General features: G+C 38.6%; 1 protein-coding gene across 1 annotated transcript; it reads left to right on the top strand.

Annotated features, from left to right (window-relative positions):
- The first annotated feature begins 43,294 nt into the window (after positions 1-43,294).
- On the top strand, positions 43,295-112,554 carry LOC131682469 (transcription factor SOX-3). Its single transcript, XM_058963948.1, has 3 exons — positions 43,295-43,700; positions 56,224-56,556; positions 110,251-112,554. Exons 1-3 carry the CDS (start codon positions 43,531-43,533, stop codon positions 111,668-111,670), a joined length of 1,923 nt encoding a protein of 640 aa, XP_058819931.1. The 5' UTR covers positions 43,295-43,530; the 3' UTR covers positions 111,671-112,554.
- Positions 112,555-144,179: the final 31,625 nt, after the last annotated feature.

Here is a 144,179-nt window from a genome sequence, read left to right as displayed (position 1 = left end):
CTATTCAGCGCGCTGAGTCTTTTTCATGTGATCTTTGTGAATCCGACTACGGAACTTCATATCATCTGATATGCAACTGCCCAGCGCTAGCGCAATTGCGATTACGAGTCTTCAGCCGTCCTTATATAGACGAAACCATGTTTGGTCGACTGAAACTCAGAGACATACTAAAGTTTCTTATCCAATGTGGTAAAGAGCTTTAGGCTTATTCGCAGGCAAGTTGAACTACTTGTGAGTTTAATTTACCTGTTGTTTATTTTTTGTTTTGTGCTGTTTTTCCCACCCTTCCAAGTCTACTTCCCCACACCTCCTTGTCCTTTCCTTCCGCTCAGGAAATGATGAAAACACACGGCAAGGCACAAATCCCCGACTATGTACGGGGAACGTGCCATTTGAGCCAATATATTCTGATTCCTGATTCCTGAACCGACCACTCCCAAACTTTGCACAGGCATTTGGGACCATAAAAGGAACTCAAAAAGCGCTGTGCTGAAAATGTCATTTTCGAGCCACTCTAATGAACAACGAGCTATACGGATTATACACGCATGCTTATGTCGAAAGTTTTATTTTTTTCCTACAGAAAAACGATTTTATATTTTCTAATTGATTTTCGGATTTGTTCAGAAGTTTTTCAGAAGGTTTTTGTTTGTCTTCATTTTTCTTATAAATCCATTAGAGATTCTGTATTTGTACAATGTCTTTCGCATAGATTCTCGAGCAAACATTTTGAAAATGTTAATTAATTGTTACACGATGAAAAAAGAGAGACATAATTCTGCACAAAAGAAATGAAAACCCGAGAATGATGGTCACAATGGCCAAACCTCTATATATGCAGTAGAAACAGATTTCAAGTAATGTGTCGTCGAAGTAGTTCCGGAAACTGCGTCAGGACTTCATGAAGTCTTTCAAAGCTAATCTAGGACTTTCGGGCATGGGATCTTTTATTCAAGTATAGGGCTATCAAGCAATCAAACTGAACTGTAAAGCAAAACATTACAGCCACAGTCGCAGGTCTGAAAGATGTATGATCTGAATCTGAAAAATTCAATAAATGCATCTAAAAGGATGATTAAACGTGTGTCAAATTTGACTTTAAAAAGATTCCGAGGCAGAAGCTTTATGTTACCAAAGATCACAGAGATGTTCCTAAGAAGTATAGAATTATTGTTGCAGACAAGTTTGCCGGAAAAAATGTATGATCTGGCAGTAAATTTGCAGTTGTGGCCGTAAGACTCCGAATTTCATCACAACCAACAATATGAACCGAGTCATTCATCAACAATTACCTGAAAAGCGTCCATTGGTTAATTAAGTTCTACCGGGATTCTCTCAAGTTTTTGCCAGATTTGGCAAATCCCCACTATAGTAAGAATGCGACGGGAGGATGATAAAATCGGGTACAAAAAGTTAATAAAATTGGGGGTGCATAACATCGGGAGTTTATAAAAAATGAGTCGAAACTGAATTCTTAAAAAATACAAGTTTACGTGTTAGGAATTAAAAAATGATCAATTTTTTAAACTTCAAAAAACATATTGCAAAAACGTGAGGATTATTTTGTAGCTAAAACCACGAGAACTTTTTTCGAGGATGTTGAAAATGTTTAATGTTGATTTCAATGCCTTATTAAAATGGGATGATAATAAAGTCACAGAAATACTTTGGTTGCCTTTATTTGAAAACCAGTTTCTAGATTTACGAAAAAAATTAAGCAACGTAAATTCAATAACAAAAGAAAATAACTGTTTTACAATCGAACCTCTACCAGAGATTAAACTGATAATGAAGGCTTAACATAATTGAAGCGACAAATAGAACACCATGGCCAACAAATCTGGTCAATTTCATCACATAAACGCGCGTCAACGGATCAAATCAAATCTACAAAAGTAAACCTCTCTAAATTCGGCTCTTCCAGTATACTTGGGCCATCTTAAACTGGTGCGGAACTATTTGTTGTTTTTTACCATCCAGAACTTCGCCTTATCGTATTTGAAAGGTGTGATCCTTTTCTTTTTATCACCAATAATTTTAAACCAATTTTTTTCTTGATTATAGAGAAACCCTGATCCTGAAATAAAATGATTTAATTTCTACAATGTTGTTTATATGTTAAATTCAAAACCTCAGTTTATGGTCAAACGATAAACGCAAAGTCAAAATATGAGCCACTTCTATTACGAACGATGGCTTGAATTTTTTATCATAACAAATGGCAGTGACTGAAACACGTTGGGGTAGACAGCACTCAGGCTTATTAGTTAACCACTGGCGCTGTCTATAAAATGTGAGTAGATTGTTATTATTTAAAACGTATCATTATAGTAATTTTCTTTTTCTTTCCAGGTCGGTCATAATAGACGAGTATACAAACCGCCGTGAATTATTTAACAAAAAAAACCTACCTCAACCAAAAAATCGTGCAAAAGGAAAAATATTACAAAGAACCGTTATTTTTATTCCTACAGCGAGCATGGGACATGAATGAACCTTAAGGCGATATGTGCGCTTAAAATCAACAATACATCGATTGATTTCAAACGTGGCAAGATTCGGTGAAGTGGAATGTTGATTGGAAGAGAATATGTGCCTTTCTGCAAAGTCGGGTGTTGACTCTGACCAGTTTCATCACATCAGAAATGTTATACTGCTCACAATCAAGAAATTCTGAACAAATCCAAACGAGAAAATGTTACTGCGTACTATTTTAAAACCCTTAGTTTAAAAACTAGTTAACTTTGACATTGAAATTTATTGTTTGCCTTTTTGGACTCACGTCCATAACGCGATCAACATGGCTCTCATATGCTGATCAGAAGAACTTGAAACGTTAAAACCTAACTTATCATGCACGGTCAAATGGTATACTTGCGTGCGTACTACTACTTGGCTAATGCGTTTCAACTTCAGTTAGCTCAGCTCGAATCAAAACACATCATTTTTAAAAGATTGGACATTCGTTAGCTTTAGATCTATGAGAAGAGAACTCTGAGGAAAATAACAACAATATCAACGAACAACGGTCAAAATCAACAAAAATACTTTTTTCTATATTTTGTCAGAATTCTGAGAATTAGAATGTACTTTACTTTAACTACTAAAATACTGAACGTTGGTTCATCGGTATATTGATGATGTTTGGCAACTCTACACTGCATATTAACATGTTCACATTGAACCTGTGAAAACCGTACTACTAAAAATATTCAAGAAATAGAATATATCGTTTATACGAATACCACCTTAAACTCATCACGTACACTACCAGTCAAAAGTTTAAGTGCACCTTACAATGTTAATGTAATGTTTCAAAAGCCATGGTTTTCTTCATTTATTGTTATTTATTATTATTATTTATAATTATTTTTCGACCCATTTCTTTACGATAGACACATCAAATATGTAGTTTTTTGCACCTTTTAATAATGAGATGATAATCTTCGAATTAGATCAGATATGTTTCTTCGACAGTTACGATTTTCAAATTAAAAATATTTCTACTTACCTTTTTGTGAAACAAAGCATGAAAAACAATTTGGAATATAATTTTTGGAGCGAGCTCTCACAGCGCTAAGATGCTACCCGTATTATGTACTCGACGCATCAAAAGAATACAACCTGTCATAAGTTAGTTTGTGATCTACGTGTCTCCCAAAGGCGCCAAATTCCCTTCTACACTCTGACCAGTAGCGTGTAGCATCATGATATAGTCAAGACGCACGTGCTTGACAAAATCTACTGAGAAATCGAATTGTAAATTGTAAAATTAAAAAAGCAAGTGAACTTAAACTTTTGACCGGTAGTGTAATACAAAACAAGACGTAATACAAGGTCAAGACAACGTGCAAATCCGCCGGTCGATGGCAAACCCGCCCATTCTGAATGATAAGGAAATAAATAAATAAAGTAGATAAAGCATTCCTCATTTTCAAACAACGCAATGTAACTATGAAGGTCAGATTACCACATGTTAATTCTGTCTGGATACTGTTACATTATGCAACTGCTGTTAAGAGAAACTTCACGCAATATATTTTATTTTTAGCCTTCAAATGCCCTGGCATCTTTCCAATAACCATTACAATATATTTCTTTTCGGAAACCTTGCGTATGATAGAGTCACTTGTCTATAAATTTTCGGATTAGATCAGATCATATTGTGTGAATAATACCACCTAGTGTTGAAATTTATAACCATGTAATTTTTCGTATATGTTGATGGTTCTTCTTATACAAACTTAATTGTTGGCTTGCTTGCCTCAAATTTGGAAAAGTCTGAGGATCGCTTCATCAAATACGAATCATCTGAGTCTGAGACATACCTGGACAAGTGTAAAGTGTCCTTTTGTTGTCGGAACCGACAAAAAGTTAAGTCTCGGGAAATGTCTACAGAAAGCATTTTGCGACGTTTGAATGAGCTAGTTTTCGTCCCTCGCATATTGTTTGCCGAGGTTATAACTACAAAATTTAACGAAAACTGTTTTTTTTCTAATTTATCCCTTTTAACCTAAAAATTGCAAAAAATGGTAATCAACAATAACTAAATACTGCAGTGAGCGATTGATCACGAACAAAAATTAAAGAAAGGATTCCTTTTTTTTACGTAATAATTAAAGAAAATAGACATAATTGTCCCACAGGACTAGCGAATAAATAAGCCCACTGCACCAGCTCGCCATCATCTAATGAACTCATACTCTGTGAAAGATTTGCATCACCTCCCGATGATGGTTCCATTCCCGCACCAGAATACAGAGGGGGAAAAGAATCTCAATCAGCACAGTAGCCGGGACGCGCCTGGCACAGTCGGGTGGAACTTGCATGCATATCTGGAAAGGATCCGGGGGTTACGAGACGAAATTAAATACCACCACGGAGTTTACTCGATTCTGATGGGTCCCGAACCAAGGGGGCGTTACACGTCAATCAAGCATGCATTGTGTGTTCGTTTCGTTGTATGACGTCCTGCGTCCGGGACATCATGAGTTCATGAGTTGTAATCAAAGCGCCGAGGGAACGGGGTTTTCAAATAATAATAATAATAATAGTGTTCGCGGGTTAGTTATTGCTGCGTTCGAGAGCCCTATCACACAACCTCAGAGTGGGCTGCCGTAAGTGGCATGTTGTGAGTTTTGCGTAGATTTTAATTATTTAGATTTTTCGGATCCCGGAAAGAATTTACAAATTAGCATTAAATTACATTAAATTCTTTGACAAAAGAACACCTTACCAAAATCAGTCGAAAGTCGTCCAAGAAGTGGAACAAATCCTAAACATTGGTCTTGTAATCCTCACTTGTGTCCTTGTCAATGCATCCCAAACAGAAATTAACTTCAAATTTATCAATGAACTCTATTGATACCGGCCATCAATTGATCTGTCTGAATGCAAACAATGAGCTACCATCAATTCGAAGCGAAGGTTCCTCCTTAAATTTCAAATTATTTCACCAGAAAAAAGGACAAACTTTTTTCACTGCATTCAAAATTTATCGATTTCACAATCGCACGGACTTTACAATGACACTCGAGAAGAAAGGGAAGAAAGGATCATATGATTCCTCTTTCATCTGGCTCCTTTCATTCTGCGCGGTCGGCGGCAGCGGTATCGGCTGGGAAATCGATAAGGTGATCTACTTTTCTGTGCTGCCGCTGTTGTGGTGTAGTTATGTTCGATTCTGAGAATGAGAGACGCATGAAGCAAAGAGGCATGAAATTAGTTTCGAAAGAATGAAAATATCTGGGATTGCACATATTTTGAGAAACGGTCATGGTAGACGTGAAGCCGAGTTGAGTGGAAAGTCTTGTAATGATTACTAGTGAGGAATATGTATAGGGATGCCTATGGACAAAGATGTGGAAAGTTGTGGAATCAATTCGCACATAGGTAATCAAATTATCCATTCAATAGTGTATTCAGAAATAAATAAATAAAAAACCAGAAAATGCATATAAGATAACATTTTTCAACAGTAACTTTGATATGTATTATATTTTATCAATTACAATTTTCATAATTGGTTCAACATCCCACACGAGTCATCCTAGGAACACCATTCACCAATCGTCCAAATCTTAAAACAGTGCTGCTCCTGGGAGTAAATTATCGAGAGGTAGGGGAGAAATAATGAATGACGCATTCTACCTCTGGAGAATGCGACCGAAAGGACAGAGGTGAGATGAAGCTGAGGGCTACGTGCAAAAGAAGCCAAAGAAAAAATTGCTGAGATTTTGTGAATAAGATTTCTTTTTCTTTCCCGTTTTCGGTCCCATTTTCATCCCTCCGGACTGCAATTATTTGAAACCTAATATTTCTAGGAATAGGTTTCCCATTGTGCAAGACTTTCGGGTCGCATGTCCCGTTCACCGGTCTGACTTGCGGATCCGAGTAGCAACATTATGGATTAAATTTGTTGGAGAGCAAAAATATTAAAGTGTGTAACGCAAGAAATAGGTTAAACTTGAATTGAGGTATGTACTTGTAAGTTATGCATCTCATTCACACCTATTAGTGTTGTCGAAAACAAAACGAAAGATTGGATTCAGTCATTCAGCTTTTGCGTTCAATAAGATACTTTTGAGTTGTTTGAGCTATACTCTAAATTAAGAAATTTTAACTTAAATTTAAGTCTACCTAACTCAGGGTTGAGTATAAAAGAAAACTTAGCAATCAGTAGTGCTTTCAGCAGTAATCAAATCGAAGCTACCCTAAACGTTTACCTAAAATTACCTAATTGAAGCTAGATGATCAAATTATATAATTGAAAAATATTTTTATTGTTTTCGTGTAGTTTTCAAATGCTTTACAATGCCTCCTTAATGCCAAAAGGAAAGTTACAGAAAATTTTATGAGCATTCTTATCAATTCATTTTCCCCTGTCAAAAAGGGCAAGTTGGTGGCTAACGGGGGGCTATTTGCCAACTCAGATGCGCTCGAGGGATTGCCCTTCCTATAATCATTCTCAGGGATAGACCGTTCCAACATCAAATTATGGTCTTGTCAAATTTTGGTCTTGTCAAACTGCAAATGACGTGAAAGCCCAAGATGGTACCATATAAGGTATAGGCATACGTAAAGCGAGAGTTTTGGTTTCACGATTGGCAATATCGACATTGCGTAAATACTGATTCACTTCCCTAAAAAGAGGTTAATAAAAACGAAATTAATTAAAACCATGTTATGAATGTAGAAACTAGTGCTTTCAGCCTCTCAAAGCGTTTGTCACCAAAAATATTATTGTACACACATGCATACACCTTATGCAGATTATCTTGAATCTGTATTGCGTTTGTCAAATCTGCCACTCTTCTTATTCTTACTGGACACGCTCTTTTCCCCTTTGGGGAAGACCTTCGGATGCGCTAATTGCCCTTCAATTTGCCAGCGAATTGCTAGCAATTAGGGGGCTATTTCAAATGCAACATTTGGGCGATTTGCCGCCGTCATTTTTTTGCCGCCCAGCCCGCCCTTAAATCGCCCCCAAATCGTCCACGGAACGCGCCATTTAATCGCTCTTAATTGCCTAATATGAAAATTAAAAATAATATTTATTTTCGGATTCATTATCTACTCACATATACTTGCCAGTATAGTAGGTAATCACCACCAACTTATAGGAAGAATCAAAGGTGAAAGGCACACCAAAACTTATCACAATCTGACGTTCATTAAGAATTTAGGTCAGAGATCTTGTTCTACTATACTTACACACGATTCCACAATTTTCTACATTTGTTGGCTAAATGAAGTGCACTAGACAAACAAAATACAAGTGAGAACACACCAATTGTTCACAAAACAATTTTAAACTTAAGCCAAACATGAACCGCCATGTTTGAAAAACGCAAAAAACAACCAGGTCCATTTCAGCCGTCAGAAAATTTGTCTAAGTATTGAAATTGCCTTTAAATCGCATTCGCAAATTGCATTTGTTCCTAGGGGCAATCAAAGAGAATAGGGAAAGAGACGAAGAGTGAAAATCAGTCAAAACGGCAACACTCCCTTTATGATGATTTCAACACTAGAATTTTGGCAACCGCTTCCACAGGCAGCACTTTAAATGACTCCTATTATATTTTGAAAACAAGCCGTATGTCGATCGTTGGATTTGTTTATCAAAAGATGCGCATTTCGAAACAAAGAGATGAAATAATTCTAAAGCTTGTTTTTATTCATACATATACTCTAGAATCACGATTGAACCAAATTCTGACGAAAATTGAAATTTCTTTTTTAATAGATGTACAATACTTATCTCCTCCAACTCAGGCATGAGTAATGTTTATTTACATTGCACGATTGGTCTGCTCAATAAGGTATTTTTGGCTTCACACTATTCGTCTCTTTCCCTATTCTCTTTGGGGGGCAATTAGCACAGGCGAGATGAGTTAAACGTCAAACTTTTTAAACCGCCTGACCATGTTCGTCCGCATTTTTTGACAGGTCATGTTCGTCCGCATTTTTTGACAGGGTCTTGATGGATGAAGCGCGCATAACTTATCAAAAGGTCGTAATCAAACAAAATAATTGCTTTTGTTGAAACAAAATATAAAATAACTTAAAAAACAATTACACTTTCGATTTTTTTGTTATGCACATCTTGATTTGACATGGCATATTCAATAATAATATAGTATTTTTGATTGCGAATCCAGTGTGATATCCGGCAGCAGAAATCTCTTGCAGTATTTCAGCAAAGAATTGACCCACTGACTGGGTTTCTGTTTTCATGTCGTAAGAGGCGACTTATAACAGCTGTGGCTGTGGTTCATTAGGAGGTTGATAACAGTCTATTATGTTTCTCCGGACAAAACCAGCCAAGAGACCGTGTGGTGTATAGTAGATTGAAGTATCTCAACTAAGAATTGATCCACTGGGTTCCTGCTCCCATGTTGTAAGAAACGACTGAAAACAGCAAAGCAAGGTATTTCTCCGTGCTGCAGACCGAATGACTGGCAGGAATAAAATATAATATAAAATAGTCGCCCACGTGATGTTGTGAGTCTTACCCTTGCTGTGTTAAGCGAATCTCTGACACAGTGGACACAGTTTTTCGCGAATCGTGGGATTCAACTGATGATCATGTCCCTAATACTCAGTTCGGGGTACGCCATAAACGATTTTAAGTCAACTACTTCGAAGCTTTCAACGAAATTGGCATGACAAATCCACGTGAAGTGCCTCGTGCATGCATACTGCGAATAATTCTATTGACGCATATCTTATATCGAACCACAAAACTTGCGATATTTGTGCTGTCACGGTCAATATGACTGTTGATAACATAGACAAGAAATTCGTCTATTGTTCGGTATATTGAACCATCACCTTGCGATGATTTCAAAAGAGTTGTATCGTACTGTGGCAGAAATGCATTTTCGCTTATAATAGGCGTTGTTGCAAATGCCTCCCACTTAATTTGGGGTAGATATCAATTTAAGAGGCACCGAATTGAATCAAAGACGCAGGTACGGTCCGGAGGCATTTAAGTTAGTTCGCAAAGCATACAAAAATGCCCTTCGATACTCTGAGCGAAGTGGTTGGAAAAGCTGGCTGCGATTTTCAACGAAATAGGAGGAAAACAAAATCCCGAAGCGCCATCTCGCGGACAGATAATCCCCGATCAATAGCACGCAAGTCCGCTCGTAACAAATGTCTACTATGTATAAATTTTTACGGCAATCGGTTAAGCCGTTTGAGAGTCCATAAATCACACACCGTCATCGGTAAGGGTGGGCGAAACACACTTCAGCAAATGGCGGTACGAAACGAATCGCACCTTTCTTATATTATTTCAAGCGATACGAAACGAACCGAATTTTGTGTTGAAAATGTTGTTCGCAAAACGAAATTTTATTTTTGACGAACTTTTGCGAACAATTTCGAAATTTTTCATAACTCATAAGACTTATATTTTGCATACAAAATACAGAAAATTCGTTTAAAATTCATTGGTAGAAATCAGGAAATTTATTTAGTACTTGTTTATTTGTGGTTACTGTTATCAATAGTTATCAATCACTATCCATTTGAGCCGTTTCTTCGTCTTGTCGCACACTTTTAAATTTTTCGAGCTCTTGGAAGTCAGACAGTTTCTAGTATTATCCTTATTTTCTTTGTCGCGTTCTAGCTGAATCTTGCCCTTTAATGCCCATTTAATGTTAACTTTATCGCAATTTTCATGGATGTACAGCAATTGTCCTAGGTGATGCGGGTCTAAACTGGTTCTTTGTTGGGTTACAATATGCCCACATGCAGAAAATAGTCTTTCCGACGATGTGCTGCTGGCGGGAATACAAAGAACTTTTCTAGCTATTTCACTTAACATTGGAAGATGAGATGTTATACTCTTCCACCATTCTAATATATCAGGTGTGACTGATTCATCTTCGGGAATTTTATTCAAATAACGCTCTATTTCCGACTCAAGTGCTGATTTTGTAAGTGCCGGAGTGATTGGTGAATCTTCCATGATTGCCTTGGTAAGCATTCTTAACTCCTCCTCCCAGGGAGTCTTTGCTGCCACTTGATGATTCAAATGAGTCAGTTGTGAACCAGTTCCTCCTTGTTCTGTAAGTTGCATTTCAAACTCATTCCATGAAACATGTTCATGAACTAGACGATAAACAACAGTATCAAAAACAGAGCTATCTTTGCCTTGTTTCATCAATCGTCCCTTGAACTTGGGATGAAGTAGATTTGCCGCCGTTTGGCAAACGTTCTTGGAGATGCTTGTTGAAATCCTTACAGAACTGCTTGGTGTAATCGGAAGCATGTCGATATTTATTTTCAATGTTACCAAGAGTAGCCAGATGTAGCATAACTAAATGAAGAGTTGGTTTTAAATCTACCGAAAATACTTCTGAGGCATATCTGATGTCTGATAGAGGTTTCATGATTTCTTCCATCGCCTTGAACTGTGTGTTCGTAGGTATCTTCAACGCCAAGTCAGTTTTTTTATCCTGTGATTTGATTTCGATAAGCGGTTTTTTAAGATCTGATATTGACTGTAGACAAAAAAATAGTGAATTCCATCTGGTTGCGACAGGCTGAATAATTTTTTTGAAATGCACTAAGAATGAAAATATGAAATAATGTAGATGTATAAAATAGATAATAAAACCTGGTGGGATAGTTTCTTTGCAAGCCCGTTTCAATCTTTGGTTCGCAAGTGATGACCTGTGCGTGAAAGATGCCAAGTCTCGACACAACTGAATAGTCTCTTCAAACGGTTTTTTCTTTAAGGCCGTCGTTGCAGCATTGTGCAGAATATGATCCAAACATTCTATAGAGGAACCCTGGATATGACAACTTTGTTGCATTGCTTTTAGCATAGCTCTAGCGGAGTCACTCACAGCATACTTTTCTGTCTGTGGTTTCAACGAGGAAATTGTACCAATCATAGAATCTAAGATATTTGCGATGTCTACAGCTGTGTGTCGACCCTCAAAGTTTCTGCAGTCAACACCAAACTTTTTTAGCTCAAAATTCTTGTTGATGTAATGTATAGTTAATGATTCATATGGGTCATTGGCTCGGGATGTCCAAGTATCCGTAGTAAATGCTACCCCATCGCAAGTCGGCAGCTCTTCCTCTAAAATCTGTTCCACAGCCGTTTTGACATTGTCATAGAGAAGTGGACATTTTCTTCTTGAAAACGTTGTCCTCGACTTGATAATACAAAGCGGATCCAAAGCTTGCACAAATCTGATAAAAGAAAGATTATTTTTGCAATTTATAGTTCAGCACTGTTTTTCAAACCTACCTTATAAACCCTGGCTCTTCAACAAGAGAAAATGGCTGATTGGTTGTGGCGAGAAAGGTCATAATGGCCATATCTTTTTTTAATTGGATTTGACCTTGATTGGTGTATTTTTCACACCCCTGCACAGTGGGACGGAATCAAAAAAAGCCGGACATTGATATTTGCGACGAAACTATTGGTTATGGTACTTTGACATCTTCGAAAAAGTTTCTTCATTTTTTAAGTAGTTTAATATAATGTTGGAAAATTTTTATTTAAGGGGGTATATACGCAGATAAAAAAAATAACTTTGCAAGTTGTTGCCAAAATTGATAGTCATGTATGGAAAGTTTGTAGACGAAATGATTTTATGAAACTTTGTTGAAGTAGCGAAATGGCTATCTGTTAAGCGAAAAAAGTTATTGGGTGAAATTGAAGTACTTGTCGGAATACCCCCTTAAAAAGTGTTTTTTCATTGTAACTTTTTTATTTGATTTTTTACAGTTTCTTGATGTTCTAGAAAGTTGTAGATGCCTTCAAATCACACCTCTTTGCGGAATAGACCAACTCGCTATATCTTCGTTTTTAGAGTGTATGTCTGTTTTTTTTGTTTTTTTGGGCTAACTTTAAGGGGCTATAGTTTGTAGAGTAGCAGGTAGTAGCAGCTAAATTTATTTTTTTGATGTTCAGCAAGAAATACCCTATTGATATATATATATATATATATATATATATATATATATATATATATATATATATATATATATATATATATATATATATATATATATATATATATATATATATATATATATATATATATATATATATATATATATATATATATATATATATATATATATATATATATATATATATATATATATATATATATATATATATATATATATATATATATATATATATATAAATCATAGCGGTATCTAATAGAATCCTTGGAATAATGTGGGGTTAAATAGACTAGCATTTCAATAAATTATTTGTATAATGAAGCAAGAATAATAAACTATTATGCGAAATTAATAAACATTTGAAATATTATAGTTCATTCCATATATTCCGACATTCAAAGTTAATTTTTTTGTGATTAACATGCTCATAAGTCATCAGTGTCCTGCCAATTATCTTCTTCGTCATTGGATGATCAAGATATTTCGCTGCTTAGAATACTCGGTTATATTATTACCTTGTTCATCCAATGACGAAGAAGATAATTGGCAGGAGACTGATGTCTTATGAGCATGTTAGTAACAAAAAATTAAATTTGAATGTCGGAATAAATGGAATGAACTATAATATTTCAAATGTTTATTAATTTCGCATAATAGTTTATTTTTCTTGCTTCATTATACAAATAATTTATTGAAACGCTAGTCTATTTAACCCCACATTATTCCAAGGATTCTATTAGATCCCGCTATGATTTATATATGTATCAATAGGGTATTTCTTGATGAACATCAAAAAAATAAATTTAGCTGCTACTAACTGCTACTCTACAAATCATAGCCCCTTAAAGTTAGCCAAAAAAAAAAAAACAAAAAAACAGACATACACCCTAAAAACGAAGAGATAGTGAGTTGGTCTATTCCGCAAAAAGGTGTGTTTTGAAGGCATCTACAACTTTCTAGAACATCAAGAAACTGTAAAAAATCAAATTAAAAAGTTACAATGAAAAAACACTTTTTAAGGGGGTATTCCGACAAGTACTTCAATTTCACCCAATAACTTTTTTCGCTTAACAGATAGCCATTTCGCTACTTCAACAAAGTTTCATAAAATCATTTCGTCTACAAACTTTCCATACATGACTATCAATTTTGGCAACAACTTGCAAAGTTATTTTTTTTATCTGCGTATATACCCTCTGAAATAAAAATTTTCCAACATTATATTAAACTACTTAAAAAATGAAGAAACTTTTTCGAAGACATCAAAGTACCATAACCAATAGTTTCGTCGCAAATATCAATGTCCGGCTTTTTTTGATTCCGTCCCACTGTGCCCTGGCCGAAATAATCCTTCATCGTTTTTGAAGAGATCGTGTCAGGAGTAGATTTTCCACCTTTCTCGAATTTTTCGAGAGCCTTATTTGCTGCAACCTAAAAATCAACTTTTATAATATAATTCAAAAGATTATATTTAACTTTACCTTTTTCGTATCAGCTTGAGTTTTAGCGATCTGGTACTTTACGTACAACTCTTGGTGTTTGCGTTTCAGGTGCGCATGCAAAGGAGACGTTGATGATTCCTTCGTCTTCATTTGTTTACCACAAATTGTGCATTGTACAATATCGCTGGGGAGCTTTTTGAAATGTTCCCAAAGCAATTCATTTGTACTGGAACGAGCATTTTTTGTTGGCCGCCGTTGCTTTGATATTTCCTGTTTTTTTCGACGTCAGAATCAAAATCACTTGACGATTCGAATACAGTCGTGATTCGCTGGTTGGGCCACAGCCTTGTCCAACTAACGAATTTTATTCGCTAGTTGGACCGACTGACAAATGTTAAAAACTCTCCAAAAGAGATGTTGGCAGTGTAAATACATTTGTTCATATCTCTAAATACTGTCAGATTGATTGTCAAAGTAAATTTGACACGAGATTTTGACGTTCAGATGCTTTTTCGTTGGACAATGGTCCAACTAGCGGAGGTCCAACTAAAAAGCGGTTCAGTTAAAAAGTGTCCAACCAGCGAATCACGACTGTATAGGCGAAAGTTTGCGTTTTTGCAACAATTTCCCACTTGCGCTTGATCGTTTTCCTGTAGAGGACATTTCGTGGGAAAATTTAATCACGTAATACACCGAGGTACAGCTACACGCACAAAAGCAAAAGACTGCTGCTTCCGGGTATTTTTTTAGTTTTTTTCTGCTTGCGTGAGATTTGCGCGTAAAAGAGACAAATTGTGAGATGAATGGATACAAATCAAAATGAGCGTATGTCAACTTTGACATCTCTGACGGCTGATGGTTACAGTCACTAAATGCATAGGTTGGCATAGAAAGGCAAACAATTTTTTAAATGAAAGTGACAAACAATCGAAAAAATTCGCAACGTTTCGCAAATTTTGCAAAACAGGCAAAAAAATTCGAAAAGGGTTGACAATTTTTGCGAATTTGTACGAAATTTGTATTGATATTTCGTTTCGCAAAGTTTGCGAAAAATTTCGTTTCGTTTCGTTTCGTTCCGAAAATTTGCAAAAAGTTTTCGCCCACCCTTAGTCATCGGGGGTTACTTTACGCCAAAAAATAGAACTTGTTGTACATTACATTCAAGAAATACGATCACGCAACTTCAAATTTGAAACTGTTTGATGATTTACATATGACAGAACTACCTCCAAAGACAGTGAACAGAACTTTTGGAAAATCAAGATTGAACACGAAATATAATTAACTAAGCATGAAGTCGCTCAAGGGGGGCTACTTTACGCTAAAAAGTTTTTTTTCCAAAATTATGTTAACTTCTTGATTTATCGTTATGGATTATGCTCGTTATTTATGTGTGAATGCAAGTGAATGTCGTGCTCGTAAAAATAAAAGGGTATGTTCCAAAACTGCGTACCGCGCATCCTATAACCTTGTTTTGGATAGTCAATAAGTCCTACAATGAAAAACAGCACGCTGAGAAAAAAAACGCTCACGATATACTTTTTTATTGAGCCTTATGAATGAGAAAACCTCGTTTTAGTATTTTTCTATAAGTTGTTTTAATTGTGTTCCGGAGTGCAAAGGCTTTTACAACAAAAATGCGAATGATACTGTTATATTTAATGGTCAGGTCAGTTCATTTCCAATATACTAAGGACCTTTTTGTTTAATAAGGTTTTAACCATAAGGCCTACACTGCAGAACTATTCCAAGCTGCTCTTTCTGTCATTCCACAACAAATTGCTTCAAAACACATAGTTTAAATACTTCTAGAAACGATAGCGTTTTTATGTTTTCTCCATTGCAACTACACTACTCAACTTACAAATTATCGATTACTGTTATTTTTCAAAACGATCAAACTAGTACGCTAATAAAAACCTGCTTTGATATAGAATCTAATCCCAAAATAAGAGTAAATTTTAAACCAAATATACAGATTATGTAATACTTTTTACAACATCACTCGATCTCAAAGAGCGCCGGGCTGAAAAAGTATCCTTTTAGCCTACAAAACAACTATAAAATTTGAAGCGGATCCAAGAAAAATTTATGGACCCGAAAATGGACAGTATCATGGATGGACAGGCAAGTTTTTGAAATTTTGCTTTTTTCGTTTTTTCCTTATATTCCTTTTATAAACTATTAAAATTAATATGAAATTGCATATATAATATTTTTATTGATGCGAGAAATAAATTACAAAATTCACATTGCGCGCGGGGTCGGTCATTTTTAACCAGGAGGGAGGCATCCCTATGTTAATGTACAGACGTTGACAGTAGTTAACATATGGTGGGCCCAGCCGCCTACAATGGTCTTGCATCTATCCTTGCATCTATCTATTTTAACAAAGGGAGATGTCTATTATTATATTTTTTTTATTTGTTGTACCTTCACCAACAGACCCGTTGGCCCTAATGGTGGTTGTTTAAACTAATTGCATTTCAGAATAGGTAGTATTGTAACTGTAATTGAATTCCTCATCCGGTTGAAGTCAAAGGCAGTTGCAACACTGTTAAAAAACGCTGGAGTCCGATAACAGCGCTCTAGCGACCATACTTGGTTCTCCTGAACGGAACTCGCAGAAGAGAGTGATTGCGTAGAGACCGAATGCAGGCTTGAAGAACCAGGCGGCCGAGGATTGTAGGGCAATCCACCCTGGAAGACAGTAATTCCCAGACGAACAACGATCGAGAGCTGACCTCCGGATACCTAGAGTATCTAGTTGTATTAACTGACACCGGTTTCCATAGGTCGGCAACTGAAATATGTTTTGCCAAGGAAGATTTTGGAGGATTGGCGTTGGAAGCCTTCTATTCGGTTATCGCCGTTCTGGTAGTGCGGATTCAAAACAACTGAACAATATTATAGTGTTGAGCGATCCAACGCGCAATAGAGTGATTTTAACCCTCCTGCACTAGCGCGACTTCCGGAAGGGTAAACTGTATACGTCCCTAAAGTTTTTCGCTATTCCGAAGATGAACCCAAGCTGTCTTGATGGCTTATCTACGATGTACGAAGTATATGGTTTGGGCTTTAGTGCCGAATCCATAATGACTCCGAGATCCTTGATGTGAGAGTGTTTTGGAAAGCTCGAGTCGAAGAAATTGTAGTTAAACTGATTGGGATGGCGTTTCCGCGGGAACGTAACGATGGAGCATTTACTCGGGATTAAAGCGATTCGGTTTTGATCACACCACGTACTAAAGCATCAGTTTTATTCCGTATTTGTCGAAATTGTCATCGTCAAAAAAAAGGCGGGGTCCTTGTAATGTGATGTTGACGTCATTAAAAGCGACTAAAAGAGCCGCTCTGAGGAAGTACTCCAAGTTTGGGGGCTACGTGCTGCGACAACACTACGTTCATGTTAACCAAGTCTATAAAAAGACATCGAAGCGTTGCCATGCCGATTACTTGCGAAACGTGCAACGTAACTTGAAGTCCGAACCTAAAACATTCTGGAAGCATGTAAACGAGCAAAGAAAGGAATCCGGGTTGCCTTCAACGATGAGCTATGGAGGACGTATGAGCTCTAGTTAACAGAAGATTTGTCAACTATTCTCTGAAAAGTTCGCGAGTGTTTTCTCCAACGAGAAACTGACACCGATCCAGGTTTCACGCGCGGCTCTTAATGTACCTCAATCATACCAGTCTTTGAACTCTATCAATATCGACAATAATATGATACAACTAACGATTGGCAAAATAAAGGCTTCAACTTCGGCAGGCCCAGATGGTATACCAACTATTATTCTAAAAAAATGCTCTGCCGGTCTAATTGACCCTCTTTGTCATCTGTTTCAATTGTCGCTAACAACCGGAGTATTTCCCGAACTCTGGAAATCCTCCTTCATGTTTCCAGTTCACAAAAAAGGTAATAAAAAGGTAGTTGACAACTACCGTGGTATTACAACGCTAAGCGCAGTTCCTAAGCTGTTTGAAATGGCAGTGTTGGAACCCATCTCCAGCCACTGCAAACAGTATATCTCCGTGACTCAGCATGGATTTATGCCGAAACGTTCAACATCTACGAATCTTCTGTCGTTCACAACATATGTTACAGATGCCATGTCGGACGGCCTTGAAACTGACGTTATCTACACGGACCTTTCAGCTGCTTTTGACAAGATTAATCACGCTATTGCAGTGGCAAAGTTGGATTGACTTGGCTATGGTACTAATATTCTCCGTTGGATGCAATCATATCTCAGTGATCGTCGTCTAGCAGTCAAGATAGGTGATTGTGTATCCGAAGAGTTCTTTGCTTCATCTGGTATTCTGCAAGGCAGCCATCTCGGACTATTGATTTTTCTTCTGTATTTCAACGACGTCAACTTTTGTTTAGAAGGACCACGGTTGTCTTTCGCCGACGACCTCAAGTTATATCATAGAATCCGGAATACTGATGATGCAGCTTTCCTTCAACGCCAACTGGCAACCTTTGCGGAATGGTGCGAGTTCAACCGAATGACCCTAAACCCCAAGAAATGTACGGTCATTACGTTCTCGAGGAGAAAAAACGCCAATTCGATTCGATTACTGTCTAGCTGAATCCACGATTTACAGAGCGAATTGTGTCAAAGATCTCGGAGTTTTTCTCGATGAACAACTGACGTTTAAATAACATATCAGTTATATTGTCGCAAAGGCATCACGCTGTTTGGGGTTCATAATGAGAATATCTAAGCACTTTTCAGATACTTACTGCTTGAAATCTCTCTGCTGCTCACTCGTTCGATCAACACTGGAATATTGTTCAGTTGTGTGGAACCCTCATTATCTTAACGGTGTCCATCGAATTGAGACAGTACAGCGCAGATTTGTTCGGTTTGCCCTTCGTCGATTGCCTTGGAGCAACCCTCACCAGCTTCCAAGTTACGAAATCCGGGGTTTGCTTATTGGACTCGATACATTGCAAGTGCGGCAGGATCTATTCCGTGCTATGACTATTTCGGATATTTTGCAAGATCGAATTGACTGCCCCGAGCTTCTCAGTGCGATAAATATGAACGTTCGTCCTCGCGCCCTTCGCAATAATTTATTCCTCCGATTACCTCTTCGCCGGACTAACTATGGAGTAAACGGTGCCATCATTGGTTTGCAGCGGACCTTCAACAGAGTGTCATCCGAGTTCGATCTTCACATTTCACGTAGCAGATTACAATTTGACTTTTTAAATAGATTAAGAAATTATCATTAGGACCACACTGTGTCTGTTGATATCAATTATAAATAAATGAATAAAGAAAATGTGCTTGATGATTTCCAAACATTTATGATGCAGTTTGTTGGAAGTTGATGAATCAGATCATGATAAAAAGGCAGGCCCTCATTTAAAAAAAACTGCGGTGAATAATAATATAATTTTTACCGTGCATACAAATGTATCTGTAATAGTGCTTAATAGAAATGTTAGTATAGGATACCTTGCACTGTATGGCGAATCTACAGTAAGTACTTTTCTTGCGTTATCATTAAAAATCTCAGCCAATTCAATATCACGAAGTATTTCGATAAGTTACAACAAATTGAACATTGGTGACAAAATAATTTTCAAGATTAATTTAAGATACTTTTATCTATAGCTTTTACTCTTGTTTACTGTTGTACTAATGATTTTTCCTAGACATAATAGTGGAACAACTAGTAATAATCCCCACCACTTTCTGCGTCCATAGCCTCAAAATAACACGAAGCTGTCTGCCTCTACCAGCAAACTCAAACTCGAGAGGATTTTCCATTTTTGCCAACACCAGTTGTTCGGAACGAAGCATAAAATTCTGTCATAAGGTGTTTTCAATAATCTCGCAGCGGGACACCAGTAGATCTGCTCGGGATTAACTCCGTTGCACCTTTCCCGAGCAGATTCGTGATGATTTTTTTTCTTTTTCCCTTTCTTCTTCACACTAGTCGTATGTCACATATATTGCTTCCATGACCCCCTCCCGTGGCTTCGGAACATCAGAAATGTCACCACGGCTGACGCAACGGTGGCACTCCCATGGTGCGAACTGATATTATGATCCGAGCCCGAGTGCAAAATCCACGTTGCGCATGGATGGACTGATGGAACTGCGGAATGCTGCCACCAGTTAATCATTTTCCTTCGCCTTCTTCGACGTACCGCTCTTCCCACCGCAACCAGCCGCGCTAATTTTCTTCGTGGCGAGGTTCATTTGCGCCCGCCTTGGTGAGCGACTTTGAATGGATATGAACACATCAAAGAAAGTAATTTTCATAAATATTTTAATCCTTTCATTTATGTGCCGATTTGGGATTTGCTTAATATCCTATCATTGCTTTCCTTCCCCTCCGTTCCCGTTCCCGTTCCCGATTTGGCTGGTGAACTCATTCGTATAGAAATCACTCACTTTGAAGGGAGGTTTTGATTCGTTCGTCCTTTTCACCTCATTAAGGATTATCGGATTTACACTCGCTGCACTGGGGTAAATTGTTTCGCCGCGCTGTCACATGGCGATTGCGAAATCACTTGGGGAAAGCTGGTCACAACTGCACAAAACGTTAATTGGACGGGAGAATGGATGATTGGAATGGGAAGATGGTTTTGAAGTGATGAGAAATATTATTATAATAACTGATGAGAAATATTATTATAATAGCGAGTAGTAAAAATAGTAAAAGTAGTAAATAGAGAATAATGACAAGTGAGAACTGATCAGTGAAGAATAAACTAGAGTTGAAGCTTGCGTGACCACCCCTGGTTGCTACATCATTATTGATCGGGACTTGCTTAAATCGTATAGAGCTTCAATACATGATAATGTCTGGGAGTAACAAATCATCCTCCAGTCTACTGGTAATCAGAAGTTGTTTATTGATCAATACCAGTTCTTGCCATTCTTGAGCGTAGATCGCAACAGGAAAGGAAAGGAATGTTGTTCTGACATTAAGTTTTGCTAGAGGCCTTATAAACTGCTGCGCACTCCACAGTGTCACGTCTAGAACTTGCAGGAAATGAAGTATAGAAAGTCCTGTTTTTGTCACTCCTTACGACATGGAAGCATAAAAAATTAATTAACTAATTTAAAACAATAATGTGCCAAAACCAGAAAATGCAGAAGATGCTAGAAATATAAAAGGACTAATGGTTTTGTCGCTTTTTAACACAAAAATAAGATATAATATTATTATGCTCATGATGACATATGGTTTTCATGGTAATTTATAATATACAATGAGAAAAAATATATAATAAACATACTTTAATGAGCTAAAAGTAAACGAATGCACATGACAATTTAATATTTGTTCTTCGTGCTGATATGCGTGAAAGAAATGGGTAATTGGTTTTCGATGTTTCTAGCGAATTGTCGTTTCTCAACCCTCATACATGATTGAAGTTATCATTCCACTTAGACAAGACCATGCGTTTTCCCTATGCACATTTAATGCCCTTTGGATTAGTTCCCTAGTTGGTCAAATAAACACTAAACAACCGTAGAAATTAGTTTGCTTAGCCCGAAGAAATGTCAGTTCGATTACCATGACCCGGCGGATACGTGTTCCCTTACAATGCCATCAAATCTATGAATATTTATAGTTACATACTACAAAACATGTGCAATTCTGAAAATAATAAGATGAAGACTGCTACTTATTTGCAATAAATTTAGAGCGAAAAATAGTTGCATAACCAAAATGGCACAATTTTAAAGCTAGCACAGGGATGAGGACGAAAATAGCCCTGTCAAAAAAATGCGGACGAACATGGTCAGGCGATTTAAAAAGTTTGACGTTTGACTCAACTCGCCTGTGCTAATTGCCCCTCGGAGCAAATGCAATTTGCGAATGGAACAAAGGCAATTTCAATACTTAGACAAATTTTCTGGCGGCTGAAATGAACTTGGTTGTTTTTCGCGTTTTTCAAACATGGCGGTTCATGTTTGGCTTAAGCTTAAAATTGTTTTTTGGACAATTAGTGTGTTTATACTTGTACTTTGTTTGTCTAGTGCACTTCATTTAGCCAACGAATGTGGGTAATTGTGGAATCGTGTGTATGTATAGTAGTACAAGATCTCTGACCTAAAGTCTTAATGAACGTCAGATTGTGATAAGTTTTGAAGTGTAATACCAATTTCACCATTGATTCTTCCTATAATTTGGTGGTGGTTACCTAGTATGCTGGTATATGTGAGTAGATAATGAATCCGAAAATAAGCATTAATTTTAATTTTCATATTACGCAATTAAGGGCGATTAAATGGCGCGTTCCATGGGCGATTTGGGGGCGATTTAAGGGCGGGTTAGTCGGCAAAAAAATGACGGCGGCAAATCGCCCAAAAAATTGCATTTGAAATAGCCCCCTAATTGCCAGAAATTTGCTGGCAAATTGAAGGGCAATTTGCGCATCCGAGTTGCCAAATAGCCCCCCGTTAGCCAGCAACTTGCCCTTTTTGAGTGGGAGCTGACCACCTCCGCACAGTTTGCTGCTTTCGACGCTCAAAAGCAGCCTCCTGGCAAACATATACCACCGTATGGAGTTTGACAGCGACCTACATATATGGGGCTTTAAAGCTATAAAGCCCCAAACAAAGAATTATGTTCGGCGCTATGCACACAATTCAAGCATTCTACATGACATTTTGCAACTTGCGGGATTATTAGATACAATATCATTCAGAAAATCGACACTTAGTAACCAAATACAGCTTTTAATGGTTCGATCCAAAATTATTGTTTTGTTTTTCATGTCAGTGATGCTGGCTGTACAGAGACGCCATCCTTGACATGGAGCTGCTCAAAACCTTTAGCACCCTGCATGTGTATTCAGGAGGATTAATGTCTTCAGCAAAGTGTCTTGGATAGAAATGAGTATTATTTTGACAAACCTCTGGGAAATTTTTTTTTATTTCAAAATTTTCGAAAATATGTTGTAATAAAAAAGTTGACGAGTGAGATAAATGTTATCATATCATGGGTGTTTCCATCATAACTTAGTATTAGAAGGAAATAGTATAAATTCGTGTAAATAAAACTCATTTTATAAGATTGAAGAGCGATGAGTGAAGAGTGAAGAGTTAAGCGTGAAGAGTGAAGAGTGAAGCGTGAAGAGTGAAGCGTGAAGCGTGAAGAGTGAAGAGTGAAGCGTGAAGAGTGAAGACTGAAGAGTGAAGAGTGAAGAGTGAAGCGTGAAGAGTGAAGAGTGACGCGTGAAGAGTGAAGAGTGAAGAGTGAAGAGTGAAGAGTGAAGAGTGAAGAGTGAAGAGTGAAGAGTGAAGAGTGAAGAGTGAAGAGTGAAGAGTGAAGAGTGAAGAGTGAAGAGTGAAGAGTGAAGAGTGAAGAGTGAAGAGTGAAGAGTGAAGAGTGGAGAGTGAAGAGTGGAGAGTGAAGAGTGAAGAGTGAAGAGTGAAGAGTGAAGAGTGAAGAGTGAAGAGTGAAGAGTGAAGAGTGAAGAGTGAAGAGTGAAGAGTGAAGAGTGAAGAGTGAAGAGTGAAGAGTGAAGAGTGAAGAGTGAAGAGTGAAGAGTGAAGAGTGAAGAGTGAAGAGTGAAGAGTGAAGAGTGAAGAGTGAAGAGTGAAGAGTGAAGAGTGAAGAGTGAAGAGTGAAGAGTGAAGAGTGAAGAGTGAAGAGTGAAGAGTGAAGAGTGAAGAGTGAAGAGTGAAGAGTTAAGAGTGAAGAGTGAAGAGTGAAGAGTGAAGAGAGAAGAGTGAAGAGTGAAGAGTGAAGAGTGAAGAGTGAAGAGTGAAGAGTGAAGAGTGAAGAGTGAAGAGTGAAGAGTGAAGAATGAAGAGTGAAGAGTGAAGTGTGAAGAGTGAAGAGTGAAGAATGAAGAATGAAGAGTGAAGAGTGAAAAGTGAAGAGTGAAGAGTGAAGAGTGGAAGAGTGGAAGAGTGGAAGAGTGAAGAGTGAAGAGTGAAGTGTGATGAGTGAAGAGTGAAGTGTGGTGGGTGAAGAGTGAAGAGTGAAAAGTAAAGAGTGAACATGTGCACGTGTTTAGGTACGAAATAGCGTGTTTGAGTTCGTACACGAAGTGTGGGTTTAATATGAGCACAGAACATTGTGTGCGATGTCCATTAGGGCATTGCAAAAAAAATATTTGTATTCTCAAAGGGCCCCCCTCTTATATTATTACAAATGTCAAAGTAAGCTCAGATGCCAAATTTCACATCATTTGGACAATTCTAGACTCCCGCCCACTTCGCTTGAAATTTTTGACATTGGTACTATGGGAAAATATGGAGGAAAAATATATCGAATACTATAACTTTTTCTTTTGTTTATTTGACACAGCTGCATGACTTAGCATAACTGAGCCTATGTTGGGTCTTTGGTAATTTTTACCAAATATCAAAAATAAAAGTTTATTTCCACTATGCCGGCTCTGGTTGACGCAGCGTCCTTGTCGTCATCGAAACTGCATTCATGTTGCTCACGGTCGGATGTTCTTATTTGTTTTTTGTGCTTACTGGACGCTGTTGTATATTGGTCTTCGTAGGCATCTTATTCTTTTCTGGTGGTGTTGGTTGTTGGTTTGGAAGCATTTGGTGTAATCGTTGTAACTTCGGTGTTCGTAACGGCAGTTAGTTTAGTGGCACTAAGCCCGATCGTTGTTAAGTTAGTGTTTGCTGCGCCACAAGTGCAATATAAGTTTTATAAGCGGCTATGAAACTTCCATAAAACCTCAATTGTCATTAGGGAATGAACTAAAAAACTTCGTAGCAGAAACGATGAATACATACTCGTACATTGCACGATCAATTTCATTATATTTACAAATTTATGTTTCAGTGCATGATATAAAAAATTTGGTAAAATTAATAAAAATGTAACGTTTCTGTTGAAATTTGTATTCTAAACCACTGTGTATCGGCAAAAATTTTAATTGAAGTAGGCGGTGGTCCAAAATTTTCATTATGATGTGAAATTGGCATCTGATCTTATTTTGACAAGGCACAGTACGAATGCCCTCCCCATATCATGTCGTGACAAATGTCTAAATAAGCTCACTGCGAATGAGAATTAAAAAAATATTTTGCAATGCCCTAGTGCCGTGTGAGGAGTTAAAATTGAATACAGTAAAGACTCGATTTTATCAGGCCCCGATTTTGTCATCCTCATATGAAAAAAATATTTTATGTGCGCTAACAGACGATACGAGTCATATTAGAGTAAACCCTTTCTGGAGCATATTTTTCTTGGCTTAAAAATGCAAAATATGCAATAATTCCACACTACAATACCCTAAGAGAATACATTAAGGGAAATTCATACCAAATAATCAGAAAGGGTTATGGGGCTACATCTGGAGATTATAGAAGAATATTTTAACAGCTTCGGATAATTAAACAGAAAATCAATGTGTCCCGGTTTGCTCAATATCCTTATTTTGTCAACCGAAAATAAACAAAGGAACTGATAAACACGGGTCTTCGCTCTAGTGAAAAGTGGAATGTGAAGAGTGCAGATCGAAATCTTCAGAATGAAATGTTAAAAGTGTAAGGTGAAGTGAGGGATTTTAAACGAAAAGTAAAGAGTAAAGTGTAGACTAAATATTTAATATTGGAGCGCAAAATGAGAGACAGTAAGAGTGAAAAATGCCTAGCGAATTAGTGTATTAGATTTCATGATGCTCGATATACTTTTTCTCCCGTGTAAAATCAACATTACTTGTTTGGGTTAATTTCCATTCTCATTATCTTAGAAACTATGACTTTTTCGCAGCAAGCACTCTAAATCCTAGTGGACATTTATCACAATCCATCACTCAATTTCAGCAAACTTCTTGCCCTCTAATTACGTATTCCTGACTGGAGCTACACCTAAAAACTTTGCCCTTCCGACATCTCAACAACCACAGAAATTGTGTGCTGAGCAGAAAGAAAAGGACCTCACCACGGCCTTTCGGTTGGTACTTTGCTCCGCACTGAACCGAAAAACAAATGGCACAAGTAAAGAAGTGTAATTTATTCTAATTAAACTATTAATCATCAGGATAAATGATTGTATTTTCCTGTCTTGGTCACGGTTTCAACCCTTTCGGAAGGTGCTTCATTCCACCCACATTCTCCGGTGCGTTCTTGAAGAAAAATTTTCTCTCCCACTCTTTCATACGGTTAACAAAAAAGCTAGAAAAGATCAACGAATATGAAGACGACAGAACTTAAAAGTTTTCCTAGCCGTCTCAGTCGCAAGAAAGGACGTTCCGAAAAAAACGAAGCAGCTAGCAGCACCCACTGTTTCGGGTGGTAACTCGATTCTTTGGTTGGTAGTAAAAGTACCAGTGTGTATGGGAAACTGACAAGAAAAATGTCCGACAAAGACCCATTTTCTTATCTTGTGCAGGAAAACTTTTAGCTTTCCACCGTCCGTCCCTGTGAGCAGTTAGCGTGTGGTTGGCCTGTGATGGTGTGTTCCGGTAACAGCTAAATATATATGAAGATGACGATATTTTGTCAACCCGACCCTTTTTCACGTCGCTGACACCAGTGCTCTTTAAACTTCATCGGCCGGTCTCAACAAGCTGAAGGAAAACACGTGAATGCTTCTTACCACGTGAATGGCTACCGTTTATGGTTGTGATACGAACCTGGACTTTATTTTGTATTTGGGCCCTTCCGTGACTGCACAAGAGTTTAAAGAGGGGGTAAGGTATTTTCGGTAAAAAATCCGTTTCTTATATGTTTTTTTACAATACAATTTCAAGTTTCTTTCGTTAATTTTCATATAATAACGTATCATTTGAGCAACATTTTCCAAATTTTCATGGCAAAATATTGAACTCTTGTAAATAATTAACTTGTTATTTGACCCTAATAAAATTGACCCAACATTCCAATTCGGTATGTAATTTTATTTCTTTAGCTGTACTCACGCGAGGCGACAAGACACACGCCACAAAAATATTCAATGTAATTTGTTCTAGCTATTCCAACGCGGCAACAGCAATGGTTTTAAGGATTTTTTGTACATTTCTTGTAGGTGCCAAATGACGGATTCCAGGAGAAACCATAAAAATTGACCATCGCCGATTCAAAACAAAACTTTGCAGTTGCGTTCGGTACATAAATATTCATGTTTTCCCTGAACAATTAGAACATTTTGATACCAGAGAAACTTTTGGAAAGGGTGTAGAAGTTTTTGCATGCAGTATTTTTAAAGGAATGTGGTTTGAACATCAAAAAAAGGTCTGCGCAAAAATGTATACATTGAAATTTTTTAACTTTTTGTATTTTACCAACAAGCGCCATAAAAAAAGGAAACGTTTTAAATGTTATTGCATCATTAGCATCAAAAATAATTCTTACAATAACATTAAAAATGTTTTGAAATTTCATACTAATTGACAGGCAAAACTGTATTTTTTTATTATTATTATTTTTCTATTTTTGTTAGGGGAAACTTTGCCACTGCGACCACTATTCGGGTTATTTTTTGTGACTGCTCCTGTTTGCTCTACATGTTACAAATTGCCCGAATCCAATGTAGATGGAAGCGAGTTGTTTGTTTGTCAACATGTGTCATCCCAACCGAGTAGTGCATTATTAATGTAGCTGAGGATCCGTTTGGGACAGGTATGCCATACCTCGTGAGGCGTCATAAGATGCCTTCCGAAGTATCGTTCCCTTCGAAGAAATAGTACTGCACAATGGCAGAGAATATGTTCCGAGTTCTGGGGCTCGTAGTTACAGAATTGACAAATATCATCTTGACTTTTGTCAATTTTTTCAGATGATACATAGCAGGACAATGTCCCGTAAATATACCTGTGATTATATGTAAATCTTTTCGTTTTAGATTAATGAGTTTTTTGGCTCTCGTTGTATTTGGATGTATGAATTTCTTAGCTTGTCGAGCGCCTTCTACGTTATGCCAGTCGTTTAGTAGTTGGTCTCTTGTCCAAGCCGAAAGTTCTAGTTTGATGGCATAGGTAGATATGCCTAGGAATGGTTCTGGTGCAACAAACTTGATTAATAAACCACGCCTGGCTAATTCATCGGCCACTTCGCCACCATCGATTCTTTGGTGGCTAGGTACCCAGAATATCAATACTTAATTCCGCGTTGCCAGTTGTTGTAATGATGTGATTAGCTCCTAAATCAGCTTGGACTCACATTTGGACAACTTTAATGCCAACAGGGCTGCTTGGCTGTCCGAAAAGATTGCGATTTTTGCATGTCTGTAGTTTAGTTTTCTAAAGACCTCCGAGCAGGTGTATATTGCATGTATCTCGGCCTGGAAAACTGTAGGCCACCTTCCCAATGATATCGCTTGTTTAATTATTGGTACGTAGAATCCCGAGCCAGTCAGCTCACCTATTTTTGAGCCTTCCGTACAGAATGATATTGTAGCTTGAGGTAGTCTAGGGCCCCTACCTCCTATATCTGACGATCCACTATGGTGACCTCATATGAGATAACGAAGTTCGGTTTAGCTTTCATTTTATTTTGAACTGTTGTCAAGACAGGGTCTAGTTTGAGTTACTTTATTAACTCAGGTGACCATTTCAATCCCCATCGAATAGTGGAATAAGTTAATCGTGGTCGTGTAGGACCAGTAAGCCAACCTCGGTTTGAGACCCCAAGTTTTCCCGAAGAGTTTACTATACGCCCACAGTGCTGTTGTTGCTTTATTAATGGCGTATGTCAGGTGCGAGTTCCAATCCAGTCTTTTGTCTAGGATAACACCTAGGTGTTTCGCTTCTTCTGCGTAGTTGTGTAGTTCCACCTACTTCAGTTTTTTCCTATTGGAAAACGGTACAATAACCGTTTTGCAGGGTACACGTTGAGTCCATGAAGCACCATGTCATGATGAAGTTCAGGGCTAATTGAATCCGATCGCTTAGTGCAGATTCATGTTTTCTCCTCACAATTAGGACGATATCATCTGCATATTCAACAATCTCGAAACTCATTTCAGTCAGATCATTGAGAAGATCGTCCACCACTAGCGACCAGAGCAGGGGTGATAGCGCATCTCCCTGGGGAAAGCCTCTATTGGCTGTTATAGTTGCTTTCGTGTCTCCCAACGTTGCTGTGATCGAGCATTACAACGACGTCTCGTTGAATGAATCCTGTAGTTGGCAAGAGTTTTAATGCTCTGTTTATCAAAACTGCAGCCCTTGGAGTTTGCTGGTCGTTACAATACACTATCTTGTGAGTTGAGGGACTTAAGCCAAAGATTTTGTGCTTATTTTCCCACGGCTCCTGTTGAAGAGCGATGTCTAGTCGCTCTTTGGTGAACCTGCGGGCAAGGACACTTGCGGCACTTTTTGCATGGTAGAGGTTCATTTGAATGCAGCAAATGCTGTTCATTGTTTCGGTGTTTCTTTACCGACATTTTTTGGCGCAATGCTTCGTCCTCTTTATTGTACCGACGGCTGCGTGCCGTTCGACGTTCCTGAGCCGCATATGGCAGGGTGCTTTTGTGTATTGCTCGTGAGACAGGCTGCCACCGATGCGCTCGTTAACGTTGCTGAAGGATTGCTATGATCAGAAGTCCGTTATGAGGTGCTCCGTGTTGGATCACCCACAGAAGTTTTAACAGTTCATGCTTGCCTAGAACTTCCACGTTCGGCGAAGACCGAGGCCCCCTTAAACTGGCGCATTCTAGCCCCTCTAAATACGGAGTTCAGCTGGTTGTGTTGGCCGATTATCAGTTTCGCTACCTCATCTACCGCCAACACAAGCTCTATTGTTTTGAAGACCGTAGTTCTCTTTACAGCCCTCCAGCATTCTGTGCAGAAATAGTTGTTCTGATTCAGTACCAGACGGAGGTTATGCGCTGCTCAGTTTTTAGTGTCTGTTTGGGATCCTGACCCTTGATCTTTTTCGGTTGCGGTTCCTTCCTGCACCCATTATTGTTTCTGTGAATCCGTGTTCGTTGAACACTGTCACTTGGATGGTGATACCCTATTGGCATTTTTGCCGGCTCTAGCGCTTCAGCAGGTTTGTGGCCGTTTCTCAGCAGCCAGTGACGAGTTCTTCCTGCTCCTCTTGTTTTATTCTCGGAGCCTTCCGACCCACCGGTTGATCCGCCGGGCTGGTCTGTGACCTTCCTAGTCACTGTCCAATCCCCGTCTCTATCTGGAGAGCGAGAATGGACGAATTGCAGGAATCCTCCAATGAGCCGCTAGGGAAAAAAGTCAACTCTGTCAGAGCCCCGCTTGACAGGTTAAGGGCAAAAATACTGTGGGGTACGCCCTGGTGCACAACAGGCTCCGTGAGCGGCTTAGTATTTGTCAACACTTCGGATCCCAGTCCTAGTTTTACGTAGGGTTGGGGTTCGATGTGATGATGCCCCCCCCCCCGTGCCATCCATCCCTCGGCACGGGTTGCGTCACACTCGCCAGTATCTATTTTAATCCGCCTAGTCACCTCATCATCAGCAGTAGAGCAAAAATTTTGCAGTGGTGTAAAAATGGCATACACATCGATATTTCTGCCCTACAATACCGTATGGCGAGAGGGCATACCTCGGCAGCTTGACCGCTGGGGACTCCTAGGAAGCTGTGGTCTCTACATACCAACCGTGGCTTCCTACAAAACCACCTATTTCGGGTTGAACTTGGCGACAGCGAATTCGGACCATACACCGAGGAAAACAGAATACTCCACGATCCGTGCTGGCGGTCACCCTTTTCCTCATCAGGGTGAACTCCATATTTGCTACCCTCTCCAAGGGTACATTCATCTACGTTGACGCCAACGACATAGTAGTGGTAGTAGTGGCTACAAACTGCAGTCAACGCCATCTTCAAGTGGGCAACCTCTGTCGGTATCCGGTTTTCCACCTCTAACAACTTCTATACCAACGTTTGCTCCACATTTCATCGAGCTATCGACCGCCTCATCCTTGGAGTCACACTGGACCGAAACACTTCTTTTGCTTCCCACATTCGGCAATGGCAACACCGCACTCCAAATAAGTGCAACACTGATCCATAGCCAGATATATTATGGAATCTAAATCACTGGAAATAACACAGACCTGGCCCCACTCTATCACGGGTCCATCTGGATCGCATGCATCGAAGTCTCTGCCGAGCATACCAATGGAAAACGCCTACGTGGAGGCCGGCGTCCCACCATTCCGCTCAAAAATCGCCCTAGTCATCCTCCGGCGTGCGCTGAATGTCCTCGGATGGACGTGCGGAGGTGCCCTTCCCCCACTCGTCCGGCTGCATCGGATATGGCCCCGTCCTTGGAACGCCCAACCTCCCCACATTGACATATTCCTGTCCCAGACCCTTTGGGTCGGAGGAGCCCTCGGTGTTGCGATGCTTCTAGAATCACACCCGCATTTATACGGACGGATCGAGGAAGGACGGTGAAGTAGGAGTTAGAGTCAGCAACTGCGAAACAGGCTCATCTCTCCGTATATCGCCTCCATTGTTCGGCATTTTCGACCTCTTCGATACCGTTTAAACCGATACCCACCGCGTTCACTCCAGCAACGGGCTTTCACAACAATATTCGGCATAAGAACCGGACAACAACCCACTCACGTACCGGAACGGCCATCCCGGCCAGGATACCCAGACTCTACCCTCTAACCGTGGGACCTCTGTCGCTCCCGGATCGGGTGCTGAAGAGGTTCCAAACCACCAGATACCAACAGCCCCCAGTATATACCAGAAAATTATCATATAACAATGATATGTAACTATATTAACGAATGGATACAGACTAGATACAAGATTGGATATTAATTTAATGGTTTGCAGCAGGTGAGTAGATGTCAAAATCTGACGTCGAATTCACTTTTACAATCAAACTGACAACAATTAGAGATGCGAACAAATGCATTTACAATACTAGCGTCTCCTTTTGAGTTTTTGACGTACGCCAGTCGGTCCGACTGGCGAATCAAATTCTTTAGTTGGACAGAGGCTGTGGCCTAACCAGCGACTCACGGCTGTATTGCACTTGATAGCTAGGACAAACTTTCCCAAAAACCTGTGTAAACATTTAAATCAAAATAAGTTGAAAATCACCATCGTATACAGGTTCGCATGCGTGAATCACTACTGTATCCAAGTTTGCACACAATTCCCGTATAGCGATTACTGGCCGATCGAAGCGCCGACCTGTGGCAAGTTGCTACTTGCTGTTGTCATTTCAAAGCGACAGTTGACAGCTTTACTTGTATGTCAGTTCTCAGTGCTTGCAGGCATTTGAAAATATTTACAGACTATTTAACATTTCGCTGCAGATCTGACACAAAAGAATCTGGCATCCCTGCTTGAAATGCATATGTTTTGACAGCTCGTAGTTTTCAGTGGCAGTTTGCTTTGCTCGCTCTTTGAAAATACGGAGTCCAGGTTAGTGGGAAGTACCGAAGACTACTCTTTCCTTCCCCCATACAAACGAGAAGCGACAGAGGTTACAGCGTCTCTATTGGAGGAAGGTAGGAAGCCTTATGTAAAAGTGTATATGTGTGTGTGCATCACTATGGGAAGTACCACCTCCCGAGAAGCACCGTTTGTTGACTAGCAGTTTCTGCAACATAATTAGTTGAAAAGAAATGTACATCAACCATTATTCAACTGATTTACCAACCAAAAAAGCGCACCAGCAAAAGTTAATGGTTATGCAACAAACCGAGGCCATTACATGTTGCAAGTGTTGCTTGCGCTTTACCCGCAAGTGGCGTTGCTGTTACTGTCTCCAGATTCTGGACAGAGTTGCCAGTCTTCTTGATATGCAGTCTTCGGAAGTACGCAATAACACCGATTGCCGTTTCACTTTCAAATGCTGGCAATCAGATGGCAGTCACATCAACTAGAGCCCTCTAGGACTATGGTTGATATCAAACCTGTCCAACATACGTATCATACATAAGTATCTATTCAGATTTGTGACTAAATTGTTAGTTTTATCTGACCCAATATTTCTAACCCCTTAAGCATATTTTCCACATTTTATGTTCACAACTGTCGCTTTAGTTAAGACATCAAAACTATCACAAACTAACCCATACTGACAGTAACTAAATACTATAAACTTTTCCCCCAACAGTTGCTGGCAGAAAACTTCTCTAGAGCAAACGGTAAAGGGCAAAACGTGAACGGCTGAATTTATGGATGTGCTCACTTCTTTAGCACCTCAGTTTCGTTACTAGGCGGCGGCTGTATAGGTACAATCGCTGCGTTCTGTAACGTCGCGTTGGTTCTGGGATGGTGGCGGGACGCACAGAACGGATGTGAGGTTGTGCATGCCAGGACTTCCGGTTAGATATCGGTTGTAAAGGACCGGACGGGAATCCATGGTTTCACACGTGCATGAAGCTTTTGATCAGTGCACAGGCTGGCCCGGAGTGTAGATTCCGAGCACGTGTGTTTGTGTGGGAGGGCAGCTCGGATGGGTTGGGTTGAAGTTTTTTTTCTCTTCTTTCATGCTTGTGAACCAAAAACGCCAACATTCAGCGCTAGAAGGTGAAGTTTCCTGCCTTTTCCTTAACCAAATTGAATGGTGTGTTGCTACCCGACCGCTTGCTTCTCATATGCTACGTCTCTAGTGAAGCAGTATCACATTGTGGCGGAAATTTATGATGTCTTAAAGTTTGTGACTTCTCTCTGTAGCGCGCAGCTAAGGAGTAGTTTTGAACTTTGGTATTGCCTTTAGTTTTAAGTTTTCCTACTTTTATTGCATAAAAGATTTTATAGACCCTCATCGTTCAGTCGTGGTCGCAATAGATCTTGACAGATTTGGAGAGCTTTTTCACATTTTTCTTCTGATGAAAGAACTGATAATAAAGAAAAGTTTTAGTCGAGATGATTTTCCAATAATGACATATGAAACTTTCATTCTGCTGAACAATTTTCCAAACATAGAATTGTCTCTAAACGAGCACCGATTGCCGTTTGCTGGCTCGACAGATTCTCCAAATGCAGCACCAAAACTGCACTCACAGACATCGGGGCTCCTGATTGGCTGGTAGAAAATTCCAGTCCAGCAGTGAACGTGTTGCAAATAATTGGTAAATTGGCGTCGTTTACAATCCCAGGTTCTCGGAGCAGCACAATAAAAGACTAAATTGTCTCATCGGCGCTGATTAAATTAAAGCTGACTAAGTTTTATTCCATCCGATAGCGCTGTGCAGATGTCACTCGACAAAAACACATTCGCCATCAGTAAAAATCTGCCTTATTCATTGGGAGGAGGGAATCCGAAGATTGGATTCCGTTCACTCGGTGGCATTGCTGACCTCTGAGAAAGCACCATAAAACTCGGATCTAATTGGACCGACCAAATTAGCTTTCCCAGCTGCTTCTGCCGGTCGACTTAAATTGATATTGATGCCTTTTATTTCTCAACGCAGTCCGTGATTCAATGCCCTACACGTTGCTGAGCTTGCAATTGGACGGATCGTCACGGGTGGAATATTAGTGTGAGACTGCCGGTTCTTGGTACATCCCAAAGAGGCAGGATGCAATTACTTGAGCTCATTGTGGAAATTACTGCGCTGTCAGCTCGAAACCAAGCAAGCTAGAAGGAGGAGACTTCTTACTTTTATATGATGGCGGTGTCGAGGGTTGATGTGATTTCGGAAAGCATGGAAAGAGAGTGTAAAAATCTAATCAATCCTTAAGATTGTCTATATTTCTACGAAAGATACCTCAAATCCGGGAAATTTAATAATATATTGCAAAGCAATGATTTAAATTTTAAGTTGATTCATACATGAATCTAAAAAGTTCGCAATTTTATAAATTACACGGTGCTACAGTGATTTTGTACTTTTCAAATGAGTATGGGTTATAGATCTTATCAAATTGAACACAAAATAATGTATCATGTTGTATACCGTCAAAATCTTGATTTATAGCTTGATAACACTATTTTTCGCGACTTTCGGTACTGAAAAAATTTCTCCGCTCTCATTTTTAAACCGATTTGTAATTTTTTGAGTATTTTGGAAAGGCAAGGAAATCACTTTTCCAACGGTATGCAATGTTATGATCATTTTTTAAAAATACTATGCGGTTTTGGGACAACAATATGAAAACAAGCAATATTTTGAGTGCCGAAGAGGGCACTTCTGAGAATGATAAGAAAAAAATACGGACAGTTGAATCTGAATATTGATGGTTTCTAGGAAGGCGTATACGAGGGACATAAAGACGAGGTCGCGGCTTGCCAATACATCTCGAGCCGAGACATTGGGTGATCTTTCTCGGGCCCGAAGGGAATCCAATAGTTGAGTTCTGGCAGAACAGTACTCGGTGCATACCCAGACAATACGTCGGAGATGAACGTCCAGCGTGTAGTGATTGGACATGAGCCGAGACTCCACACGATTGAAATCCCGACCCATATCGATCCCCCTGAACCAAGGTTTCGTCGTTACTTCGGAGATTATTGAATATAGCCACCTTCCTAGTTCCCCATTGCTCCTTGAAGTTTGCTTACTTTCAAGGGTTCTCTGATGAATAATACTGAAAAATTCGCTGAAGCAAATTGGTCTTGCATATATGTCACCTTCCAAAGCGCCCGCTTTAGCTAGAGTCCGATTCTTCATTACCTGGAATGGAGCAATGCGAGTTTTCTGCAACGAAGTATTTTCGTGCATTGTAAATAGTAAGTTTCGTTCATTTCATGAACAAGAATGGCCGTATGGTAAACGGAAGCTTTCGTAAATTTTACACATTTAATGTACACTGCACGAATGTTATCGTTGATAACGACATTATTTTTCGTGAATGAAATGAAATGTTTTGTTTATTTTAATAAACGTTTGTGTATATTACGAACGATTTCTTTGGTCGCACGAAATCTTTTCATTTATTTTAGAAAAGTTTTCGTATTTATTAGCCTCTTATTGTTTTCAGTCGATCTTTTGGGATCGATGTTTTTTTTATTTAAAAAAATCGATGCGGCCAAATCGATTTTATTGTGATACGAAGAAATGGCCGCTTGATTGAAGAACGAAAGTTTTCGTAAATTTTACTTATTTAGTTTTCATTGCCCGAAAGTTATATTATTTTTCGAAACGATCTTTTAGGATCGATGCTTGACAGCACCGATATTGCTCCGGCAGAGAAAAACTCAAAATTATTCATACAAAATCAACGAGCAGTTCACGACGGCTCAACTGATTCTGTACTGCTCCAGATTCTGAATCAACTGAAAGCGAAAGAGCTTTAGGAAATCTTTCTGCAACCGGCGGACACGGATACGACTACTAAATAGTCAGACAACAACAATTATCTGACGAATAGCAACAATGGCTCCCTATTGCTCTTTTGACGTGGACGGTTTGACGAATATTATAAAGATATTCGTATATAACAGCGAACGACTCGTTTGCTGACTGAAGCTGTTTCGTAATAAGCTAACGAAAGTCATTTCGTGGTTTTCACGAAAAACTCGTAATAAAAAATAAGTGTTTCGATAGAACTACGAACGATTCATCATATGTACGAAAAACTCGTACATTTTATGAAAGTTGTTTGTACGAAATTAATTCCTAGCGATTTACGAATATATTCTATCAGTGTGGGGTCTTAACACTGCGGCTGCCCAGGAAAGTGAAAATCGTTGGTTTCATGGACGATGTGTCACTAACGGTGAGACACTTGAAGAAATAGAGGTGTCGGTGATGGAAACAATAGATGCGATCGAGAGTTGGATGAATGGGTCAAGCTGCAAATAGCTCACTGCAAGACGGATTTGTTGTTGCACAGGCTCACCATCGAAGGGCTTGTGAATGCATCGAAGCGTGCACTGAAGCAATTGGGAGTGATAATCGACGACTGATTGAGCTTTAACAACCACGTTGATTACACATGCGAAATGTCGGGTCTTTATCTAGTGTTTCGTCATCGATACTGCGATATAGGGCTCCTGCTTGGGGTGCGGCGCTGAAAACCAAGTGAAACCGCGAAAAGCTGAACAGGACGCTTCGACTGCTGGTCGTACGAGTTGCGATTACGTGCATTACCCTGACGGAGAATACCAAGTGCTTCAATCAATGAAACGTCAGAAACGTGAGGAAGATGATGAGAATCGATTCGATGGTGACGCAGCAGCAGGAATGGGATAATACGGAGAAAGGAAAGTGGATCTACCGGCTCATCCAAACCTGTCGACGTGGGTCAATAGAAAGCACGGAGAGATGACCTTCCACCTGAAACAGCTCCTACCGAGCCACGGCTGCTTAAGGAGTATCTTCATCGGTGTGGGTACGCAACGTCAACACTGTGCCTGGAGCGTCTTTGAATGTCCGAGGTTTGAAGTCTTTGAAAGTCCGAGGAGAGTCTTTGAATGTCCGAGGTTTGAAGTGACGTGCAAAGAGCTACTTAAAACGGGAGGACCGGACATCAATCCGGATAATGTAGCGACGTAGAGACGTGGAACGCAGTAAACAGAGATATGATGTTGATCAGTGATTCTCAACCTGGGGTCCATATTGAAATTTCAAATCTTGTTTCTTAACAAATTGAAAATAACATATTCATAGCATATAAAATTGATGTTTATCTGTGGGGGTCCGCAGCAACCCAATGTGATATCTAAGGGGTCCGTGGTACGAAAAAGGTTGAGAACCGTTGATGTAGATCATGACCGTCTTATAGCGGAATGGACATCGAACAACGGTTTCGGGAGAGCAATCACCGCCAGGGAACTCTCCGCAGGTATAAGCTAAATCCACCGCCGAGGACTAGTCGAATAGACTGCAACAGAGCAGCGAGTATGGGTCGTCGAAACGCCAGCGAACCGGACGTCACGCTACATGAGGATTCGACAGACCAAACACGGCACTCCACCGGTTGTTCCGATAGAAAAATAGCGTAAACCAAAGAAGAATCGATATTGGGAAAACTTTTTTCACCAGGGAACTCTTCGTTAGCGTAAGCTAGATTCACCGCTGGGGACTAGACTGAGTAGACAGCGACGAGACACCACTAGTCGCGGGTCATCGGCGCACCAGTGCATTGGATACCCTGCTTCACTTGAATCACCGAACTGACCTCGGCACCTAGCTCATTAGCTCGAACTCGGGAGAACTTCTCTCGCCGAGGAATTCTCTGTCGGAGTAGGTCAGGTCCATCGTCGGGGACTAGACCGAGTTGTTCGCGAACAAGTCGAGGACTGAATGGACCATCAAGGAAGTAGTGCTAAATGGCCCAAGAAGAGAACTAAATGGCTTAAAGGAGTTGCGGTGCTAAATGGCACCGGTTACGGAGTCAAAGGGCTCAAGAAGTTGTGGTACTGAAACCAAACAAGAATCGGTATCGGGAGAACTTCTTTTGTCTGAGACCTCTCCGTCAGCTTACAGTCAGATTCACCGCCGGGAACGAGACCGTGTAGACCGCGACGATACACCACCAGTCGCGCCGGGGCTCCAGCAAACCGGATGCCCTACTCTACCGGAATCGCCGAAATGACCGCAGCACCTGGCTGGTTGGCTCGGATTTCTCTCGCCGGGGAACTTTTCGTTGGAGTAGGCTAGATCTATCGTCGGGGACTAGACCGAGTAGTTCGCGAACCAGTCGGAAGCTCAACGAGGAAGTGGTACTGAATGGCACAAGGGAACTGAAGGGCTCAGTAAATTAGACTGTCTGAAGTTTGCCGCCCAGATTGTCCTCGTAGGGGAAGAGCATTTATTCTATACCAACAGCTAGCTTTCCTACTTTGACTACCCAAACCCGTTCCCTGAGTTGTTGGTTTTTGAACATTTTTTTCCTGCTCAGAATGTTTTTGAACATTTTTTCATATATATACAAAAAAAAATTCATATCCCCCCCGAAAAATTTTCTTACTACACCACTGCCCAGCTGGAGGGCCCAAGCAGACAAATTGCCCAAGGTATCTTGCAATGGTCCTTGCAGATTGATGGCTTTGTGTCCTGTAATAGAGACCACACCGTCATCTGCAAGCTGCCTTAGCGTATAGGAATTGATATTCGTCAATGACATTCACGTAAAAGTTGTAGAGAAGGGGGCTTAGACATAAGCCCTGCGGAAATCTCATGTAGCTAATTCGAGATGTCGATAAATCACCATGCGAAAAATGCATTTGTTTTTCAGACAGCAAGTTTAGCAAAAATTTGTTTAGAGTCGGTGAAAGACCATGCTGGCGCAGCTTCTCAAAAAGAATTTTGATAGAAACTGTATCAAAAGCCCCCTTTATAACTAGGAAAACTGATACCATCTGTTCTTTGCTAGCATAAGTCATTTGAATTTCTGTTGAGAGCAACGCAAGACAATCAATCGTCCCTTCGCCTTTGCGGAAACCAAATTGTGTATCTGATAGTAAGCCATTTACTTCAACCCAATTGTCGAGGCGAAACAAGATCATTTTCTCGAACAACTTTCTGATACAGGACACCATTGCTATCGGTCGATATGAGTTGTGGTCGGAGGCTGATTTTCCTGGTTTTTGGATGGCGATGACCTTCACTTGCCTTCAGTCATGAGAGACATTATTACTCTCAAGAAACACAAATTCTACAAGCGTCTCTTGGCCGAGTCTGGCAGAGGACGCCCACTAGAGTTCGCTTCTGGTACGCGTTTAGTCTGAGCATGAATCGAGGATCAAGCCAGTTAGGAACCCGTACTCTTCCTCCGGAGGAAGCTCTCGTGTCGACTCTACTTTTCCGGATATCGCGGACGCGTAGCTCTTTCAATCAATATTTCGTGTGAAGTCATACGAAACATTGATTGTTTTCGGTGGCCCTGAACCGTTAGCAATATTAATTACGATTGGCAGATGGTCGCTTCCGTGGGAATCAGAGACTACCTTCCACATGCAATTTAACCGCAGCGATGTCGATCAGTGGGACAGGTCTAAGGTGCTCGGACGCGCTGGAGGGGCAGGAATCCGTGTCATTTCACCCGTATTCAAAATGGTCATATTGAAGTTGTCGCAAAGCTTATAAATTGAGGTAGATGGATTATCGTCATGAAGGCAACCCCATGCCGTACCGTGGGAGTTCAGATCACCCAAAACTAGCCTCGGTGTGGGGAGGAGTTCCGCAATATCGCAAAGCCGTCGGTGGCTAACTTAGGCTCTAGGGGGGATGTAGGTGGAAGCAATGCAAAGGTCTTTGCCTTTAATTCTGGTTTGACAAGCGACAACTTCAATACCTGGTGTCGAGGGGAGGTCGATTCGATTGAAAGAATAGGACTTTTTGATCCCCAAAAGTACTTCTCCGCAAGAGTCTTCTCGACCCAAGCGAATAATATTAAAATCGTGGAAGTGTAGGTCTATTTCCGAAGTAAGCCGAATGCATCGCATTTCAAGTTATTTAGTAAGATTTAAGGACGATTCAGACGATACATCAGCTTCCGTCAACGTCAACGGAACGTCACCGTTCCGTCAGGATAAGTTACATGCACTTAAATGGAGGCATTCACACACAACATCAACGGCACGGAACGTTTTGACGTACGGCACGTGTGAACGGGCGCAAGAGAAAAATATTTAACTTATCCTGACGGAACGGTGACGTTCCGTTGACGTTGACGGAAGCTGATGTATCGTCTGAATCGTCCTTTAAAGGAATCGATTTTCGGGATAATGCTTCTGCAATTCCACTGTAGAACAGTTATTAAATCAGTGGCCTCGCTAGATGAATTAGCCATCGAAGAATACAATTGCTGAAAAGAGGGGCCATTTCGCAGTGAACTGCATCAAGTATGTTTTTATTGCGGGGAGAAAGCTTATCAAGATGCTTTTAAGAGGGTCAGAAATACTCAGTGCTGTAAAAATACAATGTCAAAGAAATTTATTAAGCCAGCGCTGGTTTCTTTCTCTGGCTGAGATATGGGAACACTTGGGGTTTTTGATGTACCTGGAAGTGCTGGAAACTCCTTTTCTGAGCTCAGATTGTTGAGACCAGGAGCGACTTGCTCCGGTTTTGTACCAGTACTTCCTTGAGTAGTTATTTTAGGGCTGCCATGAAGAGACACCTTCTGGCCTTTACGACGAAGCTTGGAAGAGAAAATGTTGCTCCTTTTTCTATTACTTCTAGGCACAGCAGAAGATGTTCCCTCCTGGGGTTCATCACAGTCGCCTTCGTCAGTAGACAAGTTAGTATGGATGCTCGTAGAGGCCGGTGGCGTAACTATCTTAAGCATTTCTGGAAAAGATCGCTTAGAGCGTCCCTGAAGGTGGAAACCCACAGTAGAGACACTTTTCGACATCCCTTTCACAGGAATCATCCGCATAATTCCCACCGAGGCTGTGTTTCCCAATTGTGTGCAATTAGTACAGTTCATGACCCGCGGCACAAAGGAGCGAACAGGTAGGCGAACCTTGTAAATGAGGTGGTAGAAATTCTCTTTAATCTTATGATGTGATCTATATTCGGCGAATAACGCCTCGTCAAGAATTTCCTTTAAAAGTGTATTTTCATAGTTGCCTTGTTGACTCTATTAAAATGCGATAGAAATTTCCGCCATTTTCGAGCTTTTATCGAAAATCACAACAAATTCCCTAAATGGAAACATAGGGCATCCATAGAGCATTGTTATGAATTTCACAAGACTATTTATAAAAACCATTATATCTATCATGTTTCATCTGCAATGCAATATTACAACAAAATAGTTTTCAGAAATGGGTGATATTTTTACGAATTTCATAAGACTGTCTTATGAAAATAACAAGTGATGCATATGTTAAATTTCCCCTCCAAATTATAAGACAAACTTATAAATTCCATTTATTATCTTTCAGTCTGAATGTCAAGTCGTTCTTATGGATTTTCAAAGTGGATTTTGCTCAGCGTAGAATTCAAAATTTTATTACGGCTTTCAATTCAGAATTCAAATATCTATATACCATTAATATCCATTAACATGAATTTGAATCCTGTTTAGAAGCATATCATATATGTAATTGAAAACACAACAAAAATCAAATGCTCATAAAAACCAATCCTGATTTGTTGGAGAATTTCTATCGTAACTCAATGCATTAAAAATTATTGAAATGTTTTCAGTAACGAAATGTTCTAGCTTTTTTATCTCTACATCTTGCTTCGACCATATTATGTATGCTTCCTGACGATGATGTTTGTGTACAACATATTTGGTTTTCCACATTACACTTTCAAGTACCTGGTTTAGAGTTTGACCGATACATCCTTCTATAACCTATTACTTAATCCCCCGAAATAAGGCCTCGACTCGGTAGGCTGCCTGTCGCCACCGCTGCGCCGGGAGTGTAACATTTTACTACGATCCCAAGTTTGTTTTATTTTATTTATGATTTTATGATAGCTTCTAGCAAACTCTTTCAACGCATTTGCCAGTTGCATACACAGCGTTGGCACCATTTTTCAGGAATCGTTGCATGCCTTAGTAATTTCCAGCAAAAGTCAGGCCATAAAAAACCAACGTACTCTGCTCAGCGTCATAAATTTTATGCCAAACCCGAAATGAGCCAAAAATTGGATGAGAAGCTGTAAGGATGTGCGAAGATGTCATAAATAAAAACGATTCATGTGTGGTTTTGGGGACGGAGTGCTGTTTTATTTATTTTACTATTTTTATTGGCCAAAATTTCGTACTCTGCCTGTTTTGTGTGTATGCCCTATTCGGAAAACTTTGCCAGTAATAAATCAAAAATCGCTTTTTTGAAGAAGGCAATGTGGCTTAAAACATTATGCTTTTTCGTGCATGAGAGCAAGCAAAATTCAAAGGGCAAAAGTGCGTAAATCTTTTTCACAAGTCATTGAAATTAAAAGTTTCTCATATGTTTAATGCCTTCGTACCGTCGCCTTTAACCGGAAAAGGAGATGTATATATATTTATGTAGCACATTTGCTTGAATACGAAATTCAGGATATCCGAAGGTTTGAGCTCATTTTTTATCATCGAGTGATGCATAAACTGCGTAATGCATATAATATATAAATAGCATCAAGGTATACAAAATTGCTTAATACAGAAGCATAAAATCATTATGTTTGAGTTTCGGTTTTAATCAATAAAGATCAATACAAAGGTCATCCCGTCAAAACAGCTGATATCTTTTGTTGTCTGGGTCTTTAAAATTCTTATCCACGCTGTAAACCAGCCTCCGGTCATAGTAAGCTATTCAAACTCAAACCATTCAAAGAGAATTCCTTTGTCGTCAAATTCGTAAAGCCCACCCTATTCATCTTTTCGAACGTAAACATCGTCGAAACATCGCATCGAACGGAACGCATTGTTTGACAGTAGTCGAAGCGGCGCGCATCAGCTGACCGAACAAAAAGCGGAAACAAAACTAACTGACTCACACAAGAAACCGCTATCCAAGTGTGCCTCTTCACGATACGAACAATGAAGCATGTATTTGTTCCATATTCTGCTCTCGCGAGCGCGCGACTAGCGGTCACCCGATATCGTGCGGTCCTTTTTGTTCTCCCGCGAAATGGCTCGCGTGAAATGCTATCCTTTGTTCCGTCTCCTTCCAGCGGATTAGCTCTGTACAGGCCACCATCGCAATTCTTTCTGCTTGTGATTCCGCGAAGGACAGTCCCTTTTATTAGCAGCGTTTCTTTTCGACGGTGTACGGTGTAGAACAAAGTGCTTTTATTTCGTAATTCAATTAGAACATTATCGCCTTTATTAGGGTTAATAGTAAACAATCGATCGATTGTTGTTTTGTGCTCGGGTCGTGTGTGTTTACACAGTGAAATATTTGCGTGAATGAACGCCGCCGATTCTAGTGTCCACGACTTTTCCGTTTCTGTGGCAAACGATCCTATCGAGCTGGCGGAGCAAACAATTCATGGCGAGCTGCAAGGTTCAGCGATCTCGGTCACTATAGATGACAGCTGGCCAGGACATATTCTAGTCGAAGGGACCGACGAATTTGGGTGAGTGTTTTTGTACTTTCTAGCACCGAGAGTGAATTGAACTGCTAACTAAAAGCCATGTTGTGAGGTCGGCCATGAAATGAGTGGTGTGATTAAAACGCGATTCAGCTTTCATCTACGGAAAAAAAAACGTCAACGCCAGGTCATCGTTCCGATGGAATGAATTGAATGCATTTATAATGTACCAATTCACACGTTGTGTACGTCAATTCAGGTTGAACAGAGAAAGCACAAAAACCGTAAACGAAAGCAGTTTTTCCACACCTTCATAAAAATAAATCAGCAGTACTGTAACAACATTCTACATAAGCTGATTGATTTTTATGATCTATAGCGGCCCTTACACGTTCAATATTTTTGTCAATACCAGTATTGACGATATTGTTACAATATTTCAGTCCCGTTTGAAATCCACATCGTCAATAATTTTTTTTCTATTACACGTACAATACTTTTGTCAATACTCTCTAGTATTGACAAAAATATTGAACGTGTAAGGGCCGCTTTACACGTGCAATATTTTTGTCAATACACAGTATTGACGATATTGCTTCAATACGTCAATACCATTTGAAATTCACATTCGTCAATACGTCAATACTTTCATTACACATGCAATACTTTTGTCAATACTCTCTAGGATTGACAAAAATATTGAACGCGTAATGGCCGCTTAAATATCACACGGTGTGGAAAAAACTGCTTTTTTCGTTTTCGATTTTTGCGCTTTCTCTGTCCAACCTTAACTGCATACAACTAATTTTGATGTGTAGTCGACCTAATGTGCCGGTGACGGAATGTTGACGTTTCGTGTAAATTGCACTTAATGCAATTTATGAACAAGGTAACTGTAAGGCATAACTTTAGGCGTATTAAGTACTATTTTCATCTATTCGATTCGATTCAGGTATTGTTCAGTACGGTGCACGGACGCAAATATTTTTACAATTTAAATAGGTACGAGCATTCAAGTGTGAAAAGGAATACATTGGTATTGGTATCCGTGCACGGAACTGAACCGGCACTGAAACGGATCAGATAGGTGTAAATTCAGCTTAAAAGTTTCCTTACAGTTCTCTACAAACATATGATTACGGCGTAAAAGCCAACTGTTAAAATTCACTCCCGATGAAAATTCCGGAGAAATGGTCACTCGTCAGTCGCAGATGCTGGTGGTGGACGAAAGAGAAAACGTGTTCTTTTGCATTTAATGCGGTGACCGGTGTTCGGCCAGTAACGGTTTGTCCTGAATTTTCCTTTGAAGAGAATTTTGACTGTTGGCTTTTACACCGTAATCATATATTTGTCGAGAGTTTTTTTGTTTGCTTTGTCACACAGATGCCAGATTGGCAGACAAGTCTGCAAATTCGCAGACTTTTAATTTAAGTTGCAGATTTTTTCGATGAGGAAGATATTGCAGATTTTTTAGTTTGGTTGCAGATATTAACAGATTTTGAAAACTTGGCCTTGGTATCAAGATCATTCTTTCAACTTTTAGAATCATTTGATTTTTTACAAATTGGTTGAAAATTTGCAAAATTATAGTATTTTTTGTGGAAAAACTCAAAATAGCGATTTTTTCACTTTTTATTTTGTTCAAACCAATTTATGTATCATTGATTCAATAAATTCCGTACTTTCACTTACACAGCTGTTTTTTCAATTGAAAGACGAAGAAAATGGTGTATTATACATTTCTTTTGTTTGCATTTTTATCTGCGAAAACTGCGGTGAAACGCGTGGGGTACACTTGTACCCCAATGCAACGCTCTAGGAGGGAAAATTCAAGGAGTTCTATGGTTAAAAATCAGCTTAACCCTTTCATGCCCAACTTTTTTCTGTACTCCACTATTTTTCTTTAAAACAGTTGTGGTCAAGAAAAACGAAAAACGTGCTTTGATCAAGATAAATACTATTGTTGCAGTGCTAGAAGCTGCTCAATTTTTACAATCCGATGCTAACAGTCTAATTACTTTGAAAAGGTAGTTAAAAATAGTTTAAATTTATAGGTATTATTATTTTTCAGAAATATTTCAATGCAACAAAGATACATCAAAAAAAAATTTTTTTATTGTCTTAACTGTCCCTGGCAGCATTGCTCCATCGGAATCGAATCACATCAATTGCAATAACTTCTGCTACACGGATAATGCTTACAACTGTTGGTGCTCGAATGAAAGACAATAGTCGCAGTTATTAGTCTTACTTGTTTTTGTGAAAAAAATTGGTTTGAACCAAAAGTTATAGATTTTTAAAAACATAAACAACATGGGCATGAATGGGTTAAATAACACAAAATGTTCTAAATTAATAAAATTTACTTAGTGCCCTCAAAAACACACTATCTTCCACAACTTCTACAACAGAAAATGTTTTGCAACAAAAACACATTGGATAATGTGTTTGTCATTACTTGAAGTACACAGCGAGAAGCAGCGCTATATGTCTAATAAAAACGGAGAATTGAGAAATCCGCTAACTAACCCCGGGCTCATTCGTAACCCAACTTTGTACCGGGAAACAAGTGCTTTTTGTTCTCTCCGGTGTGGTTTAGTTTTTTCGGTGGTACGAAGGTGCTTGCTGTGGCAGAGGCTGCAGTAAAGCATTACTAATAAACAGTCCCGCGAGTGATAATTGTTACCTGCGATATCAGTTAAAGTAGTGCAGTGAAGTGCGTTACTAAACATTTTTCTTGCCTGAAAGACGGCTTTGTTTAGACGAGCTATGTCAGCTCTACTGTGTGAAGGTCACGCGGGTGACGGATAAAACAAACGAAGGATCAATTCACCTACCAGCTCGTCAGGAACCAACTGGTGAAGTGTTTCGTTTTTACATTTCTTACAAAAGAAATGTATAGGATTCGCTCAAACTTTGAAAACTTTTTCCGAGGCCCGGAGGGCCGAGTCTCATATACCAATCGACTCAGCTCGACAAATTGAGACAATGTCTGTATGTGTGTGTGTGTGTGTATGTGTGTATGTATGTATGTACAAAATGTCATGTAATTATCTCAGCAATGGCTGAACCGATTTTAATGAAATTAGTTTCAAATGAAAGGCCTAACGTTGCCATTTGACACTATTATTTTTGATTTTCGATATGTTGTTTACTTTCTGAGATATGGGCGATTTTATCAACGCACAGCAGGTTTTTTGCAAATAACTTTCGAACAATACAATATTATCCCATAAACTGCACATGAATAGAAAGCTTGTAAAAATACCTTTCTAACAAGCTATAGATTGTCTAAATCCGTGCACGAGCGGCGGAGATATTAAACATTTTGTATTTTTAGTCCTCGCTTATTAATTTCCACTAATTAAAAATGACATTGTTTCATACAGAGTATTGCTTTACTGGTGTTTTAGGGGCAAAACTAAACCGATTTTGAATATCGGGGTATGAAAACACATCTACGTGATTCAAGGAATTCGATGAATTCGAGAACATTTTGTGAATTACCTTTATAATAAATGAACTATTTCTCAAAAATCAATATATAAGTTCACTTCAAAGACAAAATAATGTGTTGATAAAGAAACAGTGAGTTCTAGTATTTATTCCTTGGATTAGGCATTGCGTTCAATCATGAGGTAAATGTTGTATGGTATATCAATACACAGATCAACGAGTAATTCACCTAGTAGTGAGATAAAAGATTTCTAATATAATTATAGTTGTCGCGTCAACGAAAGCGAGTATATGTTTGAAGCCCAAAAATCTAGCGAAAATTTAGCTCTTTTGCAAGATTTAGGTTATACTGGTTATGGCGCAAAAATTACTACTTACATTATTTAAGATAAGAATGTAAGAATCAATATATCATAATAATATACCTATAAAAAAATTGTCACTGCATTAACCATCATTTGCCATTCCTCACAGCCCCCCCCCCCCAATCTCTCTCTCTCTCTCTCTCTCTCTCTCTCTCTCTCTTTCTCTCTCTCTGTCTCTCTTCCATTGCATCTATCTAGCTATTTCTGTATCCATTTCTAAGTTGTGTGATAAGATCTTCTGCCAATCTGAAATGTTTATTAATTGTAATTGAGAAGGTTTTAGAAAACAAAACCATTTTTTGTCTGCTGCAACATCAACTCAACTTTAATTCAATTGTATTCAAAGCCTGTATCTACACTATAATTAAGGAAATTCATGGCTATATAAGAAAAATATTTGGCTTAACTGGGTAATATGAAAGTTTGACGATGGAAATTTTCAAAAGAGTCATTCCACGAGCGATATTTAAACTATTCGTATCTCTATTGAATTTTAAATGAAATATTTGCTCAAAGACTGAAAGCTGAAGCCAGCAGGATTGGAATTGCCATCAACGTTTCGAAGACAAAATACATGAGAGGAAGAGGTTGTATAGACGACAATGTGAACCTCTCACCCGAGTTCGGATTGACGGTGACGAAATCGAGATGGTCAACGATTTCATGTATTTGGGCTCACTGGTAACCGACGACAATGATAACAGTAGAGAAATTCATAGACGGATCTTAGCGGGAAATCGTTCCTACTTTGGACTCCAGAGGACGCTCCGGTCGAACAAAATTCGCCGCCGCACGAAGTTGATTATCTTCAAGACGCTGATTAGATCGGTGGTCCTCTACGGCCACGAGACCTGGACTATGCTCGTGGAGGACCAACGCCTTGGAGTTTTCGAACGAAAGGTGTTGCGTACCATCTATGGTGGCGTTCAGATGGAAGACGGAACGTTGCGCAGGCGAATGAACCATGAGTTGTATCAGCTGCACATTCGTTGTATTGGTACGAACTTTCATGAAAAATAACGGATCAAAGACCAAAAATATCCACAACTTAGATCCAGGAAAAGAAGTCTCCCAAAGTACCCACTCTCGATGGGGGATGCAACTACAATGTGTCTTCTAACTTATCGTCGTCCATATTTGGATATACTGAGTAGTTTGAACTATTTCTTTTTCACGGTATTGGTCTGGACTTATTTATCCATATTTCCTGCGCGAGAATTCGAACGAAACAATATGAAAGCTATAAGGATGATTCACGAATCGCATTCTCCCTGTCGTTCTCTGTTCAAGGGGCTTGGAAGCACATGTGACCTTGTCTCATTTTACTATATTCAATAGCGCGTTAAAATACTGGACCAGTAAATTCTATTTTGTACATAAATCTTTTATTCGGGAATATGTGGCCAAAAAGTAAACTTCGAATTCGTCAAGTAAAGAAGCATGAAAACAAAAAGAATAAAACCAAAAAAAATGGAAGCCCTAGAAAGTCCATTGCATATTTATTAGCCTTTTCTCAGAAGATGGGATTTTCAAAAACATTTCAAAACATTCTGATGCAATGGTTCTCAAATTCGTACAATCCGGTTTATTCATTTTCTATATTCAAAAATGTTTTTGGATTCAAATATATGACCATTTCATTTTAATTAATTATTTCATTCCGCATCTTTTTATTCGTTTTGTTCATCTGCGTTCATTTTACTTATTTTATTCGTTTCATTCTTTGGATTCACTCTGATCAGTTTATTCTTTTTGTGCATTTTACTCATATCAGTCATTGTTTTCATTGTATGCATTTTATTCATTTTTTCCAGTTTATTTTGTTCAGTTTCTTCATTTTAATAATCTGACTACTTTTTTAGTTTTAATCATTCCATCCAAATAATTTATTTGATTCAATTTATTTCGTTATATTAATTTATAACCTTTTACCATTGTTCAATTTTTCATTTTAATCAATGCATTTAATTCTGCTCATTTTCTTCTTTTTATTCATTTTATCACCTCAGCTCATTTTGTTTATTTGAATCGTTTGTTTTATTAATGCATTTCATTTATTTTTTACTTTATTCATTTGGTTCATCCATTCTTTTTATACATTTGATCCATTTCATTAATTTGATTCATTGTATTCACTGGATGAATTTAATCAATTTGATTCATTTAATTCATTTGATTCATTTAATTAATATGATTAATTTGATTCATGTGATCCATGTTTGTGTTTATTACCTTCACCAACAGGCCCCTTTGGCCCCAATGGTGGTTGCATAAACTAATTACATTTTAAAATTCATTTGATTCATATGATTCATTTGATTCATTTGATTCATTTGATTCATTTGATTTATTTGATTCATTTGATTCATTTGATTCATTTGATTCATTTGATTCATTTGATTCATTTGATTCATTTGATTCATTTGATTCATTTGATTCAATTGATTCATTTGATTCATTTGATTCATTTGATTTATTTGATTCATTTGATTTATTTGATTCATTTGATTCATTTGATTTATTTGATTCATTTGATTCTTATGATTCATATGATTCATATGATTCATTGATTCGTTTGATTCGTTTGATTCATTTGATTCATTTGATTCATTTGAATCATTTGAATCATTTGATTCATTTGATTCATTTGATTCATTCATTTGTGTATATTATAATTTTGATTTCCAATAATTTTTCTACTCATTTTATGAATTTAAAAACCTATTGTTTCATTTTTTGTTTTACTTTTTTATTTTGGTCGTTTTGTTGATTTCTATAATTTATTCAGTTTATTCGAGATTTTATTCGTGCAAGACTAGAAATTAATTCTGCAAACTAATCCAATAGTGAAATGTGTAAGAAATGTCTCATCTCACTGCTAGGTGGATTAAATCGGTTTTTACTTTTCTTATCGATTTTTTTCTTTTTATTGCTTTTGATTTTTTATTTTGATTTAAGTTAAACAGTGCGGTCGAGCGTGTTGCTCCCGCAACAAAATGGAACAAACAGAAGGATCACCCTCCGAAGAGGAATATTATGAAGAAGAAGAACGTATATCTGATACTGAGACAGATAATGTTATGGTCGATCCACTTCCCCCACTTTCCCCCAATGTCTCACAGCCCCCCCGAGTCAAGGTTTACCAGGATGGATCCGCTGGTCCTTGGGTGGTATACTTTCGGCCCAAAAATAAACCGTTAAACAGCATAACTGTTGCACGGGAGCTGACAAAACGTTACTCGGCCGTAACCGAGATTAAAAAGGTTCAGTCAGATAAACTGCGCGTAGTCGTTACTGACTTGAAACAGGCCAATGATATCGTTAGCAATAGCCTCTTTACGCTGGAGTATCGCGTCTACATCCCTTCTCGTGATGTGGAGATCGACGGTGTGGTAAGTGATGCGGGTCTAACTGTCGATGATCTGATGAATGAGGGGGCTGGCCGCTTTAAGGACCCTAACCTTCAATCAGTTAAGATTTTGGAGTGCAAGCAATTGCACTCAAAGTCCATCGAAGATGGTAATTACTATCCATCAGACTCGTTTCGCGTAACCTTCGCCGGATCTGCACTTCCGAGCTACGTTGAAGTGGGAGGAGCTCGTCTACCTGTACGCCTGTTTGTACCGCGGGTCATGAATTGTTCCAATTGCAAGCAGCTAGGTCACACGGCCACCTACTGTAGCAACAAGCAACGGTGCGGTAAATGTGGGGAACGCCATGCGGATGATACTTGCAGTAGGCCCGCTGAGAAGTGTGTTTACTGTGGGGAGAATCCGCATGCACTTTTGACATGCCCAACGTACAAACTTCGCGCGGATAAACTGAAGCGATCCGCCAAAGATCGCTCCAGACGCTCTTACGCAGAAATGCTTAAAAGAGCTGTTCCACTTATCTCCGAAAACCCATTCGCTCTCTTGCCAACTGACGATAACGCCTCTAACGACCCTTGCGAGGGGCATTCTTTGGCTCCGCTTGGAAACTCTAGGAAAAGACCTAATCAAAACTCACCTGAACTTCCTCGTAAGGGTCCTAGGTTGTCCCAAACAAGGGTACAAAATAAAAATAATTCATCAACTGGAAGTGCTGGTACAAATCCGAAGATAATACCTGCTGGTTTTGGGAAATTGAGATACAACCAGGAGTTCCCAGCACTCCCCGGGGCACCAAAAATCCCAAGTGCTCCAATTTTACAGTCAGAAACTCAACCTAAAACGGGATTCCTTAAATTTTCTGACATTGTGGACTGGATATTCACAGCTTTCAACATTACCGATCCTGTTTTACAGTGGAACTGCAACTCCTGGGATCTGATCACTGTTTTACAGTGGAACTGCAGAAGTATTATCCCCAAAATTGATTCATTAAAACACTTGCTAAATTACAATCATTGTGATGCATTTTCCCTATGTGAAACATGGCTAACTTCTAATATAAACCTCAACTTCCATGATTTTAACATTATCCGCTTGGATCGAGAAGACTCATATGGGGGGGTACTTTTAGGGATCAAAAAGTGCTACTCCTTCAATCGAATCAACCTCCCTTCGACGCCAGGCATTGAAGTTGTCGCTTGTCAAACAACAATCAAAGGCAAAGATCTTTGCATTGCTTCTATTTACATTCCTCCTAGGGCCATGATGGGATATCGAAGATTCTCCAACGTGATTGAATACCTTCCCTCGCCCCGCCTGCTTCTTGGAGACTTTAACTCTCACGGTACGGGGTGGGGCTGTCTATACGACGATAATCGATCTTCGACAATTCAAGACCTTTGTGACAACTTCAATATGACAATTCTGAACACAGGGGAAATGACACGAATTCCTAGACCACCTGCGCAAGCAAGTGCACTGGACATATCTTTATGCTCGACATCACTACGGTTAGATTGCAAGTGGAAGGTAATATCTGATCCCCACGGTAGTGACCACTTACCAATTGTAATTGCAATCACCACTGGTTCAAGACCATCGACACCAATCAATGTTCCCTATGACCTCACACGAAACATTGATTGGAAGAGCTACGCTGCTGAGATATCCAAAACTATCGATTCAACACAGATACTTCCCCCGGAGGAAGAATATAAGTTTTTGTCCAACTCGATTCTCGATAGCGCGATTCAAACTCAGACGAAACGAGTACCCGACGTGAACACCCAAAAACGTTTTCCCAACCCGTGGTGGGACAAAGAGTGCTCAGACGTGTACGCGGAGAAAGCTGCCGCGTATAAAACCTTCCGGAACGACGGTTTAGTTGCTAGTTATCGAGTATACGCGATATTAGAAAAGCGAATGAAAAATTTAATGAAAGCTAAGAAAAGCAGTTACTGGCGCCGGTTTGTCGACGGGTTAACAAGAGAAACATCGATGAGCACTCTTTGGGGCACGGCCCGACGTATGCGAAACCGAAACAGTACTAACGAGAGCGTGGAATATTCAAACCGTTGGATATTCGATTTCGCCAAGAAGGTTTGTCCGGATTCCGCCCCGGCACAGAAAATCTACCGCGCCGCGTCGCCTTACAATACCGCGAACGAAACACCGTTTACGATGGTGGAGTTCTCACTTGCTCTCTTATCATGTAACAATAAAGCCCCGGGGCCAGATAGAATTAAATTCAACTTATTGAAGAATCTGCCAGACTGCCAAAAGACGCTTGTTGAATTTATTTAATAGGTTTCTTGAGGGTAACATTGTCCCACATGACTGGAGACAGGTGAGGGTCATCGCCATCCAAAAACCAGGAAAACCAGCCTCCGACCACAATTCGTATCGTCCGATTGCAATGCTGTCCTGTATCCGGAAGTTGTTCGAGAAAATGATCCTGTTTCGGCTCGACAATTGGGTCGAAACAAATGGCTTACTGTCAGATACACAATTTGGCTTCCGCAAAGGCAAAGGGACGAACGATTGCCTTGCGTTGCTCTCAACAGAAATTCAAATGGCATATGCTAACAAAGAGCAGATGGCATCAGTATTCTTGGATATTAAGGGGGCTTTCGATTCAGTTTCGATCAACATTCTTTATGAGAAGTTGCACCAGCATGGTCTTTCGCCAATTTTAAATAACTTTTTGCTAAACCTGTTGTCTGAAAAACAAATGCATTTCTCGCATGGCGATTTATCGACATCACGATTTAGCTACATGGGCCTTCCCCAGGGCTCATGTCTAAGCCCTCTCCTCTACAATTTTTACGTGAATGACATTGACGAATGTCTTGTCAATTCCTGCACGCTAAGGCAGCTTGCAGATGACGGTGTGGTCTCTATTACAGGTCCTAAAGCCGTCGACTTGCAAGGACCACTGCAAGATACCTTGGACAATTTGTCTGCATGGGCTCTCCAACTGGGTATCGAGTTCTCCACGGAGAAAACTGAGCTAGTCGTATTTTCTAGAAAGCGTGAACCAGCGCAACTACAGCTTCAATTAATGGATCAAACTATTGCTCAGGCTTCAACATTCAAATATCTCGGGGTATGGTTCGACTCTAAAGGTACCTGGGGATGTCACATTAGGTATCTGAAACAGAAGTGCCAACAAAGGATCAACTTTTTCCGTACAATAACTGGAACATGGTGGGGTGCCCATCCAGGAGACCTAATCAGGTTGTACCAAACAACGATATTATCAGTGTTGGAGTACGGATGTTTCTGCTTTCGCTCCGCTGCGAACATACACTTCATCAAACTGGAGCGAATCCAGTATCGTTGCTTGCGTATTGCCTTGGGTTGCATGCACTCGACCCATACGATGAGTCTCAAAGTGCTGGCGGGCGTTCTTCCGCTGAAAAATCGATTCTGGGACCTCTCATATCGATTGCTCATTCGATGCGATATTCTGAACCCATTGGTGATTGCAAATTGCGAAAGGCTTGTCGAGCTTAATTCTCAGACCCGATTCATGTCCTTGTACTTCGATTACATGGCACAGAACATCAATTCATCTACATATAACGTCAACCGTGCTCATCTCTTAGATACTTCTGATCCAACTGTATTTTTCGATACATCCATGAAGGAAGAGATTTATGGAATTCCGGATCATTTTCGCCCACAAGTGGTCCCAAATATTTTCTATAACAAATACCATCAAGTCGACTGCGCCAAAATGTTCTACACTGACGGATCAATTCTCGACGGGTCCACAGGCTTCGGTATCTTCAACGAAAATCTTGCTGCCTCATTCAAACTCAATGATCCTGCTTCAATTTACGTCGCAGAATTAGCTGCCATTCAGTATACTCTCGGGATCATTGACACCCTGCCCTCAGACCATTACTTCATCGTTTCGGATAGTCTCAGCTCCATTGAGGCCATCCGTGCGGCGAAGCCTGGAAAGCACTCACCGTATTTCCTGGGGAAAATACGGGAATATCTGAGTGCTTTATCTGAAAAATCTTACCAGATTACCTTGGTTTGGGTCCCGTCACATTGTTCTATTGCGGGCAATGAGAAGGCGGACTCTTTAGCCAAGGTGGGCGCATTAGAAGGCGACACTTACGAAAGACCAATTTGCTTCAACGAATTTTTCAGTATCTCTCGTCAGAGGACGCTCGATAGTTGGCAAACCTCATGGAGCAATGGGCATCTGGGACGGTGGCTACATTCCATTATCCCGAAGGTATCAACGAATGCTTGGTTTAAGGGGTTGGATGTGAACCGGGACTTTATTCGTACGATGTCAAGGATCATGTCCAACCATTACTCGTTTGACGCGCATCTCCTTCGTATAGGGCTTGCTGAAAATAATCATTGTGTTTGTGAGAACGGCTATCACGACATCGAGCATGTTGTTTGGTTGTGCGCAGAGTACTGTGTTGCCAGGTCCCAACTAATAGATTCCCTTCGGGCCCGAGGTAGATCACCCTATGTGCCAGTCCGGGACGTCCTGGCAAGCCGTGACCACCCCTATATTTTTCTTATCTATATCTTTTTGAAAACCATTGATGTCCAAGTTTAATACATTTTACCCTCTCTCATTCACAGTAGAATCTCACCAACCTATCCCTGTATCTACAATATGGCATTGCTTCACGAGTCTTCGGTGCACACTCTTCTTGATAACCGTCTATCCAGAACATCATGACATACCGCACATGCAGATGATATAGAGTGCCAATAATTATCCGAAATATCGACCCTCCCCTCGCCCCTGCGATTACAGGCTGGAAACTACAACACTACAACAAAGTGTGCATATCCGCCACAATGATCAATCAGCAAACGACGATGTCAATTACACAATATGTATCCCACTTCCTACCTTTTTCCTTTACTTACATAAGAGGGGAGCAAGCCGCCCCTAAATACGGCTTTCCCTTCCCCCACTAACATGTGACATGTAATATAAAAAAAAATGAATTATCGGCCTCGTTAAGCTACAGCATTTGGGCCTAAATAAACGTATTTTAAGATAAAAAAAAACCCCGGGCTCCCCTAATGTTTTTTTTTCAATTTATTTTCGGTGGCCCTTGTGCCACAGAATGTCTACCGTAGTTAATTGATAAAAACTTTGTTGTAGTCATAGCTACTTTGCTGCGTAGTTATTATTTTTGTTCTGTCTAACCCATAACCTCTGAATAGTTAACTTACAGCGGTCGCACAGCAATCGTGTCTAAATCCAATTGAAATTCTATACAAATTCAAAGTAAAGCGTTACTCTTCTGCCATCAGAAAACAAATCTGAAACTGATTAGCATCTACTTACCCTTCTATTCGTTTTTTGCTATTGTATTCCTACAACAGGAGCAGCGTGGCCTTCTTGACCGACGACAATATTCACGACGAAAACTCACCGCTCGTGGGTGGTGGAGGAGCAGTTGGTGGTCCTGGTGGCTGTGATGACTGCGACAATGAAAGTGGAAGTTGCGCTCCTCCGTCGACCATCACAGTAATGGAAGTGCATCGGATGGATGAATCAGACGAGGAAGTGAAGAAAGCCGTCGATCGGTACTACAGTCAGCTGGAAATGCCAAGCGGTTCATCCGGCGAGGACGAGGACGGTGCGGACCTAGCCGCCGATCCGGATAATGCTTTCCTCAGCAAGTATCTGATGCAGTACAAACTGGCTTCGATGAGGTATGTAGTGATTTAGTTCTGCTCGATTCGGTGGTAGAGGTTTTTGTGTGTTCGGTAGAGGCTGTAGTTGAATGTTAATGTTATGGTGGTTCGGCTTTTTTCTGGTAATAGAACATATGGTCGGTGTTAAGTCAGACCGGACTAAGTGACAATTTATTGATTTCGAGAAAAACGAGTGTAAAGTTTAAATCGCAGCATCCATTACATTATAATTGGAAATTAATTTTCGCCATAACTTCTACTTAATATTAGCTATTTGAAGCCTGGCAAAAGTTGAATGTAGCTGAAGAAATTCTTTATCCAGCGCTATCATTATCTTATTTTTTATGTTTTGCGATTGACTTACCACCGACCATATAGTCGAATGAAAAAATAATTTATTTATCGTATTTTTTTATCAGCATACTTTAAATAATGCCGAATCTTCCACCCGTAACACAAACCTTAATATTTTTGTACAATTTTAAACCGTCAGCTGTTGAAAACAGAGCTACTCGTTTGTCTTTGTAAAATTAATTTTGTTATGTACCTTTCGGCAAATTGTTTATATACTTAGGCGATTTTTTAACAGGTGCCAGCGCAATCCTGAATATGTTTCCTATAGTTTTGTTATTTTCAAGTGTTTCACGAACTTCTTGATTGTCACCAGGATTGATTGAACTGATGCATTTAAAAAATACCTCACATCAGATGCTTCTCGAAAAGGTGAGAAGGTGACAGGCAATATTGGTGTTTTTTGAGAATTCGCAAGAACAATTATAATCATTTTACATACGATTTAAAATTTGCAAATTTCAAATTTAAAATTTAATTGAAGCCCATTTCCAAAAGTCTGATGGGAATTCTTCTACGAAACGCTCAAATGAACTCATTTACGCATCCATTAATCAAAAACAAACGATCCACCGATAGATTATCTGTCCAACTAGGACTTTCGTGTTTTTTTTTCGTCGAATTTGCTTCATTCTCCGTAGATTACTTAATTTCGCATGCTACCAAATCGGTTCCTCTGCCGGACCAAATCGTAAGGGGTTGCTCCAAGACAGTGCCTGACCGAGGCCGCGGGTCGCGCTTTCCCCTTCTGCCCAAACCTCTGCAAATGAATCGACAATCAATTTCCCGCACCAACAAACTATCCCGCTACATCTCGAATTGACTGACCTCATCTTTAAAAACTCTCCACATTCGGTGGTGGATAATTTCGAACGCGTTTTAATACCTAGGTGCGAGAAAAAAAATCGTTTACCACCGAACCACGAGTGCGCAGATTGGAATTTAACGGTTCCCTGAGCGCTGACCGCCGCGGCCATGTGGCGAACAATTTGAGGAGTCTCGCTGCTGAAGCTGTCTCCAGTTCAACTGGAACAGTTATTACTTGCTTGCTGCCGGCGCGCCGATGAAATGCTACTGACCACGCGGAACCGAAGAATCGCTCACTGCCATGCCTGGAGCTGATTGGTGGATGCTGATGATTTTTTTTGTTTACTTTCGCATACTTTTGTCAGGCATAAGCTGTCCGACCGCGCCACAACAACAATCAGCGTTAAGCAAAAATAAACAGGTTCAATTATTTATGATTAGACGCGTGAAGATTGGGCTTTTGAGCGAAGTCTCAATGGGCTCACTGCGGTAATCGATTTGTAGGATAAGCGTGATATTACGGTTTGGGTGTGAAGCACTGTAATACGCGTAAGTCAATATGCATTGATTTACGGTGAGAAAGTTTCGTTTGGTTTTGTTTCGTGATCGGTTGTTGACTTCTTCGTTGGATTACAGAATTTTTCGCAACTATGGATAATACACAACTATTAGTCAGCATGTGAGATACCTTTCAGCTTATCACGTTCTATCCTGTATCTTATTTAGAATTCCAGGGAAAAATAGGGTAGAACGGGGCAAATAAATAGTGTTTTTAATCCATAAGCTAAATTTTCCCGGAGAGAGTAACATTCATGCCGCGATGGAGACTGTGATATTCAAGGGATGTTCTATTACGAGAGAGCATTCCTGAGAAATACTCATGAGATCTAAATTAGATCTCTATCAAACTATTTGCACACGAGCATAAGAGCATGAGCTCATTTGTGATATTTTGGATTTTGAGAAGGATTTTTAGGGTATAGTAACGGCAGACATACGTTATGAAACCTTAGACATTACAGAAAACAAATGATCTTTATCGATTCGCGAAATCGATGAAATTTGTTGAACCCGATTGGCTCGTTGTAAAACGACATCCGAACATAACTTTGCAAACATCTGCCTTCTAGGGTGTAGGGTAATACGGGGCGAGATGAGCACCCTAAGCTCAATCTATACTATCTCCTTGAAATTGTAAATAAGTCCTCCAACAATCTTAAGATTGTTGGAGGACTTATTTACATTTTCACGGAGATAACATAGATTGAGCTTAGGGTGCTCATCTTGCCCCGTATTACCCTACACCCTAGTTTCATTGCTAATTACTATGGACCCTAAACATGACATTTTAAACGCATAAAAGCTCTACTGTTTACGCCTATTATGTGTTCATTTAATCTCGGAGCACCAAGCGATACCCACGTGTGAATTAGCTTTTCAAAAGCTACTATTACATTCTTTTAAAACTGTTACGGCTGCAATTGAACGAAGCTCTGTTTCTGTTTTTTTTTTCATTTACACTCTTTCTCTCTTGCTTATCTCTTATACCATTTCTCATCTCCACAAATTATCTGATCCATCACCTAATTACATCAATAATGCGATATTCGTTCGTCTCTCGCACTTCATTCATCAAATCTTTGTTTTTACTCAATCGTGCTCGGTTGGGTTTCGTGGTGAAATACACGGCAGAGGTTTCGCCATGAAAGGTCTGAGAGGTCTGTGTAATTTGATAATAATTGAAATCAAATTAAAATTGGTATTCGGTTAACGTACGCAAGTTGTGTGATTGCAAAGTGCGCTCTCGTCACTTTTGGTGAATGGGATACGATGCTATGACCAGCGATAAACCGATATCGATTGGATAATAAGCCTAGTTATGATTTGAAAAGTTCCCATCAGAATGGAATGTAATATCATGAAGGATGTTCATTGATATTATACAAATATACAACTTCAGGTTTGAGTAAAAAAAATCGTTCTACATATACCATTAAATCTGAACCGCTACAGAGTTATTGAACTATGTCGGTAAATAACCTGTTTTTGCCTTTCTCAATAGAAAGGTATTGCAATTGCTCTGAAAACCGACTTTTTAAAGGAGGTCCGGAGGGCCAAGTGACATATACCATTCGATTCAGTTCGTCGAGTTCGGCAAATGTCTGTGTGTGTGTATGTATGTGTGTATGTATGTATGTGTGTGTGTATGTGTGTGTGTATGTGACCAAAAATGTCACTCATTTTTCTCAGAGATGGCTGAACCGATTTTGACAAACTTAGTCTCAAATGAAAGGTGCAACGTTCCCTAATGGATCCGACTTCCGGTTCCGGAATTACAGGGTGATGAGTACGAACACGCAGAAAATGTCGATTTTAATAAATTCTGCAATGAATGTATAAAGGTGAATTTTTTTCCAAAATATGACCACAACTGCTTCGATTTGTAGTATTAGGTCACTAACATCCATTCAAAGTCTATTTGGCCACCATCATCGGTTCCGGAAGCCCCGGCGGAAGTATCTAAATTCAGAATAACAGTTACATCGGTTTCTCGGAGATGGCTAGACCGATTCGACTAAACTTGGCCTCAAATGAAAGGTATTGCGTCCCCGTAAATGGCTATTTAATTCCATCCCGATCCGACTTCCAGTTCCGGAGTTACAGGTTGTGGCGTGCGATCACATAGCAAATTGTGATTCAAACTAGAGGTGTGCGCCGATGCAATTTGAAGAACGAAATAGAAAAATTGTCGATGTCGCATACTACGACTTCGCATGAAACAATGATTGCAATTGACAAATTTGAAGAATGCAGGGTAACGACTGTATTTCAATGACCCATAATAATTATTTATTGTTCTATATTTGGGAAATTAAGCAACGGTAAAACAGTTTTTGTTTTGTTTGAGGAAATTGTTGTTGTCGTTTCATTGTTTTTTGTTTCTATTTAGTCATCTTTACCGTAAGCCCGGGGACAATTGACAGCTCCCATATATTGAATTCATAAGCAAACTTTGGGGTGATTTGGTGATGTCATGGCGGCTCGAATGGAGCAAAATTTGAAAAAGGCGCATCCCATTTATTATTTTCCATATCTGTGGAAAATAATCGATTTAAGCACTTTTACCATTTCTACCATTTCTTTTTGCTGCTAGAATTTTGATAAAAACACAAATTCTATTCAAAACGAATTATTAAGCTTGGTGGTGATGTACTTTCATTGGCAAAATGTTTTTCATTTACATTTCTCGAGATAAAAAGCACCAATGATTTAACGATTTCACACTTCACACAACAAGAAAACCAAAACATGTTTAGGAAGGAAGAGAGCCGGTTGTTAAAAACAACAACTTTTAGCTAAATATATAATAAGATTTATGTAACTTTGCTGACGGTTTTCAGTTAGGGATAAATTTATTCACTAATAATAGTTTTCTTTATTCACATTTTGGAATAAGCTTTTTCTAAATGTTGTTCTAGCCGCATTGACGGCGTTCAGACCACACGTAACGAAACACGCTTTTCTCTTGAAACTTTTTCGTTTCGTTGTTCGTGGTACTCATACAGAGAAGGCATACTAGCGCCACCATCAAATCGGTGGTGCATATATGAAACAAGCACTATCTGTCAAGTTGTCCCTGGGTTGTTTACCGTCGCTCTTTTAGAATCCCGCAGATATCAGGAACCCTAACACAAGGCGTTATTATTGGCATTACTGCGCAGATATGTCACTTTTAATGATCGTGGCAGGACCTTTCAAGGTAGACGCATTACTTCATTTTCCAGGCTGGTGTTTACTTTTACTTCTTGTAAGTACAAAATCGTCACGATGATAAGGAATACGATTCCCTGGCACTACATTTTCTTACAACGTACGGTCTGCTTCTATCTTGAGTGCAAAGTATGCTCGATGTGCTGGAATCATACAGATCTACACCCTGACGAAACCTAAATATACAGTTACTATCAATCATAATCATTCCACGACTTGACGTGTTAGCTACTGTTAGGTTGAAACTGATCACTAAACAAGTCTGTCTGAAAATGGTCTGAGCGTATCTCTAGTTTTCGTTGCACCTGTACCCCGCCAATTTCTCCGGCAGTTCCGGGGACCAACAAATTCTAATCCATTGCATACATTCGATACACCGAATCAATTAAATTACTAACATCCTGTAATGTGCTTACTCACCGATCGGCATCGTGTTGTAACTTAAGAAATGGTTATGAACAACTCCCACCTTGGGCACTTCCACAAGAATGAATTTCACATTTCCGGCCCATATTGTTTGTTTTGGTTTGCATGAGATTAAAAAGACCGTAACGTTTTCGGGTGGGTGCGGAAACTAAGTAACGCATTTAGCTCTGTATCAAAATCTCTTCACTAACGCCACCGATTTGTAATTGAAATCGACCATTTTTTTTCTACGAGTGATGAAAATTCATCTCGTGTTGCGTCTTATTTGTCTGTGATACCGGGCTGGTGCAACTGACACTGAAAATCTTTCTTGAGTGGGGCTAGATCACACGATGAATAATTTATGAGACTAGAAATCTTACCCTCTGCATCGCCACATCTGTGCACCAGCGACGCGAAAAGTCAAGATCACTTTGCTCAGAAATCGAGAATTTTTTTTAAAAATAGGTCACGATTCAATCAATTATAAATAAACCTCGGATTGAAAATAATTTTTGTGTTTTCACAAAACTAGTTCACGCAAAAAAGATGACATTATACTGAAATGTTTAGTAGGTGGCTATGTCTGAATATGTTTAATATTTTTATGATTCTAATTCATAACTCGATGAAACATTGATTTGTATTAACTTTATTGACTAAAACAGTCAAGAATTGAACGACGTGCAACGATTTTCGTAAATTCTCGTTGTATTATCGTGATATTTTAGTCTTGAGCTTACCGTTGGATTTTTTACACAGAGTCACGTGTCTTATAGTTTTCTAAATTATTTCACGGACATGAATTGTGGCTAGGTAATGTATTTTGCTCAGAGCAGTTTCATTTAATTCCGAACATTTCTCTGAATTTTAACAAAGGAATAACAGGGTTACAGGTCCTAGTAATGTCTTTGTATCTAATGCTCGTGCCTATGAGACTGGTTGCTAGCAGTTGTACACAATAGCTCACATAGAAATTTCAAAACCAAAAAGCAGAGCGAATAATCCATGAATAATAATCTGAGTTCCTTGTAATTGTTTACGTAAGTATAATAAGATTATGTGGAAAATTAATTACTTCATGGATTACATCATAAACAGTTTCACGAACTCGACTGGTGAATCGTGTGTAGCATATTAGGAATTAAGAATCGGTTAAAAAATCAATTAATAATACACTGCGTTCCAGTGAAATTGATTTCGTGCAAAGATTAGGATCAGGCACATAATCGTAAATTTCAGGCACATATATCTTGAAAGTGGAAGTTTTTTTTTAATTTGTGGACCATTTCACGCACACGTATGGTGAATTGAAACTTATATGCTTACAATCATAACCAGTTGGCGAAGCAAGAACGAATCTTTGAATTATATAACGAGTGTCGTGTAATGGTTTTCGAGAAAATATCAAGATTATTTTAATTTTGTAATCCAATTGACGACCACTAATACCAAATAATGATCAAGATGTGATAAATCATCAATCAGTTAACGTCGTATATTCGGTCCATAGACAATGTTCCTAGATTTGTGGATAAAATTATGAGTCAACAATTTTAAAGTTCGCGAATTATCGGCGCGGGAAAAATGCATCGGCGGCGCGCCGCCGATCTGTCGTTCGGCGTCAGCGTACGTTAAAAATTACCGGCGGCGGCGGCGCACAGGTCTAATTCAAACCGATACTCCGATAAAAGCAAAAAAGGTAAAAATTTCGCTAAAATGTCCCTCAAACAACTTAAATTTGCTGTTCTAGGTCACTGACGGCCAACCAAACTTTCGTTGAGTACATTGACCACCATAAACGGTTCCGGAAGTGCCCGGGAAAAGCGGCCATCTTTCAAAATTTACGAACTCACATAAGTTTCCCGGAAATGGTTGGTCCGATTTTCACAAACTTAGTCCCAAATGATAGCTATAATATCCCCATAGATGTCTATAAAATTTCGTACGGATCGCTTATATGGGTCCAAAAATATAGACTAAATCGTCCGGTCACATATGAAATTCCCATATAAACCGGAACTCAATTTTTTTTTCAAAGGGGGGACCCCATGAAATTTCAGAAATCGAATTCGTATTTTTGATGCCAAACATCTTTAAAATGCATGAAACGTCGAGATTTTATGTTATCTCGAAAATTTTTTTTTTATAAAAATCGACTTTTTGGGACTTTGCCGATTTTGCACCTTTTTTCAGTTCAATATTACTGTGGCTGGTTTTTCTTTTTCAAAATTTTAGAACTCGAATAATGATTTATTTCCCTGTATATAGTTGCCATGTGATGTATAATAATAAAATGTAATACATGCATTTAAAAGCTTTTAATTAATATAAACAACGCACACATTCTCGTGATTCATGATTGAGAAAGGTACAATTGCACCGCTAGGTGGATTAAAATAGGTTTTTTTTAATTCAATTCGTTTATTTGATAAGGCACGTTGCGTTAGCTTAAAGGTGCCAATTTTTTACTTCGATTTATTCTTTAAAGTTTCAGGCACTAATATTTGTGAATGCATTGATTTGTAGTGATATCAATATTGGGATAAAAACGAAAATTTCAAGGAATTAATCCTTTTTTTAAAATGAATCTTTCAAGAACAAACATACGTTATATAAATTCATTGTTGGGAGAAACAGCTTTTAAGGAACCCATACTAACACATAGATATACACTCAGGTTTTTTTTACGCGGGGGATACAGGCCGCTTAAATGAAAACCGCGTAAATTTCAAAAACCGCGTAAATGAAAACCGCGTAAATTTCAAAATCCGCGTAAATGAAAACCGCGTAAATTTCAAAATCCGCGTAAAAGAAACCGCGTAAAAAATACCGCGCAAAAAAACCGCGTAAAAAAAACTTGAGTGTATATCGCTCGTTCAAACGTATAGATAAATAGTACCCTTAATTAAGTTACTCAAACTTAACCGTTACACAAGGCTGCGAAAGAAAAATATTTTTAAAATATTGAATAAAAAAATGTTTCTGGAAATGGTAGTACCACCTTATAGGTATAATCAAACTTTAAGAAACTCAGCTGGACACCTAATCACAAAAAACACCAACGAGAGCTGAAAAATACTTTTGTTCACCATTTTTCAGTTTGTGACCTCGGTGCGGCGTCTCACCCGCACATGCGGCATGTCTCCGGCAATGACCTTTTTTTAAAGAAATGTCGGTGACAATTTGATGAATTTTTTTTCGTGACAAAAACAATTTCACTGTATTTTAGAAACTTGTCGCAATCGATTAAAATGATTTTATCGAATATTGAATAGTTTATTTTGATGCAGGATCGATTTTTAAAAATGTGCGGCATCTCTCCCCAAATTACCCTGAACTTGATTTAAAAAAAATCGGTCACTACGGCAATATGTACCCTCAAGAAATTGAACTTTAAACCCATTACGATTTTGTTTGCCAATTCCCACCCAGCTTGAAATGTAGAATTTAGCATTGCAGTCATCAATTAAAACATTGATTGCTACAAAAAATTTAGCTGCTTTTCTATGATGCTATCTAGATCGATGGGAGCAAAGGAAGCGTTGTGTGGAAATGAAATTGGAGGCGTTGTAATCATCGGTCTTTTTGACGAGCTATATGCCACTGGAGTATAAGGTGACACACCATTGTAGGATGGCGTGACTGAAATAGAAGAAGTTGTATCTATTTTAAATCGGTTGAACACTCTTCAACATGTTTTGTTAAAAAGCACACCAAGCAGTATATTTTTTTCGCTTATTGTTTTTGCTGGGAATGCTTATATGCCGTGTTTTGGTTGGGTTCGTTTAGATTTTGTGACTGATCAGTGGTTTGTGGTTTTGTGACGACCGCATAAAACAAGTTAAATAATTGAAAGCGCAAGGAACCGCAACTGTGGAGAATGTTGGTTATAACAAGCGCATTCAATAGTTGTATGAAGGTGTGAAAGATGAATTGTGTCATATTAATGCCCTAATCAGAACTCTGTAGTAGAGAAATTGTGGGCGAGCTCACCCTCTATTCCAATATCTTCTTGGCCAAGCATCAAGCGACCGCAGGAATCACCAAAAACAAAATGTCTCCAGGAAAAAAAAGGATGGGTGGGTAATGTCTAGGACATAACCGGAGTGTCGTTACTACACATTTGACTTGTAATTCAAATCGAATTATATTCAATCAAATGGGTGGGAATGTTTCCAAATTATTCGTCATAAGAATTACGGTGGTTCTGAAAAGAATCTTTGTTGTTGGCGTCGGCGTTGATAGGTGATGCGCTGAATTCGAAGCTCGTTGGATGCTGCTGACTTCTGTCCTCTATATTCAGGCTGCTCTGTTGTTCATGCTAGCGATTCCGATATGGTGTAGGTCGTCAACCAGCTATAATTTTATGATGTGTTGTATATTGCAGATTTCAAATTAAACCACTGGATCAATCAAACAAAGTATTGGTCTGTGATATGAAAAGTACGAAATATATCTTCGGGTTTCTACATTGACATTTCTGGCAAACAAGAGATGTACCTCCAAGTGTAGTAGCTTGCGGAGGATCAGAGATAAGATGGAGCTTGAGACATTCATTCATGAAATAAACAAATTTCATATTTTCTTGCTTTGAAATATGTATGTTAGAATCACCCGAAACAACAATCGGAATATTTTTCCTAGTGACGGAAATAAACTACGCTTTCTATTATTAACCCACACGAAGTAAACAAATACATCGGCAGCTGTTTCTCTGCTAATCCATCAAGTTGATTATGCTGCCGAAAACCAATAGCAGCTTCCTCTTACTGTCCCGTATGCGAAATTTACAGCCACATCTTGCTGGTACGGTGGACGATAAACGAATGACAGTACAGGAAGGAAAGTCGCAACTTATATTTATAACATTTTCACTGTCTTCTAAATTAGTTTTATCCAATCAGAAAGCGCTGCGGAATGATTTTAATCAATGTCTATTTTTCTTTATTTAAGTAATTTATACACGCTTACAAATCTAATAGAAGATTCTTTATCATTTTTCTGAATGATTAGTGCAAACATAATGTAATTTATGTCAATACAATGGAAGTTATTAACTTTCAAAAACAGTACTTTCTGTTTCTTGCAAAATTTTGAAAAAGGGCCCCTGTATAGAAACGTTAGTCGTAGTCACGACAAAAATCGCTGTCTGGTTTGCATGGTGTAATCAGACAAACGGAAAAAGTTATCGAGACAGTGCCAAAGACCGCTGAAAGGTTTTGGATTTATCTTTCGCGTATCGTTCCGCATGTTTCCGAGGAGGACATTGCTATGCTAGTCTAAAAATGCGTACTACGCTACCAGACACAATCAGAGGTTAGGAAGCTAGTAGAAAAGGAAGCAGATTTGAGTACATTTGTTGTTGTGTCCTTCAAAATTGGCTTGGATCTACAACTGAAAGACTATGGATTCATCCAGATTTTTGGGGACCATGCGCGTCGAAAGTCCCGCGAATCGGGTTCAGCTTTCCATCCCAGATGGTAGTATGGCCAATCCTAGTTGGTGTTGTTGTAAAGGAACACATGCTGGGATGCACCGTAGCTCGTACTATGGAAGCCTCTTATATCTCTGCCAAAGTGGAACCATTGCTGAAGCGCTTTCCAGTCCTCCCGGGCCTGTGTGCAGGAGTGGTGAAGAGGTGTTCTAAACTTCTTGCTGCTGCAAATATACAAAAACTTCTGAGCATTCTGGCGTTGATGTTACATTACAGCCAGCGATCACCGTTACAGTCCCAGGTGCGGGAGTGATAATGGGACGTTTCAACCTGCCAACTGTGGCAATTCTTCCTCGCGTGGTCATCCTTCTCAGCCGCGGCACTCGAATCTCCAACTTATGTACCAGAATGCTGGCGGTATGAACACAAGCATCGACAGTTACCCGTTGATGAGCTCAGAGGAATGCTACGACGTTATCGTTCTCACAGAAACGTGGCACAGCGAAAGTACTTTATCGGTGTAAGCTTTCGGGACATACTATGGAGTGTTCCGTGCGGTTCGCAATTCACGTAATAGTCGAACGAAAAGCGGCGGCGGTGTGCTTGTTCCAGTTCACCGCCGTTTAAAGGCGCAACTAATTATGAGTACATACATTAGGGATCAGTGTGGAACAGATGTGGGTGTAACATAAAATAGTGGAATATTAAATTTTCTTCTGTGTGGTTTATCTTTCGGATCGGTTTCGTGATTTAACACTGATAAATGTGCACACCGATTCGTTGGATAAAATGTCTTCTACCTATGCTCTTCCTATCGACGAACTTTTGATTGACGGGGACTTCAAATTCTCTAATCCAAACATTCCAAACTGCCAACACTCCACACTAGCATCACGGAAGGTACAACGCAGGTTGAAGTCTGATCCTAAAACATTCTGGAAGCACGTAAACGAACAAAGAAAGGAATCTGGGTTGCCTTCATCTACGGACTATGGAGAGTTCAAAGGTTCGTGTACACAGGAAATGAGTAAAGAAAAAAAAATCTCAAAATGTGGTTGAAAAAAAATCTCAAAAACTCAACGAAGGGGTTAGGTATTTTTACATAGAATGTGTATGTAGAGTTTGCAAAAAATTGGTTGAGAAGTTTTTGAATGGCAGATAACACCGCAAATCATGTTTTTCCAGATACGTTCGTCACCTGGTCGCTTGTCGATATTTTTGCATAGAAAATTTACAGAGTTTTATTGAAATGATACATTATAATGTACAAAGGTTCACCCAAATTTCTTAACAAAATGTTTTTTTCTCGCTGAAACCTTTACCAACCACCCCCCCCCCCCCCCCCTTTAATCATTAACCCAGGAGCCAAAACTCCGATTCGTATGTAATTTAATAGCAAGCAGACTTCTGAGAATCAAATGTGAATTCAATTCAGGAATTTAGCCACTTTCCTGGTTCCACCGAAGGTTTCAAAAATGGTCAATGCGGATTTGATTGGGAATCAGTGAGCTGTAACTATAAATCCAAGAACAAAGTTTTACATCTTTTAGATAACATGCTGGTACTCATTTATATGAGTATTCCATGCGTGACAGCACTCTTCAACCCGCAACTCCGGGACCGGAAGTTGGAATCAAATAAAGTTCAATAGCAGCTTATGGGAACGTTGCACTTTTCAAGAATTTGATAAAATCGATTCGGCCATCTCCGAGGAACATACGCACGTACCGGCGTGGGCTATTGCACACCGGACGTCAGGCTTCACCAAAGTTGCCGGACCGACGTCGACACTGCCGAAGCTCGTGAGAGGGCTAGACTACATCGAATAGATCGAGACGAAACGGGAACCTAAATAGCTCACGAAAACGAACATCGGTAAGGGACAAATCTACCGCCGGGAAATTTACAATAGGATAGATTCACCGCCGTGAACTATCCAACTATATTGTGATAAAAAATGTGAGCTAAATGGATCACGAAACAGACACCGAATACAATTCCGCTGCCAACGATATTTCAGCCAGAGTAGGTCGGGATAAGGCTGGGAGCTGAACGACTCATTGAAACAGGACCTAAATGGCGACGTAATAGATGAAGACGGCAATCAAGAGGTGATTCGAGAGTTAAATGGCAGAAAGGTCGAGCCATTTCATGTTTCAAGTGAGGCTCTGAGATAGCTGCGGTAAACTCATGAGCAAAAGAAAGAGATGCGACGAAAGCACAATGGCACCCCCACGAAGAAATACCTTCATGTAGTTCCGTGGGGAAGAAGGGAGACAAAAGAGTAATGAATGTTTTTAGTGTATTTGCTCGAAAGTGAGTCGTGAGTCCCAGTGCCAATACGCTACACTGCCGCTCTACGCATAATTGTTCCATGTGTGTATGAAATCTCAGAGCACATGGGACAGTTATGCTTACAGCGGCAGTACAGGCATTTGAAGCTTTTTAAACCTTACTATAAAAAATACGCGCGCACACAGACTTTTGGCGAGCTCGACGAACTGAGTCGAATGATAGAAGAGACTCAGCCCTCTGGGCCTCGGTTAAACAGGCGATTTTCAGAGTAATTGCATAAACTTACTGTAGGGGAACGAAAACAAAAATTGAAATTGATAATTACCATGGGATTATTTTGGAAAGCGTGGGTACGAGCTGTTGGAAAACGTTGTTATGGATCCTATTTTCAACCGCTGCAAGCAATATATCGCCGAGACTCAGCATGGATTCATGCCAAAATGCTCAACGGCTACTAATCTTCTGTCTTCACGTCTTATGTCACAAATAGTGGTCTTCAGACGGACGCTATCGACACTGTTTTATCTGCGGCTATCGACAAGATTAACCACACCATAACTGTTACCAAGATGGATAGACTTGGCTCCAGTTCCAATGTAATTCGCTGGAACTGCCTTCTTTGCGTCAAAATATGTGATTGTCTTTCCGAAGAGTTCTTCGCCTCATTCGGATTTCCGCATGGCCGCCATCTCGGCCCATTGATCTGTATACTGTACTGTAACGATGTCAATTTTACCCCCGAAGATCCACGGCTATCGTTCGCTGATAACTGAAAGATCTATTGCAGAATGCTGTAATCCTCCAAAGACAAATGATAGTTGTTGCAGAGTGGTGTCAAGTGATCCGAATGACCTTGAATCTCGCAAAATGTTCGATTGCTGTGGTATGGATTACACACTACCTCGATAGTGATCATCGAACTGAGTCAGTTCAGCATAGACTTATTCGGTCGCCCTCCGTCGGTTGCCGTATAACATCGACTGCCAAGCTATAATAGCCGTGGGCTTCTCATTGGACTCGACACATTACAAGTGCGACGGGACATGTCATGTGCTATGATGGTGTTTGATCTTTTAAACGGCAAAATTGATTCCTCAACGCTTCTCAGCGAAGTAAATATAAACGTTCGTTCTATAGCCTTTTGCAACGCCGCACTAACTAAAAAATCAACGGGCCGTTATTGGATTACAGAGAACTTTCAACAGAGTATTCTCCGGTTTCGATTTTCACTTACCACGTTGTAGAAGAGAGTTAAATTTTATTAATATACTAAGAAACTATCATCAGGATCATATGTGTTTGTTGATTTTTAATACCATAAATAAATAAATATTGTTAATGAGAAATTTTCAGTCTATGAAGGGGTGTGGGTAAAAAAGTCTCAAATTACTACGTGAATTATGAATGTTCCCAAATTAGAAATATTGGGCAATTTTAGTCTTTACTCTTTGAACATTTATCTCTACTTTCTCTTTTTTATCATTTGCATCTTACGCTATTTCTCTAATCTTTGCACTTTACTAAATACTCTTTGTTAATTACTCTTTGCTAAATTCTTTTTCCTCTTTGCTCTTTGACATTTCCTCTTTGTTGTTTACGAAACGAGTGGGTGTCGTCATTAGATTGCTTCGCAGTCGCCACTTTTCATTGCTTGGTCCAGATGATAGCTACTAGTATTTCTACATTGAGCCCATGAGCAAAGTAGCATTCCAGTGATTCTCTGAGGCATACAAAAACATTGTTTCGCACGGCTTGTGTTTGGAGCTGGCCACCAGCTGTCGCCTGGTCTACCTAATTAGCTGCGAGGCTTAAATTAATAGCATCAACCAACAAGCCAACGGACCAGAAGGTAGTAGCCAACCCGTCGACTCCTAGCTCCTTTTTACCCCATCCCATCTTCGTACTACACAGAACAAAACGTGGCACATACAGCACAAGCCTAATAAACATATTACCGCTCCGACATCCCGACCGCGAAGTTGTCCTCTCATTTTGCGCCAACTGTTGGACCGAGATTGACAGCCTGCAATAACTTCCACCGACGATCGGCATAGTGTTGCTATTGGTGATGGCAACCGCCGCGGGTGCGAGAAAAAAATGAGCAAAATATGCTGAAGATTGGCCACATTTATCATTGCTCGTACGGTTGCTTATTAGCTTTTTTATGTTGCTGCCAGCCGCGCACCGTTGTCGATGAGATGTGATCTGTGTACCACATAACCTCTGTCCTATCGTTTATTAACGAGAACTGATTTTCACATATATGTCCTGCTTGAGAACTGACTGCAAACTGCCCTCGTTTGGTGCATTGTTTAGATAATCCACTTGGGGTTCGTCCGTAGGCTACGTGAAATGACTGGTGGCGTTTATAGTCTTTGGGGGAGTGATAGCTTAAGACGACAAGATAACGTTAAAAATGTTTTAACTCTTAATGTAAACGTGGTACATATTAGGTTTGGTTTTATGTTCATCTTAAGGAGTTTATGAGTTGAGTACACGAACTTCGAACATTTATTACTTCATCAAAATTTATCTGAAAAGATCCAATAACATTATTGGAGACTTCCAACGAGCTCACGGAATTCATGGATGACTCGCAGCCATGTGGACTCGAAAAAGGGCCTAACATGTCAGTCGCACGGGCGCAACAATCGAGATACCAAAACGAAACGGCAGCTCGAAAAGGGATAAGAACGTCATAATCATTAATTTTGGTCACTCTCTTGGACATTTAAATAATTGAGAAAACAAACGTGTATACACCCAACCACGTCAGTACACTAGCGCGCGGTTTGCTTCCACGTAGCCGTCAGCCAGCAGGCTCACAGGCCGGAGGTGCTTGAGTTGTATCTTTTTTTTTCATCCCCAACTCTCTCAGCTAGTTAGTTGTACAATCCCATCGAGACCAAGACTCCAACCGAGGTGCCGTGAAATTGACGAAAGAAAATTACACATGATAAATTATGTTTCGCTCCACGACTACTTTACACGTTTAATTTTATTCACCTGGGAAATAATAATGTCGAAGTAATTTAAAATACTAATTAATCAATCAGCGTAATTAACACAACATGATAATTATTCATGTCCATGCCACGGCAGGAAAGAAGTTATTACAAATTGGCTTTCTGATCTAGCCTGTTTGTTGAGAGCTTGCCGGAACTATGAGAGTCCTCCAATGTTGTTGATCTTGAGCGTTCTGCCGTTAAACATACTTTGAACGACGATGCTGACTTTCTTTGATTTGTTTCAGTAGAATGAAAAAAAACTTCTTTTTTGTTTTTTCCCGGTTTTTATCCCTTGTATCTTTGAATATAGGTTATAATATAAAACGCGTTAATTTACTTATATAGAGCATCCTATATTCATTTTATGTTTATTTCGATCGGTTATTAAGTTAGTGGCATCATGGTTGCTTGAACAGAAAATCTCCTAAGTGCTGGCCTTTAGACGAGATTAAATAGTTTGATTGCATGTTATATGTGCTCTTTTATTCTACTTCATTAGTCTGCTTTTGTTGTACTTCTATTTGCTTTTCCACTACTCAGGTATACCAAAAATAATATCAATCCATTTATACGCTTCTGCTTAATCTTTTTGCATCTTTAGATTAGATAGATTCATACTAACACAATCAATGGCATATTCTTTCATATACACTCACAATCTCTCTCATTCCAAACGTACAAACGCTCGTGTCTTTCGCGGTATCCCTCATATCCATTAGACAACACGTTTCATGACGACATGACCAGGAGTACTAGTGATAGGGGGACCTCTCTTCTAGTATCTGAACCGTACACTGAAAATTAAGCATCAGCTTTACGGTGCGCGCGATCATTGAAGAACGCAAGCGAATATGCGAATGGCCATGGTTACAAAATCGTATTCATCCATGCGACGTTGCATACATACTAATAGACGCAACAAACACCTTAACATACAAACGCTTGAACTTTGTCCACGCACAACTACGTCTGCGATCTCACGAACATGATAACATCCCGGTGGTTAACTGAACGTTTTAGCGCTTATAAACTCACAGAAGCGGTCTCAAGTGCGGACCTACAAACGCATGTGTTTGCACGATCATGAATCGGTCACGTCCAAAAGTCCCTACCCTCGGCCCTTGTAGCATAGATCCATGACTTCAGAATTACCAAGCAAAGTGACGCTCATATCTACTAAACACGCTCCATGGCGACATGACCAGGAACGCTAATGATAAAAGGGTATTTCACTCTCTTCTAGCGTTCAGCACGTTAACATATAAACACCTTCTCGATCTTAACCTTCTCGATCGTCACCTTGATCTCGCTAACTGAATAGCACCCCAGTGACTAAGTGAACGTTTTAGTACTTCTAAATTTACAAACGCGGTCTCAAGAGTGAATCTACAAACACCCGTGTTCGCGCGATCATGAATCGATTACGTCTGGAATGTTCTACTCTCGGCCCTAGCATTCCCTAGTTCTATGCCTTCAGTTGATCTAATCACAAAGATGGGTATGTAGTGGTAGAGACATAACCCAAGTGAAGTAGAATACATTTTAGGCTGTTACTACTGCAATGTTAACTATCTTCTGAAAGGTTGTATTAAAACCAGTTATTTCGGTATTTCTAATGGAATGTCTCGGTGTCGGGGCCTTTTCTCAGCAGACGATGCATTCGGCTCAGAGAAAACTGAAGATCGACATTAACCGATTTAGCGTTCTCTTCACTTTTTTATCTTTACCACATCCAGATGTTTCGCGTTGCTCGTTGTATGTGCGGGTCGTGTGGTCACTTAGGCAATACTAGTAACACTGATGCCATTCGCGCAGGCAATACCCCTTGTTATGTACTCGGTTCGTTGTACATCGCTCGCCCAAGGGGTGGAGCAACGAACGAATGAAATGCGATAAACATAAAAAGGACGGATTTTCGTTTCGCCACGGTCTATAAATGGTGCGAATGTAAATGATACGCACCGCCGATTTTTTCATCATCAGTTCATTTTTCAGCACGTCGTCATTGTCACTATGGCACCGAAAGCTAGCGGTAAAGCCGTCAAAAAATCCAGTGGCGGTGGCAAGACACTGAAGAAATTCGTGAAGGTAGGAGAGAAGAAGAAGCGAATTCAACGCCGCATCTACTTCTACAAGGTGTTTATGCAAGTCCATCAGGACACCGGAGTCTAGTCGAAAGCGATAAGCATCATGAACAGCTTTGTGAACAAGGCTTCTTATCTGGGGCGAGGTACACACCGCCGTTCATTTGTTGTTGTCGGATGAGCTAACCAATGATACTGTATCGGAAGGTACCAAGGCCGTTATAAAGTATACCAGCTAAGTCAAGCGGGATTCGTGGGTTCCCGTGCCACCACGGATCAAATATTCGCGATTCGTTCTGCCAAAGTGCCGCGAATACAACATGCCCACACATCATTTGTTCATCGATTTCAAATCGGCATATGACACAATCGATCGAGATCAGCTGATGGCTGATAATGCACGAGTACGATTTTCCGGATAAGCTAACACGATTAGTCAAAGCGACGATGGATCGAGTGATGTGCGTTGTTCAAGTATCAGGGACACTCTCGAGTCCCTTTGAATCTCGAAGAGGGTAACGGCAAGGCTCGTGGCTGCTGTTCAACGTTGCGTTAGAAGGTGTAATAAGGAGAGCGGGAATAGACACGAGTGGCACGATCTTCAGGAAGTCCGTCCACCTTCTTGGCTTCACCGACGACATTGACATAATGGCACAGAACTTTAAGGCGATGACGGAAACATACATCAGACTGAAAGCTGAACCCAGCAGGATTGGACTTGCCATCAACGTTTCGAAGACAACATACATGAGAGGAAGAGGTTCTAGAGACGACAATGTGAACCTCCCATCCCGAGTTCGGGTTGATGGTGACGAAATCGAGATGGTCGACGAATTCGTGTATTTGGGCTCACTACTAACTGCCGACAATGATACCAGCAGAGAAATTCAGAGACGGATCGTGACGGGAAATCGTGCCTACTTTGGACTCCGGAAGACGCTCTGGTCGAACAAAATTTGCCGCCACACGAGGTTGACTATCTACAAGATGCTGATTAGACCTCTACGGCCACGAGACCTGGACTATGCTGGTGGAGAACCAACGTGCCCTTGGAGTTTTCGAAAGAAATGGAAGATGGAAGACGGAACGTGGCGCAGGCGAATGAACCATGAGTTGCATCAGCTGCTGGAAGAACCCTCCATCGCGCATACCGCAAAAATAGGACGTTTGCGGTGGGCTGGACACGTCGTAAGAATGTCGGACGACGACCTGGTGAAAATGGTTCTTGAGGGCGAGTCTACATGAACAAGAAGACGGGGCGCACAGCGAGCACGGTGGATCGACCAGATAGAGGACGACCCTTCGAAGACTGCGAGTCTGGCGACAAGGAGCAATGGACCGAGTGCAGTGGTTCTAGCCTGAACGGTAAGGTAAGTAAGCTCAGTCGCCGTCGGATGCCACACACACCCCACCAAGATATTCCATCACTGCTACCAGGTGGCAGGCTGCTTCGGCACCGCCACATTCGGCGTAGAGATCCTTTTTAGCAAACAATGGATTCGGCCGATAGGACATAAGTGTAAAACACACTTGCGACCCTCGGGTTTGTACGTGGTTCAGTTTGCATTCGAAGGAAAAGAGGCCGGTCATCGAACAAAAATGGTTTACTTCCATCATTGATGAAGTGGAGCGAGTCTAGCTCGCTTGTAGGCGAATTGTATGGCCCAATCATGGTACAGATAATAACTGCTTTCACAAAATCCATTATTTTTCGTTATTTTGGGTAATTGTACATTCTACAGAATTAGTTACAAAATTGTTGTACATATTTCCTATCAGATAGCGTAATAATCTAATATTTTCATTCAGCACAACAGCAGATATTCACGTTCAAAAACTCGGGTTAAATTCCGGGCGAAAATTTTGAAATGAAGCCCTTATATTGAAACTTTAGAAGAATTCTACTTTAAAATGGCGCTCATATCCACTAGATAATACGTTTCATGGCGATATGACCAGGAATTCTAGTGATATGAGGAAGCTTACTCTCTTGTACCATCTGAACCATATACTAAGAATTAAATATCAGAGTTATGGTCCGTGAGATCCTCCAAGAACACACGCGAATATGCTAATGAATATATAAATACAAAATCGTATTAATGCAAGCGACAAACGTCCACATAACATTCAAACGCCTGCTCGATCGAACACATTAACTTAGAAACGTCAGAGCCCTTCGTGATGATACACAAAGACAAACATGTATTCGCGATCATCCACGCACAACTAAGCCCACGATTTCGCAAAAACAAAACAGTTCCGATGATTTAGTGAACGCTATTGAACTTATAATCTAATCAACGCGTTCTCAAGCGCGCACAAATAAACGCTGATTTCCACGCGATCTTAAAGCCCCTACGCCTGCATATCTAAGGCATGCGCTCAACATTTAAATGATTATTGAAAGTCATTATTAAACTTTAAAATCATTTCATTTTTTTTTGAAAATAGTTTGAAAAAGCTTTAAACATGGAGCAACAAGCAATGTTTCAATTGATGACTACAATGCTAAATTCTACAATTTAGCATTGCAGTCACCAATTGATACATTGATTGCTACAAAAACCATTTTTCTTCCGTAATACTACCTAGATTGGTTGGAGCAAGGACCCGCTGTTGAAAAACGTATTTGCAAGCGTGGTAGTCATCGTTATTTTAGCCGTGTTACCTATCACTGAAGCATAAGATAACGCACCATTGCACAGTGTTTTAAAACGTCATTTTCGTGCTCAAAATTAATAGCGTCTAAACCGTTAACTTTAGAAGTATAGTTTGTTCGGAGAAGTACAGTAGTATATATGTAGTGATTAATTCACCTATAAGCGATATACGAAATTTATTTTCTGAGCTAATTCAGATAGGCTTTGTGTCTTCGGCAAGCAAATGTAACTACAAAATAAATTACTGCAGACACGATATATCTATCTCTAATAGTTTTCAAGTTATGGAACATATTATATGGAAGACCCCTTAAAGTTAGTTTTTTCATTATAACTTTTTTAGATATTCTCCTACCCTCTTGGAATCTTCCACAAAGTTATTTGCTGTATCAAAACACATTTTTTCCGAACATAGTTACTTTCTATCTGTTGAATTTAAAAAGATATTCCAAATTTTCCGATATTTTTGGGGTAACTTCTACCTTAAATAACTCGTTAAGGAGCAAAAAGGAGCAAAGGAGACTCGTTTCGACTAATAATCAAGCCACTATATAAAAGTAGAAAAGCTAGTACTTTCAGAATGTTATGATGTTGTTTGCTCCTTTTTGCTCCTTAACGAGTTATTTAAGGTGGAAGTTACCCCAAAAATATCACAAAGTTTGTAATATCTTTTTAAATTCAACAAATGGGAAGTAACTATGTTCGGCAAAAATATGTGTTTAGATACCGCAAATAACTTTGTGGAAGATACTAAGAAGGCTAGAGAATGTCTAAATAACTTATAATGATAAACCTAACTTTAATGTGTCTTCCATACAATATGTTCCATAACTTGCAAACTATTAAAGCTTCAGCAATTTCTTTTGTAGTTACATTTGCTATAACTTTGCCGAAGACACAAAGTCTCTATCTTAATTAGTTCAGAAAATAAATTTCGTATATCGTATAGGTGAATTAATCACTAAATTTTATACTGCTACAGATGCGCAATCATAAGGGCAACAACTTCTCCGAACAAACTATACTTCTAAAGCTAACGGTTTAGATGCTATTAATTTTGAGCACGAAAACAACGTTTTATAACACTGTGCATTGTAGGATGGTGTGATGGTGATAAAAGATCCTTGTATAGGTAGAGAAGTTGTGTTTGTATTTTGAATTAAAAACAATATTAAAACTTTTAAACATGTTTTGCTGATAGGTACCTGTAGAAGTAGTTTAAATGTTGCGTTACTTAAGGGGGTAAGGGTTTCAGCGTAGCGCAAAAAAAGTGTATTTTTTCACGCTGATAACCTGACCCCCCCCCCCCCCCCCCCTTAAATGAATTTACTTATGCAACGAAGAAAAAACAGAAAGTTTTGCATTTTGTGTGAGGGGGTCTTAATGTGCCATCCGACACTGTATATATTTTACGAAGTTTCGATTCTAACTGCACTGAATTTTATTTAAAAGTATAAGACAAAAATCATCCTCACATACACCAACTATGGATTGTTTTAATTGCAAATCCTATCTCAAATTAGGAACATATACCCCGCCAGAAAGCTACACTCTTCAATATTTGCGTCACTTTGCATCTGTCCTCTTCGCATCAAAATCGTAAATCGCGTGCAATAATATCTCTCATCTTTAATGAGTATCAAAAGCCAACAATCACGTCTAGTGCTATAAATTTGGTTAAATTATTATGCAATTAACGGCTCCTACTTGCCCGACGCTCACTGTTCGTACGCATTTCGGCTGCAGCAGCACCGTGGACATTTCAAAATGCTTCTGCTCCGAAATCCCAACGCTCGCTCTCCCTCTCAATCCGTTTAAATTCCTGTAAAATCCTTTTGGTTTGTTGTAATTGCCTGGACTTGCTCATCGTTTCTACACCCGGTTCGGTGGACGCATATACTGTTGGTAATTTTGAGCATACCTTCGACGCTAGATGTTGTGATGTTGAATATTTTGTGTTTGTTTTATGGATCCCTGGAGAACGCGTCGAATTGCATCTCCCCTCCAATGGCAATGAGATATGATGTCCAAAGTCGGTCGCGAAAGAGGTTTTGTGTAGCGCCTGGGTTGATTGTCCGCTTTGTAGCAACTATTTAACTCTTATTTTTTATTCCTTTGGAGAATACCAATGATCTGAGTTTGGCTGATTACAATTCCGAAATTGGTACCACCCACGACAGCTTCACCCTACGTCGGACAGTACAAATCAACGCGAAGCAGCGAATAAAACCAGACTGTAGCGTTCATTCTGTGCCAAAGAGAAAGAGGGATCGGTTCAATGAAACATGTAAATAATAGCATCAAATGTGAACAAATTTTATGATGGTTAGAATGCATTCCTTTAGAAGCCGTGCCGGTAGCCACGCAATATTATTAGGTGTGGTATATCCGCCATCGGTGATATGCCGCACATCCTATGAAATTCTGGATGCGTTCAACTGAACTACGATTTCCGAGTTGTAGGGTGTCTCGTAACGATGTGTACTATAAACGTCAAACGGTTTGATGTTGCTAGAAGCGTAGAATTGTAGCATGTTATGATTTCTTTTGCATTACTAACAACCATCTTAGTGAGTGTTAATTAAACAGAAGTTCCATAGTAATAAAGTTAGAAAAGTAGTTTTTTGTATTCTACTGGTCAGTAACTGGTATCAACTTGATGTCTGTTAGACGATAAATCCTAGCTGACACCAAATTAGCGCCAAACAGTTCACACAACTTATATGAACACCAAATACAACTCGATGATCCCGAATGTCGTTGCTATTGTGCTATATTATGACAAGCGTCATTTAGAACATTTCGAGAAAAACGATTTTTAAAGTTTGAGATTGAATAACTTGAATCTTAGAAATGGTATGAACAATTCAAGGAAGACAATTGCTGCTTCTATCTGTTCTGTATTCATATCTCAAATATCACGAAGTTCAGTTGACTTTGTTGCGAGTTTTACTATAAATATAAATAAAGTCGCACTCACACGTGTCATAGGTGTGTATTGATGACAAAATTTGTATGGCGAGTCATAATCGTGCATGGAAAATTTTCCATAGAAAAAAATCATGAATTATTAACTTTTATTCATATCTTTGGTTTCATTTGGTTTATAAACAATCGGTGAGATGCATTTTGACGGAAATAAGTAAGGAAATCTAAAAAAATAGTTATTTTTGGTTACAGTGTTGCCAAATATGGTATATTTCCAGTTTAAAATTTAAACTCTATTTTTCTAACAATTCGTGTATTTTTGTTTTAAAATGATTATACTATTGTGTTTCTTAAATAGTTGTACAGATAAAAACATCTTGTACATCATAATAACTCTAGCCAATCCCCACACACAATCATTTGAAGCAAAAAACTTAAAATTGTATTGAGTATTGTAAGGTAAAAATTGAGCAGCTTCCAGCACTACGAGGGAAGCACGTATCTTTATGAAAACAAGTTTTTCGTATTTCTTGACCCCACAGTTTTCAAGCAAAAATAATTTTGAAACCCTACATGCACTAGAAAAAATTTGGGCATGAAAGGGTTAAAACTAGGAGGTCACAATTTTTAAATATTGTTTATAACAAGCGGAATTTTTTGCAGCTATCTCAAAACTAGAAATGCAATGTTATACACAACAGCGGGATACAATAGTTTTTTTAGAATTTTTTTAACTATCTTAAAACTAGGAATCCAGTTTGATATACAAAAGGGGGAACATAAGTTTTTTTACGAAAAATTTTAAAGCTATCTTAAATACGATATACGAGAAGGGGATCAAGTTTTTATGAGAAATTTAACAGCTATCTTAAGATTAGGAATGCAAGGTGGGAAAGAATATTTTTTATGACAAAAATACAGCTATCTAAAAACTAGGAATTCAGAATGCAAATGTGGATTATTTCCAACACCGGTGTTGCAGCAGTTATATCAGGAACAGAAGAGAGTAGGCGGATATGGGGACAGGTAAGAAGACCAATCTTGTCACTTTTTGGCAAACGGGAGATCAGCGACATAACTTAGAGCTTCAGGCTACCCAGACGTCTAGACCCGGGTTAATGGGTGGGATTCATCGGACCTGCGGAAAATCGGGTCGCTCTCACTTCAAATTGCGTGGTAAGCGCGACGGTGGTCACATACTGGCACTCTGGTGCTGATCTGCTCCACAAGGGAGGACAGGGAACTTCTAAAAGAAATAAAAGAGATAAGGCTAAATTGGGATATTTTTTTATTTCGATTATAGAGGTGTAAACCTTAAGTCATTCGTTTCTTCGGGTTAGAAAAATCTCTTATGAAAAATTTCTAACCCTATTTGCGGGGTCGGGGCTCGAACCCAGGTGCGCTGCGTACAAGGCAATCGATTTATCAACTACGCTACGCCCACCCCCCAATTGGGATATTCATCATATTTTTGAAAATGTAAATATCGGACATATAAGGGAGATCGCGATTTGCTAGCATATCCCGAACTGGGACATTGGGTGGCCTACCTCGGACCCGAAGGGAATCTTTTAACTGAGACCTGGCGTCACAATACCCGGCGCATACTCAAACAATATGCTTGATAGGCCTCGTCACAAGCGCACAGACTACTCACCGCAAGCCCAATACGCCGTAAATGCGCATCCAAGGTGTAATGGTTGGACATAAGTCGGGACATTACGCGAATGAAATCCCGACCCACATCCATCCCCCTGAACCAAAACTTCGTTAATACCTTTGGGACAATGAAATGTAGCCATCGTCCAAGTTCACCATTACTCCACGAGGTTTGCCAACTGTTGTCCTCTGACGACAAATACTAAAAAAAATGTGGAAGCAGATTGGTCTTTCGTATAGGTCACCTTCTAATGGCCTTTTCATTGCCCAGGATAGAGCAATGATGAGGGCACCCAAACAAAAATAATCTGGTAAGATTTTTGAGATAACGTACACAAGGACTCCCGTATCTTCCCCAGAAAATACGAGAATTGCTTTTTGGGCTTCATCGCAAGAAGAGTCTCGATAGAGCTGAGGCTGTCCGAAATGATGAAGTAGTGATCTGGGGGTAGCGTGTCGATGATCCCAAGGGTGTACTGAATAGCAGCCAATTCGGCGACGTAAACTCAAGCGGGATCATTGAGCTTAAATGAAGCGGTGATAGTTATCATGTAGTATTATTGAAGATATCGAAGCCAGTGAACCCATTGAGATTTGATCCGTTAGTGTAGAACATTTTGATACAGTCGACTTCTCGGAATTTATTATAAAAATGTTTGGGATCACTTGCGGGCGTATATGGTCCGGGATTCCACGAATCTCTTCCTTCATGGATGTGTCGAAAAATACAGTAGAATCAGAAGTATCTAGAAAACGGACGCGGTTGGGATTATACGAGGAAGGATTGATGCTCTGTGCCATGTATTAGAAGTACAAGGGCATAAATCGGGTTTGAGAATTAAGCTCGACGAGTTTTTCGAAACTTTCAATCACCAACGGGTTCAGAATGTCACATCGTAAGAGCAAACGATATGAGAGTTCCCAAAATCGTTTTTCTAGCGGAGAACGCCCGCCAGCACTTCGAGACTCATCGTATGGATCGATTGCACAGTGGTCCGGATCCACAATCTAGGAAGACAAAAATGTTTGTAGCTAATCCTTATATTTTAGAGCTATGGTGTCTTCGGGACAAATGATCAGTATTAACTAAGCCATATTTGGATGTAGATGATATTAGGGTGGCTCTTATTATTTGGGTGCAATGAAAATTATTTTTCGAATGTGATGAGATCGAATATTTCAGTCTTCGGCAGCATTATAGAGCAACTTTTACCAAGCAACTTTGCCAAAGACACCAGAGTTGTATCTCTGAAGGTTTTTATTTTACAACTATTTTAATAATTTAACTTAGGGTGTTCCTAAAAAAACTGTTTTTTGGCTCTAACTTTTTTATTTTATTTTTCTCGTAAAATTAGTCTTTGTACAACTTTTAGAAGACATCAAGAGAAATTTTTTCATGTTAGTGGAATTAAGATAGCACTTTCTGAACTTACGTTATGAGCAATATTCGCTGAAAAATAGGTCCTTTTGAAATATTTATATCTAAAATTGGGGCAAACGAAAAAAATATCTTTTTCTTGCATTTCAAAGAGCATACTTTTCTGCACCTTTGACAAAAAAAAATGAGAAGGTGATATTTCTGTAAAAAAAATAATTTGTGTTTAAAAATTGTGCTTTTACCTTTGAAAAATACCAATATTTTTTCATTTATTTCATTAGTTTTTGTCCTTATTGTATTTCAATAGTTATGTACAGGTAAATTGATGAAAATAATTCGTTATTTTAGGTAATGAGATTACAGCTAACATGTAACAACATATGAAAAAGGGGGAAAATATTGCAAAATATAAAATATATTCTTCTATCTTGTGTGTTAAAACTAATTGAGATGCGTCATCTGGTAGATGCAGTTCACTAACACTCTGTGCTTTTCTGTTTGATAAAGCTATTACAGGATCAGATGTTAAGAGCAATCGTTTGTAAACATCCTCGAGATTTACTAATCGATTGAATTTCCGCGAATGCAACTCTCTACACTTGCGGATGGATTTATTTCTAGTTTCTTGTGTTTCCTCGCTGAACATGCCAATAGGTAGCAGAGCATGTTTAATGATTGCAGCTCCATGTACTAAAAGTTTATGCACGGTTGGCGACAGTGCATACCATCCACAGAGAGTCACTAAACGAATTCTCGTCTGTTCAGCATAATCTTGAAAAGCAGGTACCGAAATATTAACTTTGCTGTTGATTAACAAGAGGATTACATGAAATCGTTCGAGTATATTTTCATTGATCTCCGTGATTTGCGCTACTGTTTTGTATTCCTTGAAAAATCTACGTGCACAGTTTCCATCATTCGAGTTACCACCTCCGGGTAAAGGTTCGCCAATACGCAATCCTAACTGTTCTTTTAATGCTGTTCGAATGGTATTTTCTCGCTCTTTTACCGCTTGATTTTGTTTTGACACACGCCATGTCGGTTTTTCCATATGCAAACGATTGCTCACCTTTAATAAAAATTCCATACATCGAATCATCGCGTGGAGTGGCGAAATACCAAATTTGTACTTCTCCGGATCATCAATACCGGTTTTCAGGCTTGGCAAGTTCAGAGCTTTTCCTGAACCTTGCATATATAACAAGCCTGGGAATGTGTACTTGTTATATCGTTCAACACTTTGGTGTCGTTCATGCAGAAAACTATCTTTGTTGATACTGATACATTTTCTACATTTGTGGGTAAAAGCTCGTCGATTTCCGCATTCACTTTATTAACTTCCTCTTGCGTCAGTTTAGCATTTTCCTTTTGAAAAATATTTTTTTTTGGACGACAAAGGGAAACAGATGAAGGATAATCATTGTTCCAGAGAATTGCATCGCAATATTCTTTGAAATTACCATCTTCATCTTCATCTTCATCTAAGAAAACCTGCTTATATCTGAGAAGCATGTGAAAATTATGATACGCATTTTCACAATGTTAACAAAAAATACCTCGCATGGTTACTACTTCCATCACATCCCCACTTGAATATCATAGACATATTTCCCCCCAAGTTTAAGGTGTCGTATTTCAGGAACATCAGAAGCCGTTTCGTGGTATGATCTATTAAGCTTTGCAATGGAATATCTGTCGCTGAAGGTTTTATCAAAATACCTGTAGAAAGTTTCTTTTAGTATCATGTTCAAATAATCTAGAGCCTAAAAAATAGTGAAATGTCAAAAAATAGTTTCAAACCTTGAGGATAGCATAGTTCCTTTGCATCCAAAATTTTATGATACGATGGGTATAGGTGCACTCCTCTTTGTTGGATAGAGGACCGAATGTTTAAATACTGCGATTTAGAAAAATCGTTCCTGCATATAAATGCCAAGGCCTCGACAGCAGAATACTCCATTACGTTTCCGAAACTAGCACTTGTTCGTTTTAGTTTAATAGCTTGCTCTGGACTAGTTGAGATAGTTTCAATCATCTGACCGGCAGCTCGATGTCCCGATGAAGTAGCAACCGCTGCTGCTGCGAACAACAATTCCTCCCTTGGTACTGCGTCTGTAAGCTTTCGGATTTTCCTCTGCTTCGTTTTTCGACAGGAATTGACGAACTGTTTTGCTGGACGCCCTTTTCTAATTTTTCTATCTATATCACAGCTTATCACCATTGAACCTCGTAGCCAACTAGCGTTATTACTCATTAGACGTTTCTTGGATCTTCTGCTTTTGGCCCACAGAGTCGAGAACTTTGTTGTTAAAAGCCTAATTTTCATTTGAAGTTCTTCCTCGTTAATTTCCTTGCCATCAAATTTTTCTTTCAGATATTGTATTACATGTTCCTCTTTTTGTTTCGCGATGAGAAGCTCGACTAACTCTAAATGAGCAACCTTAAGCTCTGGATGGAAAAAATATATTTTCATGGTATAATAGCAAGAGTTAATAATAATATTTTACCTCCGCTCATATCGATCGAGGAGAAATTTATAATCCTAGTTTATCTTAGGCTTTGCGGATCGCGAGTGCAAACGACGGTGTGAAGTCTTGAACAAACGTTTCAGGTCACTTCGGTACTGCAACTAAGAAATTCAGGAAAGAATGGGTCCGGAACAACTTGGAGTAGCGTCTCAGGAACAATTTCAGTGTTATCCACGCTTTGAACTTATAGGCCTTTCGTTATTGGCACCAGATTTTTTGATTTCGCAGCAATATACAGTAGCGATTGATGTACAATACTACATGATAAACAAACACAACTTTTGTAACTTGTAGCAACTATGTTATGAGGCAACCTTATAAGCACTCAACAGGGTTTTTTCGGTAGTTAAAGAACAATTTTGAATTGATGCTATTCATAAGACGCAAATTTTTAATTTCATCTAATCTTAACGATCATCAATAGAAAAGTTTATATGTCGGTTCCTGCTTATCAATATCCTAAGAAATATAAGTGCGGCATTTCGCCTCGGCGTGTGTCAAAACAAAATCAGAGCGAGCGATGAGCATTCGAACAAGATTAAAAGAGCAGTTAGGATAGGATATTAGTGAACTATTCCGCGGAGTTTATGAAATATTTTTCAAAGATAAAAGCACAATTTTTAAAAACGAATTAATTTTTTAAGAAATATCAGCCTTTTACATATGTTGTTATATGTTATCTGTAATCTCATTACCTAAAATAACTAATTATTTTCATCAATTTACCTGTGCATAACTATTGAAATACAATAAGGACAAAAACTAATGAAATAAATGAAAAAATATTGGTATTTTTCAAAGGTAAAAGCACAATTTTTAAACACAAATTATTTTTTTTACAGAAATATCACCTTCTCAATTTTTTTTGTCAAAGATGCAGAAAAGTATGCTCTTTGAAATGCAAGAAAAAGATATTTTTTTCGTTTGCCCCAATTTTAGATATAAATATTTCAAAAGGACCTATTTTTCAGCGAATATTTCTCATAACGTCAGTTCAGAAAGTGCTATCTTAATTCCACTAACATGAAAAAAATTGTCTTGATGTCCTCTAAAAGTTGTACAAAGACTAATTTTACGAGAAAAATAAAATAAAAAAGTTAGAGCCAAAAAACAGTTTTTTTAGGAACACCCTAAGTTAAATTATTAAAATAGTTGTAAAATAAAAACCTTCAGAGATACAACTCTGGTGTCTTTGGCAAAGTTGCTTGGTAAAAGTTGCTCTATAATGCTGCCGAAGACTGAAATATTCGATCTCATCACATTCTAAAAATAATTTTCATTGCACCCAAATAATAAGAGCCACCCTAATATCATCTACATCCAAATATGGCTTAGTTAATACTGATTATTTGTCCCGAAGACACCATTGCTCTAAAATATAGGGATTAGCTACAAACATTTTTGTCTTCCTAGATTGTGGATCCGGACCACTGTGGATTGCATGCAACCCAAGGCAATGCGCAAGCAACGATATTGCATTCTCTCCAGTTTGATGAAGTGTATGTTCGCAGCGGAGCGGAAACAGAAACATCCGTACTCCATCACCAACAATATCGTTGTTTGGTACAACCTAATCATGTCTTCTGAGTGGGCACCCCATCATGTTCCAGTTATTGTCCGGAGAAAATTGATCATTTGTTGGTATTTCTGTTTCAGATACCTAATGTGACATCCTCAGGTACCTTTAGAGTCGAACCAGACCCCGAGATATTTAAATGTGAAGACCTGATTGATCGTTACACCCATTAATAGAAACTGGAGTTGCGCCTGCTCACGCTTCGAAGAAAAGACAACCAACTCAGTTTTCTCCGTAGAGAACTCGATACCCAGCTGAGGAGCCCAAGCAGACAAATTGTCCAAGGTATCTTATAATGGTCCTTGCAAATCGGCAGCTTTGGGCCCTGAAATGGCAAGACAATCGTCAATGTCATTCACGTAAAAATTGTAGAGCAGGGGACTTAGTTGTTAAATCGCCATGCGAAAAGTGCATGTGCTTTTCAGACAACAGGTTTAGCAAAAAGTTATTTAAAATCGGTGAAAGATCATGCTGGTGCAGCTTCTCTGACAAGATGTTGATAGAAACTGAGTCAAAAGCCTCCTTAATATATAAGAAGACTGATGCCATCTGCTCTTTGTTAGCATAGGCAATTTGAATTTCTGTAGAAAGCAACGCAAGGCAATCGTTCGTCTCTTTGCCTTTGCGGAAGCCAAATTGTGTATCTGAGAGTAAGCCATTTGCTTCGACCCAATTGTCGAGGCGAAGCAAGATCGTTTTCTCGAACAACTTGCGAATACAGGACAGTATTGCAATTGGTCGATACGAGTTGTTGTCGGAGGCTGGTTTTTGGAAATGCGTTGACCTTCACTTGCCTCCAGTCATGAGGGACGATGTTACCCTCAAGAAACTTGTTAAATAAGTTCAACAAGCGATTTTTTGCAGGGTCAGGCAGATTCTTTAGCAAATTGAATTTGATTATGTATAACCCTGGGACGTTATTGTTGAATGACTAAAGAGCAAGTGAGAGCTCCACCATAGAAAACGGTGTTTCGTTCGCGGTATCGTGGGGAGACGCGGCGCGGTACGTTTTCTGTGCCGGGACAGAGTCCGGACAGATCTGCTTGGCAAAGTGAATATCCAGCGGTTGGAATATTCCACGTTCTCGTTGTCTCACCACGGGATGGGAGGCCATCTATGGGTATTCGCGCCGAGTACTAGTTTAGTCTGAGCTTGATTCGCGCTGTCGAGAATCAAGCCAGCCAAAAACCTGTACTCTACTTTCGGAGGATGTTTTTGAGTAGATTCGATTTTAACGACATCGTGGTCGCTTAACTCTTCCAACCAATGTTCCGTGTAAGGTCATACGAGGCATTGATTGTTTCTGATGGTCTTGAACCGTTAGCAATATAAATTACGATAGGCAAATGATCGCTACCGTGGGGATCAGGGATCACCTTCCACATGCAATCTAACTATAGCGATGTCGAGCATAGGGATGAATCCAACGCGCTTGCGCGTGCTGGTGATGTAGGAATCCGCGTCATTTTCCCGTGTTTAAGATGTTCATGTTAAAATTGTCGCAAAGATTTTAGGTTAATGTTGATCTATTTTCATCATGAAGACAACCCCATACCGTACCGTGCGAGTTAAAGTCTCCTAGAACTAGCCGCGGTGCCGGTAAGAATTCCGTGATATTACAAAGCGTTCGGTGCCCTACCGAAGCTCTAGGAGGAATATAGATGGAAGCGATGCAAAGGTCCTTTGATGAGAACTTGACAAGTGACAATTTCAATGCCTGATGTCGAAGAGAGGTTAATTCGGTTGAAAGAATGGCACTTTTTAATCCCCAAAAGTACTCCTCCTTAAGAGTTTTCTCGATCCATATAAATTGTATTACAGTCGTGGAAGTTGAGATTTATATCGAAAGTTAACCAAGTTTCACATAATGCGAAAACATGACATTTTAAACTGTTTAGTAAAAATTTGAAGGAATCGATTTTCGGGAGTATACTTCTGCAATTCCACTGTAGGACAGTGATCAAATCAGTGACCTCGTTTGATGACTTAGCCATCGAAGGATACGATCGCTGCAAGGAGGGGCCATTTAGCAGTCAGCTGCTTCAAAAATGTTAGCACTATAGGGAGAAAACGAATTAAGAGGATCAGTAACATTGAAAGCTGTGAAAATTTGGTCCACTATGTCAGAAAATTTCATTAGTCCATTACTGGATTGAGTGTCTGTTTGAAAAAAGGGGACACTTGGGGTTTTTGGTGTCCCTGGAAGTGGTGGATACTCCTTGTTAGAATTAAAATTTCCAAGTCCTGGAGCAACTTGCTTCGGCTTTTGGGCACCACTTCCGTTGATTTATTGATTGTAGTTGGTACACCCTCAGGGGACGACTCCTTGGCAGGGCTAGATTTCACCTCTTCCTGGATTCCCCCGGGTTAACTAAAGATGTTCCCTTTTGTGGGTCGTCAGATTTTTGCTCAACGCCAGCCAAAAGAGCCAAGGAATTTCCGGAAGATCCGATGACGAAGCATTCTTTATAATTTATTCATAACAGCGCTTAATTTTATCCCCGCGCTGCTTGTACGCAGGGCATGATTTAAGATCATGCGGAGGGCCCCCGCAGTAGATAAACTTTTTTGTTTCTCTACCGCAAGCGTCATCCTCATGCTCTCCCTCACATTCGCCGCACCTTTTCTTATTGCCACAATAGGTGGCTGTGTGACCCAGCTGCTTGCAATTGCTGCAGTTCATTACCCGCAGTACAAACAGGCAGACGAACCTTATCCAGGAGGACATAGTTGTGAAGGAAAGACCTGGAGAAAGTCACCCGAAGCGAGTCCGACAATGGATAAGTTATCTTATTATTCTCAGTTGTTTATGAATACAATTGCTTGCATTCCAGAATCTTCACATGTTGAAGTGAGCGGTCTTTAAAGCACCAACCCCGTACTTCAAACGGTCCTCGCACTTCAAGCCCGGTTCGGCGACGACCCCATCGATCTCTACTGCCCTGCAGGGTACATATACCTTAAATTGCTTTGTAAAGCGCTCGCAGCGAGCAATCTGGTTCGCCTGGTCGAGGTTATTCACTAAAATGCACATCTTATTAGCTCTAACACGTGTTATCTGAGCTATACACACACACACATATATATATATATATATATATATATATATATATATATATATATATATATATATATATATATATATATATATATATATATATATATATATATATATATATATATATATATATATATATATATATATATATATATATATATATATATATATATATATATATATATATATATATATATATATATATATATATATATATATATATATATATATATATATATATATATATATATATATATATATATATATATATATATATATATATATATATATATATATATATATATATATATATATATATATATATATATATATATATATATATATATATATATATATATATATATATATATATATATATATATATATATATATATATATATATATATATATGTATATATATATATATATATATATATATTTCGTGATAGGGATTCAATTCTAAATTGTGCTGGAATTCGTGCGCGTTACAAGATTGTAGCAGCCTCTGGGCGTTCGGTAATTTCGATTTCAACAGGAAGATGTTTTTGCCTTTCTCATATAGAAAGGTTATGCAATCACTCTGAAAAACGTCAACCTAATCCCGGCCCGGAGGGCCGAGTGTCATATCCCATTCGACTCAGTTCGTCGAGATCGGAAAAAAGTCTGTATGTGTGTATGTGTGTTTGTATGTGTGTGTATGTGTGTGTATGTGTGTGTATGTGTGTGTATGTATGTGCGTATGTGTCAAATAATGTCACTCATTTTTCTCAGAGATTTGCACAAACTTAGTCTCAAATGAAAGGTGCAACCTTCCCATCGGTTGCTATTGAATTTTAAATCGATCGGAATTCTGGTTCCGGAATTACGGATTTAAGAGTGCGGCAACACAGAAATTTCGCATATAAACTATAGGAAAAATTAAAAATAGAATTGTTATTTTTGATGCTAAATGTGTTCAAGGTGCATGAAACGTCGAGATTTCATGCAAACTCGAAAAAAAATTTGACGACGATTCACTTTTTGGATTTTGGCACATTTTTGCCTTTCTCATATAGAAAGGTTATGCAATCACTCTGAAAAACGTCAACCTAATCCCGGCCAAATTTTTTTTTTCGACTCGCATAAGGTTTCTGGATTTTAACAGGGGCGTAGTTGATGGTTTACGGAGAGAGGTTACACCCCCCCCCCCTCTACTGTTCGCTGCCCTCCTTTAAAAATCTCCTTAAATCAGCCCTCAGACCACCACCCCATCCAGCCCTCATACCCCTCCCTTTCAACCCCATCATCTTTAAACCACCACTATATCACAAAGCATACCAATTTAAGCTGGGGAGTCGTTCGTTCATGGGACTTTCGTCCTCCTCACATACCCACCCCCGCATGACAAAATGAGTTAGCAAGCAGATAACATTGATCTAATGCTGATTAGGCTAATGGAGTATGATATTTTTTTGTTTCAAGTGTTTCACCGTCGACACGTAGCTCATCAAGTTCGTGGCTGGCATGCCATTGTGTATAAGTGCAAAGTGTACTAAGAATGTAATGGACATTTCCACAAGTATGTTGAACATAAAAAGCCTCCGTGCCATAGTTTAGAGAAATGAGAAAGGCACAATTGCACCGTTAGGTGGATTAAAACAGGTTTTTAACGAATGTATTTCACAAAAATTGATCTTTATTTTTAAACTACGGGACTCACAAAAGAGTTATGCTTAAAAAAAAGAAAGTGAGCAGTGCCACGTTCGTTCCTGATGTGATAAAGCTGGACACAATGTGGCTTCGGAAAACCAAATTTTATTTTTCAATAGACATTCCACTTCGCTAACTGAAGGCATTGAAATAAATAAATATTGTTTTGGCGAATCCACTTCATTTTCGAGCCACGCGTTTTTTGCTGCAGGATAAAGAATAACGATACTTTGATTGGGTGAGGATCCGTCGCCGTGACTTATAATTTGTCTTTGCGTTTGACAATAATCCAGTTAAAGCTATACTAAAATGTTCTACTTGTGATCCGTATATTGGTCCAAGATAGATCATCAAAATATTTTTCGAAACAAATAAATATTGGACCATTCTTTTCTTTGAAGTTTTCATGTTGCCCCAAGTACAGATAGTTAGTATAATTTTATGCGCCTATCCTCAAAAAAATCCCGGGGCCGCTGACACGGGCCCAGTGTGCCCATGCGTAAAGACGGTACCTTCCATATTCACAGTCTTGTTTGTAACAAAAACCTGTATTTGACGTCTGCATGTCCACATACCTCGCCAGATTAGTAGTTGTTTTTAACAGTTTTTCGAGCAATTGCATAACTATTCTTCAAATACAATACCTTACTCATTTTTGGATCACCCTATTAGCCACTCAAGCATAAATGTTATGTGGTTGAATCAGTCTTGGCGAAATGCCATCGTGATGCGTACATTGTCGGACAGTCTACTTTGAAAGATTTATTTGCATTGCGATATTGGCGATGTAAAATGGTCGAAAATCTAAAGTGTCGTACGAAATTTATAGAGCACGGAAACAGGTATTAAGCTTGACATCGCAATAATTTGTTATTTTTGTGCTAGTAATGATCTATCTTGGACAGTTTAAAATAGAAGGGTTTCTTTTATGATTAACCCGAATTTGGATGTTAGTACCTAAACAATTTATCAGTTCAAATGAATATTTGAAAACCCCCAAAACGGACTGGTAGTGTCTAACTTTTCGGTGTGTATCGACCAAAATGATACCATTATTTACTGTATTGCTGCCGCTGCTGCTAGCGACAACTCAGCCGATGGCTGCCATTGGAAACGACCCAGGCTTGGGTTTAGATCCCCCTCTAACCTCCCCAATTCCTCCTACTTCTCCATCACTATGACGTTGAATGCAACCAACAGAGGCGAATTTTGTTTACTGGTGCTCTCGAAATTATTGTCGGTGTGTGGCTACCTCGTACCAGGCCCCTGCTCACCAATGCTATATTTCGGCATTATGTAGATACACGTGAAGTTGTTAGCTTTGGAGGAGTATGTTTGTATTTCGGTCGGAGGCCGCCTCACGGGTAGTGCAATTTTTCGGCTTTAATATTTCAACCCGTGATGTTATCGTGCGAATGCCTCTATATGTTCGGTTCTGAACACGGTCGATGTGGCCTGCAGGACGGTTTATTCATTTGTCAGTTGTTTAATTGGTGTGGAATTATTAATGGAGTTTGCTTTATGCTGATGGTGAACGTTAAAGGTCGACCTGGCGATAGATGATTTATGGCTACGGAAGAGCGGAATTGTTTTTAGGCGAAACATTCCAGCCAAAATGTAACAGAACTGACAAGATAAAGTGGGGTGGCTTAAGGACGAACGAACAATGGTACGAAAATCAAAAACGAAAAAAAGTAGTTTTTTTCCACATCGTGTGCGATCTTCGTGAAAATCAATCAGCAGTACTGCAACAATCTTCTCATAACTTGATTGATTCTTGTGAAGCTCTAACACACTGTGTAGAAAAAATCTGCTTTTTTCGTTTTCGATTTTTGTACCATTAATCGTTGGTCCTTAAGCGAATTTCGTGATTTTTTATTAAACAAAACAAGCATTAAAGTGACCTCAGTAAGTCAAATCTTGTCGTAATTTTTCTGAATTAATACTTGCTACACTATTACGCGTCACTTATGGCAAAAATTTTGAAGCCTTGCGGACCGAGCCTTATGTATACTATTTTTAGATATGTAACCAAAGGCACCGTGTCATAGCGTTCGAGGTCATAATGCTCGAAGGGTGGTGTGTCATAACGTCCGGGACATTATGACGCACAGGGATGCGTCATATTATCCGAATCTAATAATGCATCAAAAGATCCAAATTAAACTTATGTCACAAGGCCCGAAAGAGATGCTGCGTCATAATCTCCGGGCTCTTGGGACGCACCTTGATATCGGGATATTATACAGAGGTAATGTCTTGAATCTTATTTTTTGCTTCAAATGACTGTGTCTGGAGATTGGCTCCGATTATATTGATGTACACCCAGGTCTTTTTTACGCGGGAGATATGTACCGCGTAAAAAACCACGAAAAAACGTGTAAAAAACCGCGTTAACTGGAAAATCCGCATAAAAATCCCTCAGCAAAAGACTTATTTTTGGAAGTTTTTTTGCACGGATTTCCCAATTAACGCGGTTTTTGCAAAAATATTCTAAGTCCTTTTGAGTTCAAAAGACTTGGAGATTTTCGGAAAGATGGAAGAGACGGATCTGGAACACTCCTTATGGCAGGCATCTCAACAATATGGATATTTTCGGAATGGTCTTGAAGAATAGGTGGAAATAGGTGCCAGAAATTGATTTTGGCGCCGTTTTGAAATCCAAGATGGCGACTTCCGGCTTAGCGAGATTCTCTACAACTCGATCAATATGAGTATTTTCCGAATGGTTTTGACGAGTAGGAGACAAATTTCGATGTTTGATGTCATTTTGAAATTGTAGATGGCGATTTCCGGCTCATCGAAATTCCAGCATAAAAAATCTAGGCGATCATCCAAAACATCCTCGAATATAATATCTAATCTTAAACCAGCGAAATACAAAATATTTTTATGTGTTCATCCAGAAGAGTTCGGTGAGAATGGAAGTGAGAGAAGACACAGACCTACAGTGCTGTTCGAAAAAATAGCAGCGCAAATATTTTTTGAGTTTAATGTAAAATACTCCCATACGTTCTATTCTCCAATAACATTTATTATTGTTTTGACGTAGGACTACGTCTTTGTTTTCGATATGGGGGTGCACTCTGCAAATTCTACAAAAATGGTATGTAACGAAAAGTGGTCAAATTTTAAAAGCATATAATTCAGCTATCTCACGATAAATTTTCAAATTTTTTATACAAATCGCCCCGAAATACTTCTAAGAATAGATTCCAATAGATAAATCCAAAGATTTTTGATATCGTAGCATTAAAAAATTAAATAATATACAACCTTGTCAAAATATCGCGCATTAACACACAGAAGATAGCACTTCCCAAGCCCTGTACGACAGATTGGTGTACCTAGCGCGCTACGCTTCTATGAATGACGTCATAATCGACTATTTCAAGAGCGGACTTGGCCAGACACGCTCAGTTCCCTGTTGAACGGCTGGCGAAGCAGATCACTGCGCTGTGTTTTTTACAGCCAGTGTAGCTGAGTTAGAAGTCCGTTACACTGGCTGTGGAGGGACGCTACCGTGTGTCGTCCAACAGGCGACCGCTCAAACTGCTTCCTAAATGCCGCTGTAATGTTGCCATTAAATTTTTGGTTTAACTAGCACATGTATTTACTATTTGCGCTTGAAATTAAGTAATGTAGTGGTAGTAATAAGCTTCCCATTTTGGTTTAAACGCAAGGACAGTTTTTAAAACAGGATTTGATTAATTAGTTTAGCTCATCTAAGCAATTTTATCAATTCTGTAATTTAAAAGGAATTTTACGGAACTTGGTGAATTTGGCCCCACTTGCAACTGGTATAATCAACCTGCACAAAGTGTTGCATATCGCAGGGCTGTTTTTTGGAACAAAATGTGTTATCATTCAGCCCTTCGTTATGCAAAATCACGATTATATGACAGATGGGCTAAGCGCGCCCGTCCCTTACCAATCGGGAAAGGCCGCGTGGAATTTTGGTGAAATGCGCTAATAGTGTCGTGGTGGTACTAGTTGTCTCTTTCGCTCTACCCATCATCATCAGCGTTGACTCATTTTGCATTGTGCGCTTGGGTTCAATGTTTGTGGCGAATGTGTTGGTAGGTAGGGGAACTGGCGGTAAAATGAACACGTTAAGCAAAGTCATTATTTTCTAACTAATAAGTGAATGAGATATTACAATCACCTTATATGTTTCTTGTTAGTTTTGTACATATCTGGTAAAAATACTTCGTCATAAACACATTTTTGCAAACATGATTCTTGATTTCTAAACATGTCCAAAAATGAGCCATGTTAGCGAGTGACTAAAATGAACATGTGGCGGTGGTAAAATGAACAGCTTCTGGTGACCTGCAAAATGTCCTGTATGTATGCAATGCGCAGCGTTGGAAAGCATTTTCCGATCAATGCTAATATCCCAACAAATCATGAGCTTTGCATACACACAGGGCATTTTGCAGAAAAAAAAAATTGTCACGGAAGAATTGAATTTTCATGACGTAATATTAATTATTTTACAATCCTGTGGCATCGAAACACATCTACAAACTTGGGGTTATCCATGGGTGTTTGAACTTTTAGGATCTGTTTGAGAGCAACTAGAAAGCTTGGTCTATACATGTCTAAAATTTGATTTTTCTTCACCGGTCCGGGTGTTTTTTCCCACACACTAAGTACTAAGAAAATAAATATTTTACATTAGGTAGTATAGTCCTACGTCTACAGTTCGTGCCCCTTGTAGTTTTTGTAAGTGACCTATAGTACAAAGAGTAAAACACGCCACCATTTGGAATCATTGGCTTATTGTTTACGAAACACAGCTGTCGTTTCGGAAGAAAGTCGATATACAGCTGTTCGTAAAAATAGCAGCGCTACCACAAAAGGTTTTCAAGTGGCTAAAGTTTCCAAGATTTTCAGTTTAGTCAATCTATTTTGTACGGAATAGTATTCCTACGCTTACAATTAACCCGAAATTATAAGTTTGCATATTGTAGCATTTCACGAAAATGGGTCGTTCGAGGCACTGTACAGTCGAGGAGCGAAATCTTATCAAACGGTTGAATGCTAGTGGAAAAACATACCGTGAAGCTCAGGAACTTTTACAGTGTTCTGCCACAAAGATACACAATGCATTGAACTGGACAAACAAATGTGAAACTAGCGGTAGATAGCAAACAACATCCGCTCAAACTTAACAAACTGATGGGTCGGATGGCAAAATAATATTGGTTTATGTCTTCGAGAGAATTTTGGAAAGATCTGGAACATTCTATTGCAACGTCAACGAGTAGAAAAAGATTAACACTCGGAATATCAAGGGGGTCAAAAAAATGGGAACGCTTACTTTGACCGGTCATATATCAGCTGCTACCTAATCGATTTTAAATCTGTCTTCACCACTGGAAAGGTATGTATTTCGTAAACCTATCGCACTGAAAAAATTGAATAATAGGGTTGTCTACCGTAAGTTATAGTGAAATGAGTAAAACAAAGTCAGAGAAGAAAAAAGTGGGAACGCTGTTTTGACTGGCCATATCTTAGATGTTTGTTCACCGATTTCAATTTTTTCTTCAGCATTGGATAGAAATATCTTTCACAAAAACGGTGATCAAAAAATAATGGAAAACAAATTTGTATATTCGAAGTAATTGTAAAAATAGTAATTGAAAGTCAGTACAGACAAAATGAGCTTTTCAGTTCAAATAATCGTATCTCAGCCGTTTATCAACCAATTTCAATTTTTCTTACGCCTATGATATTCCTAGAGCTTCTAGATTTGTAATGCATGCAATAGATAGTAGATTTTGAAAAGTTACTACACTTTTTTGAAGTTTTAGGCGATTTGATTTTGAAAATGCACGTGGCACACGTTCGGTTAAAATTTTTTGTGTCTTGTTTAGTTTTACGGTTTGAAATGTAACACGTTTACTGAATATTTTTGCGTATTACATATGGATATTGTTATATCAAAATGTTCGTACAAACGTAGAGAAACGCAATAGAGTAATGTTTCGATTATATCACTATGCGTTTATATCAATACTCGTTTACATCGCCCTCGATTATATCACGGTTTTATCTCGATTATATCACGCTTTTTGAAAAACAGACGAGGCACACTACGTTTTGATCCAATTAAGTCACATGTTGTGTCCTGGCTCTTTTAGGGTCTTTTTACAATTGATTTGCTTATTTACATATAGGGTAATGAGCCTATTATTAGGCTTCGGACTATTTCGTTAAGGGTTCATATATGATGAGGTCAGTCAAAAAGTCGAACTTTTTTATTCTTTTATCTTTCAGTATAGATTCTTAAGAAAGTATCTGAAATTATTATAGAGGTATAAGTAGTAGAAGCAAAGTTATAGCGCTGTTCATCTTGTTCCATTAAGTGAAGACAGGGCGTGGCGCGAAACTTTAAACGTGTGTAATCTCGAAATCATGTTTTACCAAGACGTTGTTGCAATGACTAGGATGGCCGAAATATTATTCGACCGATTTCAATTTTAGTTTCAAATTCTTCGTAACTTATTTGCCGATGTCCTTAAGTTTGGTGTAGCAGGTAAACAAATCGATTTCTTTTTTAAATTGTTAGTTATCCGCAAGAAAATCTAACAAAATAATGAGAAAAACAAAATATGCAGGATATGGTAGGCCTAGATATGCATTTTCTATTGAATCGATGTAAATACTTTTCTTTTGAAAGGACAACATCAACAATTGGTGATGGAACTATTGCTATGGATGTTGAAACAACGAGAACTGCATCGTAGTCTCTTCGAATATACTGATTTGTCAAGATATTTGTCCAAAACCTTGATGTGGCAGATTCCTTCAAGTTTAGTTTTGGGTGGTTCAACTATTTTAAGAAACGGTATGTGCTACGTAAGATGAAGCTGTGTGGGGAAAAATTATCCACTGATGCCATACCGTTTTACCCAATGCGTTGAACAAAGATGGCAGACGCTGCTCTAACCAACAACTTCAAATGGGTAGTGTGATTATAGAAGCATGGCAAAAATTGGCTCATTACCCTAGTATGATTTATTCTTTTGACTAACTTGACCTTTTTAATACTTTTTGTTTATAGAAATACATGGGTTAATGCTTGAATGCAATTTTTTGGTTTGTTTTGAATATATCACGCTTCAAATATATCACGCTAAAATACAGACCGACCGTGATATAATCGAAACATTACTGTATTGTAAGTTACAAAATAATAGTGTGTAAGGAAAAATTCAGTAAATACGAAGAAGTTCAGAATTTTTAAAATATTCGTCATATAACCTTAAATTTAAAGCGATGACCTATAGTTTTTTATACACAAATCGATTGTAATTGATGGCAGCCACAATTTTTGAAATAAGACAAATTCCTACATTTTCTCAAAAAATAGACAAAAGTACGTAGAACTACAGAAATTTCATTTCATTGGCAAATAACTTGGAATTCAAAGCGATGACTTATACATCTTTATACACCAATCGATTGCAATTGGTTTTCGGTTACAATTTTTATATTTTCTCAAAAAACAGACAACATAATTTTATTGGTAAATAACTGCGAATTCAAAGCGGTGACCTACACCTTTACATGTACCAATCGATTGTAATTGATTTCAGCAAACAATTTCTAAAAGAACACATTTTAATATTTTCTCAGAAAATAGAATATATGAAGTTTCTGCAGTTCTGTGTATTTTTGTCTATTTTTGTGAGAAAATATAGAAATTGTAAGTTTAGTTATTGTAGTCGGAATCAATTACAATCGATTGGTATATGTAAAGGTATAGGTCACCGCTTGGAATTCTACGATATTTACCAACTGAATTAAATTTCTGTAGTTCTACGTATTTTCGTTTATTTTTTGAGAAAATATAGGTATTTGTTATTTAAGAAATTGTTACCGAAATCAATTACAATCGACTGGTGCATAAAAAGGTTAAGCTCATCCCTTTGAATTCGACGATATTTTCCAACTAAAGAAAATTTCTGTACTTCTACGTATTTTTGTCTATTTTTGAAAAAATATAAAAATTTATTTTTCAGAAATTGTAGCCGAAATTCAATTACAAACGATTGGTATATAAAGAAGTATAAGTCATCGATTTAGATTTCAAGTTGTTTGCCAATGAAATGAAATTTCTGTAGTTCTACGTACTTTTGTCTATTTTTTGAGAAAATATAAAAATTTGTTCCTTCAAAAATTGTAGCCGCCATCAATTACAATCGATTGGTGTATAGAAAACTATAGGTCATCGCTTTAAATTTAAAGTTATATGACGAATATTTTAAAATTCTGAACTTCTTCGTATTTACTAAACTTTTCCTACTACACCATTATTTTGTAACTCATAATATCAAAATGTTTTCCACGCTTGTGCAAACGTTTTGATATAATAGTATCCATATGTGATATGAAGATATATTCAGGGCCGGCGGAAAGCGTGGGTAGTATGGGTAGTACTACCCACTCGAAAATAACCGAGTGGATAATTACCCACTCGAAATTTTGAACCATTTCAAAAAATGTAGATGTGCAACGCATGTATCTCGCACTACACACATTTGCAAACATCGATGTACCATAATTCCATTTGCATAAACGAACGTGATTTAATGTGAATAAAATGTAAGTGTATGCATTGCGAAAAGGGAAAAAAAATCCTTACTAATGGACCCCTCACCCTATGCTTTCTACCCACTCGGGCGTAAAGTGTTTCGCCGCCCCTGGATATATTCTGTAAACATGTTACATTTCAAACCGTAAAACTAAACAAGGCGGATAAAATTTTAACCAACCTTGTGCGGCGAGCATTGTGAAAACCATACGATTGAAACCTCGAAAAAATACAGTATTTTTTGCACTTATATATTGATATTGCATATATTACAAATCTAGAAGCTCTAAGAATTTTATTGGTGTAAGAAAAATTGAAAATAGTTGACAAACGACTGAGATACGATTATTTGAACTGAAAAGCTCATTTTGTCTGTGCTGACTTTCAATAAATATTTTTACAATTACTTCGGATATACAAATTTGATTTCCATTATTTTTTGATCACCGTTTTTGTGAAAGATATTCCTATCCAATGCTGAAGAAAAAATAGAAATCGGTGAACAAACAGCTAAGATATGGCCAGTCAAAGCAGCGTTCCCATTTTTTTCTTCTCTGACTTTGTTTTACTCATTTCACTATAACTTACGGTAGACAAACCTATTATTCTATTTTTTTAGTGCAATGTGTTTACAGAAGACATACCTTTCTAGTGATGAAGACAGATTTAAAATCGATTAGGTAACAGCTGAGATATGACCGGTCAAAGTAAGCGTTCCCATTTTTTGGACCCCCTTGGTAGTCCGCGTAACTTTTTACCCCCTTGGTATTCCGAGTGTTAAGACAAATTTGCACGCAGGAAGTCCGAGAAAAGTACCACTACTCACAATACGGAACCTTCATAATCGTCTGAACTTTGTCGCCAAGTGGACCGTCGAAAAGTGGCGTACAATTTAGTGAGCTGATGATAGTTAAATTGTATTATTAAAATTGAAAGGTAGGCGTCAGTAGGTTAGACGACCAGCAGGAACTGAATTTTTATCACTATACACGATGCGAACATGAAAACCATATTCAAAGCCAAATCACCATACTCAAAAAAAAAAAACGCTGGCGCTGCTATTATTTCAAACAGCACTGTATGTGGTGTGAGTTGGAGGTTTGAATTGATTCAAATTGCAAACACTTTGCTAAAATTCAAGTAAATTCAATTGTTTAATTAAAACTATTTGTACTACAACTCTTGCAAGTCGGAGGATAATGCTGCAACGGCTCTTCGTGTTCGATCTTCTGGGAAACAATATAGATAGCCCGGAGTTGCTGAGCCAGCTCCGATTCAACGTACCACCTAGACACACCAGACGAACTGATTTCTTTCGGTTACCGATGTATCGTACTCTTTTTTCTCAAAACAATCCGTTCAATGTATGCTGTCGTAATTTTAATGATGTAGCTGACAAGTATGATTTTAACATTACTAAGACTTCCTTTAAACATAGAATTATTATTAATTAAGGAGCTGTCTGTACGAGAAAATCGAAGACCAGTATAAATAAATAAAATAAAAATAAATAAACTTCAACTTTCAAAAATTACCATATTGATTGGGTTATAGCGTATTTCGATAAACCGGAAATTGCCATCTTGGATTTCAAAATAGCGTCAAAGATCAATTTTTGGAACCTACTTGTTAAGATCATTCCGAAAATACCCATATTGACTGGGTTATAGCGACTGTGGCTAACCTGGAAGTAGGCATCTTGCAATTCATATGGCGTCAAACATCGACCTTTGGCTCCTACTCGTCAAGACCATTCCGAAAATACCCATATTAATTGGGTTATAGCAAATTTCGCTAAATCGGAAGTCGCCATCTTGAATTTTAAAATGGCGTCAAGAATCAATTTCTGCACCTATTCGTTAAGACCATTTCGAAAATATCCATATTGATTGGGTTATAACGAATTTCGCTAAACCGGAAATCGCCATCTTTGATGTCAAAATAGGGTCAAAGATTTCTGGCACATATTCGTCGTGACCATTCCGAAAATATCCATATTGATTGGGTTATAGCGAATTTAGCTAAACAGGAAGACGGCGTCTTGGATTTCAAAATGGCGTCAAAAATAAATTTTTGGAACCTACTCGTTAAGATTATTCCGAAAATACCCATATTGATTGGGTTATAGCGATTTTCGCTAAACAGGAAGTCGGTTTCTTGGATTTCAAAATGGCGTCAAAAATCAATTTCTGGAACCTACCAGACCCGTCTCTTCAATCTTTCTGAAAATCTAAGTCTTTTGCATTCAAAAGGACTTATTTTTTTGCAAAAATCGTGTTAATTACAAAATCCGCTAAAAAAAACCTCCAAATTTCTTCTAAAATCTTGACATATAAAAGGACTATTTTTTTTTTTCAATGGGACTTACAAAAGTTTTGTTAATTGGAATTAAATGTGTAAATTAAAGAAAAACGCATTTATTCGAAAATCCGCGTAAAAAAACCTTTCAAAAAACCTCGTAAAAACTACGCAAAAACCGCGTTAAAAATCTGAGTGTATAAGATGTTTTTATGTGTGTAAAAGAATCTGCGAAACTCAATGGCCTAATCATTTTCAAAACAAAAATACTCGAATTGTGAGAAAAATATAGCATATTTGGCAACACTGTAACCAAAAATTACTATTTTTTTAGATTTCCTGGCTCATTTCCTTCAAAATGCATCCCGCCGATTGTTGATAGACCAAATTAAACCAAAGATATGAATAAAAGTTAATAATTGGTGAGTTCTGTCTATGGAAAATTTTCCATGCACAATTATGACACGTCATACAAATTTTGTCATGAATACACACACCTATGACACGTGTGAGCAGGGATGCCAAGTGTTTTTCCAGAAAAATCTGCAATATTTTTAAAAAAATCTGGATTTGTCTGGATGGTCTAAATTTTTTGGGAGAGTTATCAATGTTGCAATTTATTAATCTATATATATAAAAGTCAATGTTTGTATGTATATGATTTATAGATTCCCAAATGGCTTAACCGATTGCCGTAAAAATTTATACGTAGTAGACATTTGTTATGGAGCGTGTTTGTGTGCTATTGGCTGGGGATTATCTGCCCGCCAGATGGCGCTTCGGAACAACTATTTTTACTCCTATTTCGTTGAAAGTCGCTGCAACGCGCGATGGGTAATAGCTAGTGAAATATATTTGTATGTAAATATATCACGGCTTATTTCAAATTCGATAATTGCGCTGCCAATCTGACCATCTCAAACGCTTAATTTTCAGTATAGAGAATTAGATTAAAATTGCGTCTCCGAGCTTTCAGTATGTTGGATTGTTGGAACTTCTAGCTGATGAAAATTCCACAAAATCTGTTCACTTTTAGCGAGAAAACTAGGGTATCGTGTGCTTCCAGCTTTTCCAAAAAGTTGAACTCAAATAGTGGTTTAAACATCAACTATGCATTCTTGTAACTTATTTTCTCATTTTTCACATTGTCTGGATAAATCTGGACAATTTTTTTTGAAACCTGGATCAGACAAACATAAATCTGTATGTCTGGACAACGCTTGAAAATCTGGAAAAATCCAGATAAATCTTGAAGGTAGGTACCCCTGCGTGTGAGTGCGATTTTTGTTTACATCGGCTCATAACCTCGGGAGTATCGTTTGTTGGTCTGAAGTAAAAAATTTTGCAAAACAAGCCCTTCAACAACAAGACTTTACCTTGTTTTTCGTATTTTCAAAAAATGTTGCAAATATCCAACTTCAAAGAGGCTGCAACTGTTTCGCCAAAAGTATGTTATTCTAAAACATATTAGAAATCATTATTGACGTACAGTGGCAGATCCAGGAGGAGGATGGCTTGCAATTTGATATTTCAAAATAATGTTTGGTTAAACGCGACTACGTTTTGCAAAACCCATTTCATCGGTGTTCAACCCATTAAAGATGCTGAATCTCTCTGCATAAAGAATCGCCATCTCTATTGTTTGTTTACCATTTATCTGTCGGTGTCATTGCAATCGAGCACGAGACCTATCAAATGCACTCAATCCGAAGAAAACTCCTTTCTATCCTTCTCGAACTAGGGCCATAGACAGGTCTCACCTTATAATGAGCTTATATGTAGTTGAAAAAGAATTGTCTTTTGTTTGCCCCATGCAGTGATATTGTAATTTCAAAAAAACTAATTTGACGAAAAAGTTTTCATAACTTTTCAAAGATATATCTAACTAATATCTTTGAAAAGTTGTGGAGCCTTGAAACGAATTATTCACACTAAAACAATCTACTACTTCCACTACAGATTACTTCAGTTTTAATTCAACACCGCAAAAGTTATATTGATTTAACAATGTTTCTAAGAAACACATAAAACATTGATTTTAAATATCTTGTAAAATAGAAAATATGACAGATAGAGCTTACATGTCTTCTGCAAACTATTTTAAAATTTGTCTTTCTACAACTTCACTGAGGATCGTGTGGCTCTATCTAGAATGTTTAAAAAGTTATTTTTTGATTTTGGTAAAATTCGAATCACCCTAACTGTTGTTTTAACAAAAAGAAGGGGCTTACAGATGACAACGAAAATTTTCCCTAAGGCATAATAAGGCTGTGTTGTTTAATTTTAGTAAAAACTTTAAATTCCTGCTAAATTTACATTCTGGATCACTGTGCGTTGTGTTCAATTTCCGCTTATGAGGGATTTTACACCGAGCAAAAAGCATCTGAGAATTTCATAAGTCTCAGCATATGAACCAGCCTTCTGACGATGCCATTGAACGCTTTAGAATGTCATAGGCAGGCTTATGAATTCATTCATCTTTATTCATGCACTCCATAGACGTACAAATAATGTATTTCCTAAAACAGTCTTATGACTTCGCTCCAATATATGCGTTTAAGAATTTCATAAGTTTTTTTTATGAAACCCATATGAGATCTGTTATTGATTCTATAAAATTATATTTTATTTTTCATATACGTCACTTTTGTGAAAAGTTCATAATTGTTTCTTATGAATTCAGTACCGGCCTGGACGGCCAACCAGGAGCTAATAGTTTCAGGCCAGCACTTTTCGGCTAGTATTGTTTTTTATGTTATTCAATAAATTACTGCGAGCATTGAATCAGTTTGCATAGTTATGATTTTTACAGAAGATATCCGTATTTTATAATTATCAAAATCATTTGAGAAGTAACAAGCATTCAGTTGTCAAGTCCAGTTTCTCAGTTGTCTAAACCCAGTTTCCCAGGAAATATTGACGAAGCGTTGCTCATTATGTACAAATTTTAGTCTTTAATGAGAGTTTTCTCTTCAATCTTCTGAAGGGATCTACACTTGGCGGTTCATTTGTCCCGAATTAAGTTCTACAAGATGACCACACGAATGAACTCATGATGAATTACGTTCATGTTTTACAATTCTCGGAAGTTTATTTACTTTGTCAGTTGCGTGAGTTCGAGTGCAACGGGTTCCCATCTGTTAAGCGGACCCTACACGAGGAGAAATGTTGACAATAAATCGATTATTGATCAATATATTGATCGTGTAAGGGTATCTTGAAAATATTTATCATGTAGAAATCAAATGGGATTGACGGATTGGAGCAGTTTTGTCAATATTTTTATTGGCAATATGCTTGAGTCGTGTGGGGTCCGCTTTACATTCAAATTCACGTAACTCCCATGTAAACAAACCACCGAGAATTGTCAAACCAAGTCCATCCGACTCATTTTGTGGGATTATGTCGGTTGGTGTAAAACCTAATATCCTCTCAAGGTAGATATTTACTGTTGATTATTTGTCTACTAAAAATGCTCCAGAAATGCCATGTTCTATTTTTTATATAAATGCACCATAATATCCATGAATAAAAAACTTATGGAATTCATTCCAACATTGTGATGAATTTCATAAGACTCTTCTATGGAAATCATTATTTCTACTATGTTTTCTCCTTATAAATGTCAACAATTTTTATAAATGGGCACCTATGGCATTCATTCGGACATTTTCATAAATTTCATAAGACTGTCTTATGAAAATAATAAGAGATGGATTTGGAAAATTTCCCCTCCAAATCATAAGACAGACTTATAAAATCCATTTAAAATCCTTATGTCTGAAAATCATAAGACATTTTTATGGAAATTCAATGTAAATTTTGCGCGGTGTATATTCTTTATTGCACAAACTTACATAGGTAGTACATATATTTTGTGATGTAAGCTAGATTTTAAAGGTTTGAGTTTTCTCTCACAATTTTATTTGAATCTAATCTCGAACTCGAACCTGACTAGAAAGCTCACATCATAACATAAAATTACATGGAAATCGTTGTAGACTGTTTTTTTTTCAGATTATTCTTTATATTCTAATAAATGATTAACAAAAATATTCAAATTCCTACCAGAGGTCTGCTATTAGATAGCGACATGATAAATTACTCAAGCACGGTATTCACGATACATGCTTCTCTACCTGCCAAAGGTTGAAGCACGAAGTAACGAAACATTTGCCTACTCTACATGTTTACATCAGAAAACAAATTGTCAGATAGAAAAGCCAAGGCCTAACCCTAACTAAAATATCCAAACTTTTCACACAGCACTTGCCCATCGCTCGAGTTGCCTAAAATAATTACTCCAGCTCAAAACTACCTGTCCGTCCATAGAATTTCATTCCTGTGTCGATAAAAAGCGTACAACTACGCCCGGTGCGCTGCACTTTAATCAAAACTTTAAATTAAAATTTGCAAGGCACTTTTTTCTCCCTGCTTGAACTCGAGGCCCGAATTCCTGCACACAGAGTTGCTTGTCTCGGTCTCGGTTCCATCGTGTCTACATATTTATCCCTAAATCATGTTTTGCAACCAAAGCCGAACCAGGTTGCAAAAGGGGACAAAACTAGTCCCTGTCTTCGCCATTCGCCACACGGAAAACCGGAAAACAGGATTACACCTATCTACACTCGTTTGGTTTGCAAACACTCACTGTTTTTTTTGTTCTGCTGTACCCATCTCCCTGTGCGTTCGTTTCATTCAATTTGCTTTCTTTCTCTCACTCACTCAGGTTTCTCAAATGTGTCAGGAAGGCTCAAGGATGTGCCAGTATATACCTATTCCAAATTTAGTTCAAAACACTTGAAATCCTTCCTCTGCGAACTGTGTTCCTTTGCCGGGGTAGGACCCCTTTCCTTGCTCATTCCCAACCAGAAAACCCGACGAGAGGGAAAAATGAATCGCAATCAGACAAACACACAACCCTGCGCCCTGACTCCTCTATTTTCGTCTCCGCAACCGGATCCAGGAACCGACCAACAATAGCGGATCCCTTGAATCACGTGGACGGAATAACGCGAGACTCCCCTGTTGTACCACCTTTGCTGTGTGTGTCGACCGGGGAGGAGGGCAGTTAGTGAGGTGGCGACTCCGGGCACCAGCGGAAGCAACGAAAGCCTAGCCAGAGAAAAACGTATAAAATATTATTATTTAAAATAAGTTGAAATTCAAATTCCTCTGCCGTTTCGGTGCACGGCTCGGAGTTCAAGCAACTAGTTCGGTGTCCATATACGCCGCCGCACCCTCGGCTGGAGCGAGCCCCAGATCTGGTCAACTGCCGCAGTCACCGTCAGATCTCCCTGTGCTAGACTCTATGCAACGTTCCATAACACGTGTATTGGTGTAAGTGGAATGTATCCAACAACTCGTCGCTATCGAGCCTGTAGGTACTGGCGAAAGTGGATCGCAAAAAAAAGAACAGGCAGCATTAATTCATAAAAATGATTTTTCATTTCACCCAAATCGTAGGGCAAAACGTATCGCCCGGGACGGGTAGACCCCGGACGCTCGTGGTTGACATAGAGCGGGAACGAAAGCACATTCCAATCGCAATAAATATATTGGTTTCTATGCCTCTTTTCGATTTTTCCGATGGATCTATTCGCTTTACGTTCCGGCACATTTTACTCGGTATGGCAGTACACTGACTTGACCTTAAACCATCCGTTTGATTTTATGGCACACTGTGGCTGAAAACGCGGCAACGTTGCCTTGGATTATAGCATCCGACCAGAAGCATAGCAGAAGTGGGGCGTTAGCCACGCCCACATTGATGCTGAGCTTGCGTTCCACTGTGAGAAGTAAATCATGTTATGCTTGTCGCGTTTGCTTCGTTCATCCTCTGGCCTGGGTAAACCAGCTTCTGCCTGCTGCTAGTGTGTGACGTTTGGTTTCGCTATGAATGTGTGTGCGTGTGAGAAAATTCCGGTTGCAGCTACCGCTGGAAGAACGTGCAATGAGAGAGAACGCTGACACGAGCAGCATATTAATCAACGCACACCGTCATACTTATGCTACGTCTTAGCGTTACTACCTCAACCGTGCGTGGTTGTGTGAGTAGGTAACAGCGCCGTGATTGGTTCGCCATGGGTCGACAGGCGCGGCTGCTTCGGGCATATTCCGTTTTGGTGGGGGTAAATGCCAATCTGCTGGTGCGTCTGGTCTGGTCTGTTGGCTACTATCAGGTTTTCCCAAGCGCTCACAGCGAAACAGAAGGGTGCTCAATTCGAAGCTGTATAGAGGCATTTTTGCGGCCGTTCTCGCCGACAGAGTGTGTAGCGCAGTTTTTAGGCCGTTTTTTCCCTGAACAGAGTAGACGGTTCGACGACGACGACGGTCGCGCGTGTTGTTTCCCGTGTGCACAGACGAAATAAGAAGAAAAAAAGTTATTTAATCGGGATCTAATCAGTGCGAGGATTTCGTTCGATTGTGATTGCGAGTTCGATTCCTTGCGAAGGAAAGATTTCTGAGTTTTTACTGATAGTAGCCTATTGTGGACGGTGCGTGTGTAACTCCGGTGAAAGTGAGTGACGTGCGAATCTCCTCCGCCGCTCTCGCGCAAAGTCCCGACCGAGTTCGCTCGATCCGATGGTCAATGAATTGTTCTCTCGTGTGTGTATTGTTGTTGTGTAATGATTATGATTATTTCGGTTGTTGTACTATCGATCAGTTGAATTGGCACGGACCCGGTTGCCGAAGGGGGTAAAGCCGAAAGGTACATAACAATAAAGAGCGAGACAGTGAGCCGCTGCTCGAGAGTGAGTAAGCAGGAGAGCGAGTTTGAAGCTAAACAAAAGAAAAACTACTAACAATAGAACCCGGCCACTAGTAGTGAAAATCCAAAGGGGGTGAAGGTTTCAATTAACAAAGCAGCAATTGTTTGAATTAAAGTTACGACTTTAAAGCAAGCCTCAGTGTCAGTGGCCTCTCCGTGTGCGGTGCATTATCAGAAGGGTTGGTAAAGGGGTTATGCAAGGGGAAAGTAAACAAGAATGATGATTGTTCGTGGGCGAAGAAAAGCATGCTAAATGTTTTGTGATTTTTGTCTGTGTTTGGATGTGTTGTGAAGACTAGTTTCGTCGCTTTACGGAGCGCTACAAATTAAAGGATTAAATTCGCGTGTGTGTTGTTATCCGGTGGTTTTAACCGAAGACCTTCAAACTGTTTACGTACAGGCAAAGCACCGCCGACGATATGCTGACCATGGAGTCCGACATGAAGGGCGGCATCCTGCACGCCACCATGCCGCCACATCATGCGTCTTCGCTGCACGGCCATTCGACGTCTCCGTACGGAGCGCTGGGATCGCTGAGTATGATGAACATTGGCCAATCCCAGCTGGGACATCAGTCGCAGCATCTTGGCCATCAGCAGCATCTGAGCCACAGCAATAATGGCAGCTCGTACGGTCAGAGCCATAACAATCCACATGGTTCACCGTTACAACCTGGTTCGGGACTCAGTCCCAATGGTCCAACGCAAAGTTCCCAGCAGCAAACTCCACCGCAGACGGGACTTATCAGTCATCATATTACCTCGTCCGGCCAGAACCATTCCCACACGCACCTGGGATCGGGTGGAGTCGTGAATCATAATAATAATAATACTAGCAAAGCTGCCCAACAGAACGCGGATCGTGTGAAACGGCCAATGAACGCATTCATGGTCTGGTCCCGTGGCCAACGTAGAAAGATGGCCTCGGATAATCCGAAGATGCATAACTCGGAAATCTCGAAAAGGTTGGGAGCACAGTGGAAAGATCTGTCCGAGACGGAGAAGCGTCCATTTATTGACGAAGCGAAGCGGCTACGAGCGGTACACATGAAGGAACATCCCGACTACAAGTACCGTCCACGCCGGAAGACGAAGACGCTGACCAAGACCAAGGAGAAGTATCCGCTCGGGGTCGGTTCCCTGTTGCAATCCAGCGAAGGTAATACGATGCGGAATTCGAGTTCGATGTCAGCAGCTCAACAAGCGGCAGCGGCGGCTGCTGCCAATCGTGATATGTATCAAATGCCTCCCAACGGATACATGCCCAATGGGTACATGATGCACGATGCATCAGCAGCGGCCTATCAATCCCAGCAGCACTACATGAGCAATTATCATCGTTACGATATGGGTCAAATGCACAATGCGGCCTCAACGGGTTCACTGAACTCGTACATGAACGCAACGGGTTACGGTATGTACGGAACTGTATCCGGAGGTCAAACGTCCCCCTACGGTCTGCAACAGCCCGGTTCACCTTACAGTACAATCCAGCAACAGCCAGGATCTCCATACGGACTGAACCAACCTGGCAGCCAAATCTCCTGCCAAAGCCATAGTCCCAGCGATTCCAGCGTCAAATCCGAACCCGTATCGCCTAGTCCAACGTCCACCAACAATAACCTGATAATGAAGCGTGAGTACGGCCAACCTGGTGGGCCGGATCTGAGCCACCTGATCAACATGTATCACGTGCCGGATATGCAAAGTACAGAACACCAGCGGAACCTTATGCAGCACTATCAGCACAGTGTCTCGCCGGATCTTCAATCTCAGCAGCAGCAGGTCCTCCGGTCCATGGCACCGATCTCGCACATGTGAGATTTGGCCAGTTCCGTTGGGCTGCAAACTACGTCCTCATCCTCACCGGCGGCGCTGGCACCGCCTTTATCGCCGGTGCTCAATACCGGAAGCGGATCATCGATGTTCCACAGCCATCCACAACCACCGCAATCGTCCTCGTCCTCGTCTTCATCGCCACTTTCGTCCTATCGGCACCACCATCATCACCTCCATCATCATCATCTGAGCAACGGCGGGGGTGGAGGTGCTGGTGTTCAGAGCGGCCTCGGCGGTGGTGTCGGTGGTAGCAGTAACAACTGTAGTGGTCTCAGCCTTGGCCATAACCTCAACGCTTCGTCGGCGTCACCGCCGGGAACCGACGGCGGTGGCGGCGGCAGCAGTAGTCTAGGACATCAACTTCATCACATCAGCAACTGTGTTAGTACCGATAGAACTAATCATCTAATGGACATATCGCCCCTCTAATCTTCACTTTACTACTCCTTTATTATTTAAGCAGCTTCCTCTGTGTCCATCTGACAGTTTTCTTCCATAGCCATTATCATTTTGCTGCGATTGACATTCGATGAAATTGCGTGAACGTGTTGTTAAGTTTGAAAATTCCCACTTTCTGAACGGGTCTCGCGCGGCCGAACCGTTTCCGATGTCCTGAAATCGGACGAGCCAAGGGCAATCCACGAGAAGAAAACCACTGTGTGATATTACTCTCTTTCTTTGAATTAAAAGATGAATTTTTTATTTGTACATTTCGGGATGCGCCCCCCCCCTTCTCCATTTAGCACCTATTAGAAGAAGTTGAATTACTATTTTTATATCTTACCTTTATTTTCTGAAACTATTATATTTTAAGTGCTGTTGTTACTGATTTCTTCTTTCCTAAATAAACTAAAAGCAACAACAAAAGAACTGAAATAAATTAATGAAATTAACGAGTAGAGGAAAACCCGATCCATCTGAGTGTACATAGTTTCAAGCAAAGCCCAGTTATTGTTTGTTCTGTTGCCAAAAAAACCGCGCCAACCTGTCACTGCGGCAGTTCTGCCAACCTTTCACGCGCAGAGTCACACCGGTTTCCGTATTCTTTCGAGCCGCGTTTGGCAACTAATAGATAGGAAAACAAATGTCATTAAAAGGTATCTCCAAGATCACAACAACTGACCCCAAAATCGATTCGGATTCGGATAAATAAAATTGAAAGCCGTCGGCAGTAGTAGCACAGTGACAGCCTCAATTATGTTGGATCTGTGATGGTTGTCGTTTTTTACAAGAAGCTAGAGAGGACAAAAAACAGATTGGAAAACAAGTGCGTGAAATGCTCCGGACAACGCAAGTGCCCAATCAGGAAAATATCTCATCTCGATAAAGATCGGCCAACAGCTGACAGGTAAATTGAATTAATTGCTATTTGTTCAGCTAAATTCCCCCGGACTGCCAGATATAGTTTGAAGTACGGCCTGCGAGCCAAACGCGCGCTTTTGTTCTTCCATCAGCTCCGGGGCAGGTCCCGGGTCCCTGGTAGTAGTTTCGACGAGTGTAAGGATTTTTTTGTAAAATCATTCGAAATAATTTGAGCCCTGAGAGGTTGAAACTTTTGTGTAATTCTTGCTTGCGTGTTTCCGTCGTTGCCCGGTTCGGAAGGCCCTGTGCTAGGTTGGATGTCAGCTTTTCAAGAAGAAATTCGCGGAAAATTGTTTTCGAAACTGCCTTTTTGTCGGATAGAAGGGCATTTAATAATTAATTAGTGACCGGAGCGACTCGAAGGCGGCTGGTCCGCAGTAAATCGTTCCTCGAAGGTGGTCAGGTGGGTGGTTTCGAGTGCAGTTTTTTTCCCCCGAAGTTAAACGAGAGGCCTTTCGAATTCAAAACTTCGGCTCGAGAGCGTCATGAGTTGTAGGTTTAGTTTTGTGGTTTGTTACAGCAGCAGCAGCCTAAGCTACCGATTGTAATTGGGCTGGCTGAAAAAAATAAATAAAATGAAAACGAAACGTTATAATAACAGATTTTATGGCGATTTTAATTAAAAAGCATCGACGCGGGGACGGAGATTTGGGCATGAAACAACAAACCCTTGATTGCACCACCAGTCGGCCGGTTGGAAGGACTAGAGTAGAGACAAAGACGATCGCAACCGAGAAAAACAACAGGGGAGATTCGTCGAGTGGTTCGGAATCGATCCTAAGTTTTACGAGTGACAATTTTATGAGCCCATTAACGGCACCTCATTTCACTCGGTATTGAGGGGTGAAATTGTTCAAAAATTCTCGTTCAGAGCCATAAAATCATCTCGGAAACAGTGACTTAAGTTTTGTCAGGGAAAAAATAGCGTCACCACTTTTGTCCCTGCTCTTCTGCTTACTCTAATTAATGTGTGAACGATTTCGAAATCGATCGACTTATTTTTCATACCTGCGTGAATCTACATCGTAAATTAAACAAAATTGATGGTAATCCCTTCGGGCGGTTGTCGCTTGCCCTTCGGTGGCCGAAGCAGTAACAAAAAAATTACCATAAGTAATCAAAAGGAAAATTGGATCGCGCCATCCAACCGGCTTTAATCAATTCGAACCTTAGTTGATGAGTCGGTTCGAGTTCCAATCTCTCGAGTGGTCACTTTCTTCCTTTAAACAAACCTGATCGAAAGTTAAACCGTCACCATCATCACTTCATTAGACAAAGCCAAAAGTCCGCGAGCGCGCTTGATCAGTTCATCCCAGCGTCCCTTCATCCCCGACGGCGCTGTTGATTAGGCTTACGGGCTCCAATCTGTGGCAGGCGCGCGCGCTCGTCTTTCCAGTCTGTGGAAAGCGCGTCATTAGCCGTCGGCTTCTAGGAAGAAGCTGCCGCCTCGGTCCATGCCATGACGAATGAGTGATATTTACCTTTTTCTCACATTTGTTGCTTTTTGGGGTCCCAGTAGCAGCAGCGGTGGCGGCGGCAGGGCAGTACAGTTCTCAACGAATCTCGTTTTCAGTTCCTTCCACTCTTCGATGGGTGTGCTTCATTAGCGGACATCGCCCAGTGTTAAAAAGGCAAAAATACGACTGACTTATTCGACCGATTTGGGACCAGAGAGAGAGTGGTTGTATGCACCATGGGATTATTGAGTTGGGCAATTATGTTGTTCATTGGATTCATTAGCGGTTTTATTAAAATCGAATTGAAATTCATGTCGCCAGGGTATTTCTTTCTTTTGAGCCGAAGAGCACGCGTCAGTCTTCGATAACTGGATTTCTAGCTTTTTCGATTGGTTTGAATAGGTTCGTGTTTTATGGAAAGTGATTAAGGAACTTGCCCTGAACAGTGGCAAATCAAAGGCTGCTTACAATAGTTGAAGAGTTGTGTGTGTTGTTTTGTTTGGTATGCAGTTATCTACAATACAATAAAATAGAAATTTGTCTGCTTATCCGATATTTCGGCTCACTTAGTTTACCTTCTTCAGGGAATCAAAAGTTTTGTTTTAGTCAAACTATTTTCCATTAAAACTGGCTCGAGGTTCTATGGAAAAAAATAAAAATTATCCTAATCAACGCGCACAGCACATTTGAAGGTCCTCGTGATCCCCAATGACTTCAAATTATGGGAACGATTGCTTCTCGGATTTTCGGATTGCGTTTAAATTTTGTATGGGAAAATTTACTCTTTTGCATTTCCATCCATACAGATCGCTAGTTCACTAAAATTGAAAAATCAATGTAATAACAGAGTAGTCCAGAAAGTATTTTACAACTTTGCCAAAAAAGTTTAACTTGCAGGGATTTTTAATACAAAAGTTATTACAATTTTAAGCTAGAAGGCTAAATTTCGCAATTTTTTTATTAATTCTATCAACACTGCAAATGTACACCCACACCTACGTTTCAATCCTAATTATCTCGGAATCTGTTCATCGCAGAGACATAATTTTCGAAAGAATCAATCAGAATAGTTTTTTCTGGATTTCATAAAGAAATTGAGAAGTCAAAAATCAATTTAAATCATCTAACAGCTAGATCTTACCATTCCGATACTATTCATCGCGTATTGTTTCTATTTGCTGAATAAATTGTAAAGGTCTGGTTGTACAAGTCTCATAAATAATTTTTTCGAAATATGATTTGGAAACATTCCTAGTACATCAAATGAAGCATTGTAATAACCTTGCAATTGTCAACAGTTCGTTTGCAAAAACTCTACGAAGTGAAAATGTGACAATGTTGCGATTAAAATGACCTTACAACTAAATTTAAAAAAGGAACCACAGGATAATAATTCTAATGTAAACTTCAAATACTTATACTGACACAGAAAATTCTTTCTGATCGAGATTCGAACAAATGGCGGCGTCTAATCAGCCAACAGCAAATGATTTTGTAAATGCAATGAAAAGTGATAAATGATATCAGAATGACTCAATCTCGCTGTTCGGTGAATTGAATCGTTTAGTGACTTCCCATCTGAGTTCATGCGATTCTGAAAACTCTTCCGAAGACACCAAGTCTTTGCGATGAACATATCTCGACACATACAAAAGTGTATTCGTCAGTTGTAAAGTTTAAGAAAGCAATCAAATCATTTTAAAACAAACTCAGTGCAAGAAATATAGAAAATCGTAAAGATTAAATGCCGAAGCGAATGAAACTTGTACTCAAAAATGATGGGAATTCGATTGACTGATAAATGTAGTGTTGATTATTACCGGATATTTACTTGAATAAAGCATTTTTTGGGAAAACCTATTTTTTTCTTAATGAACGTATAAATGCAGGGAAAAAAAATTTCACCTAAACTGCTATAACAAACGAGCAATACGCACCAAAGTTTCCAAATTTTGAGAAACATCGTAAATTAGGCTTTAAAATAAACTTGGAAAATTTGGTTCAGTAAGTTTGAATGAAAAAAAACAGTTATTCTGAGAAAATAGGGTGAACGGATAAATAAAGGACACATTTTCCACTTAAATTGTCCTAACAAACAAACAAGATGCACCGGGGTTTCCAAACTTCGAGAAAAATCGTTGATTAAGCTTTAAAATAAACGCTGGAAATCTGTTTGTGTGAATAGAAAAAAAGTTATCCAAAAAATAGTAGGGTGTACGTATAAATGTGGGACACTACTGTTTTCACTTAAACTGCCATAACGAACAAACGAAACCCACTAGAGCTTCGAAATTTCGAGAAACATCGTTGATTAAGATTTAAAACAAACGCTAAAAATTTGGTGCAGTTTGATCGAACGAAAAAAAAGTTATACTGAAAAATAGGGTGAACGTGTTAATGTGGGACATACTGTATATGATAACGGCCTAAAAGTCAAATGTCAAAATTTTCTTTGAAAGCAAATTTCGAACAACCCGTTACTGGGCAAATATAATTCACAGCTGTTAAGGGACCATTCATAAATTACGTAACTCGAAAATTACCTAAAATTGACCCCCCCCATGTAACAAATCACTCGAAAAAAAAAATTTGTTCAGAAAAAACATGTTACGTAACGATCTAGCTTACCCCCCCCCCCTCCCCTATATGTCACAACTTGCCGTACCCCCTCCCCCTCCTAGACGCGTTACGTAATTTATGAATGGCCCCTAATGAAAGAGAAAACTTTTCTCTGTTGGTTACTATGAACATCTGTGATTGGTGAGTAACGGTTTGTCCGGAATTTCCGCTCAAAGCGAATTTTGACAGTTAGCATTTACGCCTCAAACAAACTTTTTATGGGGTTGGTTTTTCAATTTGAGTGAAAATCTGTATGAGTGAGTGCAAAAAGTACATTTTTCAGACTAATTTCCATGCAAATTTTAAACGGAATGCGCAGATCCGGGGAGCAACTAATCGCTCCCAATATTTGCACAGTCAATTGAGACCACAAAAGTACTTTGCTGGTAAATGGCATATAACGAGACACTCTAATGTTTCATACCAATCCTTGTTCGTCTTTTATCAGGTTCAGTTGCGCAACCGAAAATATAAATCACAAGGACAGAACGTGCTTCGTAAAACCCGCTTTAAATATATATTTTTTACATTATATTATAATATATAATATAAAAATCGGAAGTAAACTTCAAGCGCCAAAATCGGACTGAAATCCTTCAGTATAGGAAGCGCTAAAAAGTTCTCAACCGCAAAACTCGGAAAAGTCGGTTAAGCAAAACTACTTTGCAAGAATCGGATATATTTTTTACGGTTCATATATAAAAGGTTTCTTTTATCCGACTCCTAAGGAGGAACATTTAAGTAGGATTTTTAGGCTTGAAGTTTATATCTAATTTTACATTTCCCTTGCAATGACGGAACTTCACTACAATCGAAGGACTGTAGTGATATATACCCTGCCAAATGTCATATTTTTGTGCACATTGCTTGTCAAATCTATAAACATTTTACTACATAAGCTTCGAACCTTCTTTTCATTCTCCAAACGAACTGTCAAATTGTGAAGATAAACGAGCATGCTCATTTAGTGTGGGAAGAAAGTATCGGAGTAAGCTTAACCGATCTGCCGTGATTCCAGTTCTTGTATTAGGGAAAGGGAATGATCGCTTGTCGGCCCCCCGACGTTACCTTTGACAGAAAGTAGACAAGATCATTTTAACAAATATTATTTGTGTATTAGTAGGATGTTTGCTGAAGCAAACAGACTTGTTTGTTCTATTCTACTTAGAAAATAATATTGAACAAGTAAAAATCTGTTCAATTTTTTATATCCTTTTTTAGTGTTATAATATGAAGTAAGGGGTCATGCATAAATGACGTAGCATTTTAGGATGTAGGGGAGGTACACCAAATTTGTGACGAAATGTGACGAGGGGGAGGGTAGTGTCAGAAGTTGTGCGACGTAGCATTAAGTTTATTTTTTTGGCGGGCATCAAAACCCATTAATTAGAGAAAACAATTTAATGTTCCTCCATTCCTAAGTTGATTTTCACGCGGTTTTTCATTTTGTAAATTTTACTGTTCGCGGAATGGCAGGCTCGCAATGAAAAGGATAGATTTTTCATGCGAATTTAAATTTTCACAGTAGTTAGCTAATATTGCTAACTAGTAGACTTATTTTGGTAGCTGAATTAAATTTTCTTTCGGATTCAATCAAAGAAAATTTAGTAATTTAGTTGAGCTTATGCTTCCTAAAATCGTTGGCAGCTGCAGGATTGTGAACTTTTCTTCATGCTTTATGACATGTAAAATTCTAAACAAAACTATCCACACAATATTTGTCATGAAATGGGCTTCTTTTGTAGGCAATTTGCTGTTATAATGAAAATATTGATAAAAGTCGTCAAACATTTTGTAAGGACATATATTTAAAAGAATTGGAAAACATATGTAATTTTTTCATCTCCCGGTCGCGTTGCGTGGGCGGGGGGGGGGGTGGTTAGAGATATGCTACGTCATTTACAAGGGGGAGGTTAGAATTTTGTGACCAAATGCTACGAGGGGGGAGGGAGGGGACGAAAATCGCCAGAAAAAAGCTACGTCATTTGTGTACGGCCCCTAAATCGATCGAGAAAGTATGCGCAAGATATGCCATTTTATTGCAGTTTCCAGGCTACTAAAAACAGTTGTCGGCACCTAAATTTTGTGGCAAATACTGAATCATTTATAACCTAATCAATATGGGTCTTTCCGGCAAGGTTTTTATGAGTTGGTGCCAAAAATCGATATCTGATGCCATTTTGAGATCCAAGACGGCAACATCTGGATGTTTTCAGATTTATCTATAGTAACAAGGCCGACATAATAGATATAACCTCAATTTTAGCTATGTAGACATACTACTATTACTACCTTCGCAAACCAAAAATATACACGTTTCATATGATAACTCGCCAAGAAAAAATTACCATTTGGAATTTTGAAATTTCAGCCATTTTGATTTTTAGAATGACGGCGAGCATCAATTTTTGAACTCTAGAGATCTACTCGAAGCCAAACATTTCGATATTAGTCAAGTAACCACCCAGTACTAGTACTAGCAATAAAAAAGCATATTATTTGGACTTCATTCATTCTTGCAGTATATTAGCATTTTTATGCATAACTATTGTAAACCGGCTTTCAATAAACCCATACTAGGTCCAGATTTAACCTGTTTTCCTCACAATTTAAAAACATACTATACTAATTCCATTCAGATGGAAACATATGCTCTCGTCGTTAAAACGCATACAATTTAATGGCGTCGTTCTTAGGGTGCTGATAACCGACGACATTTTCCTAAATGGAAATGGAATAAATTAAAACCTAGGTACTAGTTCGTCGCTGTTGTGCTATCTTATGACAAGCGCCATTTAGCACATTTCGAGAAAAACGATTTTTAAAGTTTGAGATTGAATATCTTATAACTTATAAATGGTATAAACAATCCAAAGAAGACAATTGATGCTTCTATCTATTCTGCATTAATCTCTCAAATATTACGAAGATCGGTTGACTATGTTGCGAGTTTTCACTATGAATGTAAACAAAAGTCGCACTCACACGTGTCATAGGTGTGTATTGATGACAAAATTTGTATGACGTGTCATAATCGTGCATGAAAAATTTTCCATAGAAAAAAATCATAAATTTTAAACTTTTATTCATATCTTTGCGTTCATATGGTCTATAAACAATCGGTGAAATGCATTTTGAAGGAAATGAGTCAGGGAATCTAGAAAAAAATATTATTTTTGATTACAGTGTTGCCAAATATGCTTTATTTACAGTTTAAAACTAAAACTGTGTTTTTCTCACAACTCGTGTAATTTTCTTTTGAAAATGTTTATGCCGTTGTGTTCCTCAGACATTTTCACACATAAAAAAGTCTAAAACTTCAATATAAATTGAGCAAATCCCTAGATACAGTAATTTGAAGCAAAAAACTCACAATTTCTCATCATGTTTCTCGCTATATCTAAGTAAACAAGAAGAATTCCAAAATTCTGAAAACGCCACTTTGTAGAGATTTTTCAAACAAGTAATGTGGCATATCTAACTCAGTTTACCCCAAAATGGCGTTTGTCATAAGATAGCACAACAGCGACGAGTTAGGGCCTGTAGCTTTCCATTTGTATGCTTATATCACTATATTGTGCAATTGGAAAAAAAAATATAAACGAAGAACGAAGGGTGCCGACAACCTACCACATTTCCCGATTATTTAGTTCGTTCTTAATTTTACTGTTAGTATTTCTGCGTGTCTACCTAGTGGCATGTCTAGACTAAATTGCAGTGTACGTCATTTGAAAACAAAATAACGAGTTTGGAACTTTTTCTTAATGGTATTTCATTTTATTTATAAACTGTCGAACAATACATTTACAGTGCACGGAATGGATCATCTCGAAATAGGCTTCCGACTTTTGATAACAGTCGAAAAATTTTCGATTTGACGTACTTGTAGTACGTAGAATTGTTCTTTTTCGGCATAAATGGATTTTTTTTCTATTCGGACAATCCATCGTTTATTCGAAAAATGCTAGCTTGAAAGATTCGACTTTTAACTTCTTAACAAGTGTGATATTTTGCGAAGAGTTGCTTGAATATTACCAAGCATTTATTGATACATGTAAAACTCTGCATCAACCGCTTTATCTATGTTTGAATGGATAACAGGCATTGAAACACTCTTCTCAGAAATGACTGTCAACACTTTCAGCTTGCATTTCGATTTGCCGGCATTTTGGACATCGTCCGGTGTTGCTTCAATGCTGCCAATGTGATTTCATTGTCGCCAATGTGCCATCATTTGCACTTAATTTATGGTGCGAAAATTTCAAGTCCGATTCATCATGCAAAATGATGAATTTTCCACTCGCAAAGTGTTTACGGTAAAGTGTACGTCAGCGAATTAGTATTTTTTTAGTTGTTTCGCCCCATATTTTGGCGCTTTCTCACTTTTATGATAAATTACGTTGCCAAAAAATACCAAATGGCGTGGTGATTGCCTAACCTTCACATCAAAACAAGTCTTGCAGCTTTACGTATTGCAAAATGTACGTCAAAGAAGCGTTAGAATTCTCATAAATTTACATTTAATTACATGAAAAATGTGAGTTATTCTTTGGCTAGGTCATTCACTCTGAGTTTTACATCAGAAGAGTGACAATGTTTAATTTAACATATTATAACATGTAAAATCCTATTATCACACAGAAATACCACAATAGATCGAAAGAGAAAGCGATAAAAGAGGGCTCTCATTTGCAGATTGGACCTAGTGAAAAAAAGTCTTCATATATCGTATTCTCGGATACGATAACGGCGGCGCCATTCGCGTTTCTCGTAATTTCGAATAATTTCCGTTTAACCAGTAGTATTCTGTTAGGCGAAATTTTGGATAGCTTAACGATGGATCTTTGAATCTTGGTGAGATCGCGTACTGAGACCGTTGAATTTAGTGCATTGTAGGTTCGCTTGCATACTTCCGTTTATTTTATCGTCGTTTTTTTTAAATGAACAAGAATTTTAACATATAGGATGTGGAGTCTATTTTCGCCCTGTTTCTATTATCGCCTTACCCATTTGAAACCGTTGGTTAGAGCAGCGTCTGCCATCTTTGTTGAACGCAATGACTTTAACACTGACACCAGCAATAGCATAAAGTGTAATCTGTACGATATATATCGAAGATGTAATAATAACAACAAATGGTAGTGCGACAATTGGAGCATTCGATTCGAGTTTACGTTACGCTCAAACAGAAGTATTTCATCATTCTCAGGACAACGAAGCAAGGATACTGAAGTTCAAATTTATCGCATTGGCTCACCGTAATGGGGCCAAAATTAGGTCTTTACCCTACCTAGAGTTAAAGTGTGGAGTTTAAAATGTCATGCATGTGAAACGTTTCAGTGAATCATGAAATATTTCAAAAGCTAGGTCGGCGCAAAAACTTGGTTGAATTTTGAAACACCGCTCAATCGAATGGTGATTGGATCCAAAAGCTTCCGGTCTTGCTCGGTTGCTGCTGGTTTAGTCGCAAGAATTTTTGAGTGTTTATGAAAAATAGGAATTGGAATAATAAATACAGTTCAAAATGCCAGTGTCATCTTGTGCATCCTAAGATCATCGGAAACATACTGTAAGGTAGTGATCAGATGTTTTTGGGATGCATACGGGACGCACCTAAACCAAGACTGAGATAATTTTCGCTAAGAGGTGACTCATAATAAAAGAAGATATAGAGGATACGTTGTGAATCAAAATAAATAGGCTCTGTTTGCACGTTTCTCACGGGGCCAGAAGACTTTAATATGGTTTTTTTTTGTTATCTGGGAAAACGCGGGACATTTTTTTTAGAGCCGGAACTGTCCCGCCTAATCCGGGACGACTATGACTTGGTACGATTTTATTTTAATTTGTTTTTCTGTAATCGAGTTTTTCTTGTGTCATTTCTGCACAGGCTTAAAATATGACTTTTTTCAAAAATTCTGTTGAATTTCAAATTTAAATAACTATGTCCTGTAACCTTCAATCAATATGTAACCTTTAACCAAGCTATTCGTACTTAAATCTGCTACGCGACCTTAAGTTTGAGGTGCACAGATTTTACTGTGGGATGTTACTTTAGCTTTCGTTTCCGATTTTCCATAGAGGGACCTAATTCAATTTGGACCCATTAAGAGTTGTATGAGCTATACATCTAAAAGATGCGAACCGATTTGCAAGTACATATTGTTTTCTGATCTACCGCAATATGCATGACTGTCCTTTGTTCCGTGGGATTTTCTATATGTATAGAACGGCAATGAAAGCACTTTTTCCAATTCAACTTTTTCCGATCCATTTCCATATTATATTCCGTGCAAAAATAGATTAGAGGTCCGAATTTCCCTAACCCCGGTCCAATTCGGGTCACCCATTCATTATCGATTTTTTTGCAGTAGAATTGAATAAGAAGTACTTTTTTACATATGTTTGTAGTAAGAAATGAAATGTATGATATGTAAAACCTTATTGTACTCTTTTCTCTCAGATGGCTTATTATGATCTCGTACCAGATTATATCTGAAGTAAAGGTCCGAATAGGGTCAACAAATAATTGGTAAATAATGCTCCGATAACGCAAAAACAGTTGAGCTTCTTCATCAAAGCAATGTATCAGATGACAGATATTCTCAAGCAGATATTAATGTTGAAGTATTTCAATCAAATATTTTGAGAAAAGAACGGGAAGTAAAAAAATCCCAAACATCCGAAAGCGTCTCCCGGACTATCTAAAGAACACTAAGGAGTACCAACAATCATATTAATTTCGAAGTTGAAGGAATTGCATACATCTAAAAAATGATAATAATTCAATCTTTCAGATGCACTAGTCTAAATGAATGGGTCACTTTTTGCATAAAAGAGGCGCCAACCGAAAATCAAATTTTTTCAAAGCGATAAGCCTACTGAGATGATTTCAGTACCATAACTCGTAGCTAGTTGTTCGAACGCGACGGAACCTACGTGGATTGTACAAACAGTGACGTTTCGAAGTAAGGATACATGAATTTTGGCGATTGTATAAGTATTTGCATGAATTGTCTGATATCTGATCTTTTCTAAAGATAATCGGAAGACATGTTTCGTCTTTTTCATATTCATACTATACTTACTTTAATTGCTTCAGCGAGCTGATTTGTATTCTTAGTACTTGGCAAAAATAGCACAAGTTGTTGTAAGCAAACCATATTAAAAAGACAGTTGTTGGATTTTTTTTAATATGTGCGCTACTAGCAATAAGAAAATTAAAAAGTTTTAACCTTAGTTATATCCAGGGTTACCACATATACAGATTATTCTGTATTTTACAGATTTTTCAAGATAATTTACAACCAAGATTCTGTATATACAGATTACAGATTTTTCGCTAAAATACAGATTTTACAGATTTTCGGTGTAGGTTAGTAGAACCCAGCCTATCAGAATTTCATATAACGCTTAAAAAGTATCCTATGCAGTTCAGACCTTAAGTAACCGCTAAAGGCTAGTTTACAGTTCGGAAAACGCGTAATGGGATTTGGGTTCCTGTGTATTTTAAATGGAGCTCGGGATTTTAAATCCCGTGACTGCACAAAAATGACAGTTTTCATGAAGTGTAACCCCACCGCAGGAAACATCAGGAGATTTTAAAACTCCACACAGAAATCCGGCCGGGAGCAATTCAACACAAATTGTTTCTGACGGGGAAAATTGTATTTTTATTAGGTTTAAAATTCTGTGCTTCGACACTTAGTAACGAAATACAGCTTTCAAAGATTCGATCCAAAATTATTGTTTTGATTTTCATGACAGTGAGGCTGGCTGTACAGAGACGCCGTCCTTGAACGGGGGCTGATGGTAAGCTTTCTGAAAAACTTACAAAACTTGAAACTTTTTTTTTACTTAGGTCAGTTTATTTTAGCTGATCTTGTTTTCATGATTTGCTCTTTTTTGGAATCGATGCAGTCGATTCTCCCAATCGTAAAATCAAAACTTGCGTTACAATAAGTTAATACATTATCCGGTATTAGTTTGGCTTTTCATACCGTCTGCAGTTTGACAAGACCATAATTTAAAGTTGGAAACATTCTATTCCTGAGAATGAATATTGAAAGAGGAGCCCCTCGTTTAAAACAGCCGCGTTCTCAATAATTGCAAAAATAGTCGCTTTTCATTTTGATAAACGAACGTGTCAAATCTAACACCATTTTGACAGCTACACACAACATGGTGCAGTCAGCAGTCGAAATGCAGAAGAACATGTCGGATCGAGTTTCTGAAATTGAACTATTTTTAAATCGATATTATTACGTATCTCATTCGACCAAACAACGGAGCCTTTTGGAATTTAAGAAGAGATTTCTGAAACAATAATTTCATGAATTCTCTGCAGTAGAATTTTTGAATAAAAATGAAAGTAGCGACTCTGAAATTAAAATAAACAGATAAACAGATATCATTTCAGTCAAATTTGAAACGAAGTACAATATGAAAACTTTAGAACCTTATCTAGGTTACTTAATTAATGAGATTGCGGTTGGAAAGTTTTGGTATCTCATGAAAAATATCCTGTTTAATTATGGCATTTGCGTTCCATGTTTTGAAGTTTTATAAGTTTACAAAACATTTGTTTTACGGTCCATTTCGAGCCAATTGAGCCTAATCGGGCAATCAAGGGTTCGCCCAACAGAGATATGCTTAAGGTTCTCATTTTAAATCGTTATCCCAACTTCTGAACTTCAATATTTTAGGGCTTTTTTTAATCAAAATTCGCAAGCACTTATGCAAACTTGTTGATACAGAAGGCTTTTGGACACTTCTAGCTGCATTTCCATTTTTCAAATTTCGGGTTTCTTGAGTGGTACTTCGTAAATCGCAAAGAATTAGTTTCCTAGAGACAATTTTCGTAAAATGTGCGAATTTTTCGTATATGTGATGAATTATTCGTAGTTATATGGAAACATTTTTTTCTTTATTTTCTTTATTAGTGAATACCATGAAACGACTTATTACGCTGTTTATTACGAATCGGTTTCATTAGGCAAACGAATTGTTTGAAGAAATATACGAACGTTCTTCTAATATTTACGAACACCTCTCGTAATATGAACTATTCTTTCAAAAGAATCCGTCACGCACCTCCCTTCATCAGCTCATGAAATTTATTTTGAACTATTAACGAGCAACCCGCAATAAAAATAGAAACAACTTCAGCTTCAATAGAGGTAGAATATGGTGTCCTTATTGTTGTGCGTCAGGTAATTGTTGATCCTCACGACGGTCAAACTTTATCCGTGTCCACCGGTTTCAGAAACACCTCCTAAACCACTTTCGCTTCCATTTGATCCAGAATTCGGTGTTCGGGTTCAGTTGAGCCATCATATATCATTTGAGTTTTTCTAGCTCCATGTTCTGCTGGATCAATGTCAATATTTTAGCTGGTGATGAAGTTCTCGGGTATCAGAGGAGTCATTGTTTTTGTTATGACCTCCCGGGCCTCCCTGTCCTGCCAGGTAATCCATTCCAGTGTTGTTTAAGCGTCCAACAGGCTATTAACTGCTGGATAACCCGCGAATTCTTTGCAATATTTACCAGATTCAATTTCCTTCACTTGTTGGAATTAAAATGATTGGCGCGAAAGTTCGTTTAATCGCTAGCATTTTGTTTTTTTTTTCAACATCCGCGCCGTATAGCCCCGACGAAGAAAGTGCTTTGATTGGGGTGAGAGCCGCAATAATCAGTTTTTTTGCCTCACAACCAGACAGGTGTCATTACCTGATCCATTTGCACACACAGGACGGCTCGGTTTAAGACATCAATAAGGCAGAATCGATTTGTTTCAAAATGTACCCTTACACAATGTATTAGTAATCAATGTCATTACTGAGCAGTAAGGTCACTGGTAGTGATCGTGTAAGGGGAGTAATGACAGAATTTCTATACAATTCAAGTCATGTCATTTCTTAGTTTTGGCACTTTTATTGTGCGTGTAAGCGATGTTCGTAAATATTACGAACTTGTTCGTGCATTTTATCAAAAATTCTTGCTATTCGCGAAATAGATTCGTCATCAACTCAAGAAATGTAGTCTTCTCTATTCACGGTTTTTTGCCAAAAAATCCCCACAAAAAATAGTTACTACAAGGGTGCATCTAACTTTCATAAACATTTTTCGTGAATATAACGAACAAAACTTTCATTGTAGTACCCAGCACTTTAAAATAAAGTCGATTTTGCCAAAACGAAAAAAAATTTTTTTTTGCTGAATCGATCATTTGAATTTAAAAAAATCGATGTTGTCAATCATCGATCCTGAAAGATCGGATGAAAAATATAATTTGTAAATGAATGCAAAAACTTTTGTTCGATAAACGAACGAACTGTACTATATAGAAATATTTATTAAAATGACGAAATACTTTGCCTTGTTCACCAAAAACAATTTCGTTAGTAAGGATAACTTTCGTCCAAAGTACACTAAATATGCAAAATTACGAAAACTTTCGTTCATCAAGTGGCCAGTTTGTGAAATGAACGAAACCTACTATTTACAACGTACGAAATTGCCTCGTTGCAGAAAACGACGAATGAACTCGTGCATTGTACGACTATTTTCATTCTATTTACAAATTTATCTTTTTAGTGTACTTACGATTAATAGTTTTGTACTTTATTTGAAGGGGTGCAAAAATGCTTACCCATTGGTAAAAATCTCCAAAATTCTCTCCTAGCGGCCTCGCAAACATGAATCCAGTTTCGTGGTTGAAAGCAAACAATTACGTATGACTTTTCTGTTTCCATACATTATTTTAAGCCATGGTGACCAGATCTACCGATTTATCGGTATATTCTGTTCCTGGCGGTGTCTGAACTGGATAATGAGAAGCAATCAGTGTTATAATGGTTCAACTGAGAAACGGCCATCTTTAAAAAACCAAAGAAAGCAGTTTATCCATACCTTAGGCAAAATCTTCAATTAATTTTACACTACCAATGCCCGGAATACACTGATTGATTTTCATAAAGATCATATGAAGGACCCAGGAAAGAACGGCCCAAGTCAAAAATATCAAAAGTGGGTTAATGACAAATTATTGTATGTTATTATGTAATGAATGCAATGGTACCGATTTCTTATCAAAAAACTCAATTTGAAGGTATTTATTTGAATAAAAATATTGTTTAGCACTCGAAAAAATTTTGAAAATTCAATAACATACAATAATTTGTGATTAACTCACTTTTGATATTTTTGACTTGGGCCGTTCTTGCACTGAGCCCTTCATACGAAGGACAGCGAAAAATACTGCTTTTTTGTTTTCAGAGATGGCAGTGTTTTGAGGAATACCTCTAGTCTGAATTTGATGAGAGAAATATGATTCATCAAAGCCTAACCTATGTCAAAAATAAGGACTGAAATTTTGTTGATTTTTGGTCTTCCTAATCAAACTCGGGTAAAATTTAAAGCACCATTTATTTTTTATTAGATCCTACGGGTCGTAAAATGGGTTGTCCAATTCAATGCGTCGTTGTTCCTTTCCATGTTTACAACAAGCTTGTCTTTGAACTAAATTGCAGCTTACTTTCAGTTAGTTCACCGGTCTTAACACATTCAATCTGGCCACCCTGTTTTCGCCGATGTTTTAATGTAGGTTGCTTGTTTGATGCAACGTTCACTTATATGTGTTGCAGTAAACCTTATTTCCTGCAAATGAGCTACTAGGCCTATTATTGTAGTCTGTGTTATAACAATCAAAGCAAAGATATTAGGCAGAACAAAAATTGATTGATTTTAATATTTGGATCGCGAATCTGTTTGTCATTTATTTATTACCTTCATCTTCATTTTACCTAAAATTTCAATTTTTCGTGGAATCGTCGATGATTAAAATTAAGAATTAATCTCTTTGTTTCGTTGATTATTGCTGCTTATGTAGCCTACTGTCAATCTTTGCCTACATCGCCATATTGTTATCACCGGGCAGTATACAACCACATTATGTGCATTAGCCAATATGCACAACGTTATTTGACACGACTTTCGCCCAGCTGTCAACATATTTTGACAACAGAGCTGTCAAACCGACACCTCAACACGACGCTCATTCAATCCCGTTGGTGCATACAACCTACCAGCTCGACAACCTACAGATTTATCACATTATTCTTGCCACAACTTAACTCATCTTCCAGCTAATCCTTTCCACTCGTTTGAAGACTGCCTTTAACGACCGACCGGCGGCACTGCGTGGTTTCGCTGTTGTTTTTTTCTTTCATTGCCGTCGGGTTTTAGGAATCTTCCAGTAGTTTTCGAAGGCCGGCTGACGAGGGAAGGAGATCGAATGCCTAAATAGAGAAATCTATCATCTTTCGAAAAGTCCGCTCTCTCATCCCCTGACGATACACCTTTTCCACTCGTACCGTCGGTTGTTCAGATTTCCGACTCAATCCACAACGTAAAATAGCCTCGATTTGAAAAATTATTAAGATATCTTGCTCGTTTTACTCGGTTAAAATAATACATCCATCCAATCGCTGTCTGCTTTTTGCGTTTTTCACTTCTTCGCCGTGAAGCCGGCCAAAAGTTTTTCGGATAATTTATTGAAAAGTTTTCATCTTCGTTGGAACATTACTCATTCTGGCTTCTCACCACACCATCCGACGACGATTTTCGACGAGTAAAGGCAGAAGCATCGGCGTCAAACGTTTCCCAAGCTGAAAGATATAAAACCGCGAGACTCTGCCAAAATCCACACCTTCACATGGTTAAGAGCTTGTTAGGGCGTGATCAATTTTTAAATCCGAAACAGAACAGAAAAAAATAGTTAAGAAAACGTGGAATAACAAGCAAAAAAGGTTTAAACTTTTTATCATAAGAAGCAAACAATCAACACACAAGCAACAACAACAAACAAACAAAAAATAGTGAGAGAAGAAGCAGAAAATCTTGCACACACACGTATAAAATAAGTGAAAATAAATCAAAGACGACAAATTTAGCCAGTGCTCATTTAATTTATAGGAAAGATTTAAAGAAAAAGACACACGCAAGTGTGGTTGTACATTATTATAATTAATTGATTAGTAACTAATTGCTATAAGTGAGAGCCGTCGAATTGTGCGAACGGGCAATGTGGACAGAAAGCACCGGTGGCTGTCGCGAGAGAGGATGTTAAGTGAAATTAGTGTTAGAACCTGTAAATATTGGAGATAATGTTTAGTTTGTTTTTAAAGCCCGTCCTCTGTCCATCGGCTGCCTTGTTACAGACGGAGCGAAATCGCTTCTTTTATCGGATGCTTTGCGCGATAGAATCGAATTTTTCTTGCCTCATTTTCCCTAGACCCGATATTCGGAAATCGAGATTAAACGCGCGAGAGCGAGATTTGTTTTTCATTCCTCCTATTTTATTATTTCTGTTTGGTTGTTTATGCTAGGCGAACGAACCTTTGAAAGGTTCAGTTATAATCATTCCAATTATTTCCCACTTTATATCGATATAGTGATTAGGGACTCCGCGTGCCGTGTACCGGAATGGAACGAGAGCGAATTATTTAATTTATCGGAAAATTACAATGGTCTCCGTTTTGAGTTGTGTTCACCTTGTTTACGTATAGAGCAATGTTATGTTAGACGAGTTTCGCAGCAGCAGCAGCAAAAATTATGACGCACTACATTATGACAGCAACAGAAAACAACAAAAACAACGCGAGAACGAAGGCCAGAACAAACGATGTAATTTGTAAAAAGTTATAATAGTAATTATGAACAAAACCAAGTATAGTGAAAATAAATAAAACAAATTAAATGAAATCAGAGATCAGCACAAGTCACGTGAGCGGGAATGAATGCATTAACAGAAAGGAACGCAGCAGTTGTTGTATGGAAAAAGTGATTATCAATTTAGTGTACTAATTATGCTACTATTATTTACACTTACAAACAGATTCACGAAACAAACGGTTTAACGGAAGACTATACAACAAACCATAGCTCAGTCGCACAGTCACAGAACCAACTCTCTAAACAACAATAACAAAAACACACACGCGTCTATGATTTCATGTGATGTATTATTATGATTATTACTCTTATTATTGATGATGAGCAATGTAATGTGAACAGCAAACACGATGAGATGATAACAAACAAGTGAAATAAAAAAACGCTGAATAAAACGACATTATCTATAAATATGTATCATATTGATGAAATAAAATCGATAAAAAAGAAAATTTATTTAATAATATGAAAAAAGTGAAAACAAGTTGTTTTATTGGCATGCTTCCCTGTAGGTTTAGTGTTTTTCTACTCTTTTCAGCGTTTGTCGGTTTTGGCGTCTGTCGTTCCTTTTCCACCTTGTTAGAACGAATATTCTCTTGCTGAAACGTTATCGCGATTTTGGTAGACGTACACTGGATCCTTCTTTAGGGGATATCTTTTTATGCATAAGGAACGGAGTCTCTTAAACAAGGTTCGTATGCGAGAGCAAGAGAATCCCACCGGAGAGAGACAGAGTCCGTGGTAAAAAAAATCAAAGGTGGATACAATGTATTTAGTGTTGCCGTGAGAATTGTGAATAAGGGTAAGTATTTATATATTTGATTATTTCTAAACACTATACAACACTATCATAGGCGGCTCCAGCCGGCTGGCAAAGGGGGGGAAACTTATTATTTAGATTTTAGAATATTAAGATTAGTATTAGGGACCATCCATAAATGACGTAGCATTATATGGGGGAGGAGGGAGTTTTTTATTTTGTGATGTGTGACGACAGGGGGTAGGGGGTCATGTCATGCTATGTAGCTTTTTTAAAGGGAATAGGGGTTGACCTGATGGCACGACAACCTTACCCGTTTCATGTAACATCGGTTTTTGTTTTGTACGGGGACAATGTGAGGTAGGGTTACCATCAAGCTACGTACCAGGGGGGTATTTAGAGGTTTGTGGCGAAATGCTACGATGAGGGAGGGGGTGTTAAAAATCACTCAAAAATGCTACGTCATTTATGGATGAACCCTTAGATTGGATTAGTATTAGTATTTAGAGATATGCGAATAGTTAGACCAATCACATCATCCTTGAATGCAAGCACTATTCTTTTTTCTCTAATAATCGTCAGGGAGTCCATTTCGCTATTGATTTTGTTAACATAAACAACACGTGGTGAATGGTTTTGTTTTCCAGATAATCAAGCCAAATTTAACCTATTATGTCCTAGCGTATGAAATTTCATACGCAAAAACAACACATTTCATACTTGTTACACAATAAAGGCGTTTTCAAACCTCTGGTCTTCTGTGATCGTTAATTAATACGCTATAGTTTATAATGTGTATGTTCAATAATCTTTTTTATAAAATTCCATTGTGTTCTCGGATGTCAAAGTTGGACGAAATTCAAACCAAAATATGAACAATACATAAGGTGATGTGCCTATTATGGCAGTAGAGCCTATTGTGAACCCTATTTCGTACCCCTTGGTTTCGAACCAAGCATATGAGATAATGACACTATCGATTTGGCTAAAGCAGGTGAGAAAAAATAAGCTCAAGTTATATTCTTTATTTGTTGTGCACATATGTATTTAGAACTATCCTCTAAATCCAACTTTTAATTAAAACAAAATCACCTTATTGAAATATCTACTAATCCGCCTCACTCACGTAGTGAACCGAAACTGGATGCAACGGCGCTTAGCAAAATAAACACTTACGAGCCAGCATTTACCGCCTCATATCTCGTTATTCCAGCACAAATATACTAAACAGTGCACTGATACATACCTTTATTTTAGCTGGAGAATCTTTTAACGATAATTTCACTTTAAAATCACTCGTCAAACACTAGAATAGGCCTAGTGTTATAATAGGATAAAACTAAATACGGGGTTCCTATTATTGGCATGTTTTGCTGATACACTACCACAATCAAAACCAACTTTTTGTATCCATCATACAGAAAAGAATCACCAGTGCGGCCAAACCAAAACATGAACTTGTAAATGTAATGTAATGCAATTTCAGGTATAAGTAATCAATTACTTCAAGTTATTCAACTAATTGTTGATTGCAGATATTTTATTTTCATCTGCACATACAATTCGGATCAGGAGAAAGCAATGTGTGATGTGAAACTTGTCATTCCAGTTGCTAACCTTCGAATGTTTTTTTTTTGCGTGCGCAATTCTGGGCGCTCTTCTACTAACAGCTGATGAGTTTCATTGATGTGCATGATGTTTACGTTTGTTTTGATCGGCTGAAAAAAGCAGAATGATTCGTTTTACAAATCACACGTTGGCGTCCATGATCTGGATATCTAGTTAGAATCGACGCAAATGGAATATGAGGCATTGCGTTTCAACTAGATTGTTTTTCGATGAGGTGGAAATTGGCACACCCATGAGGCGATAATTGGATCGTTGAGGTGGGAATAGATGCACAGAATGGAACGTTTATTTTCATTTATGCTGAAAATTGAGACAATTCTGCTAAATAAGCATTATATAGATGTTTAAAAAACAGTACACTGATACTTTATGCTGAGAAAGGTTATAGATAATATGGCTTCTTTTAAAGTTGTTCAAAAAATAGCGCGATCCTCTCCCTAATGCTGCCAAAATAGGCTCATCACCCTATTATTGATTTTCTCTTCTAAATCACTAATTCTTGTTTCGGATTGTGAACGAATGGCCATGAGAGGTGTGAAAGATGTGGCTCAGTGCGAAAAAATGGAAGAAATTGGTGAAAAAATTGCGAAAATTCTGCTGGTAGTGCAGGGTATGAAATTTCATACGCTAGGCGATATCTTTTTTCCTAAGGCAAAATTATTTCCTCTTTAGGACCAGGAGGGGATTCACAACTTTTTCGCTGATTTTAACGTTGAATCGGTGTATTCAAGGCTAACAAATGCTTAATACGTAGCAAATCATACCTGGTTCCACCCAGAATATTTTTTATGTAAATTCTCGTAAGAAAATGTTCTTTTTCTTAAAATAATTACAAAGTTTGAGGGAAAGATGGTTTCATGCAACGAACCAATCATGAGACGAAACGGTACGAGAGAGGGAGAAGTGTTAAAATCATGCAAAAAACTGTTAAATGAATGATCTCGCAAGGCTGAAGATATTATTTGATTTTATGCTGAAAATAAAGATTTTACCCGATTTTTCTATGCAATGATTTTTTGTCACCCTATCAGCCCAGCGTATGAAATTTCATACGTTAGTTTTTTCAGCAAAAAACGTTCCAAAGTAGATATTTTATTTTTCCCATAATTAATTCGGCATAATATGAGACCTCATATTAGTACGAAGTATTTTATAAATTACCAAAAGTTTCAACATAGCTGGGTTATAATGGGTTAACGCAATTGATCAGGATCAGGGTTGTTGATACGATACATTTTTCACGATAATTTATCGACGTTAACGATTATGTATCGTCATCGCAAACTCAGTTAACGATAATGTATCATCGCATTCAACGTCATCGTCGATAATTCATCGGTTATAGCGATACATTTTGCGTTACTTTCCGGTTTATTGGAGTTGAAGTTGATGCGGCTAACTTTCAATTGTCTAGAAATAAATCCACGTATATGACACCCCTATTCTGTTTGTATTGAACTGACATAAGCCAACATCTCTAAGGGCACACAAATCGTTTTGCTGTAAACTCGATCCGTACTAGATAGAAACGATACGGCATGACTCGATCTTTAGATGTTTGTCGTGAAGGGGAAATATAGGACAAAAAATTTAAGAGAAGTGTTGTTTTCGACATGTTGATGAATGACAAACACTTTACACCATGATACATCAATAATAAAGCGTATTAGAACATCGCAAAAACGTGTCGCATGCAGATGATTCTGTCACCTGTGGATCAACCTTAACACGATGTTTTAGATCCTGGCTTTCAAATCATGGCGGCGGAGCAGATACCTGAATAAATATCATTGAAAGACATGTTACTGGCAGTTGAAAATCAATAGTTTGGGACATTTTCAATGTACAGGAGGGCCGATTGTCAAAATCAACTTTTCTGGAAAGTGTTTTACATTGAAGAGATCTTGGAAAATTACAGACGTTCGCCTGCCATTTTTCTTGTCAATAATAATGTTTCTGGCACATACATACAGTATGTAACAAAACCATTGAAGCGGCCAGGCCAACTGTGCAGTGTACAATATGTGACAGATGATTCAATAATTTTGAAATACGGCAATCAAATTATTCATTGAATGAAGAATTTAACCAACGAATCATTTTGAATCTCAACCCTTCATAAGGCAGTGGTAACTATATTGCCACCTTTTCGTTTCGTTCATAATGCAGGGATATGAAGTGAGAAGTGTTCCAATCTTATGAAATCTACTTGTTAGGAGTATGGTAACTCTTCTTATTACTTTTTATTGAGATACAGTGAAAAGTGTCGGATTGGTGAAGTTTTTTGAAAAAATTCGGCGATTTCCTTTTGGACAATGAAATTAGCTCGATTTTGAAAAAAATACTCTAGGCCATATAAGTTGGTGATACAAATTTGTAAAAACAACTATTTTTAATCCGAAAATTTTGTTTATGAGTAGTAAAAATTGCAAAGAAAACAATAAAATTAATAAATGAACGTCTGTAATTCGTGCTCATTCTTCAACTTATCCTCAGAATCCACGGGGTTATTTACTGTTAATCAGGTAAAAACCAGTAGCCCACCTTAATTTCTTTTTGAATTTCTGATCCAGCTCGATATGTCTTTATATTTGCACCAATATCGTTGGAAATACACCAAACATTGCAAAGACTGTAGCAGTATATTCTCAAAACAGTTTTATTGTGAAATAATTGTAAATATATTCTAAACTAAATGAGATAACCGTGTTCATATTAATATAACATTCATTAATAGCCCCAAACGCTGGGCCTTATAAAGGGTTAAATAATGAAGAAGCGTGGACAACGGCACCGACCGTTTCGATTTGACGGGGATTTGATAAACCGTTGGGAGTGATTTGGCTAAGAAGGTTATTGTCACTCCTTTGCTCCTGGGATGGGACACAGATAGGACCTGTCGAGGGTAATGAGCCTAGGTTATAGCGCCTTTATTCGCTCTCTGAAATTGAAAAAAGGAAAAGGCAAAAGAGATGAATCAAGATTTAAACACATCCCAAATCAATTTGTCCGAAACTTAAGCTTTTTTACTGTTGAAAATTGAAACAGCTACTATTTTCAAATGGTTTCAGTTAGTGATATATTCAAATTACGCAATTTGTAAATATTTCGCTAAAAATTTAATAAATAGAATAAAAGAATAAAAACGATAATTCCTTGTAAATCTCGAAGATGAAAAGTAAATTCCGAAGTTTATTTTCCACTTTCATGTTAGCTCACCGTCTTTCGAATGCATTGGACATTGGCGTGCACAATTTTCAAGTTCTTCATCTCCGCCACTGACAGTCAAATGGAAGGAAAGCGCAGCTGTGATCCAGTCTGACACTGGAACAGTTCGGGGAATCAATACTGATTTGTAACTTCTAGAAAACATAGTGCATTCCCAATTTATTTTTGTTTTTCGCTCTCAAATTTTTCTCAAAAAATTGACGCGAACGAAAAAAAATGCATCCATCGCGCATGGCTAGTACGATACCTCTCCCAACTGCCAACAACTTTCCCTTCAATATAGAACTTTTTCTCGAAAAGCTGAAAAAATCCATTTTGACACATCGTCGGACTCCCCTGTGCATTGAAAATGTCCAAAACTATTGATTTTCAACTACCAACAATATGTCCTTCAATAGGTATTTATTTCTAAACAATTGAAAGTTAACCGCTTCAACTTCGACTCCAATAAACGGGAAAGTATCGAAAAATGTATCGCGATAACCGCCGATGAATTATCGACGATGACGATGAATTCGACGATACATTATCGTTAACGGAGTTTCCGATGACGTTGACGGGTGGTTAACGTTATCGACGATGACGATGAATTATCGTTTAACAACGCTGCAGGATGCAATGGGTGATACGAAGGGTTTCACTATAGCAGGCGTGTTAGCGATACAAACTCAGAAAGCTTATGGCGTTTTCGTTTTTTCTTGGTGCTACACCGGTGTAGTGCAAAGAAAGAGATAGACTGATTACACCCAAGTTTGAATGAGTGTAGCACCGACTACACCGGTGTAGTGCACTGTCAAAAACGAATATGCCATTAGCTTCAAATTTAAATGTTAATTTAATTTCAGGTTATGATTGACATATAAGATATCAAAGTTTGTTCTCATTTTCTTGCGCTTTTTTGTTTATTTATTTTTCCTCGGCAAAACATCAAATTGAATACTTGCTTTGTTATCAATAAGAAATTTCAACTTACTTCCACTGATTACACAAATAGAAATTCTGTTTGATGTCATGGGGCAATTTTTCTAACCACCATCGTCCCATTCGTATTGGAGCTAATACCCAAATAAAGTCAAAATCGAAATCAGAGACCATTTAGTACAAGGTGTGATTCGTTTCTCACTCGTTGACCATAATTGATTAAAATCCAATATCTCTCAATCTCAGTTGAAATCCCTATAGGTTTCACACAAAAAAGTCGCTTAGGATTTTTGGTTTATTCGTTAAAAATCTATGTCATTATGGCGAAAAAGCTTAATTCCTTTTTTGATTCTGAAATATACTAGAAATTCATTTTACTACTTATTAGGCTGGCCGTCATCTGCAAATCTGACGATCTCGACTCCCGTGGGCAATTCCGATGTTAACACCCGTTGTACATTATATTCCGGAGTGTTGGACCGAGTATGGACTTCTGAAGTACTCCCGCCGTGACTCTATTGAACTTCTACCCATGTTCGTCTCGTAGACCAGAACTCGGTTCTGGTAGTAACTTTTCAGAAACTTGCACAAATAACCCGGGACCCGTATTCTGTGCAGCACTACGGCGATAGACACCCAGCTAGCACTGTTAAATGCGTTCCTTCCTGTGACTGTTACCACGGCGCAGTAGCGGTTACCCATTTTCCTTTACTTCGATACTTTCTGAGCGCTCGCGATGCCCTTTCCGGAATCCAAACTGCCTCATAGGTAGTCCGTTCTCACTCAGTATAGTTCATCAATCTGTTGAGGATGACCCTTTCCAGAAGTTTCCCAAGATTATCCAGCAGGCATATAGGTCGATACGATGCTGGATCTTCTGGTGGCGCTTCCCTGGAAGTAGCCATCGTCCTGGCAGTTCTGTAGAGCTATCCTGACCATGTCCGGAAACTCCAGGATCGCGGCCTTCAGTGCCATGTTGGAGATTCCTTCCGGACCGAGTGCTTTCTTCGCTTTCAGCCCTTTTGCCATTATAAGAAGCTCGACGTTGGAGACTCGATTGCCATCAACATTTCTACCGTCTGCCCCGATATACGGTTTATGCGGCCATGTGATTAGGTCGTGATTTGAGAAAAGAACCTTCACGATCATCTTCAGTTTGTCAGCGTACATTTCAACTGGTGTCGTTGGACCCTTGATCTTGGCTACGATACGGTAAATGTTGCACCAGGAGTAACCATCTACTTCTCTGCACAGCTCCTTATAACTCACCAATTCATGTTATCCATCAGCGACGAACTACAGATTTTTACGGCGATTTCCGATAGTTATGCGGGGAGCATAACATGCGAATACGCCGTTAATCTTGGCGGCCACGAAGCCTTCGTGTGTGCTATTCAATACCTGTAGGACAGGAAAACCACCCGTCACTTGGATTGCCGCCATCCCTGCACTATCCAGTTAGCGTTATCGGGAGGGACACGATACGGTTCAGCAATAATTGCAACGTCGCACTTCGTTTGTATTGGTGACTACCAGAACAGTTGCTGTGCAATATCGCAATGATTGAGATTAATCTGGGTCATCTCCATCATCATTGTCCTGCCTTCGCCTTTCTCTGGGCATAAGAAGCCTTCAGTCGTGTCGTCCTTTCCGGTTGGTATGTACAGTAGACTGCCTAGAAAAATGATGAATTTTTGGAAACTCAATCGGCCCACTCCTGACTCGACTCCTAGTCCCAATTTGAAGCAAATCGGACAAGTCTAACTATCGGACCAACGTGCCTGAAGTTTGTACGGGATGTTTCAACAATTTACATGGAGAAAATCCACTAGTTCGTATTTTCGCCACTAGGTGGTACTGTATGCATCGTATTCTCACTGTAAGTGAAAATAAGAAAGATAATTTAATTGTCTACAACTTTGTCGAAGACTGCTAGTCAATCCGGCGTTGTGAAAAGTAGTAAGTAAACTTTTAACGAAGTGATGTGTGAGTCAGTTTTGCTTGGGGCCTAGCAATGCATGGTTGTCTATCAGTACTCAAGTCCCGCGAACTATACTTTTTTGTGAAATAATGGTTAGATTTGGCTGAATAGTATGTTTACAAGAATTGTAGTAAATAATACGAGTTATGTTTTGGTTAGAAAATTCTAGTTCCGCATGTGATCGCATAGAGGGCGCCGACACTAACTATTCATAGCACTTGGTCCTTTTGCTGGGTTGGCGACATCTGTAGCCCACCTTTGGCGAATGGATTCTTTGCTCCGTTATAGTTTTTTATATGTTTGTTGTTTTTGTCCTCTTTCATGCTTCTTGTGTTTCAACTCCAAGACGCTATCTACTCCGGTAATAAGTAGTCGCCCCTACGTGATCCTACGACCTTTGCAAGCAGTGTGGTCGCATGTGAGGATTGAGTCCCCTTCATGGGGTACCGCGTTTAGAGCCGGATGGGTGTTTGTCAGGAACGTTCAACTGAGCCTTCTTCCACTGGCTTAGGTACCTGGTTTCTAAAGTACTTGGAGACCTATCAAAATTTTAAATTTTTAATTTCTTTTACAATGGTGTTTGGGACTCGTACTAAATGCGATAGTTTTATACTTTCTTCACTACAGAATCAAATAATGGATTCACTTTTTAAATTTACCAATGATTTGTGGTCAAGAATCTATAAATTTCAATTAGATAAAAAATACAAACTATTGAAATCAAGAAAATTCATTGCAATACTAAACTTATTAATTAATTGGTCGTTTACTTCCATCAGAACCGGTACAGCTAGTGGCACGAACAAACGACGACTGAGCGTATGTGGCTAAGTTCTACATACATTCAAAATCACTATTCATTTTAAACGAGCAGTTTGATGAGAAAGAAACTGAAAAATCGGTATACGAACAGCTAACTTCAACAGCAGAACACTAATTAACTCCAAAAACAATTTTTGCCAATCGTGTTTAACGCGACCATAGAAAGCAGAACAAAAAGACGCATTTCTCTTAAAAACCGTAATGCGATTGAAGGGTTCCTCTCGAGCGGTTGAGCCGAAAATTAATTATCCATAAGAGCAGAATCAATTTCAATAAATTTTGTAAATTAACATCCGCCTACCGCATATCAATGCGGCACACGGCTCTCATGTCTGAGTATTAATTATCTGTCCGTCAGCGGATTGATTGGAACGCGCCGAGCTTTAAATTGATGCTGTCACGATGTGTATACGTTATGTGCACTAACCGAAAGGGTGCGGTAATGAATTGCCTTGCCTTGTTTATTGAGCAGGATGTTTTTTTTTCAAAAGCCAGCAAAAATTAAATTGCTTTCTAACTAGATTACCAGATATTCAACAACACACTTGATCGTAATTTAATATGTAATTATTTCTGAAAATATAATATATTTTCCATAATTTCATTTGATGGTATTTTTTAGTTTATACTGCGGGTTGAGTATTCTGTAAAAAGGGGTCATTTGTTGTTCGTTCGGTTTACATGTTTGGTTACTTACTTTTAACTTAAGTATAATTTGTTTTCGCAGTCAAGTGTCTACCAATTCTGCCGTAATATCTCTTAGGTATATCCCGAGCGCATTGAAAACGCGTTCGATTGGTGGTCGAATTATGAAAATCCACCAACAATTAACGCAAAGTATAAGAATTTTTTTTATAAATTTTTTTCATAAGTTCGATTAGTATAAAATACAGAAAAGTATTCAGCTAAGCTTCCGGTTAAATTCTGCATAGCCACCTCGCCAACACCACAGTCAGTTTATTTAAACAGTTTTGGGTCTTCTGTAGGTTCCACTAAACGATGGACTAATATTCCTCGATTTGGGCCGAGCTCTAGTGTGTTGGGATGATTCTTGTACTTGGGCGCCACCTGAACGTTGTTGGCGTCATACCACAACATGTCCTTTTACCGTAATGGCAGGATCTAAAATCCGACCAAAAAATGTATGGAATAATCGTGCTGCTTCATGATAGGTGGCAGTCGTTTTTTCATGCACTCCTTCACATAAATCTACTTGGTTTCGATTGCAATGAAAATGTCGCTTTTCGAACCACAGGTACAGAAAGCCTTCCAAACCAAATATTTCTATGCGAATTTTGACATCTCATGTGCTTGAAAATATCGGGCACTTTTCCCTTTCGGTTTTCATTACGCTGGTGGTAGTTGATTTGGTCACTTTTAACAATTTCACTAACTCGGCGTGTGAGTAGTTCGGATTCAGGAAATAATTTCGCTGTATTGCTCCTCTTGTCTGGACGACAAACTGAAGAGCAAATGTCAAAATCAAAAAAGAGGTATCTTTCTGCATACATGCTTATGATTTTTTGAGTATCGCGAAGTATAAGTCGACTAAATTTTGATCGTGAAACATACGAAATTTTAAAAGGTTTTGAAAATAACCGATTTCTCGATAATTCATATTCATCCAGATGTCCGTATTGTAAGGATTTGTTCGGGTCTTTGTCTGGTTTCACCTAAAATTCGTTAAAGAAAAAGCACATTTTTCCAGATTGACTCGCTACAACATCACCAGCCTCTGAAAATAAAACATCGCAAACGTTCGATATTGTAGCTGACTTTCTTCGGTTTTGGGGATAACTGATTTAGGTGATTTTCACGAGTCCTTCATTTACATATTTGGTACAATACTATTTTAAAAATCATAATTTAAACCTTGTACAAATAGCGAAAATAGTAGCAAAATGGAAATTATAATAAATTAAATTAAGTTAAACGGCAACATAGAAAATAAAGTATCAAAACAAAAAATGGAATAAAGAAAACAGTAAGATGGGGAAAAAATGCCAAAAATGTTTCAAACTAAACGTAATGATGGAATGGAATACCTAAATAGATAAAAATAACTGAAAATCAAAAAATTACCAACTATTTTTTAATGAAGTAATTTAAAATTGAATAAGTGCAATGGAATAATAGAAATAAATCAATAATTTGACGAAATACATTGAAGAAAAACCTGTTTTAATCCACCTAGTGGTGCAATTGTGCCTTTTTGCCTTTCTCATATAGAAAGGTTATGCAATCGCTCTAAAAACCGTCAATCTAATCCCGGCCCGGAGGGCCGAATGTCATATGCCATTCGACTCAGTTCGTCGAAATCGGAAAATGTCTGTGTGTGTATGTATGTGTGTGTATGTGGGTATGTGGAAAAAATGTCACCTCTGTTTCTCAGAGACGGCTGGATCGATTTGCACAAACTTAGTCTCAAATGAAAGGTACAACCTTCCCATCGGCTGCCATAGAAATTTTTTGTTGATGGGACTTCTGGTTCCGGAATTACGGGTTGAGTGCGACAGCAAATTCCCCTATAAACTGAAATGAAAATTCTCTAAGGGGGGAGTAAAGGAAAATTTCAAAATCGAATTTGTATTTTGGATGCCAAATGACTTTAAAATGCATGAAACGTTGAGATTTGATGTAAAATGAAAAAAAATTTTTTGACGAAAATTGACTTTTTTTTACTTTGGCACATTTTTGCCTTTCTTATATAGAAAGGTTATGCAATCGCTCTAAAAATCAACAACCTGATTTTTTTGGCTTGTTTTCGCTTAGGTAGGAATATGCAGTAAGGGGTTGCTACTTTAAATTTATAACTAGTTTAAATGTCGTAACGGATCTTCCTACTTAATCCGCCGTTGATTTCAAGCGATGTTTCAGTGTCGACACATAGTATCTCAAAATCGTGGCAATCGAACATGGGGAACATGGGGAGACTTGACCAAGCGCAAAATTCCATTTTTGGTTATGGCGTCTTCTATTCGATTCTTATTTTTTTTTCAAAAATATTTTTATACTTGTTTCGATCCCTTAAGGTAATTTTGAAAGTTTGGGGTAAAATATCCTTTCCTTGCAGAAAATATTACGTGATTAATAAATTTGCATTAAATGATGTAATTTTTTATCAAACTTTGTATGGACATATCTACTCGACTACTAATTACTATTAAAGGACTAATATACCATCTTAATCCTTGTGAAGCAGTGAAATGATTTTACATAAAGTGGAACATTGGAATAGTTATTACTAGAATTCGCATGAAATTGAACGCAATAACTAATGTTGGGGAGACTTGACCAAGATTTTATGGGGAGACTTGACCAAGTGGCGATCAGCTAAAGAAAGATACAAAATTCCTAATATTTATTATGCTTTGGTATCTACTGTTAATGTTATTCACGCCATAAAAAAAATCTCACCCCAAACATATGTCTTTATATTTTAAAATTAGTAAGCAAAGTTAGCAATAGTAGGACTGATTTCGTGACGTGTGAACATGCAATGCAAGCGGTACAATTAATCCTTAAAAAGAAATGCATTTAAAAAAAATCAAAATTTATCAAATGCAACCATTTTATATTTTTTACTGCTACTAAGGATCTCGACAATAGGGAAAAAAAATAATTACAGTATGTTTTATGTCATTATTTTTTGTTATGATTTTTAAAAATTCTCTTGGTTAAGTCTCCCCACGCCTTGGTCAAGTCTCCCCGCAATGGGGAGACTTGACCAGAAAAAACGATCACAGAAAAACTTTTGTAACTTTTCAAAAATTAAATTAAAAATTCTGCAAAAAATCATGAAGACGCGCAATAACTTTGTGCATTATATCTGAATGATTTTTGGGGGATTGAAGGCTTTTTTAGAGATTTATGCAGTTTTAGCTGAAAACCTGGTCAAGTCTCCCCATGTTCCCCTACTATGTGCAAATCGTACTGAATATGTAATATACAATTCCACCATTGTACTGAGCATAATCA

This window comes from Topomyia yanbarensis, chromosome 2, assembly GCF_030247195.1.
Source record: "Topomyia yanbarensis strain Yona2022 chromosome 2, ASM3024719v1, whole genome shotgun sequence".
In the NCBI taxonomy this organism is placed as follows: domain Eukaryota; kingdom Metazoa; phylum Arthropoda; class Insecta; order Diptera; family Culicidae; genus Topomyia; species Topomyia yanbarensis.
Note: the sequence above shows the minus strand (reverse complement) of the source record. Positions and strands in the feature narration are given on the sequence as shown.

Excerpts from the sequence above, each read along its gene's own strand:
- LOC131682469 (XM_058963948.1), top strand. The coding sequence starts at position 43,531 with ATGAACGCCGCCGATTCTAGTGTCCACGACTTTTCCGTTTCTGTGGCA. Across the intron at positions 43,701-56,223 it reads GAAGGGACCGACGAATTTGG|GAGCAGCGTGGCCTTCTTGA; the intron begins GTGAGTGTTTTT and ends TTCCTACAACAG. Across the intron at positions 56,557-110,250 it reads TACAAACTGGCTTCGATGAG|GCAAAGCACCGCCGACGATA; the intron begins GTATGTAGTGAT and ends GTTTACGTACAG.